This window comes from Erythrolamprus reginae, chromosome 2 (genome assembly GCF_031021105.1).
Source record: "Erythrolamprus reginae isolate rEryReg1 chromosome 2, rEryReg1.hap1, whole genome shotgun sequence".
NCBI lineage: Eukaryota > Metazoa > Chordata > Lepidosauria > Squamata > Dipsadidae > Erythrolamprus > Erythrolamprus reginae.
Window position 1 is genome coordinate 135907324 of NC_091951.1, and position 114923 is coordinate 136022246.

General features: G+C 41.2%; 2 protein-coding genes and 1 non-coding gene across 11 annotated transcripts; 2 read left to right on the forward strand and 1 right to left on the reverse strand.

The window, feature by feature from the left end:
- The first annotated feature begins 49506 nt into the window (after positions 1-49506).
- On the forward strand, positions 49507-75377 carry PWWP2A (PWWP domain containing 2A). Of its 6 annotated transcripts, none has more exons than XM_070739489.1 (3): positions 49507-50286; positions 63527-64491; positions 73064-75377. In XM_070739489.1, the coding sequence occupies exons 1-3, from the start codon at positions 49604-49606 to the stop codon at positions 73075-73077; spliced, it is 1662 nt and encodes a 553-aa protein (XP_070595590.1). In that variant the 5' UTR covers positions 49507-49603; the 3' UTR covers positions 73078-75377. The 6 variants fall into 6 exon arrangements, with proteins under 6 accessions (XP_070595590.1, XP_070595585.1, XP_070595584.1 ...); XM_070739484.1 differs by having other exon boundaries at positions 49508-50286; positions 63527-65265; XM_070739483.1 differs by lacking the exon at positions 73064-75377 and having other exon boundaries at positions 49508-50286; positions 63527-66342.
- A 2511-nt stretch (positions 75378-77888) lies between these two features.
- Positions 77889-106208, reverse strand: TTC1 (tetratricopeptide repeat domain 1). 4 transcript variants are annotated; one of them, XM_070739494.1, is made up of 9 exons: positions 105940-106015; positions 104922-104958; positions 104271-104577; positions 99071-99131; positions 89881-89993; positions 86055-86091; positions 84588-84736; positions 83220-83274; positions 77889-78466 (listed from the first exon to the last, which is right to left on the reverse strand). In XM_070739494.1, exons 3-9 carry the CDS (start codon positions 104568-104570, stop codon positions 78330-78332), a joined length of 852 nt encoding a protein of 283 aa, XP_070595595.1. In that variant the 5' UTR covers positions 104571-104577; positions 104922-104958; positions 105940-106015; the 3' UTR covers positions 77889-78329. The 4 variants fall into 4 exon arrangements, with proteins under 4 accessions (XP_070595595.1, XP_070595593.1, XP_070595594.1 ...); XM_070739492.1 differs by lacking the exons at positions 104922-104958; positions 105940-106015 and adding an exon at positions 106035-106208; XM_070739493.1 differs by lacking the exon at positions 104922-104958 and having other exon boundaries at positions 106006-106160.
- LOC139163277 (U1 spliceosomal RNA) lies at positions 80199-80362 on the forward strand. The gene has a single exon (XR_011558443.1). It is a non-coding gene; the product is annotated as a U1 spliceosomal RNA (small nuclear RNA).
- Positions 106209-114923: the final 8715 nt, after the last annotated feature.

Here is a 114923-nt window from a genome sequence, read left to right on the forward strand (position 1 = left end):
AAGATGCGTGCGCAACTCCAGCTGATTGGTGGCTGTCAATCCTGGATTACTGGTCTGGGCTAAGATCTCCATTTTTTCCCTGCTGCTGCTGCTGCGCTCCTTGCTTTTTTCCTCTTTCCTCCTTCCTGGCCTTGGATGAGCTTCCCTCTCTCCTGCCCGGTTTCCCTCCAGCCTCACGCAGCCACCTCCCATCTGAGGTGCAAGCAGAAGCGGCGCCTGCAGCATTTATGCTTCTGGCAGCACCCATTTGTCTAGCAAAAACACGGAAGTCCTCGAAACCCCACCTCCGGACTCCTGTGTTTTTGTGATGCTGCAATTTCGCTGAGGCTCTCCTCGCTGGGAAACCCCACCTCCGGACTTGCCAGCGAAGCGCCCGTTTTTGCACTGCTGGGATTCCCCTGCGGCATCGCAAAAACACGGAAGTCCAGAGGTAGGGTTTCCCATGGAGGGGAGCCTCAGGGGAATCCCAGCAGTGCAAAAATGGGCACTTCGCTGGCAACAGAAGTCCGGAGGCGGGGCATCCCAGTTGCGGCGGCTTGGGTTTGTAAGGTGAAAATAGTTTGGAAAAAGAGGCAAAAAAATCTTAAACCCCGGGTTTGTATCTCAAAAAGTTTGTATGATGAGGGGTTTGTAAGACGAGGTATCACTGTAATACCCCCAATGGTTCCAGGGCTGACAGTTAACATATGATGCATGTTTGACAGAATAGCAAATGTGGAAGGTGAGCTCACATGTGCTTCAGCCATGAACCACACCACCTCGACATCACTGCTGATGACTGCAGGAAGGAAGAAACCTTGGGCACATTGTATTGAAGCAGGGTGTATAATTCAACCTCTTTCTCTTCCCCAATGTTTACAGAATGTAGGTGGTAACATCTGCCTAGGAGGAAATGCAAGAGGATATGTCTGAGTTTGGGGAGGAGGAAGAGGATGCAGATGTGCTATTGCAAGACAAAGATTTTGATCATGCTCAGCAGGTTCCACCAAACAATTATAGTGGTCAGTTCCTGCCCCATAATGCAAAGCCAGTCTTGTACTGGGAGGCGGGTGCAAAACATTCCAAGTATAGCAACCACACTCACTATGTTACACCTTTTGTTTCTATAAATGGGTAGATATTAAGGAACCAGAAGTGGGACATGAATTAGAGAGGTGGGGACAGTGAAGGGCTACCAAAAATTTTACTACCATACTGTGGGCGTGGCTTATGCAGGATGCCCTGCATTTTCTTAGAATATCTTTCAGTGCAAATTGGGTGCTCTGGGATGGAGCTCCATTTTCTCTACCCCACTGTGTCCCCCCCCCCCCCCGGTCTGGGCAGAAACCCACCCCTGGGGACCTCCTAACAGTTTCTGGTTAAATCAAAGTGCCTCCCGGGGAGGGCTCCTCTTACCTTCCTACCGGTGCGCTGCATGTGCATTATGGTATTTTGCATGCACGCTTGCTACACTTGCACGCACATGTCCCCTAGTGCAATTTTGCTTCTGCTTATGCGCAGAGAGAAAAATTTATTTCTGTGCATGCTCAGACAGCCCCTCAAAAAATCACCAAAAATTAGAAAAAAATAGATGGTGGCGCGCACAAACCGGCAATGACAACACTGGATCCATTGCGCCAAAATTGTGCAATTGGCAGGCCACTACCTGAGTGCCACACCAGACCATATCGGTAGCAACCCACCTCTGGTGTCTATGTTTGCACATTATCATTACCATTGTAGTAGAAGCATAATAGCACAGCTACAGTATGTACAGAAGCTTCTCTGACTTCCCAGTTTCCTGCAGCTCTGGAATTTTACCAGCGCTCTTATTAAATTTGCTTACCTGATTCCTCATTACTTTACTTTTGGGTAGGGGAAGGTGAGGCAATATGGCTATTCCACCTGCTTTTCCCCAGGGAAGCTTCCATTAAAAACATAGGAAAAGCTTCAGAAATCCCACTCTTGAGGAAGAACTTCCTTGGAATAAGTAATTCAGAATCATGAAGCAGATGGTGTCCACCACACTTTCTGAAAGTACCCATGAAAGAGTTAGTGACCTGGAACCTTTGTTTAGCGAAAAGTATGCCTGATATTGACATTTGGCAAAGAGACACCAATCTAAAGCCCTCAACTGCTTAATCTCCAATATTGTTGTGTGATCGTGTCTATACTCTCAAGACAAGAATTGTCTTGCATTTTTCTCAAAGATTTGTAAAGTCCAATGGTAGAACTTCAGTTCTCTCTCTATCCTTTTCTTTCAGAACAATTATTCCATTCCTATTCCATGTCCTTCCCTACTGGCATTTTGTTGGCTGCGTTCCTTGCTTCATCATGTTTAGAAAGATTATTTTTCTAAGAGTAGGCATGTAAGTGATCAAGATAGGGAGGGATCAAGGAATCTATTTCTTACTTTGTGCCTAACATCCAGAAATAGTTGAAGGCTCTGGAAAATACACACACCTAAGCAGACATTTTGGGCTTGGGAGTGACAATAGCAATCACCACAATGCCGAATGATGGCAAAATCAGATTGGGGAAAGCAAAATTGTGCTGCTCCATCACCTCCAAGAATGACACAGGTAACTATAGTGTGTTGTAGAGACATCCATGGGAACCAGAGCTGCATAAGATTGATCCCAGAAACACTGACAAGTCAGGAGTAATACTTGTAGCAGTCTTATGACAGCCTATAAAAGTAATAAAACCAAGAAACCTCTGGGCTGTACAAAACCTCTCAAGAGAAACAGCGATAACAGAGGCTAAAACATGTGAAGAACGGTTGCAGGAACTGGGTATATCTACTTTAAAGAAAAGAAGGACCAGGGAAGACATGATAGCAGTGTTCCAATATCTCAGGGGTTGCCACAAAGAAGAGGGAGTCAAACTATTCTCCAAGGCACCTCAGAGTAGAACTAGAAGCAATGGGTAGAAACTAATCAAGAAGAGAAGCAACTTAGAACTAAGGAGAAAATTCCTGACAGCTTGAACAATTGATTAGTGGAACAACCAGCCTCCAGAAGTTGTGAATGCTCCAACACTGGAAGTTTTTAAGAAGATGTTGGATAACCATTTGTCTGAAGTAGTGTAGGGTCTCCTGCCCAAGCAAGGGGTTGGATTAGAAGATCTCCAAGATTCCTGCCATTTCTGTTGTTATTATTATTATAAATTTGTAATGCACCCCTAGGGACCTAGCTAGAAAGAGACACCAATGTAAATCAACCCTCTGTGTAATGTATAGTCTACCTGCCAAATAATGACACTAGGATTCTTTTCAAGAATATGAAAGCTGTGATTAAAAGACTTGGCGAGCATGATGCAGAATGTCAGACAGGAATTGCAGAGGCAAATACCTCTGCAGAAACCAAATGTCCAGTTTCTTGAGTAGCCAAAACCGAAATGGCTGCAGAGGGCAAAGATCTTTAACCAAATGGATGGGACAAAGCCTAAAGTAACAAATGGAAGCTGGACAGATCTCAACTTCCAATAACATCAAATAATTAATGGTCACGTGGTTCATAAAATTATGCTTATGGCAAAAGCCCTGGTAGAAAAAGAGGGGAAAGGCTACTTTAAACCAGAAGAGTTAAGGAAGATTTTAGGTTCCCTTGGTTACGATAGCATGTAAGAAAAAGGCAAAGCAAACACAAATTCTGCCTTTTCCTCAACCTCACTTGCCATGCCGTGTAATTGGAGGGAATCTTTGATCTTAGTATCAAAATACAATGGAAGATTCAACATGATAAGCATGGTAATCCCAAAGGTGATTTTTCAAGAGGCAACTGGACTTTCTGGTTTTTCTTTGAAGACGTTTCACTTCTCATGCAAGAAGCTTCTTCAGCTTCTTGGTTATGACCTATAAAGCCCTTCATGGCACCGGACCAGATTACCTCAGGGACCGCCTTCGGCTGCATGAATCCCAGCGACCAGTTAGGTCCCACAGAGTGGATCTTCTCTGGGTCCCATCAACTAAGCAATGTCGCCTGGTGGGACCCAGGGGAAGAGCCTTCTCTGTGGCGGCTCCGACCCTCTGGAACCAACTCCCCCCAGAGATTAGAACTGCCCCCACCCTCCTTGCCTTTCGTAAACAACTTAAAACCCACCTCTGCCGCCAGGCATGGGGGAATTGAGATCCTCTTTCCCCCTAGGCCTTTACAATTCTATGCATGGTATGTATGTATGTATGTTTGGTTTTTATATTAATGGATTTTTAATCATTTCTAATACCAAATTACTATTGTACACTGTTTTATTGTTGCTGTATGCCGCCCCGAGTCTCCGGAGAGGGGCGGCATACAAATCCAATAAATAAATAAATAAATAAATGAGCATGCAACTCGATCCTATTAATCAAAACAGGACTTTACAGATATGCATCTACAGAAAACAGATTCTCTGACGGTTTTCCACAGAGCACAGTCCTAGCTTTTGAAAAAGACTGCATCATTATCACAAAGCCAAGCTAAAGTTAACTACTGTTTGCAGATTGAAGGTGCCCAGCTTCTACATTAGCAATCAAGAGTGTCTTAAGACTGGTTGCAAATATTTGCAGTATTAGTAAATGTTTATTGAAAATGAAATCTTTCTAGAGGGGAAATGGCAATGAAAAAGAGAAGTAGCACTCATGGAAATACCATTCTGTGAGAAAATGGTTTTAAAACAGTGGTGGGAATAGCAATAAAAACATGAAAAGCAATGGGAAGTGGCAATACAGATGAAGGAGCAATCCTTAGGGCAGTGTTTCCCAACCTTGGCAGCTTGGAGATATCTGGACTTCAACTCCCAGAATTCCCCAGCCAGCGAATGCTGGCTGGGGAATTCTGGGAGTTGAAGTCCAAATATCTTTAAGTTGCCAAGGTTGGGAAACACTGCCTTAGGGAAAGGCCACTTAAAACAGGGAAACAGCAGTTGAGGGGGCCGGCAATGAAAGTTCCACAAAGCACTCAATGGGGAAGTAATGGACAATGGGAAGTGGCAAGGGAAAAGGAAGTACCAGTCACTTGGGAAGGAGCTTTTAAGAGAATATAAATCCTTTTGAGAGAGCAGCAATGGAAACAAAGATAGCATTTACAAAGCACTCAGCAGGGGATGTAAGAGTAAATGGGAAATGGCAATGAAGGAGCAATAAAGCCTTGGCAGGAAAACAGCTTTTAAGCAGCCCTGAAGGAACCACCCTTGTGGATTAGCGCTAGCAGGAGTATTTAGAGAGAGGAAGGCGAGCACCATAGGAGCCCCTTCTCTTTGCAAGAGAGAGTGAGTTAGCTTCAGGAATCACCAGGAAACGCAAGGAAGAAAAGGAAAGGGGGAACCTGAAAAGCAGTGCAAGGTGTAACATATGAGGTGACAGAAAAAAGAGGAGGGAAAAAGAACTACCGTAGCAGCTGAGAAACCTATTGAGATGTAAAGATTGATAATAAGGAGGAGGAAGAGGGAGGAGTTGTTCTCAAGCGCTGGAGCCAGAGGGAAGCATTAGTACATTTTGAAATGAGGGGTTGGGGAGGAGGGTGCCACGGTCACCAATATTTTTTAGCTGGATCACCTCAAAAAAAAATCTCCTTGGCTTCAGGAAGACGTGGTTCTTTTAGAGTTTATTTAATTTGACTTCTATGCTGCCCAATCCCTAAGGGATCAGGGCAGCTTACAGCAGTATAAAATTACAAGTAACAATAACAATAAAAAGAAGTCAAGAAAAAATAATAATTTCTAAAATCCTAATTAAAACTTAAAAAACAGTTCAACAGCACACGTACCAGTCATTCGTATCAATTCATGTACATGGACAAGCTCGTGGTTGATTTCGGCCTGCATCATAGCCAGGTCTTCATGGCCTTACGAAAAGCCAGCAGGGTGGGGGCAGTACAGACATCAGGGGGGAATTGATTCCATAAAATCAGGGCAGCAACAGAGAAGGCCCTCCCCCCGCGGTCCCACCCACCTGCATTGTTTAGCTGATGGGACCTGGAGGAGGCCAAATCTGTGTGCTCTAATTGGTCTCTGGGAGGTATGTGGCAGGAGTTGGGATTCAGACCAGTTCAGAGAGTGGAAACTGATCTCCTGCTCCTCTGTCTGAACTGAACCAGGGATGGGTTCCACTTACCTTCGCCACTGGTTCACATCGCGACATTTCACACACATCCGCTCTTGCAGTTTTGCTTCCGCGCATGCTCAGTAGCAGGATTGAGCCTGAATCAGCTGTGCTTTGGGCGAACAAATAAAGATCAGTATTAACCCAGGAACAGACGGGAGGACCATTTTTCAAGCAGTGGAAAAAGAGAAGAAGGAAAATTTCACTTAAATTTCCAAAAAAAAGATGGGTGCACCCATGGATTGGCACCGGACATTACGTCACCAGTGGGTCGCTACTACGGTAGTTCAGGCAATCAAGTCCAAACTGGGAGGAATGCACCCCTGGAATGAATCCAGCTAATCTTCCAGGCTATGAAGCCCAATTCAAGCAGGATTGCTCCAAAGACCCAGCAACAATATTCTTCTGAAGTCTTAGGAGGCAATATATGCAGGCCCAGCAGCCTCCATAGACCGAAAATGCAAGCCAAGCTTAATAAAGAACCCTGACAGACCTCTTTCCAGTTTGTGGTCATACTGGCTAGGATTAAACCTAGTCTGTTAAGTGGTTCCAAAATTGGGGAGGAGGGAGAGAAGTGGTCAGAGCTGGTTTCTCTTTGGATGACTTCAGTTATTCATGGAAAGAGAAGATTGAGCTGAGATTTCTTTTACTGGCTGAGAGGCCAAAAAAATCAGGGATTGTATATGAAAAATACTCAGGAGAAGTCAACTGGTGAATTAGCAGTTTCTTTTATTTTCTTTTAGTCAGAACAGTCAGGTTAAATAGATCGGTTAGAGTATAGGCAAAATTCTCTCTGAGGGAAAGTGGCATGTTCTTTAACTATTTATAGTGTTCACAAAGTAACAAACCTTATTTGACATGGTAACAAGTCTCCCGCCAGAACAAACAGCCAATCAGGAGACAACATTCAGATATTGAACCTTAGCAACTCACTCTGCTTATTTAACAGTATACTATGCCCTATCTACCCAAAGGAGCATTCCTTTGGGGCAGGCTCACAAAATATTTTCTTATCTGTCTGTAAAAGATGCCCTCCCTCCAGAGTGAGAAGCACTGATGAGATTTGTAATCCAATCAACAGAAGGTCAGTGTGTTTTCTACTTCATCTTCCCATAATTCCAGTTTTATACCTAAGGTAGCACTGTCATATATGGCCAAAATGTCATAACTACAGAAGAAGCTGGAAGGAAAATGGAGAACTAAGCAATAAATGACTTGCTTTGCATGTATGTATTCACTCAATGTGGCCACCTGTCTCACCACAACAACTCTAGAGGAATGGCAATTAAAAATTTAAAAACTCAAATACAATAAAATAAAATATTGAAACCTATAAGAGTAATTGATTTAAACCAATTTGCTGCACATGAGCAATTTAATGTGATCCAACTAGCAATCTGAACCCCGTGCCTAGGAATGCATCCAGGTCCTCAAGGATCTACAAAATATATCATTGCTAAAAATCTTGTATATCTTGTTCTTGAGATAGGCTTACTTTCTAAGCATTAACAATAGATTGGCCATTTTTCACTTTTCTCTTACAATCTAGCAAAAATATTTCTTTTTTAAAAAATTGTACATTTAAAATAATGGATAAAAATATTGAGCTTCAATTATACTATCCACAACTCTCAAGATTATGAGTGTGGTATTATGCATCACACCAGAAATCACCAGCCAGTGAAAATTAAATCTGTTTTAGCCATTTTTGAAAACTCATTTCAGGATACCGTAAGTTCCTCACCTCTGAGGAGGAGGAGTCTGGATAGTGGATGTGGCAAGACTAGGAGGCAGCAGAATAAAGCAGAAAGTATAGGAGACCATAACAAAATAAAAGGCCTCTAAATAGAACAACTGTAGTAAAAGAAAGTACAGTGGTACCTCTACTTATGAACTTAATTTGTTCTGTGACCAACAACACAATACAACTCCAAGTAAATCAAACTTATGTGAAATCAAACTAGGAAGCAACACTGATTGACAATCAATTTCACATGCTGTTAGTGCACATTCAACTTTGTACTGAACAAAGTATTCAATGAGAATATTTCATTCATTCAGATCTAGGATGTGTTATTTGAATGTTCCCTTTGGTTTTTTTGAGCATTATACATACACACATATATTTATACAGTACTTCTCTATCCTACATCTGTATTATTTACTATTTTCATTACATTTGTTGATCACATTTTAACAATTTCCCCCTGATTATTTAACTTAAGTTGCAAGCTTTTGCTGATGATCTTGTATTTATAATAGAAGAACCAATGCAAGCTGGTTAATGCCTTTTGAAAGTACTGGGAGAATATGGGGAGGCAGCAGGATTGGGAATAAACAGGAAGAAAAGCAATATGATAGTCAAAAATATGTCCATAACACAAAAAATGAAGCATTGAGATCTTCAGCCTCTCAATGCAGCACATTATACCCATCCGTGTACTTTGTCTCACACTTCCCAACCTTGTTTTGAAAAGGCTGTGATTTGCCAAATCAGCACACAGGTCATACACCCTATTTATGCATCATAGCATATTGTGTCCTAGGCATGATCGCCATTGCATAATAGATGATGTAGTTACAGTATCTCCAACATAGATTCTGTGTGAGTCCTTGGCAGGGGCAGATTCCCATTACCGCAGCTGCAGAGAGCTCTTCGGATGTGCTGTTTTCCAGCAGAAGGGATGGGGGTTGGGGACCATGCATGGCAAAGCCTAGCTCCAGTTCTCTTGCGATCATCAGAGCCTGCAAACTTAAAAGTGCTTGTTTTGGCCGCTGCTTGCAACAACAACAGCCAAGAAAGAAGCGAGGGTTCGTAAGTTGAAAAATTGATATGGCCTTCTCAACTCTCTCACCCTCTTCGGAATCTGTTTCAACACCACTAAATGCCTTCCTCTGTTTTCTATGGGGTCATCTCCCATTCTATAAAGAATTTTGTTTCTGATAGATTTTTTAACAAATCTTATGTAGACTTCTTTTGGTAGATTATATCATCTGGCATAGTTAGTGTGTATTTGGTAGATTTCATCAATTTCTATTAACATTTCTTCCTTTCTGATACCTAAAGCTTTCGCCAATATTTCTGCCATCATCTCTGGCAAATCTTACCCCTTTTCTTCTTTTAAGCTTTGAAAGTGCAGGTAATAAGCCACTTTCTGGGACTCTAAAAAGATGTCATCCCCAGTTCTTTGTTCACTTGCATCAACCTCTCATTCACTTCATCCACTCTCTTTTCTTCTTTTCCCATCCCTTCTTCCATCTCCTGCAGTTTTTGTTCATTCTTTAAGATTTGGTGTTGAAAGGTTTCAAATTTTCCCTCCATTGAATTTTTGTATTTTTTTTTCTCTTAAGATGTTCTGTATCACTTTAAATGTTTCATTCTTGGTGGGGATGAAATGGATCCCAAATCTGCATTTGAGGGTTGGCAGAGAAGAGCTAAGGACATGGCTTAGGTAGATAAATCACTTTTACTGCAAATACAAGAAGCTGTAATCATGAAGGAGGATAGCCACTGTAGAATTATTGTGCATGCTATTTATAGCAGCCTTAGATTTATATTTCTCTCTTACTTTCCTGGCTCAGCTATGGACGTGGAGGACATCCCTATTACATTCTCATATCTGGTCTGTTCTCAAGTTCTGCTTGCCAGCTTCAAGCTTCACGGAGGGTATTCTCTGGCAGAGAGGAGATTCTCTGGGGCAGCAAAAGCTGATTGAGGAATTCTGGGAGTTGAAGTCCAAAAGTCTTAAAGTTGTCAAGGTTGGATACCCCTGCTCTGGTAGAGACAATTTCAGGGGATGAGGTTTCATGGAAAGCTTGTTCTTTCCCTTCAGGCATTGGAAATGATCATCGGACGGGAAGATTTGGGATGAGTATTCTTTTTATTTATGTGTTTTTTCCCTTCTCTTCAACAACCCAAATGTGGATATAATTAAAATAAATCAAAATATTAAAATCCCAATAAAATAAAGCAATGTCGTCTGGTGGGACCCAGGGGAAGAGCCTTCTCTGTGGCAGCTCCAACCCTCTGGAATCAGCTCTCTCCAGAGATTAGAACTGCCCCTACCCTCCTTGCCTTTCGTAAACTCCTCAAAACCCACCTCTGTCGTCAAGCGTGGGGGAACTGAGACATCTCCCCTTGCCTATGTAGTTTTAGTGCATGATATGACTGTATGTATGTTTTTTATATTGGGGTTCCTTTTTTTTAGATTTTTTTAAAATGTACAATTGTTATTTTAGATTTTAAATTATTAGATTTGTCAATACACATTGTTTTTATCACTGTTGTGAGCCGCCCCGAGTCCGTGGAGAGGGGCGGCATACAAATCTAATTAATAATAATAATAATAATAATAATAATAATAATTTTTTAAAAAAGCAACAAACATGCATAGAAAGATAAAAAGATGAAAAACCATTTGAATCATTTTACCTATCTACAATTCAGAAGCAATAGTTCCATCTATGTAAGCACTACTAATGACTCAATTTTTAAACATTAACCTTTGATCACATGGAATTGCACTGTTCAGTTATTCCTTTCCACCAAAAAGATTCAGTTCAATGGCTGAAAATTGACAGGTTTCATGGAGCCAGTCTTTAGCGTCTGGTATATAAACGACTTTCCAGGAACATAGAGTAATCATTCTGCCAACTGCTTAAGCACAGGTCCAAAGATAATCCTGCATGGACCAAGTCCAGATTTTTGAACTATAATTAACAGCACATAAATATCCGTGGATCTGAACTTTCCACCAGTCAATAAGAAACTACCACTACAGATAGTCCTCATTTAGCAATCACAACCAGAATACAAACACAAGTCACTCAGGGAAGAGGTTAGTAAGTGAAACTGTGACTGCTTATGATATTCAGTTTTCCTTTGCTTTACAGACACATGAAGGTTGTAAATGTGAGGATTACTTTCTCCTCATCACTGTAACCGTGAACAACCGCTGAATGAGGCAGATACCATAAAAGAGTACCTGTATACAGGATCAAATTATATATACCTTCAAAATGTATGTCTTTTCCAACATAAAGACTACAACCAACCCTTTGTGAACATCCACTGAGGAGCCCAGTAAGCCCCCCTCCTTAAAAATTATTTTATTTTTTGCTGAATTGGGGGAGGGGACACCCAACATTTTTGTAACAAACCAACTCCACAATATTGCTGTTTTAGGATGGTGTTGAGTTATCTTAACTAATATGTAATCCTGCCCTGGGCTCAGGCTGCTGCTACTTAATGTCAGGTCGGTGGTAAATAAAGCTCTCCTCATCTGGGATCTGATCCTGGATGAGGAGGCCGACCTGGCATGTGTGACTGAAACATGGCTGGGCCCAGAGGGAGCAGTTCCTCTCTCTGAAATTTGCCCAGCCGGGTTTCAGATTTGGCATCAGCCTCGACCCCAGGGAAGGGGGGGAGGAGTGGCTATTATAGCCAGGGCCTCCACCTACGTGGACTCGTTGCTCCAGAGATTGCAGGTTGTGAGTCCCTCCTGGTGAAGTTGGACTTAGGGGTTCAGGTGATATATTCTTTTCCCCCCAGGCCTATACAATTTATGCATGGTATGTTTGTGAGTATGTTTGATTTTTAATAAGGGTTTTTAGTTATTTTAAATATTAGATTTGTCATATGCTGTTTTATTATTGTTGTTAGCCGCCACGAGTCTACGGAGAGGGGCAGCATACAAATCAAATAAATAAATAAACATGAAAATTGCTACAACTGTTTATTAGTTGTAGTTTCTGATAAGCATTCAAACCAAGTTTGTACAAGCTAGAACATCATGGTAGCTTCACACCAAGTCCGAGACTGAAATGCAGAAGGACTTTTACTTTTAAGAGGGAGATAATCAGTCAAATTGATAGTGCCAAAATTCTCTACAGTCTCACAATGAAATTGCTTGCAGACTGCCATGTTATCCAAACACTGTTGAAGAAAAACTCTTGCTGGCTCCTATTACTTGGCAAGCACAGTGCCTATTTTTTTCTAAATTATCCCCTCTATCTGTGCAATTACTTACAGGCTAGTATTTACCTTGCAATGTTTTAAAAAATATTGGCCTTCCAGTGCTCATTTTATCATGTTTTTCTATCCCGCCCCAAAACAATGTGTCTCTTCTCTCCTCCAAAATATTTCAGAGCTGGAATGACCAACGCTAGGTTCTTCCTCCTAATTACTTTTATCTATTTGTAGTGGCAGGTGCAATGCCAGATGTGTTCAAAGAGGAAGGATTCAAGACTGCAACCCATCAGTTCAGGAATACTCTGCGGGAATATCTCCAGAACTGCCTCAACACACTTTGAGCAGTCTTCTGCAGTTTGCATTGGTTCAAAATATACTTATGTTCTGCTGTGTGATCATAACAGATCTCTGAATTGAAAAATCTGTAGATGCAACCAAAATCTGAATCGGCACAATTAATTTCATCCTTTAATCTGTTTCTACATTGTCATTTTTTGCTGAATTGATCCATTCTCTCTTCCTGAAGAAACTTTTATTCTAAATATCAATCTTCCTTAAGACAAGCTTGAGTCTGGTGTGTCCATTAACATTCACAGTTTCCTTGCAGAAATATTTGCCATTGCCTTCTTTTGGGATCTTATGACTTCCCAGTCTGGCCAATAGCCCTGATATTTCTTCCCTCTAAGCTTTTTTCAACCTCCTTAGCTTTTTTCAAGATCAGCTAAAATTTACTAATGACTTTCTATGGTTGATTGCTGTTCTCTTCCTTGGTAATTAAGCAGCTGGTAAGCTGAGTGGAGAATTTCTCAAGCCTCTCCATTTTCTCAATATCTAGGCTGAGATGTGAGCCTATAACTGAAGCAGCAGCTTCAAAAAGTCATTAAGAGACCTCTTTACAACCATTAACAGAATTAGGTTGGTTAGTTGGTAAGGTATCAGGCTAGAAACCAGAAGACTGAGTTCTAATCCCACCTTAGGCACAAAGGCACCTGGGTGACCTCAAGTCAGCCACTCTCTCTGAGAGCGGCGGTCAAAAATAAAAAAAAATCAAACACTGACATAATAATAACATAAACTATAACACTGAAAGAACTGTATCGAAGCACCCTGTTGTATCCTGTAATGGCTACCTTGTAACTCTGTAAATAGTTTGTTCCTCTTTCAGCGCTGTCTGAGCCCAAGCAGGAAGTCGCTCCTGATTGGCTCAGACGCGGCCGGCTCTAGCTTTGGCGGGAACCGCAAATATATAAAAGGAGCGGTTTCTCCAGGCAGAGTCAGTCGGTACTCGCTGAATTGTCACTTTACCTTGCTGAGCTGTCACTTGTTCTCTGAGCTGAATAAAAGTACCGATTGCTCAAAACCCTGTCTCTGGGTCTACTTCACTGGCGACGAACGGACGGAAGAAACTTCGCGTGCAACATGGACAAAATCCAGATCGGCCAGGCTCCGGAACTCTTCGATTCCGAGAAATCGACATGGGACGAGTACATGGCCACCTTCGAGATCTTCCTCGAGGCGGCGGGAATGCAGGACGCCGAAGCCGATCGCAAACGGGCTATTTTCCTTAACTACTGCGGCGCAGAAATCCGTAGACTTGCCCAAACTCTCACCGAACCGGAACAAGCAAGAGCCACAGCGTGGGACGTCCTACAACAAAAACTGGCGAGCCATTTCAAGCCGACCAAACCAGCCATGGTTTTTCGGCATCAATTCCACATGATGGCTCAGAGGGAAACCGAGTCGATCAGCCAGTTTACAACGCGGCTTCGAACGGTACTTGCCCAATGCAAGTTTAAAGACCCGGAAGCTCGCCTCACCGACGCCTTGGTTTTCGGCATGAGAAACAGCACGGTGAGAAATAAACTCCTCACCGAAGAAGAGCCGAGCCTACAAACCGTGATTAAACTGGCGCAAACCGCAGAAGCAGCCGACGCAGCGGCGAGAGAATTGAAAGAGCACGGAAGGCGAGAATTCATTGCAAAAATCGACTCCGCGTCTCCCAGCGCCGTGGAAACAGACAACAGCCAACAAATTCCCAGCGGAGACAACTGCCTCCTGGTGCAAGACCAGCCGAGACACCTGAGAGCTACTCACCCAGCCCCCTGCGCGGGCTGCCGGGGAAATCACCAGCGCCATCGATGCCCCTTCCGAGACGCTACATGCCGCCGTTGCAACCGGAGAGGCCACATCGCCATCGCATGCAGAGCAACAGCGCCAGAGGAAACATTTGCCACACCGCAATACCAGCGACCTCAAAACCAGACCCCCCAAGCGCGAGAAAGGAGACCATTCCGCAACGCGGGTCAAAGGAACTACTCAACCGCTAACCGCGACTACTATAGAGGTAACTCTCAATTTTCCGTGAATAACACGGCAACCAAAAAAGGGGCTAAAATTGTTATATCACTGTTACTCAATAACCAACCTTGCTCAATGGAGCTGGACACGGGCTCTAGATATACCATCATGCCCTGGGAAAAATTTAAACTGTATATGCCTAATGTATCTAAGGCTGACCTAAATCAAACCTCTTTGGTGATTAGAGACTTTCAGGGGGGAGTAATCTCGGTCCTGGGAACAGCAAATGTACCTATCGCATTCAAGAATGTTAAATGTACCCTTCCCATGCTTATTGTAACAGGGGCCAAACACTCTCTTCTGGGTTTAGCATGGATGGAACCACTGGGGATCGAGATTTCGGGTGTGTGTAATGTAAACTGTTATGATATGCCTAACTTTGTGAAAGAGTTCCCTGAGGTGTTCAGCCCCACACTGGGATTGTATAAGGGGCCCCCTATATCTTTCTCTATTGACCCCAAGGTCCCACCGATCAGACTAAAACCTCGCAGGGTCCCCCTGCCACTCCTCCCCAAACTAGATATACAGCTGGACAAACTCATTAGCCAAGGTATTTTGGTCCCTGTGGAGCAGGGGCCATGGGAAACTCCCATAGTTACCCCTCTGAAGCCAGATGGCTCCCTAAGAGTTTGCGCTGATTACAAATCGACCCTAAACAAGGCGCTCCAACACCACCCCTACCCCATCCCGGTCGTGCAACAACTGTTACATTCCCTGGGGGAGGGGAAAAGGTTCGCAAAGATCGACCTGGCGCAAGCTTACCAGCAACTTCCGGTCGATGAACAAACAGCAAACGCTCAAACAATTGTAACGCACAGGGGGGCTTTCAAATGCACGAGGTTACAGTTTGGGGTAAGCATAGCCCCAGGAATATTCCAGAGCATTATGGAACGCCTATTGTCAGGGGTAAATGGGGCCATTCCATACTTTGATGACATCTTAATTGCAGGGGAGAACCAGGAACAAGTAAACAAAAGGATAAGGGAAGTACTTAAGAGGTTACAGGACAAAGGTTTAAGAATCAAGCCTGATAAATGTGTCTGGGGAACCAGCAGTATAGAATTCCTAGGATATAAAATAGATAAGGAAGGAATCCACCCCACAACAGAGAAGTTGAGAGCAATTAGAGAAGCCCCAGAGCCACGAGATAAGAATGAGTTGCAGGCATTTTTGGGCCTCCTTAATTTTTATTCCGTTTTTTTAAAGCAGAAGGCAACAGTAGCAGAGCCTCTCCATCGTTTACTCCAGAAGGAAGCCCGCTGGACATGGGGGAAAACTGAACGTGAAGCTTTTTCTCAAATAAAAACTTTATTAACTTCTAAAAGTGTAGTAGTCCAATATAGTGCTTCACTACCCATTAGGCTCACGTGCGACGCTTCGCCGTACGGCATAGGAGGAGTCCTAGCTCACGTTCTACCTAATAAGACAGAGGCCCCAATAGCATTTTTTTCAAGAACCATGACCAGCACAGAAAGGAATTATAGCCAGTTAGACAAGGAGGCTCTAGCATTAGTGGCAGGGGTAAAGAAGTTTCACAATTACATTTTTGGAAGAAGCTTTGAGCTAGTCACTGACCACAAACCTCTACTAGGCCTGCTAGCCCCCAACAAGCCCACTCCACCTTTTATGTCTCCAAGACTAATCAGATGGGCTCTTTTCCTCTCAGGGTATCAGTATGAGCTCACCCACAAGGGGGGGAAGGAAATCAATCATGCAGACGGTCTCAGCAGATGCCCCATAACAGACTTAGTGGAAGACCCTGTTCCTTCCACAGATGTGCTAATGATAGAACTCGAGGAAAACCCACTAACCACAGCAAAAGAGGTAGCTGCACACACGCAGCAAGATCAAATCCTTAAACAAGTGGTGAACTGTGTTCTAAAGGGATGGCAAAATGATGTTGTGAAACCTGAATTGTGTGATTTTAAAAACAAGAGACTTGAGTTATCGTATGTAAAAGGTTGTTTGCTGTGGGGGGATAGAGTGATCATCCCCAAAAGCCTAAGGGGAAAGGTACTCAAAATGCTACATGTGGGTCATCCTGGGATTGTCAGGATGAAGAGCCTAGCAAGGGGGCATTTATGGTGGCCAGGGCTGGATGCTGATATTGAAAGCTGGGTTTCAAAGTGTGATCCGTGCCAAGAGTCACGGCCCAGTCCCCCCAAAACAACTCCGGCTGAGTGGGAACAGCCTGCTGGTCCTTGGTCTAGAATTCACATTGATTTTGCTGGCCCAGTGGGGTCTCAGTATTTTTTAATAGTGGTTGATGCCTTCTCCAAATGGTTGGAAATAATAGCAATGAACAACATAACCACAAGTGCCACTATCAAGGTATTGAGCAGACTGTTTGCATCCCATGGTTGCCCAGATCTCTTAGTGTCTGACAATGGGCCACAGCTAACAGCCAGGCAATTCGAATTGTTCCTAGATGGCCTAGGGGTCAGGCATGCCCTCATCTCGCCTTATTCGCCCTGGGCTAACGGATTGGCAGAACGTTACGTACGGGTGGCAAAGGAGGCATTGCGCAGGTCAGGCCCTGGGGATGTGCAACAGAACTTGGACCAATTCTTACTCACCCAACACATCACCCCTAACTCGCACACACATGTAAGCCCTGCAGAGTTATTGATGGGAAGGAAGTTGAGGTCACCACTAGACAGGTTAAACCCAAGGTTCTGTGTTAATAATAACCAAATGTGTACCAAACCTGAAAGAGAAATGTTTTTGGGACAAAATGTATATGTAAAAAGTTTTGATGGAAATGTAAACTGGATGAAGGGAATCATTGTTAAGCAAAATGCACCTAAAACCTATGTTGTTAAACTAGAGGATGGTCGTTTGTGGAAACGACACATAGACCACATTCGGAAGCGAACAGAAAATCAATTGCCACAAACCGCTGACATGGACTCTCCCCCCTCAACAGACTTTAGTACATTGCCCGAAATAAGAGACACGCAAAGAGACTTATCGGGCCAGGGGGAACCATCCAGCGACGCCGAACCATCCTCGTCCTCCGAAGCCTTCGTTGGGCCCGCCAGGCCAAGTCCGCCACACCGGGAGAACAGCGGCGAGCCATCCTCCACAGTCGGTGGCGAAGGAGAAATTGAACTGCGCAGGTCAGCGCGAGCTACTCAGAGGCCCCACCGATTGGACGACTTTGTCACATGGCTTTCTTGATGGATGTGTCCAACTATGAGGGGAGGGGTGTTGTATCCTGTAATGGCTACCTTGTAACTCTGTAAATAGTTTGTTCCTCTTTCAGCGCTGTCTGAGCCCAAGCAGGAAGTCGCTCCTGATTGGCTCAGACGCGGCCGGCTCTAGCTTTGGCGGGAACCGCAAATATATAAAAGGAGCGGTTTCTCCAGGCAGAGTCAGTCGGTACTCGCTGAATTGTCACTTTACCTTGCTGAGCTGTCACTTGTTCTCTGAGCTGAATAAAAGTACCGATTGCTCAAAACCCTGTCTCTGGGTCTACTTCACACCCCCTTCCCTTTCCTCACCCAAATCCCATCCTATCTTATCTAACCATACTAATATATCTTTAAGTAAATCTATAGATAGAAACAGAAACATAGAAGACTGACGGCAGAAAAAGACCTCATGGTCCATTTAGTCTGCACTTATACTATTTCCTGTATTTTATCTTAGGATGGATATATGTTTATCCCAGGCATGTTTAAATTCAGTTACTGTGGATTTACCAACCACGTCTGCTGGAAGTTTGCTCCAAGGATCTACTACTCTTTCAGTGAAATAATATTTTCTCACGTTGCTTTTGATCTTTCCCCCAACTAACTTCAGATTCTGTCCCCTTGTTCTTGTGTTCACTTTCCTATTAAAAACACTTCCCTTCGCTACGAAACCATAAAACGTTAAATATTAAGTATAACATGAAAATGCACAGTTGAATGTTTAAAACTGATACATAACAAGTTATATATCTCATGTTGAAACATGTCTACTGCTTTGTATCCCCCTTACTTTTTGTATCCCTATTCCCCCCCTTTTCTTTTTTTTCTTTTCTCAAAAAACCAATAAAATATATTTTTAAAAAAGAAAGAAAGAACTGTATCACTCCGAGTCAGCCTAGAAGCCAGACAGCTTTGCTCCACCAATGGCCATCACCCAAAATGAATATAGTCTAATTAAATAATAGGCACGAAATGATAAAAAAAATATAACCATGATGGTCGCCAGCCCAAACAAGCAGCTGACCCTGGATCGGAGATGCTTCCTTTTTATCTGCATAGAGGGGACTCTGAGCTGGGTTTGGAAAATATGGAGAGAAGCCAATGCTGGGAAGCCGAAAGAGGAGTCCTTTTGTGTAGCAAGTCACACTTCCTGAGTCGTTGATGAATGGGGGTATTCTGTGGTAGAGGATGCAGGACTAGGCCTGAAAGACCAAAGACCTGAGGTTTCACCCTCTCCCAGAAATACATAAAGGCTGTTCAGCATTGATGGTTTCACCATCCATCTTAGCCATTTTCAGTTGCTAATCAACCCCATTCTCCTGCCTTACCCCCAGGGTGAATCACAATTGTCACTCTAGAGCAGTGTTTCCCAACGTTGGCAACTTGAAGGTATCTGGACTTCAACTCCCAGAATTCCCCAGCCAGCATTCGCTGGCTGGGGAATTCTGGGAGTTGAAGTCCAAATATCTTCAAGTTGCCAAGGTTGGGAAACACTGCTCTAGAAGGACTTGATAGCGGATAATAATAATAATAATAATTATTATTATTATTATTATTATTATTATTATTATTATTATTATTATTATTATTTATTAGATTTGTATGCCGCCCCTTTCCGAAGACTCAGGGCAGCTCACAACAACGATAAAAACAATATAATACTGGCACAAATCTAATATTAAAAAAACCCCTAAAAACCCTATCATAATTAAAAACCAAACAGCACATACATACCAAACATAAATTATAATAAGCCTGGGGGAAAGGTGTCTCAAATCCCCCATGCCTGGCGGTATAGTTGGGTCTTATGTAGTTTACGGAAGACAAGGAGGGTGGGAGCAGTTCTAATCTCCAGGGGGAGTTGATTCCAGAGGGCCGGGGCCGCCACAGAGAAGGCTCTTCCCCTGGGGCCCGCCAGACGACATTGTTTAGTCGACGGGACCCGGAGAAGGCCAACTCTGTGGGACCTTATCGGCTGCTGGTATTCGTGCGGTAGCAGGCGGTTCCGGAGGTAGTCTGGTCCAATGCCATGTAGGGCTTTAAAGGTCATGACCAACACTTTGAATTGTGACCGGAAACTGATCGGCAGCCAATGCAGGCCAATGCAGGCCACGGAGTTACGGATGCTACATTTTACCCTGAAGATGTGCTTGTTTTACCCTGAAGATGCTACATTTTACCTTGAAGATGTGCTTGTAGAAACAAACCAGATGTATCTCTGGGAGGAAACTGAGCATATGTTTCTGGCACTATTCACTATTAAGAAATTCACTAGCTTTTATATCTCCTACCCAAGCAAAGAAAGAAGAACAGGAAAAGAGAGGGTTTGGTTCCAACATTTCAATCTTTCGCTTACACGGAGAACCTGGGTTTTGTACTCAATCTGGTTTTTAAAAGTTTTACTTTTACTTGGGCAATATTATATTACATCACTTTTATTTGCATTCAAGTTCTCTTGTGACTTTTCATTCTTAATGCAGTGTAATGCATCATCTCATACTAAGACTTCATCAGCCTTCAGTTTAATTACCTTCCTGTGAGAATTCAGGAAGAAAATAAATGGGCTTTTAATGAGAACAATGAACCGTTTTCATTTGATGTTTGGAATTTTAGAAGACAAGAGCTTTGTTAACCGTTACTCGTGAACACATACATGCCTTCCTACTTCTTCAGAAAACTGACATGCAGGGACAGGAAAAGATTTCTGCATAAAAGATAGTACAGTACACTGATTCTTTTAAAACAGTCATCAGGAGATATAAATATAGCCGCCCAAATCTTATCAAATGCCAGGGTTATCCGTGTAGTTATGTAGATGTAGTTATGACAAGGAGATTGGATTTCTGCCTGGCTTTTCTTTTCTTTTCTTTTTGGCATGTGATACACGTGAAAAGCAGAAAGAATTTCAATCACCCTTGATTTTTGATTAAATACCATAGCCATCCCTGAAGACAATTCCTCAGATAACCAGATCCATATCCATATCAGGCTTTAAAAAGTATAAACAGCATCATTGGTTGGTTATGACCTATAAAGCCCTTCATGGCACCGGACCAGAATACCTCCGGGACCGCCTTCTGCCGCACGAATCCCAGCGACCAGTTAGGTCCCACAGAGTTGGCCTTCTCCGGGTCCCGTCGACTAAACAATGTCATCTGGCGGGACCCAGGGGAAGAGCCTTCTCTGTGGCGACCCCAACCCTCTGGAACCAACTCCCCCCGGATATCAGAGTTGCCCCCACCCACCTTGCCTTTTGTAAGCTCCTCAAAACCCACCTCTGTCATTAGGCATGGGGGAATTGAGATATTCCCTTCCCCTAGGCTTATAGAATTTATACATGGTATGTTTGTATGTATGATTGGTTCTTTAAGATTATTTTTTTAGATTATTTTTTAATATTAGATTTGTTTACTTTGTCTTTTTATTGTTGTTAGCTGCCCCAAGTCTGCGGATAGGGGCGGCATACAAATCTGATTAATAAATAAAATAAATAAATAAAAGTGTAATTAGAATACCCAGAAGTTGATGGGTAACCAGTGCAGTTCCCAAACAGTGACATAATCCAATAATATACAGTATTTAGCCTGGCCCATTCATTCTGTACCAGCTGTAGCTTCTAAATGCCCTTCTACAACAGCCTTACTTACTTAGCTAATCCCACTGGATGAGCTATAGGAAATACTATGATTGTGAACAGAATCTCCCAGTTCAGGAATAAAGCAATTGGTGTTCACACTACAGCTCTCATAGCCAGAGTTGTAGGAGTTATAAATCTAAAGCAGAGTTGGGTTGCTTTAGTAGTGGATGCCAGATTGCACAATTTGCACCCGTCGGCTCCCAGGACAGGATAGGACAGCCAGCCTATCTGCCGCTGCAGAAACCCCCAGTCAAGTGCCGGCTTGCCGCTGTACTGCCCCCCCCCCTCCATGCCTATCCTTGCCTGGCTAACTCCACCACCATGTATCCATTGCACGCAGTGCTCGCTGCCTAGCTAACTAGCTTCCCACCGTCCCCAGGGTTGCCCGTCTTGCTTTGCTGCTGGAGCTGCAGCTCCATTCTGCACTTCCTGGAGCTTCCCACTTGCCTCTGCATGTCAGCTGAGAAACCACATGGCTGCACTAGCTGGGAGAGCACTGTCTCCCCTTGGCTGGGAACCACATGGCTGTGCTAGCTGGGAGAGTGCTCTCTCCCCTTGGCCAGGAACTGCACCACTGGGCTAGCTGGGAGAGCTCTCTATCCTTCTGGCTGGGAACCGCATGGCTGCACTAGCTGGGAGAGCACTCTCTCCCCTTGGCTGGGAATTTTATGCCTGTGCTAGCTGGGAGACAGCTCTCTCCCCTTGGCCAGGAACTGCATGACCGAGTTAGCTGAGAGAGCTCTCTCTCCTTCTGGCTGGGAACCGCATGGCTGCACTAACTGGGAGAGCACTCTCTCCCCCTTGCTGGGAACCACATGGCTGCAGTTGCTTGGAGAAGAGTCCTCTCCCAGTTAGTGCAGCCGTGCAGCCACTACAGCCAAATTCTCCCAGCTAGTGTGATCCGATTGGTAGGATACTTACCCCACTGGTCAGGAGGCTGCTCACCTGCCTAGCCAAAGTCAAAAGAGAGAGAGGCAGAAAAGCTCAGCCAAGTCTTCTCCTCCTTCTTGGCCTCAAGCAAACAGGCACACACACCTCATGACGCCAGGATCTTCTTCAAGGAGACAGTGCGTGCTCATATACCATCTCCTACACGTTTCACAGTGCGGGGACCTTCTGTGAGGAGATGGTATATGAGCACGCACTGTCTCCTTGAAGAAGATCCTGGCGTCATGAGGTGTGTGTGCCTAGCCAAAGTCAAAAGAGAGAGAGGCAGAAAAGCTCAGCCAAGTCTTCTCCTCCTTCTTGGCCTCAAGCAAACAGGCACACACACCTCATGACGCCAGGATCTTCTTCAAGGAGACAGTGCGTGCTCATATACCATCTCCTCACAGAAGGTCCCCGCACTGTGAAACGTGTGCATGCTCTGTGTGTGTTTCAGGTGAGAAGGAAACAACATGGCCAATTTTTTCCTGCCTTGGAAACTGCCTTTAAGTAGCAAGGACAGGCTGCAGCAGCTGCCTTCCAAGCAGCTTCAGCTGGTTCAAAGAACAGGGTGGTGATGGCAGCAACGGCCCAGGAGAATTGCGGGACACGTCAGGACAGCCCCAGCCTGCCATTCATCAGCAGGTCATCTTCCTAGCCAGCAGGCAATGGGGTGTGCAGATAGAATGAAGAACAGGATGGTGGTGACTTCCGGTGGCACCGCTGTCGCTGCTGGCAGCCTCTTTTGGGACTGCCGACCCTCGAGATAGTGTAGTCGCTAGAACAGCGAAAACCGGCTGTCTGGCGGCTTGAAAACTTCGCCCCCTGTGAGAAGAGGGTGAAGAGAGTAGCTGGGCAAGGGTAGAGCCCCTTTTGACCCCCCAGGGAATTTTCCGGGGAGGTAAGAGGGAAGCTCCCTATTGTGCCCGACGAAAGCTCCGCTTCCGAGGTGTTTCTGCTGAATCAAAGCAGACCGAAGTGACACGACCACCCCTGCAAGATTGTAACAACTAATGCTTTTGGAAGAATATATTGTTGCAGGCAGAGTGAATTGCGAGGAAAAAGGAAAGAAAATAGCAAGTATCGTCTTCTTTAACTCTATTAAAATTCTCTTCTGAGTTCAGCGGAAGAGAAGCGGCTCTGAAAATGGCGCTGTGCTAGGCAGAAACGAAAGTGAAAAGTGAAAGTTTGAGCGAGAGTGATCGTTAGAGATTGTAAATCCGAGCCGGCTCAAAGACTTTTCCTGCTTAATTTAAATTTAAATGGACTTCCCTCGTAAACTTAACACTTAGTCTTCTGGAAGGGGGGGGGAAAGATTGATTTGGAAAATGGCTTCTAAACAACAGCCCAAAGTATCATTCCTAGATCCACCAGCCACAACTATACAGGAGCTGCACCAGGCATTACAAATGGGATTTAAAAAGCAATTAGAAGAGTTAGATAAAAAAATTCAGAGAATGGAGGAGAAATGGGAGGAAAAAATTGATGGTGTGACTGAAACAATTCAACATCAACATGACGCGATGAGGGAGGATATTGTTTTAGCATTTCAAGGGATATTGTTACAAATACAAGAAATTGAACAAGTTAATTTACAGCTGGAAAATAAAATGGAGGAGGTACAAGAGAAGATAGAAAAATCAGATGCTGAATATGTAATGATGCAATATAGATCTATGGAAGGGGCTATTAGAATAAGAGGTCTAAGGGAAAATGAAGGAGAGGATTTAAGACAGATTTTTGCAGACGCCCTGGAGAAATTTCTAGAAGATAAAGATGTTGACTGGGCTTGGAATATCGATAAAATTTACCGTGTGAATTCATGGATTGCCAGACAAAGGAAATTACCAAGAGATGTTGTTATATATTTTGTTACAAGAGGTGCCAGAAACAGAGTTATACAACACTCATTTCAAAACAAACTTCAAGTTCTAGGGCAAGAAGTTGCTGTATTAAAAGAAATCCCCCCTAAGATGTTAAAAGCAAGGAAAGACTACTCTTTTCTGGTCACTGAGCTAAAAATGCGACAAGCACAATATAGATGGGATGTTCCATATGGATTAACAGTCACATACAAGGGAGAAAGACATCGTCTTAATACAGTGGTGAAAGCAAGAGATTTTTATGAAAAAATTTTAAAGGCACGTCAGGAACAAGCAACAGTACCAACGAAGGAGCAGGCACAAGAAGGAGCGATGGCTACACAAGAGGGCTCAATACAACCACCAGAAGAGAGGATAGTTCTGGGTAAAACCCAGAAACAACTAAAACTACAAGACCAGAGGCAAACACGCGCAGCAACAAGACGTAGAGATCAAGAGACCAAGCTACCCTTGATGACATATGCTCAAGTGGCGGATGGATCGAAAGCAGTGGGAGGAGCCAGATCCAAAACGACTCCAGCGGATCTGGAGGCGGTGCTCCAGAGGCTTTCGGGTGCCAAAGATGGCAATGAAATTCTTGACATGGAATGTTAATGGTTTAAATTCACCGCAAAAAAGAAGAAAAGTATTTCATCATTTGAAACAATTTAAAAATGATATAATTTGCTTGCAAGAGACTCATATAAGATTTGATGATCAAAAGCTTTTACAGAACGCAAAACTAGGGACACCATATATTGCATCGGCTCCGGAAAAAAAGAATGGAATTGTTGTATATGTAAGACCTGATCTTAAAGTTAAAGTGATTGAAGCTGATAATCTGGGCAGATATATAATAATTGACTTAACAATAGAGACAAAGAATTTTATGGTAGTTGGAATATACGCACCTAATCAACAGCAAGGAAAATTTTATGAGTTATTACACAAAAAATTAATAAACTTGGATCGTAAATCATATATAGTGATGGGAGATTGGAATGGAGTAATTGATGTTAAAATAGACAAGAAGGGCCCTTCTAAGAATATCCAAAATAAGGCTAAGCTCCCTAAATCATTTTTTGATATGATGGATGATATAGAATTAAGAGATTTATGGAGAGAAAAGAATGAGAAAGAACAAGATTTTACTTTTTTTTCAGATAGGCATCACTCATTCTCAAGAATTGATTTTATACTAATAACAAATGATCTTTGTGCTAGGGTTAAGAAGATAAAGATTTGTCCAAGAACTCTGTCAGACCATAGTCCAGTATGGATGGAGTTGGAAACGGGAGAGAAGCCTAGGAGATCGTGGCGTTTAAATGAAAATTTATTTAGATATGATGGGAATGTTTCGGAATGTAAAAAGCCGATGAAGGAATTTTTTACCTTAAATATGCAAAAGGAAACAACGATAGATATGGTCTGGGATGCAAGTAAAGCCTTCATGAGGGGGGTATTAATTAACCAGAATAATGTTTATAGGCGGAAACAGAAACAAAAAAAAGAGGAATTGGAAAAAGAAATCAGAAAGAAAGAACAAGAGCTGATATATAACCCAGAGGATAAGAAAATTAGAGAAATAATTACATTATTAAGATCACAATTTAATATGTTGGTTTCAGACCAAGTAGCTACTAATTTGCAATATGCAAAACATAATAATTTTTGTAATGCAAATAAACCTGGGAGATGGTTAGCCTATATGTTAAGGAAAAAGCAAAAAATGCGAACAATAGATAAGGTATTTTATAAAGGTAAAGAGGTATTTCAACAGGATTTGATTAAAAAGGCTTTTATAGATTTTTATAAGGATCTGTACACAAAAGACAAAATACAAGGTACTGACATAGATAGATATTTAGATAAGGAGTGCACTCTTAAAATCCCCGAAGCACAAAAAGAGAAATTGAACTTATATATAACTAAAGAAGAGATTTTACTGGCAATTAAACAGTTAAAAATAGGTAAAGCTCCAGGCACGGATGGTTTGACAGCAGTGTATTATAAGAGCCTTCAGGAAGAGATAGTAGAACCACTTAAAGAATTATTCAATAAAATCCAAGAAGGAAATAAGATCCCTCCATCATGGAAAACAACTTTTATTTCATTAATTCCAAAAGAAGATCAAGATCACACTCAGCCCAAGAATTATAGACCTATATCACTGCTTAATATAGATTATAAAATCTTTACAAAAATTTTAGCTAACAGACTGATGCCAATCATGCAACAGATAATACATAAAGATCAAACAGGTTTTATACAAGGTAGACAGATGAGAGAGAATGTTAGACAAATTGTGAATATATTGGAATATCTTAGGCGAGATAGCCAGACTCCGGCGGTGCTAATGTTTTTAGATGCTGAGAAAGCGTTCGATAGATTGAATTGGCAATTTTTGGAAAAGATACTTCAAAAGATGCAAATGGGAGAACATTTTACTCAGTCTATTAAAGCAATATATAAAGATCAAACTGCACGGATAATAATTAATGGGAATTTAACAGAATCTTTTCAAATTGGTAAAGGTACAAGTCAGGGTTGCCCATTATCACCATTATTGTTTATATTAACTTTGGAAATGTTGTTAAATAAAATACGTAAAATAGAGGAAATAAGGGGGGTTAAAGTTAAACATCATGATTATAGAGTGCGTGCATTTGCAGATGACGTGGTGGTAACACTAACACAGCCTCTACAATCTACCAAGGTATTAATGGAAATTATCAAAGAATATGGAAAAGTATCTGGTTTCAAAATTAATGTGGGGAAAACCAAGATGATAACAATAAATATGACAGGGATTCAAAAAGAAGGTTTGGTTAAGGCAACTGGGTGTGAGATTGTGAAAAAAGTAAAATATCTGAGCAGATATTTATATCTCAGCAGAGAATGGAAAATTATATAAGTATAACTATGAAACTTTATGGTCCAAGATACAGATAGAGATGGACAAATGGAAAAAATTGCAATTATCATTGTTGGGGAGGATAGCGGTAATCAAAATGAATGTTTTACCTAAATTTTTGTTTTTGTTTCAAATGATCCCAATACTTAAAAATGAGTCAAAATTGTGGGAATGGCAGAGAGGAATTAATAAATATGTATGGCAAGGGAAAAAACCAAGAGTTAAAATGAAAATAATGCAGAATATAAGAGAAAGAGGTGGCCTAAAATTGCCTAATTTGAAATTGTATTATGATGCAACAGTTTTGGTATCTATAAGTGACTGGGTAAACTTAACTAATGAAATGATATTGAATATAGAAGGGTATGAATTGTTATATGGATGGCATGCATATTTGGTTTATAATCAAAAGGCGGACAGGACTTTCAAGAACCATATACTAAGGAATGCTCTGCTGCGTGTCTGGAGAAAATATCAAGGGATAATGGATTATAAAGTACCAATATGGGTGGCGCCCAGACACGCAATAGAGAATACTAGTATAGAACAAAGGCAAGATGTTGTAACATATAAGGAATTATTGAAATTAACTGATGGAGTATTACAATTAAAATCTTTGAATGATTTAAAAGAAGAAGGATTAGTGCAAACATGGTTTCAATATGCTCAGTTGAAGGACAGATGGCAAAAGGATCAAAGACTTGGTATGGAACAACAGGAAGGACAATTAATAAAACAAATTAAGGACCAAGGTCCAATGCACATAAAAAGAATATATAATATACTTATAGAAAAAGACTCTGAAACAGAATTAATCAAGGACTGTATGATAAAATGGTCACAGAATTTTGAGGAAACGATTACACTAGATACATGGGAAGTAATTTGGGTAAGAAATGTTAAATTCACACAAGCTCAAAATCTGAGAGAAAACTTTTATAAAATGCTTTATAGATGGCACTTGGATCCTAAGAAGTTGGCTAGTATGTATCCTGATATACAGCCTAAATGCTGGCGATGTGATTGTATGGACGCTACTTATTTTCATGTGTGGTGGTCATGTGTAAAAGTAAAAGCATTTTGGATAAAAATATGGTGGATTATGCAAAATGTTCTTAAGAAAAAATTGAAGTTTATACCACAGTTGTTTTTATTAGGTATTACCACAGACTGTACAAGTATAGAGACTAAATTGATATTGAATCTAATAACAGCAGCGAGACTCTTGATTGCCCAATATTGGAAGAAGGAAGAGTTACCCACAATTCAAGAATGGACAATAAAGGTCACGAATCTAGCAGAGATGGCGAAGATATCGGCCTATATGAAGGATCACACGAATGAGAAATACATATTGGACTGGAAAAAATGGATTGATTATATTCAAATTAAATATCATTCTAAAAAATTTCAAATAGCTTATGAATAGTTTAGGATTCTTATTAGTATAAAGAGCCTAAATGGATTTGGGTGTGAAGGTAGTAGAGTTGGGGAGGATAACAGATAATATAGAATTTAAGTATGTATGATTTTGATATTAAGGGAATTGATAATCTGATTTCACTCTGGGAAGTTCGAGAAGGGGGGGAGGTTGGGGGGGTAGGGCGAGAGGGAGGGAAAGAGATTAGTGTAACTGTTATGGGGGGAAACTTTTATTTATGTTTTTTTCTTTGACTTATTTTATGTTTCTTATATAACTATGATTTGTAATATGAGAAATAATGTCTGCAAAGTTTCCTAATATTTCAGTTTGTATAACTTTGAAAAAACTAATAAAACTTATATAAACAACAACAAAAAAGAACAGGATGGTGGTGACGGGATTTGCTCGCCGTTGGACTCACCAGCTCCAATGGTTGCAGTTGCATGCCCCCACCATAACTACGGTATGGTGAGCCCTGAATTGGGATTCAACAGAATGCTTCTCAATCTTCTCAATACGAAAGCAGACTATCAATCCTAGGTCTAGAAAGCTTGGAACTACGTCGCCTAAAACACGATCTAAGTATTGCCCACAAGAACATATGCTGCAACATTCTACCTGTCAATGACTACTTCAGCTTCAACCACAACAACACAAGAGCACACAACAGATTCAAACTTAATATTAACCGCTCCAAACTTGACTGTAAAAAATATGACTTCAGCAACCGAGTTGTCGAAGCATGGAACTCTTTACCTGACTCAGTAGTGTCAACCCCTAACCACCAACATTTTTCCCTTAGACTATCCACGATTGACCTCTCCAGATTTCTTAGAGGTCAGTAAGGGGCGTGCATAAGTGCACTAGTGTGCCTTCCATCCCCTGTCCAATTGTCTCTCCTTATCTCATATATCTTTTCTTCCTTTCAAATATGTTCACCTATACTTTTATATCTTTTCTTCTATTCTTTTCTTTATTTATATTATTACATATCTATTCTCTTCAATGTGTATTATGTATTGGACAAAATAAATAAATAAAATAAAATAAATAAATAAATAAATAAATCTAAGCAGCCCAGACTTGAAAACGCATGGCTGGAGTGGAAGAGCTTCTCCTTCTTAACAAGCTCCAAATTGAGTTGCAAGTCAGGGTTCCTGCACAAGAGCTGGAAGTCCAGTACTCCGGCGCACTCATCTCTGTTTCCCTCTGTGACCATCCTTGGAAAAAGCCTGCCCTCATAATTGCATGTCTGCAGCCAGAGCTGGGCTTGCAGGTCCCGTGTGGGCAACTCCGGCTTGCAACAACAGTTTGGAGCTTGTTAAGAAGGGCCACTCCTCCACTCCAGCCATGTGTTTTCCGGTCTGAGCTGCTTGGAGTGAAAAGCATACAATATGCTGCCACTCCCAGGATTCCCTCCACGAACGCTGGAAAAAAATTGGCCAAGCTCCCAATGCCTGAACGAGTGAGCTGGAAAAGAGATTCGCTGTCATGCTGGTATGTAAGGATCAAGTAGGCTTTTTGCGCCCCCCCCCCCCCACCATCCCGATCCAGTGCGTCGCAGAAAATGGGGCCCTTCGCTTCCCCCCCTTCCTTTTGCCAGTATTCAGCACGCAGGCAATACTGTTCAGATGGGCTTTTATTTTGTCAGCTCATGGGCAGGGGAGGAGGTAGGAAATTTGCCCTGACTCTGCAATTGGCATGGCCAACTCTATGTCACTCACAGCAAGGTGCCACCCCACAAAGAAGGGAACAGCAGCGCTAGCACACAGAAACGGCAGCATGCAGGAACACCACCCCCTTCTCTTTTCCATTCCCATTGCTGGGGGATTATTATTATTATTATTATTATTATTATTATTATTATTATTATTATTATTATTATTATTATTATTACTACTACTACTACTACTTACTATTATCAATTAGATTTGTATGCCGCCCCTCTCCGAAGATTCAGAGCGGCTCACAACAACAAAACAGGACAAATCCAATGATTAAAAACAATTTAAAACCCTTAATATAAAAAACAGTCATGCTTGTCATACAAACCATACATGAAACGGAAACGGACCAGGGGAATCAATTTCCCCATAACTGATGGCAGAGGTGGGTTTTAAGGAGTTTGTGAAAGGCAAGGAGGGTGGGAGAAATCCTGATCTCCGGGGGGAGTTGATTCCAGAGGGTCGGGGCCGCCACAGAGAAGGCTCTTCCCCTGGGTCCTGCCAGACAACATTGTTTCGTCAACGGGACCCGGAGAAGGCCAACTCTGTGGGACCTAACCGGTTGCTGGGATTCATGCGGCAGAAGGCGGATCCCATGCAAAGACGGGAACAGCAGCGTTAGCAACAGAAATGGCAGCATGCAGGAATGCCACACCCTTCACCCTCAAGTTGCTGCTTTGGGGATTCGGTAAGGTGACCAGACGTCCCGCTTTTTACCAATTTGTCCCATGTCCCGCGTGGTTTGTAAAAGGTCCCAATTTTTTGAAAGACATGATATTTTCCCAAAAGGGAATGCTTGAACGCCGGCCGGAGATTGCATTGGAGCTGTTTGCCATGCGATCATGTGGCCTGAAGCAATCAGCCGGCAAGCAGCTCAGCTTCCACACTGGGGGCTGCAATGGGCGCAAGGAATGTCGCAGAGGCCCCAGCGGCGACACTGACTTCTCCTCAGCCTGCCTGGCTCATCCCTGAGTGGCCGACGTCACGCCCCCTCGCAGGGAGAAAGAGAAACGGGATAGGCAAGGCAGCTGGTGAGTCCCAGGTGGCTTCCTATAGAAGCCGAAGCAGCAGATTCGCCATCCTGACCCTCTTCTTCATCAGGCGCTCCTGCTGCCTGGGGGTTCATCAGCGGCACGCCAGGTGATCTGTGGATGTTCCTGTCCTGGAGCTGCGTGGAGGAGCATGCTTACCAGGTCCAAGCGTTGTGGGAAGCGCTCCTGGCCAACACGTTTCTCTGTCTGACAACAGGCCTGGGCAAAACACTGGTAGCCTCTGTGGTCATGTACAATTTCTACCGGTGGTTCCCCAGTGGCAAGATTTCTTCCTGGCCTCTCTCTGAGAGAGAGAGAGAGAGAGAAAGAAAGAGAGAGAGAAAGAAAGAGAGAGAGAGAGAGAGAGAGAGATCGGAGGGTTGGAGAAGAGACTGAGTGTGCACCTCTCCGGTGTTCCAAAGATTTTTCAGTTGTGCCCCCCCCCCATCAATGGTGTCCCTTTTTACCGAAATTATAATCTGGTCACTTTAGGATTCGGGGACTCGGGACGCATTTTAATATTTTAAATTGTAAATTATTAGATTTGTTATGAACTGTTTTATTGTGTTGTGAGCCGCCCCGAGTCTACAGAGAGGGGCGGCATACAAATCTAATAAATAAATAAATAAACCTGGCTTCTCTTTCTCTCACAGCCAGCTTTCCCAGTCTAGTTTGCCGCAGGCCCTCATCCATTTTCCCCTCAACAGCTGGACAAAGGTAGGCAAAAAGCCAGTCATCACCAGCACCCAGCTTCACCGAAAGTGGGCTTGCAAAGGTCAATGTTTATATTGTTTTATTGTTGTTGTTAGCCATCCTGAGTCTACGGAGAGGGGCGGCATACAAATTGATAGATAAGTAAGTAAGTAATTAAGTAATTAAGTAATTAAGTAATTAAGTAAGTAAGTAAGTAAGTAAGTAAGTAAGTAAGTAAGTAAGTAAGTAAGTAAGTAAGTAAGTAAGTAAATAAATAAATAAATAAATAAATAAATGTGAGTCGTGTTGTAGTCTATGTCAAGGTAGGAGGCAGAATGTGAGCCAGCTTCTAGGAAACCGCAGAGGAGGGAAGCCAGGCAAAGGGGCAAGCAAGGGCCATCTGCAGCATGCCTGGGCCTGGCAAACTTTCTAAGCTGGCCTCAAGCAGGGATGGAAGGGGAGGTATATCAAGGCTGGCGGTGGTGCTCTCCCCCCCCCCTCTCTCTCTCTCACACACACACACACACATAGGTTGGATCTTTCTTTCCACCCACCAGAGACCCCAGGATTCCCTCCCCAAATACTGCCTGCCTCATTCAGACACTGCTCACGTGACTGATGTAGAGTTGGCCACGCCCACTCAGTCACATGGCCACCACCCCAACCACGCCCACCAGGTCATTAGGAAGAACAGGTTGCCACTTTGCAGTAGGTAAGTGGGGTTTGGGTTGCAGTTTGGACACTATCAAGTCCCTCTAGAGCAGTGTTTCCCAACCTTGGCAACTTGAAGATATTTGGACTTCAACTCCCAGAATTCCCCAGCCAGCAAATGCTGGCTGGGGAATTCTGGGAGTTGAAGTCCAGATATCTTCAAGCTGCCAAGGTTGGGAAACACTGCTCTAGGGCAATCAATCTACAACAGAGTCCCCAGAGAAAAGTCTAACTATAAAATTCACAATTAAAGCTGGCTCTCTACTAGCAGCAGCAACATACCTAGACCTGCTACAACCTGCTCAGTACTTTCCTCAAGGGACTCATCCACTAGCACTTGTAGTAAGTTCAGGCTTCTGCAAGGCAGACAAGACAAACTCCAGTACCAGAAGAGGGGCAAATCAGCCTTTCAAGGACTTAAAATAAATCCTCAGCTACAATGATCTGTGACTCAGCCATAGCTCCTCATTTCTTACCAATTAAACCAGAGGGCTCTGTAACTCTTCTCTAACACTTCACACATTGTATTCTAACAATATTGTTGCCGCTCAGTTGGAAAACATGTCTGCACCGATTACCCACTAATACCCTAAGCATGAGGCTAGTCATGCTCTACACCCTAAAATGTTTTTAGTATCCACCCTATAAATTAACTTGAAAATCCAATAATTTGACTAACTCAGTTATATTATATTGTATTGTATTATTATATTATATTATATTATATTATATTATATTATATTATATTATATTATATTATATTATATTATATTATATTATATTATATTATATTATATTATATTATATTATATTATATTATATTATATTATATTATATTATATTATATTATATTATATTATATTATATTATATTATATTATATTATATTATATTATATTATATTATATTATATTATATTATATTATATTATATTATATTATATTATATTATATTATATTATATTATATTATATTATATTGACTAAACCCAGCAGTTTATCTTCCTACCTTGATTAAATTAAACCATTAAATTATTTACTGCTAATGTTCAATTCAAAGCAAGGGTCTATAAAATAAATTTTCCCAGTCTCAGAAACTCAGTTAAACTGAGCTTATTTATAAAAAGGAAACGTATGACACACGATGGTGCAGTTATTAGATTAGAATGTAGTACCTCAGGCTACTTCTGCGCCTTGCCAGCTGCCTGAAGTTTTGCAGTTCGATTCTCACCTGCTCAAGGTTCACTCAGCCTCCCAACCTTCTGTGGTCAGTAAAATGAGGAGCCAGATTGTTGGGGGCAATATACTGACTCTGTAAAATTGCTTAGAGAGGACTGTAAAGCACTATGAAGTGGTATATAAGTCTAAGTGCTATTGCTATATATATTAAAAGTTTCTTATACAATAAAAGTTCTGCAATAGTAATAGCACTTATTATATACTGCTTCACAGCGCTCTCACAACCCTCTCTAAGCGGTTTGCAGAGTCAACATAATGCCTCCAACAATCTAAGTCATTTTACCCACCTTGGAAGGATGGAAGGCCGAGTCAACTTTGAGCCTGGTGAGATTCAATCTGTCAAATTGCAAGCAGCCGGCAGTCAGCCGAAGTAGCCCACAGTACTGCACTCTAACCACTGTGCCACTGCAGTTATTAGAAATACTGTAGAAATAGATTTGACAGTGCACAATGTACATTCATATCTAGTTTAAATATTTTGGGGATTTTATCTTTATAGTAGTGCAGATCTCAGAAATCTATCCAAGTAATCACAGAGGCACAAAGATACAACTGGAACCAAATGAAAATGGACAACAGGGATAACCCGTTTGTATCACAAAGCAATATCCAACAAAATTAACACAAAAGAATGCACAAACTTTGGTGTTTTCAGAGAGCATCTACCCTTATCAGTCTACAATCTCTGCCTTAAAATTGATTTTGAAAGGATTGCATCTGTCACAACTGAAGCACCTTTCTTAATTTTGGGAATTTTTCTTTGGTTTTCCTTTTTTGCTATAATCTATATAATGAAGATCTCCCATGAACCTTGTACACATTTTGTTTTTGATTGGCTCTGATCACAGTATTCCCCAGCTCCCAAAATGAACTTCAAGAAGCCAGCACTGATGGACAGGCCTAATCAAATGGTGCCCATCAACCCATTAGATCAGGAAGTGACTGAAGCACTAAGCAACAAATGAGACTGTTCTATGAGGAACACTGATTTCTTTTTCTCATGGACCAATGCGGCTATCATGATGGTTTCAGTACTACTCTGTAAATGGCTTTGCCTGCCAAGCCAATGTTACAAAACATAAGGCTTCTGCCAAGTAAAGGAGAAAGTAGCCCATAAAGGACTTACTTTTCTAATCATGCAAATTGACCGAGTTGCAGGAAATAAATCTGCTGATTAAGGCAGGGTGTAGAGTGCCAAGAACTATTGCTCATTCTAGGAGTGGAATAAAGGGAGCAGAAGAGAAGAGAGGTTCTATAAGTAGAAGTTTTTAAAGGCTTCTCCCACCTATTAATTACCCTACTCCCAACATTGTACCCTGTAATTCCTATAATTCCCAGCAGGAATAATTTATAGGCTATGGTAAGTCCAAAACATTAAATAATTTGATGTAAAACAGAACACACTTTTCTGAAGAATTCATTTTCAAGATGAAAATCTACACTTGTGCTAGCAAGTGTTTCTTAATGCAAGCATTTCTCCTTAGACGTGGGCACTGGCAGAGGTGGACTGCTAAGGGGGAAAGGTGACGTGTGCTTGCCCCCATGGCTCTGAGTGCTAGCGGAGTCCAGCGCAATTCTGCTACTGCACCTGAACAGGTAGTGAAATCGCGCACGGACACGCAGGGACGAGCACTCGTCACCGTTCCACCTTCATAGCCCACCTCTGGGCACTGGTCTATCAAAGAAAGGCTTGTTCTGCTGCCTGTATCTTCTCCCATTTCTGACTGCTGGTAGGCCTCCACTGGAAGAAATGTTTGCATCCTCTGGATACTGGAAGAAATTCTACTTTCTCATTTTTCATTTTTCATGGGCTTCTAAAGGATCAAACATGACCCTACAAGAGAAAAAAAAATGGCAATGGCAGCTCTAATAGTAACAAAAGCTACAGGGGTTCCATTCCTCATTCCTTGCTTTCCATCCATGTGATCCTCCTGCAAACAACCACGTGCACACAGAGTGGAGGGGAATTGAAAGCAAGGAATGTGGGAGGAGGAGAATGGGCTGGAATTCCTCTCCTGTGGCTCCTCTGCTTGGCTGTCAGCGGCAAATGGTTGGGGGCGGAACCCTGGAGGCAAACTAGGGGAGGCAAAATGGACGAGGAGAACAGTCCCATTCCGTTCCTAATCAACACATTTTCCTGCAGAATGCTTGCTCATATCTGAGAGCTGAATAAATACATGCCTCTCTCTCTCCCTCTCTCTCTCTCTCTCTCTCTCTCTCTCTTTCTCTCTCTCTCTGTATGTGTTTTTGTGTGTACTCTTTCTACACGTATGTATGTATGTATGTATGTATGTATGTATGTACGTACGTATGTACGTATGTATGTATGTATGTATGTATTGGTCTACAACAGTGGTTCCAAAGCTTTTTCTGGCCATGCCTCACCTAAGCATCTCTAAAATCCTGATGCCTCCCGCGCATGACATATAATTCTTAATATTCAAAGAGTGAACTCCTACTCACGCAGCGGAAGCCTAAAAGGCCATTAACTTGGTTTAAACAAGGTTCCAATTATCCCCATCAAATTGCCCCTCTGTGGAGCATGGGCCTCACATTGGGAACCACTAGTCTAGAAGTAGATGTTTGCAAAATAAAAGAAGAATGGTGAAAGTTACTAGAGTAACCAGAGGCACACATTTTTCTTGTGCCAGGGTGGGTTCCCCTTCTCACCCTTTTCACAATGATCTAACAAATGTGTCATTTTATTCATTTTCCCTTCCTTCCTTCTTTCCTTCCTTCCTTCCTTCTTTCTTTATTTCTCTTTTCCTTCCTTCCTTCCTTCTTTCTCTTTTTTCTTCCTTCCTTCTTTCTTTCTCTTTTTCCTTCCTTCCTTCCTTCTTTTTTTCTTTCTCTTTTCCCTTCCTTCTTTCTCTTTTTTCTTTCTTCCTTCCTTCTTTCTCTTTTTCCTTCCTTCCTTCCTTCTTTCTTTCTTTCTTTCTTTCTCTTTTCCTTCCTTCCTTCCTTCTTTCTCTTTTCCCTTCCTTCCTTCCTTCTTTCTTTCTTTCTCTTTTCCCTTCCTTCCTTCCTTCCTTCTTTCTTTCTCTTTTCCTTCCTTCCTTCCTTCTTTCTCTTTTCCCTTCCTTCCTTCCTTCTTTCTCTTTTCCCTTCCTTCCTTCTTTCTTTCTTTCCCTTTTTCCTTCCTTCCTTCCTTCCTTCCTTCTTTCTCTTTTCCCTTCCTTCCTTCCTTCTTTCTTTCTTTCTCTTTTCCCTTCCTTCCTTCCTTCTTTCTTTCTTTCTCTTTTCCCTTCCTTCCTTCCTTCTTTCTCTTTTCCCTTCCTTCCTTCCTTCCTTCCTTCTTTCTTTCTCTTTTTCCTTCCTTCCTTCTTTCTTTCTCTTTTTCCTTCCTTCCTTCTTTCTTTCTTTCTTTCTCTTTTCCTTCCTTCCTTCTTTCTCTTTTCCCTTCCTTCCTTCCTTCCTTCTTTCTCTTTTCCCTTCCTTCCTTCCTTCTTTCTTTCTCTTTTTCCTTCCTTCCTTCCTTCTTTCTTTCTTTCTTTCTCTTTTTCCTTCCTTCCTTCCTTCCTTCCTTCTTTCTTTCTTTCTCTTTTTCCTTCCTTCCTTCCTTCCTTCCTTCCTTTTCAGGAAGATTCTACAGCAAAAGTACCGTACCAGTATTAGCAGTAACAAAGTCCATCTTCTTATGGAAAATACTTTTTTACTTTCAACACTTCCATAATAACAGTGCAGATGTTTTCATACCAGATAAAACGCTGAGAACCATGGCTAGCAGTTTTTGATTTTTGTTTTGTCTGGGCCAAGGGAAATTATCATGAATATGACTCACATAATTCTTTAGCAGATTTATATTTCATAGTACAAAACTCCACAAGAACTGCTTACCAGGCCAACCTCACAAAATGAGGGCAGGAACTCATTATCCTAAAACAATATTCACCTTTGTCTGACACATTAAATAACAGCATTTTCCTACATAAGCCACGTGGATTGGCTCCTCTTTCATTAGAGGCACAGAATATACATTCACGTAGGAGCATTTTCTTAAGAATCATATGCCAGTACTGTATATCTATTTTTAGTTAACTCAAATGCGGTCATAATCACAAAGTTTATCCTAGAATACTTCTGGCTTGATTAGTTCTGACATAATATATTGGGTCAAGTTAACTCAGCCAACTGTAAGTTGTAACCATTGGTTATATAGCATGTGTTCTGATAACTCAACCATCCGTGATTAATTAGGCATATCAAAGTTAAGCAAACTACAGCTTTATATGACATGCAAAGTTGCTGTCTGTTGGCTCTGTTAATATTTTGCAGATTATTTTATTTATTATTCAGGACATTTCTTTTTCTTCAGTCTATATACAGACAGACACAACACAATACATTAGAAAACTACATCACACATGGCCTTAGCATAAAGGCTAATACCAGTAAATGGGTGGGTCATGTGACCTACACTTGTATAAATCTTTTTGGGGGTACAGTCATAGAAACATAGAAGACTGACAGCAGAAAAAGACCTCATGGTCCATATAGTCTGCCCTTATACTATTTCCTGTATTTTATCTTACAATGGATATATGTTTATCCCAGGCATGTTTAAATTCAGTTACTGTGGATTTACCAATCACGTCTGCTGGAAGTTTGTTCCAAGGATCTACTACTCTTTCAGTGAAATAATATTTTCTCATGTTGCTTTTGATCTTTCCCCCAACTAACTTCAGATTGTGTCCCCTTGTTCTTGTGTTCACTTTCCTATTAAAAACACTTCCCTCCTGAACCTTATTTAACCCTTTGACATATTTAAATGTTTCGATCATGTCCCCCCTTTTCCTTCCGTCCTCCAGACTATACAGATTGAGTTCATTAAGTCTTTCCTGGTACGTTTTATGCTTAAGACCTTCCACCATTCTTGTAGCCCGTCTTTCATGTTTTTAATTTTTAAAAATATATTTACTGTATATCATATCTTTCATTCAGAATTACAAGGTGACCTACACAGCACTCCTTTCCATTCCCCCACCCAAATGAAGTCACCATATAAGTTCAATCAAGCTAAGAATAGAGCTGAACCTGGGTTCCCCATCCTTGGTGAATAGTGACTTTCTAAATACAGTGATCCCCCGCTCGTTGCGAGGGTTCCGTTCCAGGACCCCCCGCAACGAGCGGGTTTTCGCGAAGTAGCGCTGCGGAAGTAAAAACACCATCTGCGCATGTGCAGATGGTGTTTTTACTTCCGCAGCGCTAGCGAGGAGCCGAAGATTGGGGGCGGCGCGGGTGTTTTAAAACGTCGCCGCCGACATGGGGGGCTCGCTGGCACCCCCCCTAACCCGGGTTGGGGGTTCGGGGGGGTGCTAGCGAGCCCCCCATGTCGGCGGCGACGTTTTAAAACACCCGCGCGGCTTTCCAATGAGTCCCGAAGACAAACGTCAAACTTCCACGTTTGTCTTCGGGACTCATTGGAAAGCGGCGCGGGTGTTTTAAAACGTCTCCGCCGACATGGGGGGCTCGCTAGCACCCCCCCAAACCCGGGTTGGGGGTTCGGGGGGGTGCTAGCGAGCCCCCCATGTCGGCAGCGACGTTTTAAAACACCCGCGCGCCTTCCCAACTGAGCCCTCAAGCCAAGCGCAGAAGTTCGCCCTGGCGCTTGGCTTGAGGGCTCAGTTGGGAAGGCGCGCGGGTGTTTTAAAACATCCCCGCCGACATGGGAAGCTCGCTAGCACCCCTCCGAACCCCCAACCCAGGTTTGGGGGGGTGCTAGCGAGCCCCCCATGTCGGCGGGGATGTTTTAAAACACCTGCGCCGCTTTCCAATGAGTCCCGAAGACAAACGCGGAAGTTTGACGTTTGTCTTCGGGACTCATTGGAAAGCGGCGCGGGTGTTTTAAAACGTCGCCGCCGACATGGGGGGCTCGCTAGCACCCCCCCCGAACCCCCAACCCGGGTTTGGGGGGGTGCTAGCGAGCCCCCCATGTCGGCGGCGACGTTTTAAAACACCCGCGCCGCTTCGCAGCTGTCTCCTGAAGCCGAACGCGGAAGTTAGCGTTCGACTTCAGGAGACAGCTGCGAAGCGGCGTGCGTGTTTTAAAATGTCGCAGCCGGCCTGGGGGGGCTTTCCAGCAACCCCGAAGCCCGGGTTGGGGGCTCGGGGGTTGCTGGAAAGCCCCCCCAGGCCGGCTCCGATCGTTTTAAAACAGGCGCGCCGTTCTCAGCTGACTCCTGGCGAACTTCCCGGGCGAAGGGCGGGTGAGCGGGTGCTGGGGGGGGCTTCGCCCTCCCGCCAGCAAGAGGGGGGAGACCCAGGGAAGCCGCCCAGCAGCTGATCTGCCCGGTGCCATCTACGCATGCGTGCCCATAGAAAAAAAGGGCACGCATGCGCAGATGGTGTTTTGACTTCCGGGTTCAAAAATCGCAAATTACCCTGTTCGCAATGGTTGGGGACGCAATAACCGGGGTATTACTGTATATTCACTGCTGCTTCCTTAATTTAAGGGGTGTTCTACTTTTCCATAAGTTTTACTTGGATGAAAATCCTTTCAGGCACTCAACAGATGAAAACCCAAAGATACTTCACTACATTGTTAATAAAGGCTGACTGAAAAGTTGACCACCTTATTTCCATCTTAATGGGGCTGTGAAGCATCTATGTACTTTTGCAAGCATTCAGAGATCATTTGCATTAGACAAGTGCTCGCCAACCAATATGTGCAAGATAAGCTCAGAGACAAGAGGGTGTCATTCATTCATCACTGCACTTTGCGTGATCCAAATTAACTTTTGGGGAAGTATCAAAAAATTATGGCTGCATGATTGGCATACACAGAAAACGTCCTCTGAAAAGGAGGCTCCAGTTATGTAATTCTACATTTATTTTATTTATTTATTCATTTGTCTAATACACAAATACATAGGAGGAAAAATAGACATGTAGTAATATATATAAGGGTAAAGGAACTTAGAGGAGAGGATATATGAAAGAAAGAAAATATATATGATAAGTGAGAAAAAGGAAAGACAATTGGACAGGGGCGAAAGGCACCCCAGTGCACTTATGTACGCTCCTTACTGGCCTCTTAGGAACCTGGAGACGTCAATCGTGGAGAGTCTAAGGGAGAAATGTTGGGGGTTAGGGGTTGACACAATTGAGTCCAGCAATGAGTTCCACGCTTCGATAACTCGATTGTTAAAATCATATTTTTTACAGTCAAGTTTGGAGCGGTTCGTATTAAGTTTGAATCTGTTGCGTGCTCTTGTGTTGTTGCGGTTTTATGGCACTTTGTAGGTGTGTCCGCCATAAATCATTCAGACTTCCTGAGTTGCCATTGTGGGAAAAATAGCAGGAGGAAGGAGTATAGGGAGTCCTCAATTTACAACCACAATTCATCCCAACATTTATGTTGCTAAGTGAGAAATTTGTTGAGCTTTGCTCCATTTTCATGACCTTTTTTTTGTGTGTGCTACATTTGTTAAGTGATTCATTACAATGGTTAAATCAGTAATACCTTTGTTAGGTGAATCTGGCTTTCCCATTGACTTTGCTTGTTAGGAGGTCACCAAAGGGGTTCACATGACCCCAGGACACTGCAACCGTCATAAATATGAACCAGTTGTCAAACATCTGGGTGTAAAACCATGGCCATGGGAATGCTGCAATAGTCATAAGTGTGAAAAATTGTGATCAGTGACATTTTTCAGTGTCGTTGTAACTTCAGTCACTAAAGTAACTGTTGTAAGTTGAGGACTACCTGTATTAGACACAGTATGTTCGCCACTCTTGAGTTATTTATAAAAATAATAAAGGAATAAAAACAATCTAAACAAATAAATGACTCTTTAATGCTGTTGAAAATTAATAATAATAATAATAATAATAATAATAATAATAATAATAATAATAATAAAAATTATTGTCATTGTCAAAAACAACAAATTGTCATTAGCAACGAAAGTAGTGTGACACCCAGAGACCAGTCCCACTATACATAAAATCAGAATAGGTAAATTTAAAAATAGAATAAAAAATAGAATAAAAAATAGAATAAATGTCCCACCCACTACAAATTCCCCACCCTGAACCACTCAACCATCTACATGACAAACCGAGTAATATTGTCCAACAGTTCACTGATGGTGACACTTTAGTTCGTTGTTAAGTGTAAGTATAGCTCTGGGATAAAAACTATTCAGGAAACGTGTGGTCCGAGTTCTAGTTGTTCTGTATCTTCTGCCAGATGTTTACACAAACTAGATGGGTGTAAAGTCAGTCAATAACCCGTCACAGTCTACTACCTGGTTTCTCATCTGTTCTAATCTGATCAGACACCGTTTGGCTTCCCAGCCCAGACAAGCTCAATCAACTGCTGTCACTGCTAAGAATGTAGAACTCCCGTAACAGCAAAAAGTGGTAGTATAATAAAGACAGACACTTGGAGGTAGATTAATGGAGATTTAGGCTCATGCCCCCTCCCAGCTATGGAGATCATAGGTTTATTTGGGACAGGTTATTGTTTTTTATGCTCAACCTTATACAGGTAGTCCTCAACTTGAGCCCAAAATTTCCACTGCTAAGCAAGGCTGTTGTTAAGTGAATGTTGTCCCATTTTGCCACCTTTCTTGCCAGTTGTTAAGTGAATCGCTGAAGTTGTTATCACGTTTGTAAAGTGAACCAGGTTTCCTCTTTGACTTTGTTTGTCAGAAAGTCCCAAAAGATGATCACATGATCCCGGAACACTACAACAGTCATATGAGTCCGTTGCCAAATGCCTGAATTTTGATCATGTGACTCTGTGGATGCTGCAACGGTCACTATATCGTTAAAGAATTATATATTGACACTAGTTTCTATGGTAATTGGCTCCAAGTTTTTGATCAGGGAGGCCATAATTTTAGGGATATAGCACCTGGCTGCAGAAATCTGGATGCAGATCCAATTTAACAGTACAGGGCCACCCCAGATCCTATTAGTTTCCACCAACCATTAAAAATTAAATCCACAAAATGCATACACGTTCTAATAAAGAATGTTAAAATAGCAAAGGTAGGTATCTTTTTTATCATAATAAATACAGGTAGTGAAGATTTTTACCTAAGAGGAGGGATTACTGTCATTAGCTTAATTTGGACCAGTGGGAAATTAAAATCACATTTCAAAACATGTTTCTAAAATAGTTGTAATATTTTAAATTTGCCAATAGAGGTCTGAGATAAACTCATCAGAACCAGCAGAACAGTTTTTCTCCTGAATTTTTTGGAATATTGATGTTTATTTTCCCCAGTAATTACCTCTTTCAGTCAAATGAGCATGTTCAAATATGAGGAAAATGGTTAAATTCTTCTACAGCTGCTGTATTTTCTCTCATTATCTAGGAAAGTCTTTATAGCCATCTGAACCTCTCTGGTTGGTTGCAGTCAGTGTTTTTGGGGGTCAGAGGTCGACTCCTAGGCCCTCCTTTGTGGGGTTCCTCAAGGGTTGGTTCTTTCCCCCCTGCTATTTAATATCTACATGAAACCACTGGGTGAGATCATCCAACGACACGGAGTGAGTTACCAACAGTACGCTGACGACACTCAGATATACATTTCCACCCATGTCAATTCAGTGAAGCAGTGGAGGTGATGTGCAGGTGCCTGGAGGCTGTTAGTGTCTGAATTGGTGTCAACAGGCTCAAGCTCAACCCTGACAAGACAGGGTAACTGTGGGTTTGCCTCCAAGGGAGAATTCCATCTGTCCTTCCATCACCCTGGGAGGGGAAACTTTGACCTCCTGAGAGGGTCCGCAACAGGAGTCCTCCTTGAACCACAGCTGAGGCTAGAACAACATACAGTGATCCCCCGATTATTGCGAGGGTTCTGTTCCAAGACCCCTTGCGATAATCGTAAACTCGCAATGTAGCGGCACAGAAGTAAAAACACCATCTGCGCATGCGCGTCCTGTTTTCCATGGCCGCACATGCGCAGATGGTGGAGTTTGCGTGTGGGCGGCGGGGAAGACCCCTTTGGCCGCCCAACAGCTGATCTGCTCCGCAGCGCGGCAGCAGCGAGGAGCCGAAGATGGGGTTTCCCCGTTGCCCAGGCAACGGGGAAACCCCAAGATCGCTTGCCGCTTGCCCGTTCGCCCGCCCGCCTGGCTCCTCGCTGCTGCGGCGCTGCAAGCGAGCAGCCGGGCGGGCGGGCGAACGGGCAAGCGGCAAGCGATCTTGGGGTTTCCCCTTTGCCTGGGCAATGGGGAAACCCCAAGATCGCTTGCCGCTTGCCCGTTCGCCCGCCCGCCCGGCTCCTCGCTGCTGCGGCGCTGCAAGCGAGCAGCCGGGCGGGCGGGCGAACGTGCAAGCGGCAAGCGATCTTGGGGTTTCCCCTTTGCCTGGGCAATGGGGAAACCCCAAGATCGCTTGCCGCTTGCCCGTTCGCCCGCCCGCCCGGCTGCTCGTTTGCAGCAGCTGAGTCCTGAAGCCAGACGGCAAAGGCGAACTTCCGCGTTTGGCTTCGGGACTCAGCTGGGAAGCGGCGCTGGGGTCTTACTGGCCGCCCACGCAAAGGGGAAACCCCGGCTCCTCGCTGATGCCCGCCGCTCGCCCTCCCGCCAGCAAGAGGGGGAAGACCCAGGGAAGCCGCCCAGCAGCTGATCTGCCCGGGGAACACAAACTCCACCATCTACGCATGCATGGCCATAGAAAAAAGGGGCGCGCATGCGCAGATGGTGTTTTTACTTCCGGGTGGAAAAATCGCGATATAGCGATTAGCAATGATCGAGAGCGCGAAACTCGGGGGATCACTGTATCTCAGCTGTAGCAAGGGGAATGTTTGCACAGGTCCACCTAGTGCACCAGTAGTGGCCCCATGTGGACGGGAGTCTCTTCCCACAGTCACTCACACCCTCATCACCTCGCAGCTCAATTACTGCAATGCTCTCTACATGGTTCCACATAAAGAGCTGATAGATAAATTAGTGAAGATTGCACTTAATCCCTGGATAGTTCAATGGATTTGCAGCTGGCTGAAGCATAGACACCAGAGGGTTGTTGTGAATGGCGAGTATTCTGAGCAGAGTCAGGTTACAAGCGGTGTGCCACAAGGGTCTGTTCTGGGTCCTATTCTTTTTAATATGTTTGTGAGTGACATAGGGGAAGGTCTGGTAGGGAAGGTTTGCCTATTTGCCGATGACTCTAAAGTGTGCAATAGGGTTGATATTCCTGGAGGCGTCGGCAATATGGTAAATGATTTAGCTTTACTAGATAAATGGTCAAAGCAATGGAAACTGCAGTTTAATGTTTCCAAATGTAAAATAATGCACTTGGGGAAAAGGAATCCTCAATCTGACTATTGTATTGGCAGTTCTGTGTTAGCAAATACTTCAAAAGAAAAGGATTTAGGCGTAGTGATTTCTGACAGTCTCAAAATGGGTGAACAGTGCAGTCAGGCAGTAGGGAAAGCAAGTAGGATGCTTGGCTGCATAGCTAGAGGTATAACAAGCAGGAAGAGGGAGATTATGATCCCGCTATATAGAATGCTGGTGAGACCACATTTGGAATACTGTGTTCAGTTCTGGAGACCTCACCTACAAAAAGATATTGACAAAATTGAACGGGTCCAAAGACGGGCTACAAGAATGGTGGAAGGTCTTAAGTATAAAACGTATCAGGAAAGACTTAATGAACTCAATCTGTATAGTCTGGAGGACAGAAGGAAAAGGGGGGACATGATCGAAACATTTAAATATATTAAAGGGTTAAATAAGGTCCAGGAGGGAAGTGTTTTTAATAGGAAAGTGAACACAAGAACAAGGGGACACAATCTGAGGTTAGTTGGGGGAAAGATCAAAAGCAACATGAGAAAATATTATTTTACTGAAAGAGTAGTAGATCCTTGGAACAAACTTCCAGCAGACGTGGTAGATAAATCCACAGTAACTGAATTTAAACATGCCTGGGATAAACATATATCCATCCTAAGATAAAATACAGAAAATAGTATAAGGGCAGACTAGATGGACCATGGGGTCTTTTTCTGCCGTCAGACTTCTATGTTTCTATGTTTCTATGGGGCTACCTTTAAAGAACATTTGGAGACTGCAGCTACTCCGAAATGCAGCTGCGTGAGCAGTTATGAGTCTACCAAGGTATACCCATGTATCAGCATCACTCTGTGAACTGCATTGGATACCGATAGATCTCCAAACACAATTTAAAGTGTTCGTTTTTACCTATAAAGCTCTACATGGCTTAGGACCAGACTACTTACAGGACCATCTCCTACCTCATGTATCCCAGCGGCCGGTCAAATCCCACAGTCGGCCTTCTCCAGGTCCCATCAACCAAGCAATATCACCTGGTGGAGCCTAGGGAAAGGGCCTTCTCTGTGGCAGCCCTGATCCTTTGGAACCAACTCCCCCTAGAGATTAACACTGCCCCACCCTCCCGGCCTTTCGAAAGGTTTTAAAAACACACCTTTGCTGGCAGGACTGGGGTTGTTGAACGCTGACACTCTACTCCAGCCGAATAGTATGACTGTGATGGGATGAAGTTGATTGAATGGTTTAAAATGTTTTGGGCTTTTCAGATTAGGTTTTAAATGTTTGGATTTTCAAATATAGCTTTTATGGTTGGATTTTATAACTGTCTATTTTGTATTCTTTTTATTCTGTAAGTGGTCATGAGTCCCCTGGAGAAGGGCGGCCTAGAAATCCAAATAATAAATAATGGCAAAAAATGGGGACAGGGAATCCGGTCAACATCTTTTCCAACTAAATATGTTTGCTGGAAAAATGCTACCAGACTCCTGGTTTTTTTGCCATCCCTTCTGGAAATATGTTTTTGAGACTGAATCAAAATCAGCTCACTATGTGTTCTGTCTGGGTCCCCCCAGAAGCCAACACCAACCAAAAAGAGTAGCCAGACACACAGGTAAAAAGCAAAGGCAGTTTATATAATTCAAAGCAAACACAGGTAACAAAAACTGTTCTTACAGACAGGAACACTCTGAAGCTTCACAGAGGTTTCACGAAGGCCAGGCAATAAAACAGGATTCTTGCTGGCAAAAACAACGCTGGAGATAATAAAACCCACGCCTCCCCCAAGTCTTCCAGACTTCTAGGCCACAAGCCAAGATCAGAGACGCCGAGAATCGAAGCAAGGTCACAGGACTCCCAGTTGATAACGCTCCACAAGACTGTAAGGGCAGGCCTGCCTTTTCAACCCTGCTGAGGAGAACCACACCCAAACCCAGCTGTTGCCAATTCAGGGATGTAAATACCTTTCTAATTGGTCCCTTCTTTGAGCTGCACGTCGCTGCCTCATGTCTATTATAGCCTGTGCGTCTTCATCCAATGAATCCAGGCTACTAGCTGGGGAGAGCCCCCCCCGGGGGTCTCAGGCTGCTCTCCCTCCTCCTCTTCCTGACGTTCCTCTCCCCCGTCTGCCTGGTCCTCCCCCTCCTGTTCACTGTCCTCCTCCTCTGGGCATGGATCCGGCAGAGATCCAGCCGGTCCCTGAGGAGCCTCAGGCTGAATCACAACACTATGAGAGATGTGAATTTGGAATTCAAACAAAACAATTTAAAGCAAATCATTATTCAAACATGGCATCAAATGGTGCATCCAACTGATTATTGTAATTTTACAACGATTTAAGGTATTTTTTAAATGATTTTTAATACTTTAATTGTAACTATGAAATTACTGACTCTTGAAACAAGATGAAGAATATAGTAGCTTTAATGGAGAAATATCTTTTTATGAGAGTTATGCAAGGACTGAGCAGCTGGTATGCTGGGTTAGCATAACCTGATCTGATAAAAGTGGGTTGGTGTTTACTTCTTTGAAACAGGCCCAGGGACACTTTTAGCATTTTCTTCAAGTATATGTGTATTGTACTTTCCAGCTGGGTTTGGGCCAGAGCCAGCGCTTCAGTTCAGCATGTTGTGAGAAGCCAGCCTAAGATAATATGTAGTTTACTGTACTGCATAAACCACAAGCACTGTGTTAACTACAGCATGTTCACTTACCATTGCTATGTCAAATTAATAGTTCCAAAAATAACATGTGAAACCATATTGTTAATATTGAATATATTCTGAAAGGGAAGAAGCCACAGCCGATGTTAATCCCATCAGACTGTAATAGCTACCTTCTTGGTTGTTGAAAAAATAATTTATTGGTATGTATGTTGATAGATTGGATTTTTGGGTTTTATAATGGGGGTTTATAGTTTTAGCATGGGTTTTATAACTGAGGTTTTATCATTTTATTACTGATATTTGACTTCTTTTTATTGTATTGTACAGTGGTACAAACTTAATTTGTTCCATGACCAGGTTAAGTAGAAAAGTTTGTAAGAAGCATTTTTCCCCATAGGAATCAATGCAAAAGCAAATAATATATGCAATTGGGGAAACCACAGGGAGGGTGGAGGCCCTGTTTCTTCCCAGGAGATTCCTAGAGAGGCTGCACAGAGGCTTCTCCCCGCCTTTTCTGGCCCTGTTTCCTCCCAGGAGATTCCTAGAGCAGTGTTTTTCAACCAGTGTGCCTTGAGACATGATCAGGTGTGCCGTGGGGAAATTAAACATGGGCCCCCAAACTACCATTCCTGCTAGGATATCCCGTTTGTGTTCATCGAAACAGGCCTAGGTTTCACACTAAGTGTGTATAAATACATTTAGAAACTATATTATTAACTATATGTATAATATGTACTGTGTTAGAGTGTCATTTTGGTTGGTGGTGTGCCCTAGGATTTTGTAAATGTAAAAAATGTGCCGCGGCTCAAAAAAGGTTGAAAATCACTGTCCTAGAGGCCCCACGGAGGCTTCTTTCTGCCTTTTCCAGTTACAGGCTTGGGTTTGTAAGTGGAAAATGGTTCTTGAGAAGAGGCAAAAAAATCTTGAACACCCGGTTCTTATCTAGAAAAGTTTGTAAGAAGAGGTACCACTGTATTTGTATTGTTGTAAGCGGTTCTTAATCCTACGGGATTGGGGGGGGCATATAAATCGAATAAATTAAATTAAATTAAATCAGAGAGAAAGCACTCTCTAGTCATGTGCTGCTGAAGCCAAACATTTTTAGTCACATCTCACGGGCTGTCTCAAAGGCGAACTCTTTCTTTTCAGTTAAATTGAGCATTCCCAAATCCGGGTTTAGCTTTTTCCATTCATATTCCGGCTCCCACCTTCTGCTTTTCCAAAAAAACATCCCATGGCCCATGATAAGCCTTCAATCTCTTCTCTGGCATGTTTCTAGGGCTGGCACGGTTGACGTTAAGCAGGGCAATTTCCATGTGTTTCGTCCGACAAGCCACAGCATAAATTCGGGTTCCCACCCACCCTGGAAGCTCGAGCTTCCTATAAACCCCGTGCTTTTTTTCCCCTTCTTTCTCGACTGGCCGTTCCAAGCCCGGGATTAAGCGAGCGCAGAGAATTGGGGAGGCATTTGTCCCTGCATTCTCTCCCACCTCCTTCGCACAACCATCCTAAGCGGCAATCTCGAAGGGAGGGAAGATTACGCCTTTCTACCTTGCTTATAAACCTATATTTCCCTAGACGTCTTGCATAGCCAATGAGATGCTTCCGCGAGAGGGGGCGGGCTTTTCTCCTCCCCACCCCCTTACAAATAGAAGAAGAGCTGCTCATTAACCTGCCCCCTTTTGATCTTTGTCGACACAGATACCGGGAACTCCGCCCTCTTTTTCTCCTCTTCCTGCCCTCAACGTCAACGTTTTCCCACACTGAACCAATGGGAAGTTATATCCGTGCTTGACGGATGTGCTCCGCGCCCAATCACGAGCTGGAGAATTGGCCAGATCCCTGCCTCCCCCGATAGGCGGCGTTCCCCTCCTAGCCAGGCGGGGGGAAGAAGGCCACGGTTATCGATCCTGCTGCTTGGTAGAGGGAGGAGGAAGCGACACCAGAGAAAATGGCGGCCGTGGCTGCGACTGCGGCGGTGCCGGGTGATGGGGGAGCTGGCGAGGTCGAGCCCATGCCAGGCAGTGAAGCCGGCGCAGACGCGCTCCCCGCCGGCACCCAGGCTGCCGTGGAGTCGGCGGTGCTCGACCCGGCCAGGGAGGATCCCGAGCCAGCGCCGGGCGGAGAAGCTCAGCAGCCGCCGTCGCCGCCGCCCAAGAGCCCAGCGGGGCCCCGAGACCTGCCGCAGGCCCAGCCCAACCCGGGCCCCGTGGGAGACCCTCTTCAGCCTCTCTCGCTGACGGCCGCGCTCTCCGGCCATCCTGAAAAGGAAGAGGCGGAAGAGCAGCCCCAGCAGCCGGCCTTGCCGCTGGTATCTCCGCTGCTGCTTGCACCTGGGGGCCCCGCGGGGCCGGAGCCCGGGGAGGAGCCGCCCCGGCCGGAGGAGGAGGAGCCGGATGCTGCTGCTGTCGCTGCAGCCGCTAGTCCCACGGCAAGCGTTGCAAAGCAACCGGAGCTTTCGGGGACTGCGGGGCCGGGGGATGCCGGTGCAGCGGGGGAAGAAGAGGAGGCGCTGTTACTGCCGGGCTCACAGGTGCTGGTCACCCTGGATCACATCATCGAGGATGCGCTGGTGGTGTCGTTCAGGTTCGGGGAGAAGCTCTTCTCCGGAGTCCTCATGGATCTCTCCAAAAGGTGAGCGAGGCTTGACCGGCCGCGCCCCTGCCTGCTCTTAAGCCTCCCTCTCCCACCGGACCTCCGAGGAGAATGCATCGGCCGCTTTCCCAAAGTGGCTTTAGACCTTCTCTGTAAGCTTCAGCTGCTGCTGCTGCCTCCCCTCTCCATCTCTCCCCCCCTCCCCAAAATATCCTCCGCCGTATCGAAGCCTCGATCGCTTCCTGGGTGGCTGCACAGAAAGGTGGGGCGCCAGCCATTAGATGCAGGGCTTTATGGCTCCGCCAAGAGGGCGCGAGTGGCCTTTTAGTGAGCCTCGTGGCCTAAACTCAGAGCCAGGAAAGGCCTCTCCCTTCCTTTGCCCACCTCGATGACTGCTACATACTAGCCCACGGGTAGGCAAAGTTGGCTCTTCTATGACTTGTGGACTTCAACTCCCAGAATTCCTGAGCCAGTCATGCTAGCTCAGGAATTCTGGGAGTTGAAGTCCGCATGTCATAGAAGAGCCAACTTTGCCTACCCGTGGGCTAGCCTTGCCTTTTTCAATCCTTCGTTTCAGCTTTAAGGTTCATTCACTCCTAACCTTTGCTTTTCCTTTTAAACGAGCAAGTGGGTCTGTAAAAGAAGCGCAGGAAGGTTGTTGTCCATCCCACAGTGACTTGGCTGTACAATTTTTCCCCACAGCTTGAGAGGATACTGGCAGTGCTGTAGCTGTGGCCAAAAATAAAAACCAACAGTCTGTCCACCAAGCAATATACATTTGTCCTACCTTATTGCTATAGTTCATTGATGGCAAACCTATGGCATGGGTGCCACAGGTGGCACGTGGAGCCATATCTGCTCACACGCAAGCCTTTACCCTAGCTCAGCTCCAATGTGCATGTGTGTGCTGCCTAGCTGATATTTGGCTTGCCCGGAGGCTCTGGGAAGGAATTTTTGGCTTCCGGAGAGTCTCGGGGGGGGGGGGGGGGCGCGCTCTGGAGCCTGAGGAGGGTGAAAAACAGGCCTATTGGGCCCACCAGAGGTTGGGAAATGGGCTGTTTCAGGCCTCCAGAGGGCCTCTGGGGAAGCAAGGGAGACCATTTTCGCCATCCCCGGGCATTGAATTATGGGTGTGGGCACTTGCACATGCACGATAGCACATGCGCACACGCTTTCAGCACCCAAGGAAAGAAAATATTCGCCATCACTGCTATAGATCTTTCAGCTTTCTTCATTTGCTTATCTTTCCTTCCTAGCTTTATAGAAGTGCAAAAATGATCAGTTACTATTTGGGGGAGGGGGGAATGGTACTATTGATTGATTGATTTGATTTAATTTAATTTATAGGCCACCCTTCTCCAATCAGACTCAGGGCAGCTTACAAGGGTAAAAAAACACAATGATAAAATACAATTATAAAATGCAATATCAAACCCCAGTAATAGACATTCATTCTTCATAAATTCAAAGCAGCTGGCCAGAGCAGAGTATGACGCTCAATGGCCTCAGGCCTGTTGACAGAGCTGTGTTTTAAGGGCCTTTTGAATGGCCATGAGGGCAGGGGCCATACAAATCTCCAGGGGAAGTTGGTTCCATAGAGTCAGAGCAGCCACAAAGGAGACCCTTCCCCGTGTCCCCACAGGCGACATTGCTTGGTTTACGGGACCTGGAGAAGACCAACTCTGTGGGCTCTTATCAGCCTCTGGGGTGTATGAGGCATGAGAATGTCTCCTGATACAAGTAATACATAATTGAAAGCTGCTGCATATATAGCTTTCCTTCTGGCAGGCACTTATTGATATATTGCAATGCAACTAGTCCTGGCAAAAGCATTAATTTTTCTGGTTTTGAGGAACTTGCACCAGAGCATTCTGCCACATACTCTTTCATTGAGTTCATCAGGTAAAAGGTATACAGTGGTACCTCTACTTAAGAACTTAATTCGTTCCGTGACCAGGTTCTTAAGTAGAAAAGTTCTTAAGTAGAAGCAATTTTTCCCATAGTAATCAATGTAAAAGCAAATAATACATGCAAACCAATTAGGAAAGAAATAAAAGCTTGGAATTTGGGTGGGAGGAGGAGGATGACAGTCGCTGCCGAAGGAAGAAGGTGAGGTGGGGGGAATCAAAAAAAAATCCACAACTTTAAGGCTTAAAAAAAAGAGAGACTCTGATGCGGCAAGGAGGAACACACTCCCATACACCTGGCGCAAAGCTGCCTTCCATATTCTGCGCCAGAGAGAGAAACCCAGGCGGGTGAGAGGGGGGAATCTCCCGCTCCTTTGAACAAAAGGCTGCTGCTTCTACCTTCTTCCTGTTTCTTCCCATGCTGAAGGGCTCCTGTCTTCTCTCGCTCGCTCGCTTTGTAGCTGGCACCTTTCCTTCACTGTGGTGATTCCTCAGTTTGGTTGAAGCCAAGTTGATTCGGCCCGGGCAAAGCACCCCGTTTTGCCTTCCAGGAGGCAACCTCGTGCCGGATGTGTGGGAGGCAGTGTGAGGAAGTCACAACAGCAAAGTGGTTTATTCCCTCTCCAAGGGCCCAGAGAAAGGAAAATGCTCCATTTGCTCTGGGCTGCTAAAGCCTCCTTAAGCACCATCGAAAGGATTCTCTTGCAGCCCAGAATAATAATACTAATTTATTAGATTTGTATGCTGCCCCTCTCCGAGGACTCGGAAAAGCCTGAGATGGCCGGGATTAAAGGGGAAATGGCACAAAACTGGACGGACCTTTGTGCCGCTCTCAAATTTCCTGGGAAAATTTTCTGGGCTCAGGTTCTTAAGTAGAAAATAGTTCTTAAGAACAGGCAAAAAAATCTCGAACATCCTGTTCTTATCTAGAAAAGTTCTTAAGTAGAGGCGTTCTTAAGTAGAGGTACCACTGTATTTGTAAACAATCTTGGTTTCATCAACATTATAGCTTTCTTTGGAAAAGATTTCTAATTTGTACACGCGCACTCAAATTTGCATGTAATACATAGCACTAAAGGAAGCAATCTTTTGTTTTTTCCATACTTTATTAAGGAAAATCAGTCTAATGCATTCCTATATAGAAAAGCTGAGCTTGTTCCCTTATTTACAAAGAGACAACAAAAGATTGTACTGTACATTTAAATTTTATCTAAAATGAATCTGAGGTCATACAGCAAGATTTCTGAGAACTTGGGCCCACACATCTTTTTGAAGAGGAAGATGAATACTGTTAATTTATATCATAAAGTTCTACATTTTGAAATTCATTCTTGTGGGTTTAAGTATTTCCAGGAACACTGTATAAGTCAATGCTTTGATGCTTAAAATACATGTAAAAGAAACCTCATGAGATACAAAAGGGCTGGGAAACTTGTAACTTTAAAAAATGGAAGGAGGAACTTTGGCAATTGAAAAAGATAAAGCTATTGGGGCCAGTAGACTTTTAAAATTGTAATACTGCAAATTAACACAATGGCTAAGAGGATAACAAGCAAGGTGGATGGTTTCAATTACATTGGCAATAGGTATACCCTTGGGAGTCTTTAACAGCCAGATTGGGGACACATCATCCTAGAGAAGGTCTGTTTATGTGGTTGCTAAGAGTCAACACCAACTTGATGGCATGAGTGAATTGCTTACATATTTAATATATCTAAATTTCTTTATATACTATAAAATAGATATATTTTTATATATCTGAATCAAATTTCTGGCACATACTAAAAATGCCTGATGGGCTTATAGAATTTCTGGTATGATAATGTATGACCATTCTTACTGCCTTGTTTATAAACAAATATAGGCAATGCTGTTGCCAACTCCTTCAGAGTACATAGTAAGCAGATTATAAAATGTACAGTAATTGTATTATAATTATGCAACACATGCAGCTATAGGAAGGCTGGGGTTTGTATTATTTGAGAGAGTGGTATAATGAATGTCCAGTATGCAATTCTTCATAGTCTGCAAGGTATTGGAAGGATATATTATATAGAATTGATCATATATTGTCATAGATATTGCCATAAGTTTTCCGTGACAGATATACCACATATGCTGACTTTCAAATTCTCAGGTCTATCAGCCCATTGGTAATAGCGGAAGGGATAGTCTGGCATTATCCATAGCAGTCTAGGACCTAACGTGCTTGTTTTTTTCTTTGATATATAGACTTAATAGATCTGTCTTACCTTACATTTTCTTTTGCAGGTATGATATTCGAACTATGCAGAACTGAAATAGGGTTGGAAAACAGAGTAACATCAGTGCCCTTGGTTTAGCTGGATAAAATGAAATTCAACCCCATAACACAAAAAATTAAAACAGCAAGTTGTTTCACACATCAAGCATGTATACTGCATACCCTTAAACAGTGTTGCATTAGTAACTTGTCTCCTCTCTGATGTTTCTAGAGCTATCATTAACATTCTTCTCTAACAAAGAATGGGAAACTGCCTCTTCTCTTGCATAGTTGATAAGCCATTTGATACATGCATAGGTAGGAGGTGTTACTGTTTCATTTACTTTAGTATTTCATAGTGTAGTACTTTTTCAGCTGTTATAAAGTAGATAGATGGATATACACAAGCGCGTACATACATACTGGAGAAAGAGGGTAGGGGAAGAAAAGAACGGGCATGTAGCTTTTAATCTGGTTGGCAGATAGGAAGCGTGTTGTAGCTTCAAAGTAAAGCACAAAACATCCATTAGCAAAATGCAGCCTAGAAAGATTACTACTCATTTTAGCTTTGTTATTTTGTGCACTTATTTGAAAATGAAGTAGTGAATGCAGTATTCTTAGAAATAAACGTTGTGCTGGATACTAACAAAATACTAATGTCATTTGCTGTATAATGCAAACTACTTAACATGAAAGAATCTTTTTAAAATAATGGTACAGAGAAATTGCTGATGGTAAAATAAATGTTTATGGGTTGGTGCTTTAGTTGCTAGGTCCATTTAAATCTGGAAATAGTAAGATAGAATACAGTTTTGCAGTTCTATACGGTTTTATAATAAAGCAGGATCAAAGTTTAATGTTTTCATGAAGAGCATGTTTACTATTGTATTATATTGTTATAGGACATGATCTTACAAAGCTAAGATACAGACTCACTAAAGGCTCTTTGGAATTTCAAGACTCTGCACTCTGCAGTTTATAAAATGATCTGGTCTTGTTGAAATTAATAGTAAAAATGACTGCACACCACTTTACATTTCAATAGTGATGATATCATTTAGAATGAGTAGGTTTTAATTAGCTTTCCTTTTTTGTCCATTAAGCTGGTTAGGATAATTTTAAAAATAGCCTGTTTTTGTAAGTAAAGTTCCCTGGATGGAAGTCATAGTGAAGAATTTATATTCAAAATGTGTTACCGTATAATGAAAAGATAAACAATTATTTGATAGTTGGAGCGGAGCTGCAGTATGCTTGACATGGGCAGAATCAGGTAGCATGTATCTTGAGGTTAGGATTTTCTGATTTAATATTTCCTGAGTTTTGAGTAAGAAGTTTTACGTTTTTCTTCTAAAAATTAAGCTCTGTAGTTTTCATGCATTGCTTACCTCAAACTGTTAAGAAATTTATGTTGCCAAGTTTTGACAGTTGTACAGTTATTTCTTGACTTATAGCCATAATTGAGACTGAAATTTCAGTCACTAAGCAGTGTGGTTTTTAAAGAAGGCATCACATAACCGGACTTGATTTTACAGCCATTTTTACCCCTTGTTGAAGCGTATCACTGTGGTTGTTAATACCGGTAGTATCATACAGTTGTTTAGCTAATCTGGCTTCCCCTATTGACTTTGTTTATCGAAAGCCAGCTGGGAAGGCCACAGATGTTAATCATGTGGCTGCAAGATGCTGCAACCATCATAAATGCAAGCTAGTTGACAAACTATATATTGCATATTGTAACCACACACTTTCAGGGGTTGGGGCAGTAGCTTTTTTGGTGATGTTGTAACTGACCCCTGGTTAATCAAACGGTCATAAAGCAAAGAGTATCCATAGATACATTCAAGAATATCGGGTATAGAATTTTTGAATGTTATTATCATGATGATGCATGGGCATCCTTCAGTCTCGAAAGACCCGTAGTATCATGCTCTGGATTCCCCAGAGCATGAAGCCTGGGTACAATAGTATGGCCTATCCTCCATGAAGATGGGGGCTAGTATAATCAATGACTGCTATAATACTGTCTTTTTGTTGAAGACTTTTTGCCCACGTTGCCTTCTACATATGGCTTAGTTCTCTTACATCAGCTTGGGATGGAAAAAGCTTTTTGCATTATTCAACTCAAGCTAACTATGTCCTCCCAATTTTATATACACTTATTAACACTATTATATAAGGACTTTTTATTTTCAGATACTTAAGTTTAGACATCAGATTTTAATGGCACAGTAAACCTTCAATTAAGAAGACATTTCCTGAAATAGACCAAGCTATCTTGATATTGTATGCTTCTGTACATACATAGAATTTGATCTACCAATTCTTCACATATATATAAATGAGCAAATATATAATCCCTTTTGAATATAACAGGCATTCTCAGTTAACATTCTCCCTCATTCCAAATTCTTTATATGGATAGCTATTACATACTATAGGGAAGACCCACAGGCTTTTAAAATTGCAAATCTGTATATCTTTTTTTCAGCCATAGCTTTTTTTGAGATATCCCATCTATTTTGAGCTAGTATGCGTATGATTTAGCATACTATGAATGTAGCAATTTCATACACACGTGGTTGCTAGAATAACTGCATATTATCTTCCTTGAATTATATTAGGGCTGTAAGGATATCTTTTTGTGACCTTCCCCTTGTCTCTCAGATAGCCTTTTAGTCATCTAAAAGTTTAATTTCATAAAGGGATTTTCTCAGGGCTGGAGGTACTAGCTAGCCAAAGGTTAACATAATTCAGGATGGCTCTGAATTAAAAATGAATCAAAATTCCTTAAATTTACTTTCTAGAACCTCCTATAAGCAAGCAGTTGAGACTACAACCAAAGGTAATCCTATCTCTTTTCCCAGCAGCCAACTATATGGGAAGGAGGAAAGCAAGCAAAAAATAAAAGAATGATGAATAGAAATGGTGGCCTTCTTACTGTTGGCGGAAGCCTTAATATGTTTCATTTTCAAAGGTGGCCCTTCATAAAAATAAAGGTGGCCACTTTACTTTAGAACATTGCCAAGGTAGCAGCCTCTCATGTGAGTTTTCATGACTGAACATGAATAACAATTCTCTGGCTAAAATGATATTCTTAACATGGTACCTGTCTGTCCAGATATTGCTGTCCTTCACTTCTAACAGTCCAGTGATGATTATGAGGAATGCTGGGAATAATACTTTTCTGTCCCTGAACTGCAATAAGCTTGTTTTTTTTTTTCCTCTCTCCCTCTTTAGTGTATATAATTTCATGGCATCGTTTTTTAAAACAATGAACATAACAAATTGTTACAGGATTGTGCTGTAAACGTATCATACAACTAAATATGTAAGCATCCTTTTTGTAGGATCTGATGAGCACAGATAAAGCTTGAATTCAGAAAATAGAATATTAGGGAAGGCTAAGGAAAGACAGTATGGCATGACCAGTCATAAAATATTCATTTGCTAAGAGAATTGGATCATTATGATGCTCTCTGCTACTCCAGAAAGCCTGTTGGAGGCTAGCACTTTAAAAAAAACCAAGTGAAATAAAGTCTATAGTGAGAATAAAAGTTTTTGCAGCATAGACATCAAAGCAAGTAGAGTGGGGACAAGTAGTTATTTTACCAAGTGTACTACAAGCAGCTACTCTGCCCCTCCTAAATATGGCAACAATACAAATAGATGAAAGGGAGAAGAGACCAGTTAGAGCATGGTAGAAGGAAAATTATGTTTGCATAGTTTGAACTGTATGTGTGTACATAAAACTAAAATGGCAAGCTAAGCTATTTGCCTTGAATTCTATGAATTCAATGGAAGTAATAGTCTTATGTTGCTGCATTGAATTCTGCTGGAAAATGTTCATTGGCAGCAATTGAGACTAATGTTCACAAGCTATTTTACTACATATTGGTATAGATCAAGGGTATCAAACTCGCAGCATCACTTTATTTGACATTGGGACTTTTCTCCACTTTGTTACACCAGGGTCGGGGTGGAAGTTTCTTTTACTTTCTTTTCTCACTACGAGAAATCGTTAAGAAGAGTTTCTGTATTTTGCAAGCTTTTTTTCCCTAAAGAGACAAGCTGACAGACACACGGAGCTGTTAAACTCCAGTAAGATGCCCATCTTGCGGCCTCTTCAGCCCCCACCAGAAAAAGAGTGGAGGGAAAAGCGTGGCATAGGCAGCAGTATGGGGACAAAACCAGCAAACCACCTGCTACCCCCCTGGTCTCTCTTACCACCCCCCTGCTACCACTCTTGCCTCTTAGCGCCCCCCCCCCAAGGCATCCCCCCCAGGGGGTAGTACCACCCACTTTGGGAGCCACTGATCCAGATTATGCTTAAAAGTTTAGTATATACCGTATTTTTCAGCGTATGAGATGCACTTTAGTTTGTGGGGTGGAAAATAAGGGGAAAAAATGTCTCTGCCTACCAGCAATTTGCCAAACAGCACAAATGATATACACTGTTTGCTGTGCATTTCTGTGCATGTGTGCCAGATCCATAGAAATAGCGAAGAATTGGAGAAATGGCAGTATATTAATGCCAGAAAGTTTTCACACTAACTCCTCCCAATTATTTAAATAGATCTTCTGTAAACACATTAAGTCAGGATTTAACTCAGCTGCTTTATCTTAATACTAAACAGGACACTGTTACATTTCAGACTATACTTGTGCAGAGCTGTTAAAATTGATGTGGCTTTCTGGAAGTATACATTATTCTCTATTATTTAAAAGTAGATACAATAGCACTGAGCCTCTTCAGATCAAGCATATATTTTAAAAATCTTCTTCGTTTTGTTAAGTTGTCTAGAACAATACTAAAGCAATCTTTAAAAAAATAAGTCTAATAATTTGAGCATTCTACAGACAATTATAGTTAGAATAGAATAGAATTCTTTATTGGCCAAGTGTGATTGGACACACAAGGAATACATTTATCAAGTGTGAGGTACAACTTAATGATTGTCATAATTATTGACTTTCCTCCTTGCATCCAGATTCAGCAACTGATTAGGACAAGAAAATAAAATTCTGCTCTCTCCCTCCCAATTTGCCTCCTTGAAGCTTTAGTTTCACTTTCATTTTAATGTGTGGCTTGCCTATAGCCACAAATTAGCTGATGATCAGGAAGCTGATAATGAGTTACTTGGTTTAACAGGCTCTTCCCTGTTTGCTGCAAGGAGGTGAATTCCTGGGAGGCAGAAGCCAAAGGGTGGGGGTGGCTGGCTGGGGCTACATTCGGTGTATAAGGGACACCCAAGTTTTCACCCTCTTTTGGGGGGGAGGGTGTAAAAGGGTGTGTCTTATACTCTGAAAAATATGGTATATTTAATTTGGATTATATTTCCCATCATCACTGACTATGTTGGATTTGACTGATAGAAGTTCAAAATGTTTGGGATAGGGAAACGTTTGCAGTGTTGGTTTTGAGATGTTGCAGATCAGCAGAACTTCCACATGGGAAAAAATGCATGGCAGATTCAGTAAGACTTTTTAAAGGAGTTACTAGTTATGACTAGGCTTCCCAAATATTTGCAATATAATAGGTAAGTTGAACATATGATGGAAAAATTGCTGAGGCCCTAGAAATAGTGCAGACAACAGCAACAAAGATGATAAGGGGTCTGGAGACCAAACCATATGATGCTAAAAAAACTAGATATATTTAACCCATGAAGAGAAGCCCACGGGAGACATGAAAGTGATCTAATACTTTTGGACTCACAGGTAAGAGGGTGTCCATTTAGTCTCCCATCACACCTGACAGCGGAAAAAGAAGCAATGAATAAAAGCTGGTCAGAGAGAGATTATGTCAGAAAATAGGAAAATTTCTGACAATGAAAAATATTAATCGGTGGAATAGCTCCATGACTTGTGGGTGTTTTCAAGAAAAGATTGGACAACCATTTGTAAAGTTGTAAAGTTTCATAGGAGAAAACAATGATTTTTTTATATGTAGTGTTTCCCAATGAGGTCCTAACTAGAGAATTACCAAATATATATTCAGCCAGAATGAATAATTGTTCTAAATGAATAGAATAGCAGAAAATCCATCCTTACAGTGAAACATTGATAGTACAACACTAAATGTTAACTGAGTTGATTCTTGCATAGTTCCATCAGTGGAATTGTATTATAAGCTAAGTAGTTTGGGAATATCTAATAATTGGCAGTCTCAGCTGACCATCTCACTACCTTATACTATAACATATGCTAGAGCAGTGACGGCGAACCTTTTTTCTCCCAGGTGCTGGAAGCATGCACATGTGTGTGCTATCGCATGCATGTGCCCACACCCATAATTTAATGCAGCCCACGTGCCCGACCTTTCTGCCTATCCACAAATGACACCGTCCCTGAGCCTTCACATGAGCCAAAAATCAGCTAGACAACATGCAGGTATGAACTGGAGCTGACCTAGGCAATGGCTCGCATGACAGCAGATATGGCTCCGTGTGCCACCTGTGGCACGCGTGCCAAAGGTTCACCATCACAGTGCTAGAGTATGTATTCCACCTATCAGTAGCACCTCCCCTTTTTGATATGTTAATATTCTCGGTTTCTCTGTCTCTCCAGAATTTCGCACATGCTCCAAAGTATTCTGTACATCAGGTCTCCATTCCTCCCCATTTTTGCAGTGACTTGCTGCCAATTTTCCCATCATCCTGTCCAGCCTGTCTTCCTGCCACACATCTTGCAACCGTTGCAATACTTTCCTTCTTCCCATCAGCTTGCGCGGTGTTCCAAGTCTGTTTGCTTTCCATTTGAAAATAACTGTCTTGTTAATGCTTTAAGGTTTATGTCATTACAAAGATCCCATGTCATGTCCCATCTCCAGCCATTTTGGAAATTCCCATGTAGGTAATATTATTAACTACATAATAATAAGGGTGAAATAAATGATCTTGTTTAAATGGCATTGAGTAATACAAAATTGTTAAGCCATACTCTTAAATTTAAACTGGACATATTATTTTATGCTGGTTGCATAATTATCCAGTGTAGGTATAAAATACTGCTACTATCAATAGCTCTTTAGTTATTAAAGTTATTTCAAGCTTGAGAAAACCAGTTATGGTTACCATTTATGATTATGGTTTTTTGTGCTCTTTTCTTGAACTGACTATAATTGTTTGAAAATAGGTGAGAGGCTGAAGCAGTTCAACTAAATGCTCATTAATAATCTCAGTTATTACCAGCTAGAACAGAAAGAAATATTTGAGTTCTCATCAGATTTTGTGTATATGAGCCACAAAGAATCTCATGTGTACTGAACCTTGTGTATGGGCTGCATAACCATCTAGTGAATTGATATTTTGTTCTTATAAGAGTAATTTGTTTGAATGTATGTTGTGCAGTGCATATCTCCCCCGCCCCGCACACACACACACACACACACACACTTGCAGACTTGTGCCCTTTGACTTTATATGGGGGTTTGGACAAGCAGATCAGGATGGGAAAAGATGTTGCCTTAGATCAGCGTTTCCCAACCGGTGTGCCGCGGCACAGTAGTGTGCCGCGAGACATGGCCAGGTGTGCCGCGAGAAGCTCCAGCTGGGCGGGGCGCTGCCGGCGCCCCTGCCTGAGTGTCGTCCTGTGGATGGTCTTGGGCTTCACAGTCGCTTCCTGGTTCCCTCTCCTCCCACCGCCTGTGTCTCCCACCGTCGCCTCCCACCAAGCCGTCGCCCGTTGCCGTGGGTTCCTCGAGTGGGAGCTGCCGCTTCCCTCCGTCCAGCTCAGCCACGCTGCCGTAGAAAGCACAGAGGTTATTGCCACCGTTTCTGCCTCCACTCAGGGAGCCACCGTGGTCACCGCGCCTTTTCCTCTCGCTCAGCTCAACCACGATGGCTCCCTGAGTGGAGGCAGAGGCGGCGGCAATAACCTCTTGGCGGAGGGGAAGCGCTGACGGGCTCTCCTCCTTCCCCACCCCCGCGCTTCTCTCCCGCCCTGGCTTTTGCTTCGCCCCATGATTTCCCCGCAATTTCATCCAGGCCACCTCTTGCCTCCTTTTGAACTGCGGGGAAATCTGCGGGCGAAGCAAAAGCCAGGGCGGGAGAGAAGCGCGGAGGTGGGGAAGAAGGAGAGCCCGTCAGCGCTTCCCCTCCGCCAAGCTGCCTGCTTGTCCTCGCGCCTCGTTGCTACCTCCTGCCTTTTTCCAGGGGCCTTTGGAAGGTACCCAGGGAAGGGGGGGGGATTGGGGGTGGCTGCAGCGGCTTCTCGTCCTCCTCATCGGGCTGCTAACGCCCGCCCGGCCCCTCTTGCATGCAGTCCCTTCACCGAGCGCTTTTTTCTTCTCACAGCTGAGGCAGGATTTGGAATGTCGGGGGTGTGTGCGTGCGGGCTTCGCATTCCCCTGCCACCCGGAACATTTAAAATAAGAAAAACCTTCGCCGGCCTCCGCAGAGAAGAAAGGAAGAGAGAGAAAGAGAGAGAGAGCAAGAGAGGCAGAGAGAGAGAGAGAGAGAGCAAGAGAGGCAGAGAGAGGCAGAGAAAGAGAGAAAGAAAGAGAGCTAGCAAGAGAGAGAGAAAGAGAGACAGAAAAAGAGAAAGAGAGAGATAGCAAGAGAGAGAGAAAGAGAAAAAGAGAGAGAATGAAAGAGATAGCAAGAGAGGCAGAGAGAGCAAGGGAGAGAGAAAGACATATAGGGAGGGAAGGAGGGAGAGAGAAAGAGAGCAAAAGAGAGGAAGAAAGAAAGAGGGATGGAGAAAGAGAAAGAAGGGAAGGAAGGGAGAGAAAGAGTGAGGGAGAAATAGAGCGAAATGGAGGAAGATATTTTTTTTGTCAAAACTTTTCTTTAGCCACCCCCCCCCACCCCCCGTTCAGTGTTCCCCAGGATTTTGAAAATGTGAATAATGTGCCGCGGCTCAAAAAAGGTTGGGAAACACTGCCTTAGATGATAAAGTAAAGAAGATATGAATATCAAATTTAAACTTTTGATGAATATAAATTTATGATCATATTTTAAAGCCATTCAAGCCAGTTGAACAAAACTCATTTGGTAATATAGATGCAGTTGAGCCTTGGAATGCCCTTTAAATTTGAGTATATTATGGTATTCAAAATGTTCCTCGTATAACGTTCTAAAAGATAGCAAGTGGAGATTGGCAGTTAACTGTATGTTTCTCTCTTGTTAAGGTTTGGACCTCATGGAATTCCTGTGACTATATTTCCCAAACGGGAGTACAAGGATAAACCTGAAGCCATGCAGCTCCAAAGTAAATCATTCCAAGATGAGATGCAAGTGAAATGTGAAAGTAACGGTGTTGTCCCAGACTCTTCTCCCATCCAGCCATCAGAACATAGCCTGGTTAAAAGCCTATGGACTTCCAAACCGCCTCCCCTTTTCCATGTGGGGGCACCATATCCTCCTCCTTTGTTTATCAGGGACACGTATAACCAATCAATACCTCAGCCTCCACCTCGAAAAATTAAGCGGCCCAAGCGAAAATTGTACAGGGAGGAACCCACTTCTATTATGAATGCTATCAAATTACGACCTAGACACGTCTTATGTGACAAATGTAAGAACAGTATTGTTGCAGAAAAGAAAGAAATTAAGAAGGGCAGCAATGCAAGTGACTCCTCAAGGTGTGAGGATACTAGGAAACGAAGAAACGAGAGTGTAACTACTGTGAATAAAAAAATTAAAACTGATCATAAAGTTGACGGGAAAAATCAGAATGAAAGCCAGAAAAAGAATCCTGTTGTCAAAGTTGCAAATATTGTCCCCAGCAAAAGTAGAGTAGTCAAAGTTCCCACTCAAGCAAATGCATCGAAAACCCAATTAAATACTAAAAAAGTTCTTCAGAGCAAAAACATGGATCACGCAAAAGCTAGGGAAGTCTTGAAAATAGCCAAAGAAAAGGCACAAAAGAAACAGAGTGCAACTTCAACTTCCAAAAACGCACATTCAAAGGTCCACTTCACACGGCGTCTTCAGAACAGCAGCTCAGGTTCCCTGCCTCCCCGATTGCGTCTGAAGCCACAAAGGTACCGAAATGAAGAAAATGACTCCTCTCTCAAGACAGGGCTGGAGAAATTGCAGAGTGGCAAGATGGCAGCTAAGCCCCAGTCTCGCTGCTCGTCTACCCGCTCAGCAGGTGAGGCCCCTTCAGAAAATCAGAGCCCCTCAGAAGGTCCTGAAGAGGCCAGCAGTGAGGTTCAGGACACCAATGAAGTGCATGTACCTGTTGATCAGGAGGAACAGCAGACCATGGGCAAGAGAGGCAGCAAAAGCAATATTACAGTTTACATGACCCTTAATAAAACGAAATCTGACTCTTCCAGTGCATCAGTCTGTAGTAGTGATAGCACAGATGACTTGAAGTCCTCCAATTCTGAGTGTAGCACTACTGAAAGCTTTGATTTTCCTCCAGGCAGCATGCATGCACCTTCTTCCTCCTCTTCCTCCTCTTCCTCCCCTTCTCCCTCCTCCTCCTCCTCTTCCTCCTCCTCCTCCTCTTTAAAGGAAGAGAAAAAGCTCAGTAATTCTTTGAAAATGAAAGTCTTTTCAAAAAATGTCTCTAAATGTGTCACACCAGATGGCAGGACCATATGCGTAGGAGACATTGTTTGGGCCAAGATATATGGCTTCCCATGGTGGCCAGCCCGTATTCTTACTATAACTGTGAGCCGAAAAGATAATGGCCTATTAGTCCGACAGGAAGCTCGTATTTCATGGTTTGGGTCCCCAACAACATCTTTTCTTGCTCTTTCACAGCTCTCCCCTTTTTTAGAAAACTTTCAGTCGCGATTTAATAAGAAGAGAAAAGGTCTTTACCGCAAGGCCATTACAGAAGCAGCCAAGGCTGCTAAGCAGCTAACTCCTGAAGTTCGGGCCCTGCTGACACAGTTTGAAACATGAACAAAGTAAGGTAGGCAAGAAACGGGGAGGCACCACGAAATGTCTAACCTAGTTAACTATTTTGAAGGAGTTGGGCCAATTAGATTTAAAAATGCACTCAGTTGGCTGCTTTTTATACTGAAATTTCCATTTGTAGCAATGTCTTGACTGAAAGTTAACCTTTAAAAAATTGTACATGCAATCAGATTAACCTAAAGTGAGAGCTCAGTATTTTTCAAGAGAACTCTTTACATTTCTTTGTAAAAGTTAAGAAGTTCCTTTGCTCACCCCATGCACAGGAGCCATAACCTCAGCTGAAGAGCAGTTTATTTGCAGGGAATTTTTACTAGTTTCTATCCACTATATATATATACCATTTCAATGTGGAGAGGGGAGGGGAGGGAATCGATCTAAATGATGGGATTTGCAAGGCATAACTGGACAGCCCATCTTAAATGCAGAATACTAAGTTGTATCTCACTAGTAAGCTTTATTTCTGTGATTTTATCCAGTGGAAGTGAGCCCAAAGAGTTCACCTATGCCTAAAATGCTTTTATTCCTGCTGGCCACTTTAATTCCTTTAGAAACCAGTCTAATTGGAATTCTGGTAGACTTGATAATTAATAAATAAGTTTGTGGTCATTTTTTTCCAAATGATGCTATGCACCCATGGATAAACATTAATTACACTCTTCAGGTTTTGGCAAGAGAAAGCTGGTTGCTCACATTAGATGGGACAGTCCTTCCATGTATGGGATCAAGGACTGTTAATGCTGCATTAAGCGTGAATTACATAATTCCTGGGGAAAAGGAGGGTGCTCCTAGGACAGTTGTTCTAAGGGTTAGCTTGAGAATTTTGTGTTGTGTAAATAATTAGTCAGATTTTTTTTTCCTGACTACTTGTTCTTAAATCCTTAGGATACGTCCTAGTAAATTACACTTTGTGGATTGTCAGATGTGTAATTGTTGCATTTGGATGTATCAATCTGCATATTTTTTTTAAGTATTTCCATTTAAGGTATCTGTTTGCAGGTCAGAAAATATGGAAAATGTAATTGTGTAATGCTCTGAAATGTACAAAAATGTAAATAAAATTGACTAAATCTAATTATTTGTGTGTGTTTCTCAAAAAGCCTTGAAAGAAAACTCAGGAAGTGAGGCTGGTCTGTTTATGCAATGCTTAGGAGACATTCTGAAGGAAATCATTTTTTTTCTTGCTCATCATTAACTAAACTGGCTTCATTAGCTGCTTATAAAATAATGGTGTTCAAATTAACAAAATTTCTATTTTTTTACAAATTCAATTGTTTTCTCCTAAATGTTTATCAGTAATTCTGTAAGAAATACCTTCCTATATTTCTAACCTGTGTTAATATTTTCTTGCTGTTAAATATTTTGCTTGTCTCATGCTCTGCACTGGGCAGTGAAATGGAGTTAATTCAGTTAGATAGCATGCACAATAGATTCTACTACTTTGTATTTATTGTTTGCATACTGTTATGAAAGGGCTTAACTTTATTGCCCTGAAATTTATACCTGAGGTCTATGGATAGATATTTTCTAGGAAAAAAAGAATGTTAAACAAAAATCAGGTCAACACATGGAGTCCAAAGAAATAATGACTAAAGGCTCTGTTGTGACTGATGCTAAGGTATGTCTCACATTATAACACAATGTTAACTCAATTTTTCCAAAATGCTTAAGCTTTAAACTGTTTAGCTATTTTAGAAATACGCTTTAGATAGTCTCTGCTTTCCTGAGGTACTCCATTTGACAATGCTCACAATCAATTGTAAATTTCCAAATCTATTAAAAAATGAACTTGTATTCAGTCAGCCAATGCTTTTTGAAATTAGAAAACACACAAAATGACATGCAGTCCTATTTCAGTTTTCTACCATGTATTCTCTTTCCTGCAAACAGAAACCAATGTAGTAGTTCAACAAGCAAAACATGCTATGTCTTTTTTAAAGACAAGCTGTGCTCAGGATTTTTAAAAATACACTGTTTACCATAAACTTGAAAATGTAGGTTGGCTTGCTATGGACAAAGTGTTCTAAATTTGTAATGGGTGGACTAGGTCTCCAGACATGGTCAAGTCGAACATTCATACTAGCTTATGGAAGTACTCTTAACAGATGCTTCCTCCTTCTACCTTGGGATCCTATTTGCAAAGCAGATGTTCTAATAGATTCAGAAATTAATTTTAAAAATGCCTATTTTTTTCCCAAGCTAAGGAATGGCCTAGAAGAGAGTTCTTTGAATGAATTCCAAAGAATTATCCCGTGGCCAGGATAAACATAAGATTTATTTTCATTAATATTACAATTTAATGAAAGATAATTAATATGATTACTCCCTAATCAGATATTTAATCTTTATTTTTGCTACACTAAAAAACCCACTAGAGGTCTCTGGATCATACTAAGGCTTACAGGAGCCACATGTAGCTCTAGGTTGTGCATCTATACTAGGGAAATGAAATTCTCTTGTCAGAGAATTCTTATAGTCCGGAAGGAAATAATGTACACAATTTTACCATTATCAAACAGGAATTGATTCTTATTTTCAATATTCTTTTCTCATGTATCTTGCCAATTCATAGACTGGTGCCTTTTAAAGTTTGTTCTAAATGTTTGAATTTTTAATGACATTATGATGTCTTTGGCCATTGCTTCATGTCATTTTACGTCCTACAAAAGTCATGATTTATGTGGTTAACTTTTTAAAGTGATAAAGTATGTATGTAACAGAACTACTGTTCACTGCAAGGCATTAAGCTGATGAATGTGATTTGTTCTGGCTTTTTTGGAGGGAGAAGCAACTGTTGAAGCACCAAATGAAATAAACACTTGTGGAATTCCATTATTTTGAGGAGAAAGTGCCTTTCTCATGCAGGAGTTAGAGAGCCTAATTTGGATTTCTATCAGCTACAGTTTTATGGCTCCCAAATTTGGGGTTAATCTCCCCTATTCCAATGTGCTTTTTAGAGACTGAAGAAGCTACAGAGCACACTGTAACACACATACACAATTTTTATGGGCAGATTCTTTGTGTATCAGTTCGGAAAAGGTATAAATTGACTACAGCTTTTGATTAAGCTTGGTATTAGGGAATACTGCAGTTTCTTGTAGTTTGTGTATGTATTTGACAAATTGTTTTAAGGCAATTTCTTGTGCTATTTCAGCAGTTTTTTAAATAGAAGAAATAGTGACAAGTCTTATATCTGTATGAGGTGAAACTGTAATTCATACATATGTTAAACTCAATTTCATCTTACTGTGAGAACACAATCCTACACAAATTGTATGCTCACATTTTAGTGGAAATTAGTGGCTTACGTTTGCTGCATTGGTTTGCTGAATTACAACTTCTTTGGGGCTGTTGTCAGATTAAAGAGAAACCTTTCCTGCAACTTGTAATATATAATGAACTTGTAATTATAATGAAAGCTACAATAGCTCACCAAAGCAAAACCAACGTAGAATCTAGCTCTTAAACTATTGCTCATTTGATCTCATTTTTAAAGTTGATTATGTCCTTTTTTGTGAAAGCCCATTCTCCAGGTATAATAATTTTCCCTGATTTCATCCCCACAATAATCTATGAGTAGGTGAGACTTTGTAAATAAAACTATAAATGTGTACAACTCTAAGTTATATATTTATATATATATATATATATATCATATTTTATATTGCCTATGTGTGTACACATATATACATATGTGTGTGTGTATGTATTTGTGTGTATTTTTACACCTTTTACATCCTGATTATATATATATTCAAGTGGAGATTTGAGTCCCGTTTTCTGTGGGCCAAGTCTCATATATTCCTCCTTCGCTCTTAATCCTGTCAATGGGCCACCAAGCTAAAAATCAGGAAAAGCATAGCGTATATCCAAGCTCCAAGAAATCTTAATATCATAAACATTTTGGCATTTTTCAAATTCAGTGTAATTGCTCTCAGATATTGTTTACCTAATCTACAATATTTAGAGAAAAAGTAATAGTACATAGAATGTATGAACATGACTCTGGATTATGACCTTGATCATTTATCCCATAGAAATGTTTTAATCAGGATTGTGTTAGCATGTTTACTTTAACAAGCTATTACTGAATATTAATATTCTCAGTAAATGAAATCCATGGGAGCCTGGTGATGGGTCAAAAGTATACTTGGGAAAGGTCAAGCAGTTAAAATAATATACTAATTTAATGAAATAAGAAATCTAGTTCCTGCTGGAAAAAGAAGTGATAAATAGTCCACAGCCTATATCTAGATGAACTGAAAGTGAATGAAAAGGCACTTCTATGCAAGCAAGGTAGCATAATAAAATATGAAAAGTAATGGAATTACTCCAGCAACTTGGAATAAGTTCATATATAAATGTTCCACCCATGCCCTAACAGTAGTCCAGCTACGAAAGGTAAATCAACACTAGATTGAACTAAAATTGAGTACAATAAAGTGCAATATTTGAATTTTTAATGCAAAAGTACAAAAAATTCTCAGTGAGTTAAGCAAGCCAATAATTCACTTTGCCAATGCTCTATAGGAGGGATGTTTGATGTTCTTTAATGTTCAAAAAGCATTGCCATCAATCCAGCAAGAACAAAATACATGCCTTACTGAAGTATATACGGTAGTATGACACTACTAGTTATGCACATTTTGAGCTCAGTATTATACGTGCAGACATACACAAGTTCAGTTCAAGCCTGGTGTTAAAATAATTTTATTATCAGGAATGGACTTAAAGTTTCCATTAGACACATGTATAAAAGATAAGCTACCCTAATCATCAAGATCAAAAATATCTGAAAACAAACCGTGGAGAACAGGAATGTGCTCATGCCAGATATATATGACTTGTAGATTTTGCATAGCTATACGATTGGGCAGTTTCAGTAGAGAACACCCAATACACTAGGTCTTTGGTATGACTCCACATGGCTCCTCTTATGCTATCAAACCAGAGGGCCATAAAGATGTTTTTCATTCTTAATGGTTGAAGCAGCCAAAGACAAGGTCAAATCAACTAATCCTGTACTGTATTACTTTCTCATGCATCTGACACATGGGCTTTCTTGTTGCCAGCCAAATAATTAATTTTTACATAAGAAATTGAATCAAATTAAGGACAGATGATAGTGTAAGAATATTAGAACCAGAGAGGTTGGAAAATTGGAAATTGCTAAAAGTTATAGAGAGATTGAGCATCTAAAATCAATCCTTTGCTGTTTCTTCCCTTAAATAGAACTGATGCACTGGAAGGCATCTTCAACATCATTTGCTACTACTTATTAAAATGTAGCCTGTCTGAAGGGTTTTCTTTTCTGGTATTGTATGGTCTTATAATGTTCTGAGTTTGCAGTTGACTTTCCACATTTCCAATGGCTTCATTATTCAAAATCCTTTTGAGGATAAGGGTTCCTAACAGTACTGTCTAAAATTCGGACATTCTGGGTTTTCAGAATAGAGGTGTCTTTGTGGTTAATTATTCCCTAGCTGGCCTACATTCATCATGGACAGGATCTGGAGTAGTTAAGAGTAGAACACATATAATTGCTGCTGTTCCCACTTTGAGTAGAATGAAGTGGTACAGTGATAAGGAACTTCTATATAATGTCTGTGTCCTTGGATATAGTACAGTGCATTATTCTACTTATAGTGCTAATGCCAGTTTCTCTTAAAAGCTAAAACTCTTGACAAGACTTTATTTTATATTGATACCTTACCTCCCCCCCCCCGAAAAAAATCCTTCTTTGCTTCCTGTAGCTATATATCTAACATAGTATATTAGGGAGTCTATTAATTGATACAGAAAAATATTAGCATTAGATTTCTATTGGCTTTGTTAGGGTTTTCTGATTTTGCATATGAGTTTAGGATCGCTGATATCAATGCAGATATTAAATATCCTATCTAACCTCACAAAGAAATTCTGGCACAAATTATTTCCAAGCAAACAATAGTATGGATAAGGACCTGGCAGATAGATTTCATCCTGCTGAGGTGGACATACTTGCTTTTAATTTATGAATAACACCTTTTGGGACAAATCTACATTTTAGAAGAATTAGAAGATGCTAGATATGAGAATAATTTTCTCCTTTTTTCCATATTATCTTTTTTTCTAAAAAGTTTCATTCTAAAAAGAAAATATTTCAATCCTTTTTTTCATTTTGATACCTGTTCTTTTCACCTTTTTTACAGTATCAATAATTTCCAGCAGAATTCTTCATCCCCGTGGAAGTCATAAATTGGGTATCTTTTTTAAATTAAAGATCCCAATGCATTCTCTTAGGTCACTTGGATCCCACCCAAATATGCATTACTTCACTTTTTATACGGATTTTTATGCCCAATTAAGATAAATTATTTTGAGACTTTTCGTCATTTCATCACTTTAAAAACATTAAGCTCCAAACTGAAGATTTATTCACCGTGTTCTGTCCTTCAAGCTTTTGTCAATCCAAGAGTTATTTTTTCATGTCAACTCTAGAGTACCCAGTACATGCATTTTTGCATACATTATACAAATTATACTATCTGCCTCCTTGGAATTATACCAGTAGTAAAACATACAGTACATCTTTGTAATTTAGACCAGATGCTATGTCATGATGACTATAATCCTATAGTCTATAAATTATGATTCAAACATGGATTAGAGACTTTGCTAAAGTATTTTGTGACTAGCCATATCCACCATTTGCTGGATAAGCAAGTCTCCATATGGCTATTTTGAGTGTGTGCTTAACATATGATCTCAAATTCAAGTGTGCTATCCCATGCAGAGAAATAAGTGGCATACATTTTCCATCTCCCCTTATTTGTAAGATGGTAGTGGAATAAAACTTACTTCTCTGTAGATGTTATTTTTTCTTCTGCAAGACTTGTCTCTCAGACTAGATATTAACCCAATTTATCTCTTAATTTTCTAGCATTATACCATTTCCCCACTTGTTTTAATACAAAGATAAATCTAGGATAATACCACATATTTTAATTTTTTAAAATAACCATTTTACAGTTGAATTAAGAACCCTTTTATGAATACCATCTGGATCTAGCTTTGGCAGGGAAGGGGCTATGTCTGGAACTAGTTTTTGGGTAATAATTTCTATTAGAATACAATCCCTACTCACAAATATTTGTCCTAATTGCTCAAATTGCTTTCCCAAAAAATGCAGTTTTGATGAGTATTTAGAAGACTAATTCTGCAGTGAACTACAATGAATATTAAGCTTTTCTGCAATTGACTTTTTAATATTCTTTTAATGTCCTTGATGTCAAATAGTCCAATTGCCTCTTAATTATTTTCCTGAGATATTTTTTCTTTGATTGCCCATTTATATATACTGTATAAATATAAGACATTATAAGTTATAAAGCCTTCAAAATCAATGTTTGTTATCAAACATACTTGACTTCTAATTTAAATACAATTTTAACTATTTTTAACAAACCCAATGATATAACTTTTACCACTAATGGTGTGCCTCCGAAATGAGACAATTGGATATTTTAAATGAGTGCAGGAAATTAGGTTAACTAAATTATGAAATCCTAGATGATCTTCAAAATACACTCACCTTATTTTCGTATGGAATCCAAGTTAGGGAATTATTTTATAAAGGTTACAAAATAGAGGAAAAAGTGCTGATGACACATTTTGTTAGCTTTTATATTGAGTTTAAATATCTACAATATTGTTTGAGTGAAATAGGTTCATAGCCATTTGTTTTAAACTGTTCTATAATAGTATGAACATGTGGAAATAAGCTTACACTATAAATTCATATTTTTCTTTTTCAGCCCAGAGACATTAATCACCTGCTGTGTTTATGGAACTCTCTTGCACTGGCATGAAGTTTGTCAGCTAACCAGAAATTGCATACACCTGATATGCCCCTTTCCTCTGCAATCCAGAACATGTCGTATGACGAGATCCTTTTTTAAAAAAAAGAACTGTACCCCATTTCCAGGAAATCCGTATGTGTTGTACATTTAATTTCAAATCTAAAATGTTGATATTTTATAAACTATTTTTGCAATAAAGGCATGAGCCAAGGAGCCTATTCAACATGTAAGGAACCACTTGAAGTACCAGAATGAAGAATCCCAAAGAGTAATATTACTCTTCAAATGCAACTTGTCTGAATGGGCGCCGGGAACTGATTGAGACACCTGGAAAGTTGGCTGCAAAGTTTTTCTTTTGTTCTTGATGTGTTATATTTTACATCTTAACGGACATTAGTCTTTAGTGCAAGTGTTAGCAGAGCTGTAATCCTTTACTGGAAGCATGTCCAAAATTCAGCTGTGTTATTAAGTGCTGACAGATGCGTTCGGAGATGAAAGTTTTCCATAAAGAAAGCAGCAAGGGGCAAATACATAACTCTACCTTGAGTAATTGTGGCAAAGACCATCCCTTTTGGAAATAGTTTGGTGGCTAGAATAGTGGCTGCGCCACAAGGTACTGATCTATCTGCTTGTGTTCACCCAGCAGTATGTGCCACAAACAGGTACTGTTAAGATGGAATAGTAATTGGTATCCAAAGTCGTGACATTTCTTTTTATAGCACACTGATGTATTTGCACAGTTAGTCATAACTAACATGTTCCACTGAGACTTACTTGGCATTTTAAAGATTACCGGTAACTGGTTTATACAGGAAAAGTTTCCTATCCCAAAAAAACCTCTAATCTTTTTTCAACAGGACTTGAGTTTTTAACAGCAATGTGGTTTCACATTTCAATAAAGATAAGTTATGCCAAATTTTCACTGAATTACACTGAAAGTCTGAAAGAATTACTTGTTCAGTATTTTAAAACTGCTTCTCATTTTGAAAGTATGCCCTTGAGTCGGAAGCAAAATTCAGCAGTTAGCTTGACAAAGTGATGTCACAAAAGTGCACAATATATAGATTGATATAATTAACAGTTTTCATGTCAATACAAGGATGCCTTCTAATATATAGATTTCAATCTTTAGGATATTAAAATACTAATATAAGGATTTTTTTTTCTAAAATTATGTATTCCAGCAAATACAATAAGTGTCCAGTTCATATTTTCCAAGTTGCAATCATAACTTTTCCTCTTTATTTTATTTAGTAACAGATTTATATTTTAAATAGCATTTGAAACAAGGGAAATATGTTTATTACAATACAAGTCTATATTAAAAGATTTAATAATTAACTGTGAAAACATTTTTTTAAAGTATTTATAAAGATTCCAGAGCACCTGCTTTTAAAAAAGCCTTGCGTAATAATGATTTAATAGTAATTTCAATTATGCCCACTTTCATAAGAAATTTAGTGAGTTTTAAAGGTTCTGCAGTACTCTTTTCACTGATGTTAAAGCAAAAGAGAAATGGTTTAGGCTTTTTTTCTTTCAATTTTTCATTCAAAAAAGGTTACTGGAATTTTTTGAAGGTTGTTAAAAATAAACTTCAATGTGATAGTGCAGATAATGCATTTATTCTGAAGGAAAAATGTTTAAAAGCTTCTTAATTTAAAATGATGTATTTTACTTGAAATATAAATGGCACAAAGTGAAAGTTTCTACTCAGGAAAATGGTATCAATCTATACAAACAAGGGTGCATATATTGATTATGGGCGGAGCCAATAGTGCCTGCATAAACAACATCCCACTGTTAGCCAGAACTCTGGTTTTATTGTGTTTTCTTCAAATACACCAATTCTGCCTATTTTATCACCGTAATTCAATGATGTGGAGAAGCCACAGCTTACTTTATGTGTAGAAAAGAAGGGAGCTAAGTTTGCAAAAGAGATAATTATTTATATTGCTCATGAAGAATTGAATTGCAACTATCTTGTTTTTTGTTTTGAGATTATGCTGTCAGGGAAATTTTTAGTGGTAGAAGTAATGTATTGCTTTTCACTTTTTTCTTTAGTTGCTTAATATTTAAGCTTTGCTCCATGTTACCTTTTACGTCCGTATGTCACTATGCCTCCTCTCTTTGGTAGACTTGAATAAGGAAAAAGATATTAAACTTTTATAGTTTTGCCTGAAGTTAAATATTCAAGAATTGTTGTGTACTATGTTTTGAAGTAAAACGTTGATTTGTTCTCTCTGCACTTTTAAAAAGTTATCCCAAGCAATGTTGCTGTCTCTTCCTCTGTTTGATCTGTTTAACGACACTAAATTATTCCAGGTAGTGAAAAGTGAAACTGATTGTCGGGAGCTCCAGAAGGATCTCTCAAAATTGAGTGAGTGGGCAACAAAGTGGCAAATGCATTTTAACCTAAACAAGTGCAAAGTTGTACATATCAGGGCAAAGAAGCCCAATTATACCTACCAACTGATGGAGACCAAGCTTTTTGAGATAACCCAAGAAAGGGATCTTGGGGTTTTGGTGGATGTCAACCCAGTGCGCAGCAGCAGTAAAAAAAGCAAATTCCATGCTTGGCATGATTAGGAAGGGAATCGAAAATAAGTCAGAAAGTGTTGTATTGCCTCTGTACAAATAGATGGTGAGATCACACTTAGAATACTGTGTACAGCTCTGGTCACAGACCTCAAGGATATAATGGAACTGGAAAAGGTGCAAAAAAGGGCAACTACTTTGATCCAGGAAATGGAGCACCTCCCTTATGAAACCAGGTTGCAACGCCTTGGTCTCTTCAGCCTTGAAAGACGGCGTTTAAGGGGTGACTTGATTGAAGTGTATAAAATCACGCATGGGATAGAAAAGGTGGATAGAGAAAAATTATTTTCTCTATCACACAATACTAGGACAAGGGGGCACTCCCTCAAGCTCATAGGTAGGAAAGTGAGGACAAATCAAGGGAAATATTTCTTCACCCAGAGGGTTGTTGGTTTATGGAATTCACATCCAGAAGAGGTCGTGACAGCTGTCAGCCTGGATAGCTTCAAGGCAGGATTAGACAAATTCATAGATGCCAAGTGTATCGGTGGTTATTGAAATGGATGTCCATGTCCCGTCTCTGTTGGTTGAGGCAGGCAGGATTCTCTTGAGTACCATTTGTTGGGAGTCGGGAAAGGGAGGGTTTTGCCTTCTCTTTCTGCTCAAGATCCCCATCTACAATTGGTGGGCCACTGTGACACAGAATGCTGGACTCGATGGGCTTTGGCCTGATTCAGCATAGCTCTTCTTGTGTTCTTATGCTTCTTTGACAGTAAAAGATTAATGAAAGTTGTAATATTAAGCAGAGATAGCTAACAGTAATTCCAATAGAAGACAATGGCTTTCTAAACAATGTGGATTACACCACTTCTAAAGCTTATAATTTTGTGGAACAGGTAAGAGGAAGGGGGTATTCCCTCCACTGCTACTAAACCAAGTGAAATTTTCTGCAGCAGGAGAATACAAGGCGCCCCTTCACTTTTAAATAGATGGTATTATTTTTCTCATTATCCTCCGCTCTAGTTTGCTTCTACTGTAGTTGTAATTTAATTTGCCTTGGTAAATTATTCAAGTCCCCTCCCCGCCAATACACCTGGATAAAGCATCTGGGACAGGCCATATGAGTGCTCCTTCATTCACAGAGGTCATGTACAGCAATGTTATCTTGACCAGGAAGTGATCTTATCAGGGCAAAGAACTAAATGTTATATTCTCCATATGCAGATCACTAAACAACTGTTCTGAAGTTTTGCCTTAATGTGTCAGGTCTGAAATCACAAGGGACAAGGTGATGGTTGCCCAGAGGTCATGTACTCCCAAATCTGTCCAGACCCGACAAGATATGGTATCTGAAATTGTACAGTATCAATATGCAAAATAACTCCCAATGCCAACAACAATATCAGGTCCAGAAGTCATTGAAAGATCATGCTGGTCAGCCAGGAGAATATTTAACTTGTTCTTACAGTTCAGTGTAATAATTTGGCCCTTACAATTGACCGTTCATAGATCAGTGCCGCTACTCCCTTCCTGATACTGGTTGATGAACAACATGAAACAATAGAACAAATCTCCAAGAAAACAATATTGGTGCTCTTGTCCAGAGAGATCCCAGTAAAGCACATGAGATCTACCAATTCATCCTCAATCAAGCTATAGATAAGCCCAAGCTTATTAAAAATGCCTTATTAAAACTACCATCAACTTAAGGCCAAGTTGAGAATCCAGCTGCCAAAAAGCTAGGTTTGGTGCCACCAGAAGCGATTACCAGCAATCTCTCTCCTAGAACTGCAAATACCATAACATACTTTTTATGATGCTGATAGAAATTATAAGCTGCCTATATATGGTCTGCAAGAAAAAACATATTTGTGGAAACCAATTAGATAAAGCACAAGGGTTTAGTAGGCATGTCTAAGCAGGAATAGCCAACTTGCTTTTTAACCAAAAAATACTGCAAGTAACGTATTTTTTGGTGATCAAGAACTTTGAATTTTTTTATCAGATGCCCCTTCAATTTTTTTGTGTGTGGGGGGGAGTGGTTCAAAATAAATAAATGAATAAGATAGATGTATTTAAAAAGCCCATCAAAATGTGTTTTCTAAAAAAAAGCATAAACAAAAAATAAAATTCCTGGGGAGGGGAGCTAATTGTATGGAGGTGCTAATAACCACTTTCCCTCATTCAAGAGAATGTATGCAACATTTAACACTGAAAAGGCTACTTCGAATTAAAAGACAAGCACTAATATCACGAATGATTTATTAATCTGTAAGGTAAAAGTAGATTCTCTAAATAGAGAAATACTTCTTTGCCCTTCAAAGAGGCTAACAAACTTCACAAATGATGAAATGATTGTACTACGGCTACAGGTCTAAACGCACTGACATTTTTCTAACTTGAAACGCTAACACGCCCCCAACCCTCCTCAGATGGAAAAGGCAGAGTGCCCAAAGTGCACGAAACATCACTGCAAAGGTCAAATATCAGTTTTCTTCTCCCCACTCTTTTGAAAGAATCACACACACACACACACACACAAGGCATAGGTCTCAGTTCAAATCCTCCCCGTTTAAAGAATGGCGTTGCGCATTAAATGTTTACTCATCCTTTTTTGCATTCACCGAAACCACCTCACTGTTAAGCCTCAAAGCCCAACATTTGCCACATGCACTTTGGGCTACTGTTATCGGTTGTTGTTATTTGGATTTTGAACAAAGTTGATAGAGTAGGAGCCAGTTGAGGAATCTTGCTTCATTTGGAAGTTTTCCGTTGATAAGCCAAAAGGACGGAGAACCAGGTTCCCAAGATCCTTCAGTTTGCCTGAAATATACATACATTAAAAAAAATATCACACCTTCAGCTACATTTAAAAAATGAGCACAATAAAGGAAAAAATATCTTCTAACAATCATGTGAGGTACAGAAGAAGGAAGGACTTTTAAGAATTCTGTTCAAGAAACGTCAACATAAGAAGAATATCATCCACAGACTCCAGGGGAAAAGATGCTACATGTCTGAAATTTGCTCCACCGTTATGTATTATATGCAGTTTTTTCTCATTGAAAATAATGCCCACAGCATGTTTTTGACAGATCAGTGGTAAACAGAACACCTGTTTTCAAACTGAAAGACTCTGCTATTACCCATATGACTTTTTAATCACAATTATTTACAGCCACTGTGCTAATCCTCAATTCTAGAACTCCTTGGTTAACATTTTTTATTTTAAAGAGAATGAGAAGAACACATGCTGCCTTCTAATGTAGTCCTGTATTTAGACAATGCGAAGTTTACGAAGAATTGAAACTGAGAGCAGCCCAGATTAAGCCCTGCCTTAAGACCATGGAAAACAAAATCAAAAGTAAGCATGTGGAGGACAAGAGGGCAAAGATTGAGCTGGATAAGCCTGCTCTTTGCTCCACAAACAATCTGAGTTTGGATAAACTGAAATCAGCTATCCACCGAGTATGATTCAGTGCCAAGCATAGAACTGGCATAAAACTCTGCTCTACTGCTTTGAAAAAAATACTTTAAGCATCAGTTTCACTACTATAAGAACATATTGAAACTAAAATCCAGCTAAAAATGACAATGCTACCAGTATTTTAGCCAATTTCAAAGAAAAACATTGTTCTATCTTTCTTGTTTTGAATCATTCAAAATAAAACTTGAAGATCTTCATAAGACTTAAATTCAGAAAGGCACCTATCCATTCTAAAGTGTTGCAAATACTGAAGCAAAAATTTGTTTCTAATGAAGAGGAATTGGGCATGAAAAAGAATTGGATGTTTTTCCATTTAGTGACCTTTCAACAACTATTATTAACTCTACAACAGGGGTGTCAGACTCGATTTGAGAGCTGCATCAGGGTTGTGTGACCTCTGGAGCAGGGTGGGCATGGCCATATTATTATTATTATTATTATTATTATTATTATTATTATTATTATTATTATTATTATTATTATGATTTGTACGCCACCCTTCTCCGAAGATTAGGGGCGGCTCACAAGATACAGTGTAAACAATACAGCAACAAATCTAATCAATAAAAAAATACAAACTAAAAACCCAATACATGTACAGTAAAATCAATCAGCCAATTCATTCACAACCACACATTTCATTTATTAAACGGGGGCATGGGGTGGTGGCTTGATCTAATTGCCCCATGCCTGGTAATAAATGAGTCTTAAGACTCTTACAAAGGGCCAGGAGGGTGGGGGCAGTGCAAATCTCCGAAGGGAGCTGATTCCAGAGGGCCAGGGCCACCACAGAGAAGGCTCTTCCCCTAGGCCTCACCAGACAACATTGTCTAGCCGACAGGACCTGGAGAAGGCCAACTCTGTGGGACCTAACCAGTCGCTGGGATTCATGCAGAAGGTGGTCCCATAAGTAATCTGGTCCAATGCCATGTAGGGCTTTATAGGTCATCACCAACACTTTGAATTGTGTCCGGAAACCAATCGCCAACCAATGCAGTCCACGGAGTGTTGGAGAAACATGGGTGTATCTGGGAAGACCCATGACCGTTCGCACGACTACATTCTGCACGATTTACCTGGCAGGGGAGATACCTTGATCATCAAGGAGGTTTTCCCAAGGTGAGGCTCATCCATTGCACTCCGGGTGTGCTGACCCCTGCGATTTCCCCAAATGCGGGAAACTCGACTGCATTCTGCATGAGTTTCTGAACAGTCTTCAGAGGTAGCTCCATGTAGAGAGCACTGCAGTAGTCGAACCTCGGGTTGCTTGTGTTGGAGGCATCTGTGGTGGCCTGAGCAGTCTGTCAGTAAAAATGGACTTCCGAGCTCTGTTTTCAGCCCGTTGGGGCTTCTGCTGCCCCCTGCCAGTGAAAACGGAGCTCAGGAAGGGGCAGAGGGCAACAAGAGGCCTTCGTAGCTGAAAAGAGAGTCTGGCAGGGCCAGGCACGCCCCCCCCTCCAAGCTCCATTTTTACTGGCAGTGGGTGGCAGGAGCCTGGGAGGGCCATTCACAGCATTCCTGAGCTCCATTTTCAGTGACAGAGGGCTGCAGGCGATAGTTGCAGCCAAAAATAGAGCCTGGCAGGGCTGCGGCCAGCTTTCCCAAACTCCATTTTCACTGGCAGAGGCACCGCAGGCCAGTCCATTACTGTTTCTAGGGCGAACCCGTGGGCCATCTAAGCACCCCACAGGCTGTATCTGGCCCCCAGGCCTTCAGTTTGACACCCCTGCTCTACAACTACACCAGAGTGAATGACCTTTTGAACCTTTCAGAGACCTTTGGGAAAAGCAGCTGGTATAATACCAATAACAACAATTATTGTTGTTATTTTTCAATTTAATTCATAGTCTGGGACTGATAAAATCTTAGCAGTTCAAGTCCTAACCATGCACCTAGCAGTTCCAAGTAGGGTGGATGTGCTTAGGTTGTTTTTTGGGTTTTTTTGGGGGGGATGGGGGTGGTTGGGTTTTTTTTGTTTTGTTTTGTGGTGGGTTTGTTTTTGTTTTTTTGCAAAGTCAAGATATTCAGGTCTAATAATTTCAAAATTTCCAAGGATATTGTTCTAGGGGCTCCTATTACTATTGGTACAACCATTGATTTCTCCATAGTCACTCAACTTTAATTTGCAAATCACTATGTTTTGTTATTTGTTGGTTATGACCTATAAAGCCCTTCATGGCACGGGACCAGATTATCTCAGGGACCGCCTTCTGCTGCACGAATCCCAGTGACCAGTTAGGTCCCACAGAGTGAACCTTCTTCGGGTCCCGTCAACTAAACAATGTCGTTTGGCGGGACCCAGGGGAAGAGCCTTCTCTGTGGCGGCCCCGGCCCTCTGGAACCAACTCCCCCCAGAGATTAGAATTGCCCCCACCCTCCTTGCCTTTTGTAAACTTCTTAAAACCCACCTCTGCAGCCAGGCATGGAGGAACTGAGATATTCTTTCCCCCTAGGCCTTTACAATTTTATGCATGGTATGTTTGTATGTATGCTTGGTTTTATAATAAGGGTTTTTTAGTTGTTTTAGTATTGGATTGTTACATGCTGTTTTTATTCCTGTTGTTAGCTGCCCCGAGTCTGCGGAGAGAGGCGGCATACAAATCAAATCAAATCAAATCAAATCAAATCAAATCAAATAAATAAATAAATAAATAAATAAATAAATAAATAAATAAATATTTTTCCCTAGCTTTATCTCTTCAATTCATGCATCAGCTAGTATTGCAACAGCAGGTGATGATTGCAATACCAATCATCATAACCACCATCATTATTATTATACGATTTCTACAAAAGATTGAGGGGAAGTGGATGAAGATAAAATCTGGCATCAGCTTACAACTGAAACATTAAAAAAAGAAACTGAAGGCTCGGTGTTTGCTGTGCAAGAGCAAGCTATTCAAATTAATGCAATAGCCAGAATTTTTAAAATCATCAAATGGTTAGAAATTCAGATTGTGCAAAGAAACAGAAGGAACAGTAGATAATATACTCAGCTCATGCAAAATTAAACATAACATAGTCGCCCTAATAATTCACTGGAACATCTATAAAAATTACCATGTGCCAGTAAAACACAAAGAGTTGAAAAAGCAGTTGAATATGAACAAATTAATATATTGTAGATTTCCAAATACAAACTGATAAAAGTTTTGGTTTATAACACACCAGATACAGCTGTGATCAAAAAGAAAAAAACGTGAATAATTCATGTGACAATATTAAAATTGGAGATCATAGATCTCAAAATTAAAAATTATGACATAAATCAGCCATGGTGGTCCCATTGGGTGCCATATCAAAGTATCTTGGACAGCACTTTAAAAATATGTGGCAAAATTTCCATCAATAATTGCAAAATACAGTAGTGCCTAGATCTAAACATATACTATGCCAATACATTATAACATTCTAGGCTTTGGGAAAGACCTTGATGTGTATGAAGGTCAACACCAGTTACAAGAACTGGCTACTATGATTTCACATTGTTATGTACAAATTTTACTATTTTCTTACTTAAACACCATCACAAAACAATTGGCTCAATGAGGAGAAAAACAGTTGCCTTTTATACCCACATACTAGACATAACTTAATATCAATAAAATCTGAAATAAGGCACTGTATCCAGAATGACTTTATGCTGCAGATCCCATGGCAGAAGCAATTTTGCTATTTGCTTTTATATAAAAGTTTGTTTCTTATTGCCAAAATGAAAAAAATCTGGGTTTTTCTATTTTTATAGCTGTAGAGATCAGGGTGACCCAGCTCCAACGTTTTTTTAATGATCTCACAAGATAAATATACACAAATCCTTTCTTTTTATACATGGCAGAATCTGAAACGAGTCCGCGATATTATGGAATTCTACAAATTCTACAAAAAAGGCAAATTTAAAAAGCCATGTTTTATGCATATACCCTTACAGAAACCATTCTCCTGATAAGCAAACTATCATATTTTTCGGAGTACAAGACACAAAAAGAGGGTGAGAATATTGGTGCGACTTATGCAGCAAATACAACCATTTTCGGCCTCCCAAAGCCCCACCTTAGTCCGAAAAATACTGTATATACAAAATTTACTTACCTAACATCTCAGTCTTAAGTTTTTCATTACGTGCTTCTATTTCTTTTGGCAATCTCTAAAAACAAAAACAAATAGAAGACCAATTCTTCAGAAGACCAATGATGAAAAGATAAGGACACAATTATTGGCAATGTTTGTTTTAGGTTCACATACAACGTAGGCCATTATCTGATTTTATTAGAGACCCATACATACCTGTCAAAGCGTAATTTTGCTTTCATCTAAGTAAGAGAAATAGCTCAATGAATGCAATTTTGGGCTTTCAAATCTAAGATGTGTCCATCATACAACTACAGATTTTCCTTCAAGTTATATAATTCAGACACATAGATAACCCCTTCATAATAGCATTTAAGGAATGTCAAGGCCATTATTAAAGCCTATGGCTAGGTGTTGATGATGTTATATAAATATGAGTGTAACATCTTTATGACATTCTCTCCCAAGAACATTCTGATTTTGTGATTTTTCCATATTTTAGACAAGCCTCCATACTAACCCCTTCAAAAGGGGCTATTAGGATCACACATTGCTAAAAATTTTAAACCAAATTATTTTGGAGGGGACCAAAAAGCTACAGTGTTATCATCTGTTCTCAGAATTTGAAAGCAAACACTTTTCAAAAAGTCACAAAAATTAACAAGAAAAGAAAGGGGAGAGAAATCAAGTTGGCCTGTTGTTGTTGTTGTTGTTGTTGTTGTTGTTATTATTATTATTATTATTATTATTATTATTATTATTATTATTTAGATTTGTATGCCGCCCCTCTCCGTAGACTCGGGGCGGCTCACAGCAATAATAAAAACAATGTAGTCACAAATCTAATATTTAAAAATATCTTTAAAAACCCTTATTAAAAAGCAAACATACACACAAACATACAGCTATATAGGCCTGGGGGAGATGTGGGTTTTAAGGAGTTTACGAAAGGCAAGGAGGGTGGGGGCAATCCTAATCTCTGGGGGGAGCTGGTTCCAGAGGGTTGGGGCCGCCACAGAGAAGGCTCTTCCCCTGGGTCCTGCCAGACGACATGGTTTAGTCGACAGGACCCGGAGAAGGCCAACACTGTGGGACTTAACTGGTGGCTGGGATTCGTGCGGCAGAAGGTGGTCCCGGAGATATTCCCTCTGTGGCAGATTTTTCCCACACTTCAATTCCAAAGCTGTGTTTGCTCACATGTGTAGTAAAAGCTTTAACTGATCTTCCAACTTTAAAAAAATCAGGATTATGGTTTCAGTGCCAGCCTTTCTTTCCACTCCCTAATCTTTTGGGTCATGCTTCTTACACTGCCATCTTTCTAAAAATGGTCCTAAAAATGGTGCTTTAATGGTATTACCATAATCATCTTGATTACAAAAATAAGTTTACCATGCAAGCTTCCCTTGCTTGATAGACAGATGGATCTTTCTCCAACAGATTTTTGTAATCCTCTAAAGCTTCATCTAGTTTTTCTGTTTTTTCGTACAGCTCTGCCCTCCTCAACAGTGCTTTGATATAGTTTGGGTTTAACTCTAGAGCTGAAAAACAAAAACAGACCAATAATACACCTTATTTGCAGTATTTCTGCAAGATAAAACCACGCTGCAGTATTATTTAAGAACTCCATTATTAAATAATAAATAGACTAAGCAGATATACATATCAATGTTTCTAGCATTATTATCATACTGAGCCTAAATCTATAGTTATAGGATGGGGGGGAAGTGGAACTGTCTGCTTTCAATTTCACGTCATATGAATCAACAATGTGCTTCATAAATTATTTTACCTGATTAATGGCTTAATATTCTATGTGAGCCCAGTCCATTGTTATATATTCAACAAACCATGTTAGTATGCATTTTGGTTAACAGTGATGGTAATCAATCTGATTTCACTGTTACTACTGTTACTCCATTCTATCCAAGTTCCTCTAAACCTGCCCAACTCATTTCTTCTTTTAAAATCAGATAAACATAGCCCAATTATTTTTCATGTACTGTATGCACATTCCTAGATTTATGTTCAGTTGAAAGCTTCAATCATTGGCTAATTTTTAGCTTTCTGCTTATTTCAACCATCAAATCCTTCTTGAGTAAACCAAGTATTTTTTGGAGTGTGTTGAAGTTCAGAAATTTTGGAAGGAAGTGCAGAATGAAATAAATAAAATGTTAAATATTAAGTGGATAATTACAAAAGAAATAGCGATATTAATTAAAGAAAGAGAATTAAGAAACTTCAAAGAAATAAAAACTGCAGCATTGGAAAGCGCTCAAGCGGTAGTGGTATTGGGTTGGAAAGAGTCTATAAAATGGACATTACAGAATTGGTACTGGTACATGGTGGATCACATTCATTTTGAAATTATGGAAATAAGATTAAACAACTTTGATGAAAATAAATTGGAGAAGCTGATGGTATGATGGAATAAAGTGAAATATTATATGCTGAGTAGAATTTGTGACGAAAAGGTGAAAAATAAACTCCAATCACTCTTTTAATAATAACAAATGCAAAGTAGAGCTAAGGAAATAAAATAATATAAATTAGTAAATATTTGAACCCCCCGCTATTGGTGGTGGTGGTGGTGGTATTGTCAGTCGGGTGATGGGCACATGCACTGTGCACTGTTTTATGTTTGTTTATGTAATTCTTCTGTGCAATAAAAATATTTTTTTTTTAAAAGTAAACCAAGTATTTGAGGGAGGGAGATGGGAAAATTAATAGTGCCATTGATCAGACTTCATCCTAGTAGATAATAACATCAGATATCTGTCAAATTCCCTATATTGTCTCCCATGTCTAGTCTTTAAACATAATATCCTGATCAAAAGCAAAAGCGTGAGAAGAAAATACCTTTGTTGCAATCAGTTATAGCCATTTCTTTCTTGTCCTAAAGAAGAGATAGCATTGACATTTAATATAAAATATAATTTTTTCTGATATTCATACAGATTGAAAAAGATTATTCAGTAGCATAAAAACGTTTATTACTCTGCATCGAAATCCAGACAGCAGATCAGTGAAACTAGAGGCTAAGAAAGGTATGCTTCGTATCTGTAGGTCGGCTAACCTATTCCATAATTTTCCATCTGTAGCAAATAAACATACAGCAATAGCAGTTATATACCCCTCCCTAGTGCTTTATAGCACTCTCTGAGTGGTTTACAATACTGCCCATAACATTCTGGATCCTCATTTTACTGACTTTGGCAAGATGGAAGACCGAGTCAAACCTGCGGCAGTCAGGATCAAACTCCTGGCTGTGGGCATTTAGCCTTCAAGCCTGCAGGTTAACCACTGAACTTTTGTATTTATTTATTTTTATTTATTATTTAGATTTGTATGCCGCCCCTCTCCGAAGACTCGGGGCGGCTCACAACAAGATAGAACAAATCATAAATAATCCAAATAACTTTAAAATATTTAAAGATTTAAAAGAACCCCATATACTAACAGACACACACACAAGCATACCATGTATAAATTGAACATGCCCGGGGGAGGTGTTTCAATTCCCCCATGCCTGACGGCAAAGGTGGGTTTTAAGGAGTTTACGGAAGGCAGGAAGAGTAGGGGCAGTTCTAATCTCTGGGGGGAGTTGGTTCCAGAGAGCCGGTGCCGCCACAGAGAAGGCTCTTCCCCTGGGGCCCGCCAACCGACATTGTTTAGTTGACGGGACCCGGAGAAGGCCCACTCTGTGGGACCTAATCGGTCGCTGGGATTCGTGCGGCAGGAGGCGGTCTGGAAGATATTCTGGTCCAGTGCCATGAAGGGCTTTAAAGGTCATAACCAACACTTTGAATTGTGACCGGAAATTGATTGGCAGCCAATGCAGACTGCGGAGTGATGGTGAAACATGGGCATACCTAGGTAAGCCCATGACTGCTCTCGCAGCTGCATTCTGCACGATCTGAAGTTTCCGAACACTTTTCAAAGGTAGCCTCATGTAGAGAGCATTACAGTAGTCGAACCTCGAGGTGATGAGGGCATGAGTGACTGTGAGCAATGAGTCCCGGTCCAGATAGGGCCGCAACTGGTGCACCAGGCGAACCTGGGCAAACGCCCCCCTCGCCACAGCTGAAAGATGGTTCTCTAATGTGAGCTGTGGATCGAGGAGGACGCCCAAGTTGCGGACCCTCTCTGAGGGGGTCAATAATTCCCCCCCCAGGGTAATGGACGGACAGATGGGATTGTCCTTGGGAGGCAAAACCCACGGGTTGAGTTTGAGTCTGTTGACACCCATCCAGGCCCCAACAGCCTCCAGGCACCGGCACATCACTTCCACCGCTTCGTTGACTGGGCATGGGGTGGAGATGTAAAGCTGGGTATCATCAGCATATTGATGATACCTCACCCCATGTCCTTGGATGATCTCACCCAGCGGTTTCATGTAGATATTAAATAGCAGGGGGGAGAGGACCGACCCCTGAGGCACCCCACAAGGGAGAGACCTCGGAGCCGACCTCTGACCCCCCACTAACACCGACTGCAACCGGCCAGAGAGGTAGGAGGAGAACCACTGGAGAACAGTGCCTCCCACCCTCAACCCCTCCAGCCGGTGCAGAAGGATACCATGGTCGATGGTATCGAAAGCCGCTGAGAGGTCAAGGAGCACCAGGACAGAGGATAAACCCCTGTCCCGGGCCCGCCAGAGATCATCCATCAACGCGACCAAAGCAGTTTCCGTGCTGTAACCGGGCCTGAAACCCGACTGCTGGGGACCTAGATAATCGGCTTCTTCCAAGGACCGTTGGAGCTGGAGTGCCACCAGCTTCTCAACAACCTTCCCCATAAAGGGAAGGTTGGAGACTGGACGATAGTTATTAAGTACGGCTGGGTCCAAGGAAGGCTTCTTGAGGAGGGGGCGCACGAGCGCTTCTTTATAGAGTGTTGGAAAAACTCCCCTCCCCAAGGAAGCGTTGGTAATCTCCTGGACCCAGCTCTGTGTCACCTCCCTGCTGGCCGAGACCAACCAGGAGGGACACGGATCCAGTAAACAGGTGGCGGAACTCACAGCTCCAATGGCCTTGTCCACTTCATCAGGTGTCACCAGATCAAACTCTTCCCAGACAGGTGGATAAGTACGTGCCCCAGTCACCTCGACTGACTCGTTGTCAGTCGACTCTGTTTTCCAATTGGAGTCGAGATCAGCCCGGATCTGAGCGACTTTATCAGCGAAAAACGTGTTAAAATCCTCGGCACTGCTCTGCAAGGGCTCCCCAACTCCCCCCTGGTTAAGAAGGGAGCGGGTCACCCTAAACAGAGCGGCCGAGTGGGATTCCGCTGATGCGATCAAGGCGGCATGGTACGCGCATCTTGCCGCCTTGAGCGCCACTTTGTAAGTCTTAATAAAAGCTCTTACAAGTGTTCGATCAGATTCAGACCTACTCTTCCTCCATCGCTTCTCTAGATGTCTCTTCTGGCGTTTCAACTCCCGGAGTTCCTTGTTGAACCATGGGGCTCTACGGGGTCTAGCGCCACGGAGAGGTCGCAAAGGCACAATCCGGTCAAGAGCCTCCGCCGCAGCCCTGTTCCATACCTCCGCAAGACACTCTGCCGAACTGTGGACGAGTGCCTCTGGAATAACCCCAAGCGCCGTCTGAAAGCCCTCTGGGTCCATCAGGCGTCTGGGGCGGAACATCTTAATTGGTTCCACCTCCCTGCGGGGAAGGATTGGAGCCAGGAAGTCAAGCCGTAGTAGAAAATGGTCTGACCATGACAAAGGCAATGTTTCTAAGCCCCTTAGTCTCAGACCATTACTCAATTGCTTGGGAAGAAATACCATGTCAGGTGCGTGCCCTCCCTTGTGAGTCGGACCCTGTACTACTTGAGTCAGGTCCATGGCTGTCATGGTGGCCATGAACTCCTGTGCCAACCCAGAGGTTTCGCCGAGTGACGGCAGATTGAAGTCCCCCAGGACAATGAGTCCGGGGAACTCCACCGCCAACCCGGCTACCTCCTCGAGTAGCACAGGCAGGGCTTTTGACACGCAGCTGGGAGGCAGGTACGTGAGAAATAAGCCCACCTGAACCCCTAAGTCCAACTTCATCAAGAGAGACTCGCAACCCGCAATTTCCGGAGCAATGAGTCTACGTAGGCAAAGGCTCTCCCTGGCTATAATAGCCACTCCTCCCCCCCTTCCCTGGGGTCGAGGTTGATGCCATATCTGAAACATGGCTGGGCAAATTTCAGAGAGAGGAACACCTCCCTCTGGGCCCAGCCAGGTTTCAGTAATACATTCCAGGTCGGCCTCCTCATCCAGGATCAAATCCCGGATGAGGAGAGCTTTATTTACCACCGACCTGGCATTAAGCAGCAGCAACCTGAGCCCAGGGCCAGAGTTACACTCATCACCAGTACCCAAGATTGGGCTCACAGAGCCAGAACAAGGGATTAAGCAACGTTATTAAGGGACACAGTTTCAGAGGGAAGCTGGCCAATCAGCAAATATTTGGCAAGACACTCACTCTGCTGTAGTAGATCTGCTCAAACTTAATACATTTGCACTGGTATCTGAAATGCCAATATTTTCCCCCTGCAGCTCCCCAGCACATAAAAGTTATGACAAAGTTATGAAATGCCAATATTTTTCCCCTGCAGCTCCCCAGCACATAAAAGTTATGACAAAACAAAGACTTATAAAAACTTATCACATTTCAATTTTGGAAATTAGTATTACCTGTTTCATTCTTGCAGCAGCTCTATTTGAATACAAAATGGATCTATCTGTGTCATAGGAGGCCGGACAAACCTGCAGGGCTTTTGCATACGAATCTTCTGCTTCTTTATACTCTGAAGTTAGGGCGAAAAACAACAACAACTGAAATGGAGGGTGGAACTGAAAACACAAAATAATTCAGAATATTTATATATATTTTTAATCATTTTTCATTTGAAAATAATAACAGAAAAAGTAAAAATAGAAAGCAAACAGTGCATAAATATGAAAAAAATAATCAACCCTAATAACCTTATGATATTATGGGACGCAGTATACTTTCCCAGCATAAGTTCACAACAGTATTTTTTTTTCCTTTTGGAATTAAAAGCAAAGCATCAACCCATAGGTTTTAAAGAAGGCGGGACCACCTTCTGCCTCATACCTCCCAACGGCCAATAAGGGCCCAAAGGGTTGGCGTTCTCCAAGTCCTGTCCACCAAACAATGTCGGTTGGTGGGGCTGCGGAAAAGGGACTTCTCTGTGGCAGCTCCAATGCTCTGGAACCAACTGCCTCCAGAGATCAGCACTACCCCCACCCTACCGGTCTTCCAGAAAGTTGTTAAGACCTGGCAGGCCAGGGACTTGACCATGTATAATTGAGAGTTATGTATGTTTTTATAAGGGTTATTAATGTATTTTTATATTGTCTTTTAAATATTGTTATTATTGTAAGCCGCCCAGAGTCCAACTGGAGTTGGGCGGCATATACATTTTACAACTAAATAAATAAATAAAATATAGCTCAGATTTGGGATAATTCAATCTGTAAATAAGTATCATTCAAATATGAAAATTATTTACATACAATTCCCAAACAAAGAAATGTAAGGTTAAGGTTACGCTAATATGAAAATATTGCATAACAGAACTTGGGTTTGCTCAGATTATGCAATCATGTTAACACTTGATTTAGATAGCCAGAATCCTATTAAAAATAATACAAATGACTTCTTGTTCTTTATGTTATTCCTATTGCATTTTGTGGGGCCCACAAAAGCAAACATTTATAGAAAGCCTCTGGCGTTTTAAGTAGGAATACAAGGATAGTATTGTATAAGTAATTCAACTTTGCTCTGTGGAGGATAAATGATTTTAGGAGATAACTTCATACACACTACAAAAGGGATAAACTCAACCTGCTGAGATTAGGAACTCTACTGTTCTGGTTAATGGGACTGACTCTTTTGGAATCAGAACAATTTCTGAGAAAACAGCAGCAGCAATAGATTTTTATCACCATTAAAAGTGATTTCAATATATTGGGGAATGTACGTTGAGCTTACTATCCATTAATAAATATGCAGAATCAATTAATATCCAGAAAAATATATATAATATCCACAAACAATTAGCAATATATTAATATCCACAAACAACTAGCGAACGTGTTCTGTCTGCAACTTTTCTAATAAAGGATGCAGACAATTTACATACTGCATATCTTCTTTAATTTCTTTTCTTGACACTTTTGTGAAAAATAAAAATAAAAGCGGTGGCTTACAAGGTTAGATAATATGTTGACGACTGGCAGACTCGTGTTCAAGATCTGGTTGCTGCTGTGGGACGGAGTGAGCTTCCATCACACACTGCAGCTCCTGCCAACACAGTACACTGGTACCTCATGATACGAACCCCTCGTCTTACGAACAAGCCGAGATACGAACCCGGGGTTCAGAAATTTTTTGCCTCTTCTTACGAACTTTTTCCTTCTTACGAACCCGCCGCCGCCGAGAAGCCCCGCCGCCTGGCTGTTGCTTTTTGAAACAGCCGGGGGGCTTCTCGGCGGCCTCCCGAATGCCGAACCCGGAAGTTTGGGTTTGGCGTTCAGGTTCAGGAGGACGCTGAGAAGGCGCCCCCCCCCCCCCCCGGCTGTTTCAAAAGGTGACAGCCGGGCGGCGGCAGTTTTTTGCATTTTTTTTTCGTTGCACGGATTGATTTTACATTGTTTCCTATGGGAAACAATGTTTCGTCTTACGAACTTTTCGTCTTACGAACCTGCCCCGGGAACCAATTAGGTTCCTAAGACGAAGTACAGTATTACTGTAGTTTGAAAGCAAATGAGTAGATAAATGATTATCACTTCCGAAGCCCCCAAGTAGGCGTGCCTGGGCAATGATGATGTCACATTTCAACCCAGAAGCATTTCAGGGCTCCCATTAATTGCAAAAAATATATAAGTGTCGTTTTAAACTACTCCCAGAATTGGGGTTTGATGAAAGGATGAAAAATTGCATCAAGAGAGGGGGAAACTGCTCCTCTTCCTCTGAATCAAAATATATCCCAGTGTTAATCATTAATAACCAAAATAAATATTACTAAACATAAAATTATACTTTTCCTTCCTGTGTTTCAGCCATAGCCATATTTATTTATTTATTTATTTATTTATTTATTTATTTATTTATTTATTTATTTATTTATTTATTTATTTATTTATTTATTTATTTATTTATTTATTTATTTATTTATTTATTTATTTATTGGATTTGTATGCCGCCCCTCTCCGGAGACTCGGGCGGCTAACAGCAACAATAAAGCAGCATACAATAGTAGTCTGATGTTAGAAATAATTAAAAGCCCATTAATATAAAAAAACCCAAACACACATACATACATACCATGCATAGAATTGTAAAGGCCTAGGGGGAAGAGGGTCTCAATTCCCCGATGCCTGATGGCAGAGGTGGGTTTTAAGCAGCTTACGAAAGGCAAGGAGGGTGGGGGCAATTCTAATGTCTGGGAGGGCCGGGGCCGCCACAGAGAAGGCTCTTCCCCTGGGTCCCGCCAAGCGACATTCTTTAGTTGACATGATGTAATAGTCTCCAAGACAAGCGCATAATAGCAGGCCTTGCCATTCTGAGATACTGACAAAGAGCTGCATGTACAAAAGGGTTCCAAGGCAATAAAGAGCAGCCAATTACAAAAGTGGGTTAGAATAGGAGAGAATTTGATGGCAACCAAGAACTCAGTTCTAGCCAAGAGAACTTTGGCTCTTTACTATGGTTGGGGGGAGGGGGGTTTGCTGTCTTCAGATGGCATGTATCTTTTCCCAAGAAAAACTCAGGTTGTCACTAATATGCAAGAATACTATTTTTTAAGGTGGTAAACGCAGCATGCTTTAGCATCTGGCTAGACTAGTCTGGGCTTAGGAGTTAAATAGGACCAGGCCTGATTGGTATTTGCAGGGGTACCACCGAATCCAGAGTTGAAGGTTAGGCTGAGTAATTTTTAAAAAGCATCCAGAAGGAAAGCAAGAGCAAATTACTTCCATGTTGTCATCAAGAATCACGTGGTCTCCAAGACTGAGTTTCTATCTTTATCTAAGAAAAACATCCAGGAATCCGAAATACTCTGCAAACTAAACAGAAGCAGATGGAACAATGGATCAGCTTGTGTGCAGGAAGTGGAGGGAGCTTCACCACTTGAGACTTTCAAGAAGAGATTGGACTGCCATTTGTCAGAAATGGTGTAGGGCAGTGAGGGCGAACCTTTCTTTCCTTGGGTGCCGAAAGAGCGTGCGTGCATGCTATCGCGCATGCACGAGTGCCCACACCCATAATTTAATGCCTAGGGAGATTGAAAAAAACTTCCCCGCCCCCTGGAGGCTGGAAACGGCTTGTTTCCCAACTTCTGGTGGGCCCAGTAGGCTCGTGTTTCACCCTCCCCAGGCTCCAAAAGCTTCCCTGCAGCCGGAGGAAGGTAAAAACGCCCTCCCAGAGTCTCTGTGCAAGCCCAAAATCAGCTGGCCCGCAAACACAAGCACGCTGGAGCTGAGCTGGGGCAACGGCTTGCATGCCAGCAGATATGGCTCCGTGTGCCACCTGTGGCACCCCTGCCATAGGTTCGCCATCACTGGTGTAGGGTCTCCTGCTTGAGCAAAGGATTGGACTACATCAGTGTTTCTCAACCATGGCAACTTGAAGATATCTGGACTTCAACTCCCAGAATTCCCCAGCCAGCAAATGTCCAGATATCTCCAAGTTGCCAAGGTTGGGAAACACTGGACTAGATGACCTGCAAGGTCCCTTCTAACTCTGTTAATCTGTTAGATACTCTTCTTGAAAAAGAAGACCAGCTCCTGCCAACTTCCCCCTTAACCTTGCTTGTCAGAAGTCACCTGGGAAGGTTGCAATTGGCAATCATGTGACTGCAGGATGCTGCAGCTGTCATAAGTGCATAAAAAACTCATTTTTTTAGCATGAGTGTAACTTCAAATGCTCAATAAAAGAATGGTCAAAAATCAAATATTACCTGTATTTTCTAAAAGCTTCCTCTAACACGCCAGGCTTTCATAAAAGTATAATGTCAACAAAATCCTACCCTTGCCTCTTCAGCGGTGGTTCTCAAATGGTGATTCTCAGGAGCTTTTACGTTCTTCAAAATGTTTGAGGATCCCAAAGAGCTTTGGTTTATGTGAGTTATATCTACAGTGGCACCTCGGTACTCGACCACAATTCGTTCCAGAAGTGTGGTCGAGAACCGATTTGGTCGAGTACCAAATTTATTTATCCCATAGGAAATAATGGAAATAGATTTAATTGGTTCCCAGCCCCTGTTAACTCGCTGGGAACCAATTAAATCTATTTTCTTTATTTCCAATGGGATAAATAAATTCGGTACTCCAAGCTGCAGGAAAGGTGGGGGCTGCCGGGATTGCAGCAGCCCCCACCTTTCCTGCAGCTTGGAGCTCTTAGAGAGCTCCTCAGCGCCCTGAAGCTGCCGGGATGGCAGCTTTGGGGGGCTCCTTTCCTCATTGCTTTGTTTTATTACCTGTAAGGAGCTTCAAAAACTTTTTTCCTGTGGCTGCAATAGCGGCGATTTCCCTTCCAGTAGCAAGAGCGCCGGGAAGTCACATAATGAAGGGAAGTGCTGGAGCGGAAGCAAATGCTGAGATGGCTCCGCCGGCTTCCCTTCATCACGTGACGTTCCCGGCGCTCTTGCTACTGAAAGGGAAATCGCCGCTGTTGCAGCCACAGGAAAAAAGTTTTTGAAGCTCCTTACAGGTAATAAAACAAAGCAATGAGGAAAGGAGCCCCCAAAGCTGCCGGGATTGCAGCAGCCCCCACCTTTCCTGCAGCTTGGAGCTCTTAGAGAGCTCCTCAGCGCCCTGAAGCTGCCGGGATTACATTTCAGATAATGAACAAAATTTTCTCTGGCTGTTCGGTATCCGAATTTTTGTTTGGATACTGAAGCAAATTTTTGCAAAAAATTTTGTTCGATATCCAAAATGTACGAGAAGGGAAGCGTTCGAAAACCGAGGTACCACTGTATTAATATGTATTGTATCAGAAATTAAAACTGAGAAATGTTAAAACCCTTATTTGATTTTTTTCGGTCCCAGACAACACTGTGACAACCACTGCTCTCAAAGATGGTTCACGGTTATTATTGTGATTGATTATACGCCACTAAGTCACTTTTGACTCCTAGCAACCACATAAATATGGTAGACTTTCTTCAAGAGAGTCTATTATTCTCATAATCATACCGAGCACAAATTTTAAAAGGTACCAAGACTGGGGGGCGGGGGGGGGGGGGTTGTGGGCAACCATAGTAACAGATTCATTTTTAAAAGGCCAATTCTTATATAACCAAAATCACACCACTCAAGAACGAAAATAGGATGTGAACAATTTGAAACCATCAGGTACTCTATTTCCTTGGTTTTCTATTTCAGACTAGCTTTGCTGGTCTTTCTCTTTCTCTCCTTCACTCCCCCCCCCCAAATACACACATTATAGGGAAGGGGGCAAGCAAGTAGGTACAGGAAAAGAGTAAGAAAGAGTAAATCAAAGAAATAAACCCAAGGCAAAGGGGAAAAAAAGAAATCCAACAAAATCCAACACCATTCACTATACCTGTCATTTTTTATGTCCACATACTGTGCTACCCATTGCTTTTTATTGTTTAAATTTCCCACTTTTGTTTTTTTTTTCCAAGATCTTATTAACTGCATTTAACTGCAATTTTTTGTTCTTGAGCCGTTCATTATTTAATTTTATTAATTCTTTCTGTAAAATCAAAACACCTAACAGAGTGATGGCACATGGAGCCATATCGGAGGGCATGCCAGGCCTTGCCCTATGTCAGCTCCAGTGCACATACACGTGCTGGCCAGCTGATTTTCAACCTTGGGGAAGGCTGTTTCGCACTCAATAGACTTCAGGGAAGCTTCTCTGAAGCCCCACAGTGTGAAAAACAGCCCAATGAGCAAACCGGAAGTTTGGAAAAAGATACCCTGAAGCCTCCTGACTGCGAAAATCAGCACAACGGGCAACCCGAAAGTCAGTTTTTTCAAACTTCCCAGATTTCTGCCCATTTTTTTCACCATCCCTGACTTCAATGAGGCCTGTGAGCATGCACAAGAGGCAGGGGATTTTGGCCATGTGTGGGGGATGTAGATGCATGGAGGGGAAGGAATGGGTGTGAATACATGCACAAACACACACCCTTTCGGCACGCAAACCAAAAAAGGTTCACCATCACATTCATTCACACCATTAATGCTTGACACTCTTTTTCTTTATCAGTTTTTCAGTATCCAGTCCCCAATGCATTCTGTGCATTTTCCTGACATACCCAACTCTTGCTTCCCTTGGCAAATGTTGATTTCTTACAACAGGCAACCTGCTATCCATTGCCTACCATCATTTGAACATTTCCCCATCCATTAACCTTCCTTTAGCAAGACGTGTATCAATGTATGAAAGTTGCTCTCATTTTCTACCATTTATGTACAATTAGCCATTTTTTTCATCCAATTTTACTTATCAGGAAGATAACTTGCTTTTTCATACATTCTTTTTGAGGACTATATTTTACTCTAGAGTCATAGAATCAATCCAACGTTTGCTACAAAAGAAGTTGGGTTCTTAGCCAACAATTCAGCGTTGTCGATATACAAAAATGTATTCCCAGCCAACACAGCTCATTGTTCTCAAAAGCATTCCTTATTCATCCCTAAATACATAAAAACATTAATTTTAGCTCCCTCCTGAAACTATTTGACAAACATTTATTCTGTGTGTTTTGCTTCCGCCTATAATATTCAGCAACCAAGCCTCAGCTGCATTATTGGTGGAAGCGTTCCACAGTTCAAGCCTATTTATCTTACACACTCTCCAAATCAATAAATGAACAATAAATTTGTTTTTCTCACACTCCGCAGAGCGTGTTGGAAAATGATGATCATTCATGAGGCTTTCTTCTTTCTCCTCCTAACAGTTGCCTTTTGTAAAGCACTCCTACAAAACTCCCCAGGGGCACCCTCTGCATCCTCCTGGGGAACATTTTGCAGGAGGACGGAGAAAACCTCACAAATGGCCAGCAGCTTCCACCACGCACTGCAGAGTGTGCACCAGACGTGCCCCTGGAGGGTACTTTTGCGGGAGGAAGAAGGCAGCCCAACAGCAACCAGCAGCTTTCAATGTACGCTGAGGAACGTGCATCAGAAATGCCCACACGCTCCTCCTTCAAAGACAGCAAAGGCAGTGAGGCCCTATCAGCCACCATAGCTGGACACAAGGTCAGTGTGGGCAGCTGGGAAAGGTGGCAATTGTACAAATGAACACTTGCTGAGGTTTGCTGGGGCTTCCTGAGCACTGCAGCTTAGTGCCATCTTGTTGCTGGGGCAGGCAAGGGTTGCAGAAGCTCGCAGAAGGTTTGCATCAACCAAGAGGCAGAGATGGGTGTCAGAGAGGCAGCTTGGAGGAGCTGGAGGCAGTCCCTTATCTTACTTAAGCTTGAGGCTGGGAAGATCCAAGCCCAGAATGGTTTGGATTGGGATGGGCACTCACTTAGCAACCCATGATTCTTGGTTAGCAACGGCAACAATCACTAATTGATGCAGCCCCATGCTGTCTCACTTTATGACATTGCTTAGCAGCAGCAAGTCCAGTCCCATTTATGGTTGTAAGTCAAGGACTACCTAGACTGGGCAAAACAACTGGGAGAAAATCCAATAAGAATACGCTTTCTCTCCAAGATCACCTCAGTTATAGCAAGTTGCCATTCAACTCAAGCTCAGGTTGGGTAAGTCTGATGCACAAAGGAAGCAGACATGGGCTGTTTTTCAACCATTTAAAGAGGAAAAATTGGAATCATCACTGAAAGATTATGCCCAGGAAACCTGTAAGCATTAACAGCAGGCAAGTGACTCATGTTTATCTCTACCAGGATGTGACTCTCATTGAATCTAAAAATCCTACCATCTAAATGCAAGTAACCTTGCAGCTTTTTTCCAAAATAGAAAAGTTTTCATCAACAGAAGAAGAAGAAAATTATCATCCTCGGTCGCTTCCCACCTCCAGAGCCAAAATCTGCTCTGGATTACTGTGGCAAGTTTGAAACAGATAAAGCATGCTGCACAAACAGAAGTCCACTCATACATTATAAAATTGCATTTATTTATTTATTTATTTATTTATTTATTAGATTTGTATGCCACCCCTCTCCGAAGACTTGGGACGGCTAACAACAATAAAAAGACAATGTAAACAAATCTAATATTAAACATAATCTAAAAACCCCCAATTTAAAGAACCACTCATACATACAAGCATACCATGTATAAATTCTATAAGCCTAGGGGGAAGTGAAATTTCAATTCCCCCATGCCTGACGACAGAGGTGGGTTTTAAGGAGCTTGCGAAAGGCAACGAGGGTGGGGGCAACTCTAATATCTGGGGGGAGCTGGTTCCAGAGGGTCGGGGCCGCCACAGAGAAGGCTCTTCTCCTGGGTCCCGCCAAAAGACATTGCTTAGTCGACGGGACCTGGAGAAGGCCAACTTTGTGGGACCTAACCGGTTGCTGGGATTCATGCGGCAGAAGGCGGTCCCGGAGATATTCATTGCGACGTCCTTAGCTTACAGAACCTTAAGAAACAATTCTATATAGCCCAAAGATAGTTAGCTAAAACTAAAACTAGACAAATTATTTGAGGATTTCCTTGATTACTATGTTGCATTAATTATTAAGTCTTGTATTACCAGATGTCCAGATCTGTTGCATTCTTATTAATCCGGGCCATACTGACTGGGATAGTTATTCTGGAAGGATTATTCTGCATGCCTTACAATCTGTCTTTAGGCAGCATTTGGAGGCTCAAACACTAACAGAAGTTTAAATATTATCATAAGCCATTTGCTTACCTCCATTTTTAAACTGTTTATTTCCTTCTTCTTTTAATGTTGTGCTTTCATTTCTTCTTTTCTACAAGAGAAATGTTCGAATTAATTCAATAATGTTTGATAGCAGTGTCTGAAATTAAAATCAGTTTTCCATCACATATAGCAAACATCTCCAAGTTTTTTACTAATATTTTACCTCCCTGGTTTTATGGTTATTTTTTAAAAAGCATAGGAAGAAAACTTCAAAAATTGAGATAGACTCTCCGAAGCGGTACTACCAGATTTCACTCCTTAAAATTCTGGAAATGAATAATTTTCTCGTAATACCTAAAGTCAAACTATAACCATACTATTTTTTTAAAAAAATTAAGAAGGAACTGGTATCTAATAATACAAATTGTCCAGACACAATTCAGGCTAGTTCCCAAGCCTGCAGATAGATAATTTTGTAGAGAGTCGATACTACTGCTCATATGACAAGCACTTTTATTTTGTAAGACTTTATAAATATTTATAAATAAGACTTTATAAGCAGCAATAAACAGTAAAAATAACAAAAGAATCAAAACCATAAAATAAAAACTATGGTGCCCTTGGCTAGCTCATTTAAGCCCTTAAAGCCCCCAGGCAGTGGGCCAGCACTGAGATAGTGTTGCTTGGCTAACCAGGGGTAGAAATGTGTAACTGAATATCATTGGCATATTAATACTGCATAAACTTTTATGTACACTGAGAGCATATGCATTAAAGAATAATTCCTTGTGTGTCCAATTACACTTCAATTCCATTTCAATTCAAAGCAATACAATCACAATCCCTATTTCTATTGGATTATCTCTTTCATCTCTCTCATGTAGAAAACTAAAAAGAATGGGTAACAGACACAAGCCCTAGGACATCCTATCCTGTGGTTTTAGTATCGCAACTCCAGCCCTTAACCCCAAAATCTAGCCACAACCTAAAATATGACTTTATACATATACACGAAGAGTTTTTAAAAACAACTGTTCGTTTTTCTATCTCACTTTTAGCTCTCTGAATTAGAGTCAATCAACGTTTGTAGAAAAACAAGTGTTAGTATCCCACCCATAGAGAATCCTTAACTTTGGTATGTCCCAATCTATTGGAGGATAGCTCCGCCCACTGAAGAAGGGGCGTTGGTATACATTGATACGCCCTTTCTCATGGGCGGAGCTATCCTCCAAGGCCCACTCTGATCTAGGGCAAGCCGTGGCACACGGTTTTCGGACTATAAGTCTAGAGTTAGCACGCAGAATCGTTACTTCCCTCATCAAAGAGGGGTTGGTCTTGGGGGTCTTCCCTTTTAAGTAATTGATTCAGTCCTATCACATCACAAGACCGTCACAATAGTCTGTCTCTGTTAAGAAGTGCTATTGCTAACATGTTGTAAGCCGCCCTGAGTCTAAGGAGAAGGGCGGCATAAAAATTGAATAAATAAATAAATAAAATATTTGCTACCACGTACTTTTCAGTGTCCAACGCTTGATAAAAAGTACATGAATAATTTATGAAACTACCACTTAATCAATAGCTGGACTGGAAAAGATGTTTGAAGACTGGAAGTTGTACAGTCCCCAGAGTATGTAGCTTTCTCAGCTTTTCACAAAACCTAGCTTCTCAATTCTCCCTTTCCCTTCCTAATCCCTTCTCTCTTCACAGCTTAGTTCTAATTAAACTAAACACACTCTCTACCCCAATTTCCCTCTAGTACAGTGTTTTTCAACCAGTGTGCCGTGGCACACTAGTGTGCCGCGAGACATGGTCAGGTGTGCCGCAAAGCTCAGAGAGAGAAAGAGAACAAGAGAAAGAAAGAGAAAGAAAGAGCAAGAGAGAGAGAAAGAAAACAAGAGAGAAAGGAAGCAAGAGAGAGAAAGAAAGCAAGAGAGAAAGAAAGAAAACAAGAGAAAGAGAACAAGAGAGAAAGAAAGCAAGAGAAAGAGAGAGAGAGAAAGACATAGAGGGAAGTAGGGAGGAAGAGAGAAAGAGCAAAAAAGAGGAAAGAAGGAAGAGAGAAAGAAAGAGGGATGGAGAGAGATAAAAAAGAGGGAGAGAAAGAGGGAGAAATAGAGCGAAAGGGAGGAAGAGAGATAATTTTTTTGTCCAAACTTTTTTTAGCCCCCTCCCCCCCCCCCCCCCGCCCCTTAATGTGCCCCATGGTTTTGTAAATGTAAAAAATGTGCCGAGGCTCAAAAAAGGTTGAAAATCACTGCTCTAGTACACAGTCGTCCCATGGTCCTTTTCTGCTTACATCCATGATTGCTTGACTTCAGTCCTTCATAATTTTGGCTCTGTCTCAAATCTGTTTCCTTGATCGCGTGTTATGACATCACAAGAACTCAAGTGGTTTCAAGGCAACAGTCTATCCTGTACCATGGAGGTAAGCAATAGATACCTCGGGTCCTGTTTTAATAGAGCACAGCTAAGATAACCCACATCTAACACTGCAATCAAAATATTGATAATCATCTGTAACATCAAATAGTTTGGCTGGCTTTAATTTTAATAATTGGACTGCCTCAAACACATTCAATTGTATTGAATTCCCACATTTCTGCATTTGAATTTCCAAGTACGTTAATATTAATGCACTTTAATATTAATGTACTTGACGAGGGGAGGGGAGCCGCCCACCCACCAGCCGCTACCGCTTAGTGTAGCTCAGGGTCTTGTGGAAAGGCACTGCGGGGAAAATTGGGGGGGGGAGGGGTTTGCACAGCCAGACCAAAAACCCCAGAACCCCCACAAGGCTTGCTTTCAGAAGTTGGGGCAGCTTCCTCATCAAAGCCTTCCAACTTGGCTTGCTTGTATCAAGTTTCTGGCACTGAGCAGCAGCCAAAGAAAGAGAAAAAATCTGGTTTACAATTTCATCCTCATCACGAGCAGCGCTGGTGCCAGTCCTCTCCTTCGGGGAGAACAAGCTCTTCAATCAAGACGGAGTAGCTGTATTACTGCTTCCTAAAGACTATATCGACTGTCTATCCTTGGCTGGGGGGAGGGGGGAATTGTCCCCCTCAGAACAGGTCCACAATTTGGGTGTCCCCCTAGACCAGTGGTTCTCAACCTGTGGATCAGGACCCCTTTGGGGGTCGAATGATTGTTTCACAGGGGTTGCCTAAGACCATGGGAAAGGACAAATTTCCATTGGTGTTAGGAACTAAAACTTCTATTCTGGCGCCTTGGAACATATTTTTACAATCCGACCAATCAGATGTTTACAGTGAGGGTGTCCCTCTGATCTTTCTGCCAATCAGCTTAAAGCTCTGTTGGGAGAATTGCCGCTACACTTATGGTTGCGTGGTCACCACAACATGAGGAACTGTATTAAGGGGCCTGAATGATATGTAGGTATTTGTTTTTTTACTGATTTTAAAAATCTTTTATTATGTTTTAAAATGTATTTTCTATATCCTGTTGTAAGACGCCCAGAGTCCTTCAGGAGTTGGGCAGCATAGAAATACAATAAAGTAAAGTAAATTAAATTAACAGAATGTTGCAAACTATATCGATAATGCAAGCTGTATCTACTGTATGTTTCCTTTTAGAAGCTTAATAACTAAATATTTAATTCCACCCCCAAACAATACAGTATCCAATTAATGAAAATTAAGCTAAAAGTTCATATTGAGAGGGTCAAAATTTAAGAGTCAATGAATTATTCAAAGAGTAAAAAAATGGAGTTTTGTTCAGTAATACGGTACTATGCATGCCACCCCCCCCATTTTTGATATTCAAAATTAATACAAACTGAATAAATCCCATAATAATCTTCTATTTCAAACCCCCTAGACTACGATTCATATCATTCCCACATAGCATAGCTAACACATCTAGAAGGAAGAAAGATGGGGATTATCAGTTCAGGAAATAGCAGATTCAACAGTCAGGTTACATTTGTGTAGTTTCTCGGTAAGTAATCAAAAAGATAAGACACAACAAATCTCTATAAGATTTTTTTTTTAATTGTATACATATTTCATCTGTGCCTTTAGCCTCTTCAGATATACGTTAACTTGTAAGCTGACTTGGAAAGCTTAAATGGAAAATTCCAAGCTTCGGTACATCTTTTGCTGAATCACACATCCTTTTTCCTCACATGGAAAATTAGGTTCTGCACACAAGTAGTTCATTTCTATCTGCAGGCAGGAACTTTAAACAATGCATCTATGCTTTGATTCTTTTTAGAAACTAGAGTCCATCAAACAAAAACAATCTATCAGCATGGGAATTTAAAGCTGTAGGGCAAAAATATTGCTGCTTCTGTTAAATGAGAAACATACTGTAACAAAATGCTTAAATATTTATATTCCTAAAGCTGAACAAAGCTTTTAAAAACCCTGAATCTAGAAAATTAAGCTCCAAACATATGATATTGCTTGAAAGTATCATGGTTAGCACTTCTTGTTAATCAAGCTATTCTCACTTCAAGAGCAGTCCTCTTTACAATGGGACAATACAATGAAACCAACCACAGCTACAATTTCCTCCAGCTCATTTTTAAAAGTCCATGAGAGTTGGATTTTTTACACTCAAAATCCAAGAAAAACAAAGACTGCATCCAGCTCTTTGGAAGATGCACACACCGCCCATTTCAGATTTAGAGAATGACAAGCAAAATGTAATGTATGGAACTGAAACAGAAGGAAAGCAAAACTAATCAAGATTGTGATAAGGAAAAAACCATGACACAGGACACTTAAACTTATGAGAAAATAATGAAATAGCTTGCATAACAGGATCAGAAAAACATATTAGGTACTGTATGAACCAGGAAAGGACAGGAGACAACATAGTGCTGGTCCAGTATTTATTCCCAAAATGCCACATATTAAAATATTTACTAACAGACTACAACTTTAATGGCTTTGCAAATTAACTAGGAAGCAGATTCCATGCAGTTCTGTGGGAATACTTCTGAATAAATATGAAGATAGGCTGCAAGCACTAATAGGAACTCATTTTGAAAGAAAATTTGGACTGAACAAGGAATGTTTAACAGCCTGCATATTAGCATTCCAAATAGAAACACAGAATTTTTTTTGTTGCAAACTGCAGTTATTTCCAAGCAAAAATATATTTATTTATTTATTTATTTGATTTGTATGCCGCCTCTCTCCACAGACTATGTAAAAGTCACAGTAATAGTAAACAGCTATTTACTATATATTTTTTTAAAAAACATTTGAATCTTTATAAAACATACCTCTTTTTCTTCCTCTGACATGTTTTTTTCCAGTTCCAGCAATTCTTTTTCATCTAGATCCACCTCATTTTCTAAAGAATCTGTTTCGCTGTTGTGATTCTCTTCCACCACTCTTGATTCAAGAGAGTCTTTGCAGTCATGGAAGAGATCATCATCCTCTCTACCAGAGTCAGACAACTGACTTACACCTTCTTTAACGTCTCTGGGGATATATGCACGTTGTGCAGGGCTGCTCTGTTTTTCGGAGAGATTCAAATCCTCAATCAATTTTTCAGGAGCAACAGCATCTTCAGACTCCATGCTGAACCTGCAATGCATGACAAAGAAATTACAACAGGCTGTAGTTTTTTCAGTATCCTTAAAGAAAGACAGAATTTCTTTTTAAAAAAAATAGAGATGGAGAATTTTGTAAAAACTGATATTCGTGCCTAAAAATATATTTACCATCTGTTTTTGTTTCATCTAGTTCTAGAAAACCCTATAAGAATATTTACCTATTTCAAGGCATAATTTGAGGACAGGTGAAATGATAAAATGATCTATACATATTTCAATATTGAAAAAAAGTATAATTATATTACTTGTGGCTCTATTATTACTCAATATCAATTGGCAAAATGTTAATCAAAGAACAAATTAACTCAGTTTTACCTCTGTGTACCTTATGGGAAATTATCACCAACTGCAACTATTTTCAAGAAAAGTATTAAATTATATAGTTTTATTTTCAACACACTGGATCACACCTATCCCCATTTAGCAAAGCCTATGCAATCACAACTATACTGTAATTAAGTACATTATTAAATTACATGGTGCAAAATCAGAAAATAGATAATTCTGGAGATCATGCTTTAATTAATCACTGCCAAGCAAGTTGATTTCAGTCAGATCATGGCTGGATCAACCCACTGCTCTAAATGCCATTAGTTTTCTGCTGTCTCGTGCAAGACCTTTTCAACCATGTTCTTTAATGTATAGTATTGGAGGGATACCAGGGATTTTAAAATGTCGCAGTTTTATCATTTAAAGAGTGGCCTTCACTAATGAATTATTTATTTAACATATTCCGTCCAAGGTTTCCCTGCCCCAAAGAGTTTAACCCCAATTTAGCCCCTGTGCCTTCCAGCCCCCTCTCCTAATGTTTCTCTCTTACTAGCATCATGTACATAAACATTATTATATCTTTGTATACCACCAATAGGTACTTGAAAAAACAAATCAATATGCTGCTCTCTCATCTGAATCCGTAATAAATAAATATGCAACTGTCTCATCTGATTCCAGTAATGTCCATTTCTAAGTAACAAGCTCGACCTAAAGTGCACAGAATGGGCATCAGAAATGCAGCACCTTTGCCAGCTGATCCAACCTCTCTTAACCGAAATATAAAAACAAAAACCAAACCCCCCATGTGACTTGAAAAACCAACCCTCTAGTCCTGTTTTTCATAGTGCAACTCGATGCACAGAATATTAAATGTCCTGGACATTCTCAAAAGGGGAACCCTCCCCTCCTCCCCCTGCATTTCCCAATGCCAGTCTGGAAGGAAAGTACGATCCCTAAAAACATCGAAATATCTGGCAAGCTGCTCTGGGTCACAGGCTTTTCCAAACCAGACTGGGACACACCACCGCCCTATCCCTATCCCTCTACCAGGTCTCTTAACTTTTTCCCTCCGCGGTAGCTCCAACCCCACGCCCACAAAGCAGGCCGCTCAACCTCCAATACCCACCTACACCCCCTCCCGCTCGCCCCGCCGACCTGACTTCTTTCGAACTTCTTCCGGCAACTTGGTCTCCCGCAAACACGCCACTTCCGTTTTCCGGCCCAAGCCAATGAGTACGAAAATAGCCGGGCGGCGCCGAAGGCTCCAAGTCAAGCATCTCGGGACCAAGAAGACAATGGTGACGTTCCATGCCAATCATGGGAAGGACCAATGGCTGCAGACGAGGCGGGATGTTAGAAACGAGCGGAAAGCAAAGGCTTTCCTATTTTTTTTTTGTACTGTAGTTGGAGTGCTTTTATGCTGGTTTGTTTATGTGGTTGCAGTCTATATTAAGCTTAATGAGGCAGCCAATGGATCGATAAGTAACTTGACCTCACTGATTCCTAAGAGGTCAGTAAAGGGGTGTGCGTAAGTGCACCAGCGTGCCTACCGTCTCTACCCTAAGTTTCTCTTATTAGTACCAATATTATGTATATGAACAGTGTTATTTCTTTGTATAATATCAATACGTACTTGGCAAAATAAATAGTAAATAAGAAATGGTCATTATTACGATGACTGCTAAGCCACAAAAATACACTGAGATCATATGCACCAAAGACAAATTCCTTGTGTGCCCAATCACACTTGGCCAATAAAGGAACAAAAGTAAAAAGGAAAGGTAAACAGTAATGGAAGAAATAAGATTGCTTTCAATAAATATAAATGGCTTTAATGCTACAAAAAAAGGAATAAAGTTTATCATAAATTAATGAAGCAAAATCTTGACATAATTTGTATTCAAGAAACACATTAAAAAAGGACAACAATTATTAGAGAATTCAAAATTGGGTAATTTATATGCAACACTGGCACCAGTAAAAAGGGGGGGGGGTTGCAGTTTATATTAAGCCATGGTTAAATTCAAAATTATAATTGGGTTAACCAAAAAAATATTTAAAATTCTAAATATTCATATTACATTCAAATATATTATTCTTTAGCAATCTTGTTACTCTTTATTATTCCTTTTTAAAAATATTGGACGTAAGTGTGAAATTGACACGGCTAAGATTCTTATAAATGAATATAGAAAATAATAGAAAGCTGTAGTTGCAATGCCAACAAGTAGGTTGACAAATTTATGTTTGTTTTGTTTTTGTCTTTAGTTTTTGTTCTGTACTGTATTTGTTCTGTTCTCTTTTTAATGTTAATAATTAATAAAGATTTTTTTTAAAAAGAAAATTAATCAGCTAGAAATTTTAAAACGCATAAATAAAGTTGTGTCTTAAGGAAGTAAAAAAGAATTGTATTCTTTTTTATTCTATTCTATTGTATTCTATTCTGAAGTGAGAGACTGAGATTACTTTTTTTTTTGTTCTCTTTTTTTTATTTCCCTGAAGTTTCCTCTACTGGATTTTGTACTTCTGATCCTATGCAGAGTGTTTTTCTCCCTGCAATCATCTGCTTGTAGAATCTTCACAATCCGTCTTCTCTTACCTTTTTTAGCTGCTTCAGCTGACTGCAATTCCAGCAGTTTGATTCTCACTGGCGCAAGGTTGACTCAGCCTTCCGAGATCGGTAAAATGAGGATCCAGATTTTGGGGGGCAATAGGCTAACTCTGTAAACCGCTTAGAGAGGGCTGTAAAAGCACTGTAAAGCGGTATATAAAGCTAAGTGCTGTTACTAATTGGCTGAGAATAATTCTGTTGGAATTATTTCCGGCTACTTTGCATGTAGATCTACTTTTTTACTTTAAGAATAGCTTCACTAGTGGTACTCAGATAAAACAACAGTCTGTGCACTGTCCACATCAAACATTTGATGGGTTAGGGTGGCGGGGTGGCGCAGTGGGTAGAGTGCAGTACTGCAGGCCACTGAAGCTGACTGTATGTAGATCTCTAGGTCAGCAGTTCAAATCTCATCACCGGCTCAAGGTTGACTCAGCCTTCCATCCTTCCAAGGTGGGTAAAATGAGGACCTGGATTATGGGGGCAACATGCTGATTCTGTTAAAAAGTGCTATTGCTAACACATGTTGTAAGCCTCCCTGAGTCTAAGGAGAAGAGCGGCATAAAAATAGAATAAATAAATAAATATTTGGGTGTGTTGCACCACCTGATTGAAAAGCAAGTTTAATATAAGGAATGTTTTTACAAGGCCACTCAGAGTCTTCCTCTCATAGGTCAGCCCTAATTTATCAGGTCAAAGCAGGTGGCTGCACTTAGTTGACTTTGGCTAATCAGGATCAACTCTGGCTACTGTTTAGATGAGAGACCATCAGAAAATCTCAGTGCTATAGCTTTGGGAACTTTAAAAATAATTCTGAAAGAAGGTGGCAGCGAATGATTTTTACTTTGTTGCCAAGCAGACTGATAGATGTCCCTGTGAAGTCGTCAGCCTTAATAATATTTTATACTTTCTCAATGAACGTGGCCCCCCATGCACACACCTGTGAGAGGAGGGAAACTGGGGTTTGCTTATATAGATCTTGGAAGGATATTAGATCCTAAAAAGTAACATGAACCAAAGTTTTAGACAGAAAGATTATTAAGTCAAAGCAAACAAACTACTGCATGCTTTAACTAAACATTGTTTATAAGCCTGATACCTAAGTTCATGAGAAAGCGTAACTAGAGAAGCTGCTTGTCCTTGCTTTTAAAAGTCAATAGATGTAATGTTTAAAGGGGCAGCCTAGAATTGGGGATAACCAAATTAAAAACCACACTGTATTATGAAAGTATCTGGGTTTTATTAAGGTACGAAGTTGCATGCATTGCTGTTGTGCGAATGAAAGGAGAATGGAAACATAAATATTATTTTGCACCCTAGAGATGTTGAAATAGAAATGTGTAATTGCCAAATAAAAACAGAATAAAGCAATACTTCATTAAAAGTTGTGCTTCTTGTCTTCCTCCAGGTAGACAAAAGGCAGTGTGCTGCATTTACCCATAACACTATGCGGAGCTACCCAAATTTATAGGCGGTGGTGGAGTCGGTGCATACAGAGGCCTGCTGAGTCGATCTTACAGCTTTAGAATGACCTAGAAACTGCCCTAAGCTTCTTTAAGCCTTTTCAAAAGAGACATGATTCGATATCCTTTTAGGACAATTGTCATCTGTACAGTTGCCATTGGAGGAAATGCATTGAAGATGCAGAGAGTTGCAATTGAATAAATGCATACATAAATGTACTGCATAGCACCTTAAGACTACATCAGTAATTGATTCTTATATTGTAACATAGCATACAGAAGAAGAAGTTTGTTTAACTCCTCTATCACAAAGTAAATGATCTGATACTGGGCTGCAAATCTTGGCAGTTCACTCAATTTCTTCAAGTAAACAATTTGTTCCCTTTTCTTTACCTATTTGAAACTGCTGTCATGTCGCCTATTTTTTTCCTGCAAAATGCACAGTCTTTAATTGCATTTCTTGTGTTTCATGAGCTAACTCTTAGTCATCCTTGTCGTTCTTTTTGGCCTCCCCCTTTTTTAACTTTGAAATGGTGACAAGCCTGCACAAACATTTCAAGGCTTTGCAGAGCAATATAGCTTCAGTTGGTCTCCTGTCTTCTACAGCCCTCTGCTGACTGTGCATGCAATTCTTGGTTCATCTTTGTGTCTCAGTTACTACCAGTACGACTTCCTACTCCTGTTGATTTTTGGAAGATTCTTAAAGGAATGTGTGTGTTTTTCATTGTAAGTACCAGCTGTCCAATATCTGTCTTGTTCCAATTAAAAGTGTTCGCCATCTGCAGTAGACCCAAAAGTACACAAAATGTCCTTTTCCTGTGAGTGATAGATTGATAAAATAAATTGTTGATCATTGCAACACGTGGCATATATACACATACACAATTTTTGACTGAATTCTTCCCTTTATAGGCCACATGGTTTATACATCTATTTGCCACTAGCGCAGTGATGGTGAACCTTTTTTCCCTCGGGTTCCAAAAGAGTGTGGGTGCATGCTATCGCACATGCACGAGTGCCCACACCCATAATTCAATGCCCGGGGAGGGCAAAAACAGCTTCCCTCACCTCCCGGAGGCCCTCTGGAGGCCAGAAATGGACTGTTTTCCAACTTCTGGTGGGTCCAGTGGGCTCGTGTTTCACCCTCCCCAGAATCCAAAGTCTTCCCTGGAGCCGGGAGAGGGTAAAAATACCCTCCCCATCCCCCCAGAGGCTCTCAGGAAGCCAAAAAAATCCCTCCCAGAGCCTCTGTGTGAGCCAAAAATCAGCTTGCCGGCACACGCACAAGCTAGGGCAACAGCTCACGTGCCAGCAGATATGGCTCCACGTGCCACCTGTGGCACCCATGCCATAGATTCGCCATCACTGCACTAGGGGATATTTATTCCGCCATACTAAGCTATGACATCATTTGATTTTAGATTAAAATGTTTGAATCCATTTCATTGTGGTAGCCATCAAATTTCAAGAAACTCTAGTTAAATTGGACAATATCTTATTGCATTATATGATCCAGCCCATGTATTTCTGGAAACAAAGATAAGATTAAACCTGGCTTTTAAGGGAATAACAGTGCAAAGTTTCTTAACTTTAAAAAGTAGACACCCTTTCCAATGAAAATATACGTCATCAGAGAGCCCAAGTTCCTTAGACATACAATAGAATTTTATTGGCCAAGTGTGATTGGACACACAATGAATTTGTCTTGGTGCATATGCTCTCAGTCAAGGGTGAATTGTTCCTATTGCTGTTACCAGTGCACTGCGAGCGCAGCTTTGGGTGTCTTGCATGTATATCGCAAGCGTGTATATCCTATCATGTTTTTGCTTCTGCGCATGCAAAGGAAACAAAATTTGTGATTGCGTGTGTGAAATTTAGGTGGTTTATTTGCTTCCACGCATACAGAAGCAAAAAAAAAAAGCCAAAATCTCACGCACGCGTCCCCTTATGAGATTTTCCTTCCTGCGCATGTGTAGAAGCAAAAACATGCCAGCACCCACACACACACAAGACACCTGAATCTGCACACACAGCTCAACTTTTACTATAGTGCAGTGTCTTTACCGTTCCGGGAGGGACCCACTAGTACTCTCACTGTGCATAAAAGAAAGCTTCGTCAAGAATCTAAGATACAACACTTAATGATAGTCCAGGTACAAATAAGCAATGAAATCATATTAGGAACCAGTTAATATAAATTTTAAGGATACAAGCAACAAAGTTACAGTTATTCAGTCATTAGTAGGAGGAGATGGGTGATGGGAACAATAAGAAAATTAATGGTAGTGCAGACTTAGTAAATAATTTGATATTTGTTTAGAAGAGTGATGGTGTTTGGAGAAAAAAACTGCTTGCATCTAGTTGTTCTGGTGTGCAGTGCTCTATAGTACCATTTTGAAGGTGGGAGTTGTAGCAGTTTGTGTCCAGGATGTGAGGTATCAGTAAATGTTTTCACAGCCTTCAGTGTTGTTCAAAACTAATGTTCCTAATAGTTTTGAAAGTGTTAAGATGATTAAATATGCCAGCACATATGCATAAATTTAAAATTCTGAAGTAAAGGAAATAATGTTGACGTGAGGTACAGTAAGTTGTTGTTTAAAGTAATGTTTCCTAACCTTAGCAACTTGAAGATATTTGGACTTCAACTCCCAGAATTCCCCAGCCAGCGAATGCTGGCTGGGGAATTCTGGGAGTTGAAGTCCAGATACCTTCAAGTTGCCAAGGTTGGGAAACAGTGCTTTAAAGGAACTCCTAATTTACTTGGCCCTCTGGGCTAATTACATGTGCAATATAAATGATATTTTGACCTTACCACAGTTTGGGTTGAAATCCATTTACAATAATTCATTCTCACAAGGGGGAGGGGAAAAACTTTTTATAGAAAAGAATAAAATATTAATAATGTTTTTATCTTTATTATCTGCATAAAATAATATAATTCTCATACTATACTAAGTCATAATTGGGTGAACTGTGGTTTGCTACATAAAGCAAATTTGTTGGGTTTACATAGCCTGTTAAATTTTCAGCTCACACATCAATGGGCTAAGGTCACATAATATGGTAAATGAAAATAAGCAAAACAAATTATATCTTAAAAGCTTATGTGACTCAGATCACAGATGGTGTGGGACACTGAGGGAATATGGTGGAGTGGTTAAAGTGTCAGGCTCGAAGCAAAAATATTTCCCTCAGCTATTGAACTATGTTGGGGACTTTTGGATACTGTAATAATTCTTTAATCTTTCTCTTCCACAGCACTGTCCCACCACCATTTTCATGGTGTTTTTACTTGTGGGGACAAATAAGAAAAGAATGCACTAAATTTGCCATCTTGAGCTTCTGAAGGAATGGTAAATAATTCAATAAATAAATGTATTTTACTTAATGAACAAACCAAAGCTGATTCTATTCACACACTAATTTCTTGATTTTGGTTTAAATATGCATAAGTGCACTAGTGTGCCTTCCGTCCCCTGTCCAATTGCCCCTCCTATATTTGATATATCTTTTCTTTCTTTCATATATCTTTTCCTCTATTCTTCATTGACGTATTCTACTCTCATATCTTTTCTTCTATCCTTTCCCTGATATTTATTACTACATGTTTTTATTATCTTTAACTTTCAATTTGTATTGGACAAAATAAATAAATAAATATAAATAAATAAATATTATGTGAACTCAAACAACTTACAATAGCTTGTCTTATTTTATGAACTTGGCCTTAGGCATTGCACCCACCTAATCTCATGTAAGACTAGTTATTCTACATATATCTGCATTATCATCAGAAGAAGATGATATTATTTGATGGCTAAATATGGGATAGGAGTCATACATCTTGCTAACCCGTGGTTTAATAGTAGTATAACAAGCCACAATTAGCTTGATTGACGCAGCCAAAAGTTTTGGAAAGATCAATTCAAACCACATCTAGATACTATTTGTTATGGTTTAATCCGTTATTAAACAAACCATAGCTCATGATAGTAGGCAGAACCACTGTCTTCCCTAGTACTATAAAGTTGAAAGCCTTTTTTTTTTTGAAAGCCTGCTTCAAGTCCCTCGATATTGACACCACCTCCTGGCAAACCCTGGCACAAGATCGACCAACATGGCACATGCTGATCCACCAAGGCTGCCAGACATCAGAGGCCAGAAGAACATTCATAGTAGAAGAGAAGTGAGCACTCTGCAAAGCCAGGGCTGCAAATGCTGTGACAATGGTGCCCAAACATCTGCCCAACATGTGGCAGAACATTTCATGCCTTTATAAGTCTTTCCAGCCACCTGCGGACACATTTTGGACAGCTCACAGCCTGTTGAGATGTCAAGGTCCTCTTCGAATACGATGGATGAATATCAAAGGGTTTGTTCAGTTTTGGCTTTGTTACATGAATCTGAACACTGAATATCATAATTTATGTGAACCCTGTCAACTAAAGCATAACCAGTTAGCCTTTGCCATTGCATATCGGCTCAGGGACGGAAACATTTATTTGTTTGTTTGTTTGTTGTTTGTTTGTTTATTAGATTTGTATGCCGCCCCTCTCCGCAGATTCGGGGCGGCTCACAACAATAACAAAAAACAATGTATCACAAATCCAATATTAAAAGTCTCTAAAAACCCCTTATTTTAAAAAACAAGACACACACACAAACATACCATTCATAAATTATATAGGACCCGGGGAGATGTCTCAGTTCCCCCATGCCTGACGGCAGAGGTGGGTTTTAAGAAGTTTGCGAAAGGCAAGGAGGGTGGGGGCAGTTCTAATCTCAGGGGGGAGCTGGTTCCAGAGGGTCAGAGCCACCACAGAGAAGGCTCTTCCCCTGGGTCCCACCAGACGACATTGTTTAGTCGACGGGATCCGGAGAAGGCCAACTCTGTGGGACCTAACTGGTCGCTGGGATTACTTTCAACCTGATCCAGTTAAAGACACTTCAGATATTCTCATGTGAGTTAAGGGACCAAAGAAAATTCCTTATTTAGCAGCAAAAAAAAAGTGTTCTGATAGGACACATTTGTATCTTGGTTTGGTGCAAAACAGTGAGGGAGGGAGGGAGGGAGACCATATATACCTTGTGATTTATTACACTAATTACAAATTCACCATCCCTTTAATAAGTACTCTTGTAAACTGGGTGGGATTCTCTCCTATTTTTTCTCTTATATAAAGGACTTTGCATCAATTTGTATTGCTGTCAAAGTTCACTTTCAGCCCACTTGTCTAATCTCTTCAGATCAATTTCAATATTGATACTGTCCTCGGGAGCTGTAAGCTCAATTCAGAAGTCTCCAGAAATGCAAAGGCAACCCATTTTGTATCATGCCAGGAAAACTAAATGGATGTGTCCACGTAAGTCATCAGGATTTGAGTTTGTCTCAAAGGCAACCACTCTTTTTAGCTTCTAAAGTAATGTAATAAACACCCACAAGACAAAAGAGAAGCCCCTCTGTCCCTACCTCTCTCTCCCCCCTTTTTTTCCCTCTTAATTTTTATGCCTGGAAATTTTAGTGCCCTACAGCAGTGTTTCCCAACCTTGGCAACTCGAAGAAATTTGGAGTTCAATTCCCAGAATTCCCCAGCCAGCAAATGCTGGCTGGGGAATTCTGGGAGTTGAAGTCCAGATATCTTCAGGTTGCCAAGGTTGGGAAACACAGCCCTACAGTGTCCAATTTCTTAAATTACAAAATCTCAATTTCATTTCCATAAAGGTACTGTTTCTTGGTCTGTTATTATAAATGATTCATTTAACATTTTCTTGAATTAAAGTCGGATTTATCTTTGTGGAGTGATGTGATGGCCTAAAAGCGGAGCTCTTGCCTCACAATCAGGAGGATCTGAGTTTAATCCCAGGTAGAGGCAGATATTAGCTGCTCCAAGTCTCCGGAGAGGGGCGGCATACAAATAAATAAATAAACAAACAAATAAATAAATATTTATTAATTTCTATGCCGCCCAA

Bases quoted from the DNA above. Each gene is read 5' to 3' on its own strand.
- PWWP2A (XM_070739484.1), top strand. From the start codon at position 49,604: ATGGCGGCCGTGGCTGCGACTGCGGCGGTGCCGGGTGATGGGGGAGCT. The intron at 50,287-63,526 runs GTGAGCGAGGCT...TCTCTTGTTAAG, and splicing joins CTCATGGATCTCTCCAAAAG to GTTTGGACCTCATGGAATTC.
- TTC1 (XM_070739492.1), bottom strand. From the start codon at position 106,198: ATGATTGGCATGGAACGTCACCATTGTCTTCTTGGTCCCGAGATGCTT. The intron at 104,578-106,034 runs GTCGGCGGGGCG...CATGCATTGCAG, and splicing joins AGAAGTTCGAAAGAAGTCAG to GTTCAGCATGGAGTCTGAAG. The intron at 99,132-104,270 runs GTATGTTTTATA...TTTCTCTTGTAG, and splicing joins TGTCAGAGGAAGAAAAAGAG to AAAAGAAGAAATGAAAGCAC.